This window comes from Elaeis guineensis, chromosome 11 (assembly GCF_000442705.2).
Source record: "Elaeis guineensis isolate ETL-2024a chromosome 11, EG11, whole genome shotgun sequence".
Taxonomy (NCBI): Eukaryota; Viridiplantae; Streptophyta; class Magnoliopsida; order Arecales; family Arecaceae; genus Elaeis; species Elaeis guineensis.
The window spans coordinates 120,067,904-120,187,544 of NC_026003.2; the positions used below are offsets into that span (position 1 = coordinate 120,067,904).

At 42.6% G+C, this 119,641-nt stretch overlaps 5 protein-coding genes and 1 long non-coding RNA gene across 14 annotated transcripts; 2 read left to right on the top strand and 4 right to left on the bottom strand.

Annotated features, from left to right (window-relative positions):
- Positions 1 to 6,832: 6,832 nt before the first annotated feature.
- Positions 6,833 to 8,000, bottom strand: LOC140852508 (uncharacterized). The gene is made up of 2 exons (XR_012135389.1): positions 7,368 to 8,000; positions 6,833 to 7,278 (listed from the first exon to the last, which is right to left on the bottom strand). It is a non-coding gene; the product is annotated as an uncharacterized lncRNA (long non-coding RNA).
- A 2,899-nt stretch (positions 8,001 to 10,899) lies between these two features.
- LOC105040969 (transcription factor VOZ1) lies at positions 10,900 to 17,871 on the bottom strand. Its single transcript, XM_019849510.3, is given in 7 exon segments — positions 10,900 to 11,216; positions 11,219 to 11,416; positions 11,419 to 11,709; positions 11,857 to 11,889; positions 11,892 to 12,363; positions 17,042 to 17,221; positions 17,340 to 17,871. Coding segments are annotated over 7 exon segments (1,509 nt in total). The 5' UTR covers positions 17,568 to 17,871; the 3' UTR covers positions 10,900 to 11,109.
- A 14,642-nt stretch (positions 17,872 to 32,513) lies between these two features.
- On the top strand, positions 32,514 to 41,906 carry LOC105053764 (U11/U12 small nuclear ribonucleoprotein 25 kDa protein). Of its 5 annotated transcripts, XM_073245825.1 has the most exons (7): positions 32,609 to 32,748; positions 33,323 to 33,383; positions 34,554 to 34,602; positions 36,170 to 36,407; positions 37,029 to 37,134; positions 40,242 to 40,341; positions 41,581 to 41,906. In XM_073245825.1, exons 4-7 carry the CDS (start codon positions 36,191 to 36,193, stop codon positions 41,662 to 41,664), a joined length of 507 nt encoding a protein of 168 aa, XP_073101926.1. In that variant the 5' UTR covers positions 32,609 to 32,748; positions 33,323 to 33,383; positions 34,554 to 34,602; positions 36,170 to 36,190; the 3' UTR covers positions 41,665 to 41,906. The 5 variants fall into 5 exon arrangements, with proteins under 5 accessions (XP_010933347.1, XP_073101924.1, XP_073101926.1 ...); XM_073245824.1 differs by lacking the exon at positions 33,323 to 33,383; XM_010935045.2 differs by lacking the exons at positions 33,323 to 33,383; positions 34,554 to 34,602 and having other exon boundaries at positions 32,514 to 32,748.
- A 1,618-nt stretch (positions 41,907 to 43,524) lies between these two features.
- On the bottom strand, positions 43,525 to 47,893 carry LOC105053763 (protein kinase STUNTED). Of its 4 annotated transcripts, none has more exons than XM_073245821.1 (12): positions 47,774 to 47,893; positions 47,279 to 47,542; positions 47,105 to 47,190; positions 46,905 to 47,023; positions 46,716 to 46,831; positions 46,131 to 46,616; positions 45,780 to 46,028; positions 45,343 to 45,503; positions 45,174 to 45,253; positions 44,932 to 45,079; positions 44,208 to 44,357; positions 43,525 to 44,128 (listed from the first exon to the last, which is right to left on the bottom strand). In XM_073245821.1, the coding sequence occupies exons 2-12, from the start codon at positions 47,439 to 47,441 to the stop codon at positions 43,862 to 43,864; spliced, it is 2,025 nt and encodes a 674-aa protein (XP_073101922.1). In that variant the 5' UTR covers positions 47,442 to 47,542; positions 47,774 to 47,893; the 3' UTR covers positions 43,525 to 43,861. The 4 variants fall into 4 exon arrangements, with proteins under 4 accessions (XP_073101922.1, XP_073101923.1, XP_073101921.1 ...); XM_073245822.1 differs by having other exon boundaries at positions 46,716 to 46,828; positions 47,279 to 47,582; XM_073245820.1 differs by having other exon boundaries at positions 47,279 to 47,582.
- A 13,515-nt stretch (positions 47,894 to 61,408) lies between these two features.
- On the bottom strand, positions 61,409 to 64,519 carry LOC105053762 (putative pentatricopeptide repeat-containing protein At3g49142). Its single transcript, XM_010935037.4, has one exon. The coding sequence runs from the start codon at positions 64,292 to 64,294 to the stop codon at positions 62,222 to 62,224; it is 2,073 nt and encodes a 690-aa protein (XP_010933339.1). The 5' UTR covers positions 64,295 to 64,519; the 3' UTR covers positions 61,409 to 62,221.
- A 14,987-nt stretch (positions 64,520 to 79,506) lies between these two features.
- On the top strand, positions 79,507 to 97,841 carry LOC105053761 (E3 ubiquitin-protein ligase UPL3). Of its 2 annotated transcripts, XR_833505.4 has the most exons (18): positions 79,507 to 80,617; positions 82,102 to 82,212; positions 82,396 to 82,512; positions 82,636 to 82,803; positions 82,874 to 83,035; positions 86,557 to 86,808; positions 86,882 to 87,003; positions 87,129 to 88,548; positions 90,080 to 90,175; positions 90,433 to 92,013; positions 92,104 to 92,331; positions 92,417 to 92,521; positions 96,474 to 96,554; positions 96,645 to 96,713; positions 96,796 to 96,924; positions 97,034 to 97,156; positions 97,279 to 97,467; positions 97,663 to 97,841. XR_833505.4 is itself a non-coding variant. In XM_010935036.4 (17 exons), the coding sequence occupies exons 1-17, from the start codon at positions 79,760 to 79,762 to the stop codon at positions 97,342 to 97,344; spliced, it is 5,688 nt and encodes a 1,895-aa protein (XP_010933338.1). In that variant the 5' UTR covers positions 79,507 to 79,759; the 3' UTR covers positions 97,345 to 97,780. The 2 variants fall into 2 exon arrangements, 1 of the variants encoding a protein (XP_010933338.1); XM_010935036.4 differs by having other exon boundaries at positions 97,279 to 97,780.
- Positions 97,842 to 119,641: the final 21,800 nt, after the last annotated feature.

The window sequence follows — 119,641 nt, forward strand, 5'->3', positions numbered from 1 at the left end:
AGATGTCGAAAAAACCGCCTTCAGAACACACCACGCGCATTTTGAGTTCTTGGTGATGCCCTTCGGGCTTACAAACACCCATCCTCTTTTCAGGCACTCATGAATGAAGTTTTCAGGGAGTATCTACGTAAGTTCATCCTAATCTTTTTTGATGATATTTTGATCTATAGCAAGACTTGGACTGACCACATGAGACATATCAGGAAGGTTTTTCAATTACTTCATGCTCACCACCTCTTTTTGAAACAATCTAAGTGTTCTCTTGTAGAGCAACAGGTGGCCTATTTAGGGCACATAATCACCGATAGGGGTTTCAGCAGATGAACAGAAAATTCAAACTGTAAGAGATTGGCCTGAACCAAAATCACAAAATCCTTGCATTTCTTGGGGCTTGCGAGGTACTACCGCAAATTTATCAAAGACTACGGCTTGATGGCTGCCCCATTGACAAGACCACTTAAAGAAATTCTTTCAATTGTAGTGCAGAGGCAGCAACATCATTTCAACAATTAAAGGAGGCCCTATCAGCAGCTCCGGTCCTACAGCTACCAATTTTTTAGCAAATTTGTGGTTGAGTGTGCTGCTTCAGGAGGGAGGATTGAGCAGTTATTTAGCAACATGGCCACCCCATAGCGTTCTTTAGCAGAAAATTAGCAGATCGCCATTTCAAGTTGCCTGCATACGAGCGTGAAGTAATTGGCCTTGCCAAAGCGGTCTAACACTGGAGGCCTTATCTTTGGAGGCGTGCATTTTTGATCAAGACGATCATTTTAGTCTCAAATATTTATTGGATCAATGCTTGACAACATCTCCCCAACAACACTAGATAAGCAAGTTGCTTGGGTTCGATTTCAGAGTGAAGTATTAAGCCGGTCAGCTCAATAAAACTGTTGATGCTCTATCAAGCCAGATGAAAATGAGGGACTGTTGCTTGCTATGTCCCTACCAGTAGTAGGATTTTTCGACGCGATAAGGGCTGAAATTGGAAGCTCTGATGCTTTGAAGGAGCTACGGGCCAGAATTGAAAATGGGAAATCAGAGGAGCAGTGGACTACCCGAGATGGTTTGATTCTTTATAAAAATCATGTATTTATAATACCCACTTCACTACTAATTCAAACAATTGTTGCAGGCTTTCATGATGGAACCCATCAAGGGGTCCAAAAGACCTTTCAATGCATTAGAGCTGATTTTTCTGGAAGGGCATGAAGACCACCATAAAAGAGTACATTGCTGCTTGCACTACTTGCCAGGGCACCAAGGCTGAACACTTACACCTCGCCAGACTCTTGCAACCTGTGGAGGTACCGACACAGATCTGGGCAGACATTTCAATGGACTTCATAGATGGACTTCCAAAATCCTGCGGCAAATCTATTTATTCGTGGTGGTAGACAGATTCACTAAATTTGCCCATTTTATACCATTGGCCCATCCTTACACTGCTATTACAGTGGCTCATGCATTCTTTGAGCATGTTTTCAGGTTGCATGGGTTGCCTGAATCGATTGGTGTGATTGAGATGCTGTTTTTACTAGTAACTTTTGGCAGAAACTATTCAGATTATCAGGCACTACTTTGGCATTTTCTTCAGCATACCACCCTCAAACAGATAACCAGACCGAGGTGGTTAACAGAACTATCGAGATGTACCTTCGATATTTCATGGGAGACAAACCGAAGATATGGACCACTTGGATTGCGTGGGCGGAATATTGCTATAAACCCTCCTTCCACACTTCATTGAAGACCTCTCCATTTTAGGTGGTGTATGGTCGGGCCCCCCTCGCCTTTTCTCTTATGTGGCCGATCATCCAAAGTCGATGCCATGGATAGAGCATTGGAGGAAAGGGATCAAGTCTTGAATGAAATTCGATCTCGCCTGCTACAAGCGCAAGAACACATAAAACAATATTATGACAAGGGCCATCGTGATGTGCCATTTCAGGTTGGACAGTTTGTGTGGTTACGCCTCCACCCCTATTAGCAAATCATAGTGATAGGCGGCGTTATTCTAAATTATTACCCAAGTTTTATGGCCCTTCAAGATTGTCCGTGAGATTGGATTGGTTTTATCAATTGGCATTGCCTTCCCATGTCAAAATACATGATGTATTCCATGTGTCACTGCTAAAGGAATACAAAGGTGCACCTCCAGAGACTGAACCTACACTACCTCCCTTGGTTGATGGCAAGATAGTTCCTATACCTCAAACCATTATCCGTGCTCATCTCAATAGGGGCTCGTGGGAGGTCTTGGTGCAACGGTGCTGCCTGCTAAGTACTGAAGCTACATGGGAGCCCATCATGGATATCCGAAGTGCTTATCCAGACTTTGAGCTTAAGAACAAGCTCTTTGCCCAGGCAGGGAGTGATGTTAGGGACTTATTTATGGGGAAAGTTTATGGAAGGCGCAAGACTCAGGCAAAGACAGAGGCTGGATCGATGGAGCAGCTGGCTGAATGATTTTCGGACAGAGACAAAGGCTTGATCAAGGAAAACAGCTGGCTGAATAGTCAAGATTTCTAATAATAATTCTAATATTTGAAAAAATAACTGGTTAAATAGTCAAGATTTTCTAATAATAATTTTGCTATTTGTTAAGCTTCTTGTTAGTCAAGATTTCTAATTTTATTTCTATTTCCTTTTAAGATCTTTGTAGCCTTTTATTATAAGGCAGTACTATCGTATCAATGGAGGGAGGAGATTATCAAACAAATTCTTGTTTCTTTGAGGTGGGTGCTCCCTTTAAATGAGCCCCGTTACAATTCACCAACAACCATAGATTTTTCTCAGAGGGAAGAACACAAATAGGAAAAAGTCTACGCGGATAGAGGAAGACTTTTCCGTTCACAGACTCGTAACTAGATCCTTAAGTCGGAACCTCAACAGCCCGACCCACGAATCCCATGAGATTTTGGGCCCAAATATCCAAACAGGCCCTTAGAGGTAACTAGCAAATAAACATAAATAGATGTCAAGGGATAACGTATGCATTTCCAGTATTCTCAATTAATCTCAGTGGTTGGTCTAGTGAACGTGGCTATGTTAAGTGCAAGGACAATGAGGGCAACAAGAGCTTAGTTCAGGTGCGATGATGACATCATTAATTTATTTGGGTAGTTTTAAAGGGCAAAAAAGAAAATTTGGGACATCAAAGTCATGGATTCATACATTTAGATCCCATCACTGCAAGTTTTCAACTTTCACTTTCAAAAACATGAATCAAGACAGAAATGGCGTTTAATAACACTTTTCATTTTCAGTTTTTGATAACCCTTTCTCACTAGTTTCTAGAAATTGTGGAAACCAAAAAGTAGAAAATTTTCGACATCAAAGACATGGATTCACACTTTTAGACCCCATCACGGCAAGTTTTTGGTTCACTTTCAAAAACATGAATCCAAAGAAGAAGAAGAAGAAGAAGAAGAAGAAAGTTTTCACTTTCAAAAAAACACAAATTGATAACCCTTTCTCACTAGTTTCTAGAAATTGTAGAAACCAAAAAATAGAAATTTTGGACATCAAAGACATGGATTCATACATTTACACCCCATCACTGCAAGCTTTCAGTTTTCACTTTCAAAAACACAAATCAGAAGAAGAAGAAGCTGCTTTAGAATAGAAGACCAAAAGCAATCGGTTCACATAGAAATAGTTCCACATTTTTAGAAGAAGTGATGGAAGTGATGCTAAACTAAACCTTAATAATGCAGGACATATGCGACAAAGCTTCATGATTGATAGTTCAACAAGAATAGAATACCAATAGCAGTCGGTTCACATTGAAACGGTTCCACATTTTTAGCCCCATCCATGTATTTGCAGCAAGATCCATAAACTTGACTCCATAATCAACATGGCATCCAAGGAAAGCACAAGGATTAAAAAGGGCATCCCAATGCATGAGGCTCTCAACACTACAAGGTCTGGGGAGGGTTAAAGTAACACAGCCCCAACCCTACATGTAGAGAGGCTATTTTCGTGTTTTCAAACCCATGACACTTATATCACAATGGATCATTGCACCAAGGCCCATCCTCAGTAAAGGCACAAGGATAGTTCACCCATCCTCAGATCATAAACCCTTATCTTGATAAGTCAAGTAAAACAAGATTTACAAATTTACAAACTGATGGGGGCTCTACAATGTTACCCTGTGTTTAATAGTAGTTTAATGGTTGAGAAGGATAAGCATCATCAATTTTTTTAGCAAATTGATGGAAAAGTTGTCTTCTACAAGTTTGGGGTGTTTCAACACAAACTTAAGGCCGCATCCTGAACTTGAAGAACACAACTATAAGTGAAGTGGGGGAGGGGAAGAGAGAGAGTGAAGAGAGAGAGAGTGTGTGAGAGACAAAGAGAGAGAGAAACTATACAAGTGGTGATTGATGACTCCAATGATTTTATAAAAGTTGTTGAGACGTAGAGGATAGAACAACTGAGTCAACATAAGTAATGGAGGAGCAAGCAAGCGTATGGAGACATGTTGAGGCTTGTGTAACTAAGTCACCCATCAATTGGAAGTTTGAAACTAATATGCAAGGACCTGAGATTGCAAAAGCTTTCTGAAACCAAGCTCTATATTTTGGTTGGGGGTGGGGGAAGGGTGGTTTTGCATTAAGCTCCTTTATATGGATTTGAGAGTGGTGGACAGCAATAAGTGGCCTCAAACTACTTATAAGGGGAAAATGAGTGTGAAAGTTGTTCATTATGGAATTGTTGAAAATATAGCTAACTAGAGATATGCACTTAGCGTGCATAGTTATATTATAATTGTTGGTTCTATTAGAAGAAATCTAGAAATGAAGAATGATTTGGCACCTATCTTTTGGATGATATGGGCTGACTTATGAAGGATATTCGAGATACAAAAAATGCAATCCTCAGTCTAAAAGGAACACAATTTAGTTTACTCTTAGTGTATGAACCTCCTACTCAGGGTATCACATCCACTTTGAGATCTTGATTTCAACTCACTTCCTAGAAATTCCACCCCTCTTTCATTAGGCATATATTGTTGCAAAAGTACTTTGTCAAAATAAACATATTTTTTATATATGAATGATCTATATTTCTAATTCCCATTTGAAAGAAAGAGGAAATTTTCAAAATGTAAACAAAAAGACTTTCCAAATGTTTCTTAGGTTGCTAGTTGCATATCTTAGGCCAATACCATGTATCCACAATGAGGTTCTAAAGTTCAAGAAACAATTATCATGGGCACCTACCTGGACACCTAACTAGGCTCAAAGCACCTAGGCAACCTAAATGGTCCACCAAGTGGGTGGTCACCTAATATTCGGAGCATCGGCCTACAAATCAGCATTGCTTGGGCCACCCTATTTCGCTAGGTAGTCACCCAAGCGAAATTTGACTCCAATTGACTTAAGATTGGGTCTGATCAACCAAAAAGGGAAACATTATTAAACACATAAAGAGACAAGATGAAAGAATAGGGCTGATTCAATCTTTAAAATATTAATTAAAAAAAAAAAAAACCACTAAGGCACAGTGGACTTCTATGCATTCCTCACCAAATTCAATCCATCTTTGCTCTCATCCACCCTTGATGGTGGCCAGCAGGATCATATAGCGGCTGGCAAGCTCGCATGGTGGTTTGCGGTCAACAATGACCACTCCATCTCTCTCTCCTCTCAACAGTAAATGTCTCCTCTCCCTCTCTCCTCTCTCACTCTGTCTCCTTCATTTCTCCATCTCACTTCCTTTTTCCCCTCCTTGTTCATGACCTTTTTCCTCCTTGTTCATGATGCTGTTAAACCCCTAAGGGATTTGTCCAAAGCTCCAAAACAGGAGACTTTAGTTTTTTCCTTTCTCCATTGCTATGAGAGACTTACTTTCCTCAATTCAAAAGAAATTAGGAAGTAATGCTCATAATCAGTAGTTGATACTTGATGCAGTTGTTTTGCTATTTCAGATCCAGGTAATGTTACCAAAGTCATTGAATTGTTATAATTGTTCCATTTTTATCTTTTACCTCAGATTGTTTTATTTTATTTTCCTTCTAATTCATTGGCTGATTTAGTTGAGTTGTTTTTCCTCTACCTAAGGATTCTTCCTTAAAACTTTAATTCTTTATTCAGTAACTAGATTTTGTCTAAGCATCATATGCTGCTCAACTTAAGAATTTATCATGTTTGGATCTTTAAGTTTATTATAAATACATCTACCAATGTATTATACTTCAAATAGAACTCATGCATTAACTGTTAACAATGCATCTTTGAGTCATGTAATATGGATAATTTATCGAGAATAATGCAAGTTTTAATCAACAGTTGAAATATTTGGAGGTGTAAATGAATTTACAAATTTTGCACAAATTCTGTCAATCAGGCAACTGCCTAATCACTTAGGCTATCTGACAACTATGGACAATGCACATAGTTGAACCTCAGCCACTATAAGCACAATAAGTGATAGACTAATCATTGATCTCCAACTCTTTCCTGAAGACTTGATCGGACTTGTTAAGACAATTACAAGAAAAATATCTTAAAGAAAATGGAGACGGAACAGTTGATGAGACTGACTGAGCATTTACCAACAAGCAGCATGTATGATGCAAGTGTAATGGGAAGCAAGAAAAAATAAAGAAACATTTACAAGATCTGATTTAGGCTTTAGCATACAGAGATGATGCCAAAGTGGGATCAAGGTGCACAGGAAGCTCCACACATTGTCGCTACTATTACAATTAGTTCCTTCTCCTGAACATTTTGATTGCTTGCATTTAGTTTAAGCACCAGAACTATGTTCAATTAGTGATGCATTGTTTAGGAAATGGCACCTGATGTTTTAAGAAAGGATGGACTGGATTTCGTTGCTTTCAGCATTTATAAGTAATCCTTAAGGTCGGGATTTCACCATCATGCGATTGAACAAGTCACATGGAGTGCACATGTCAGTTACAAACTATCTAGAATGACCAGCTATAGAATGCTAAAAAATCTAATAAGAAGGTTAAGAGTGCAAGGAAAGAACAAATATACCATTTGGAAGTGGGTTAAAAGGACTTCCCACCTATTATCAGCTAATTTCAGCCATCCTTCAAGCTTTGCATCCTTAAATTTATAAGCATCAATTTGCAGCATGTAAGCAGGAATGGACTCGTTTGTCCAAGCACTGAATTCATGATCTCCGTGTTTATCCAACCTCGAATAACTAGGTGGTGCCCACCAACGATGCTTCAGCCCTTTGCCAGATTAAATTTGTCCGTGTTTCCTTGCACTTCTCACTATGTGACCTTCAGAAATTCTATATATACAAATTGATGAATCAATTGAGCAGTTCTTATGGGGCTTCTGAAGCCAACCAAATATATTTTTTGAAGCCAAAACACCCACATTTCCAAGGTAATTGCGTTCAGTGTCCTCAAGAGTGCAAGAAGAAATGGCGTCAGCAAGAGCTGAAAAAACCTTTCATCTGATGGACTCATAGTAATGTCTGCTGTATCCTACCATACAGGATGAGCAAGTCAACTGAAATTACTAAACCAAAAGGTAAAACACAGAGTAAAATTATGCAAGCTAGTTATGGCCTCACGAGGGCTGGCAAGATCCTTCATATTCCTCTCAGTTCCCGGACAGAACAATGAGAGTTGGAAACTCCACAACCGTTGCAAGACAACTTGTCTAAATGTCAAAGCAAGTATATTCATGGAAACAGTCGGACTGCTGGATAGGATATCTGCAGTGAGACTACTACTCAACTTCTTGGCCTTTTCTTTCACCTTCTTGGCAGGCAAAAACTATCGACGCAGCAAACTTCTTAAAGAAAATTAAATCTTTCTTGAATAAATAAAATGATTGCGGAACAAAATCCAGCCAACTTATAATTTTCAAGAATTTTTCTACGGTAATTATACCAAGAAATTCTGAAAACAAAATATGAGGTTATAATCACAAAACTAGATCAAAATCAATTGCGTAATCAAACTAACCAGCCTGGTGGAGACCGTGCTGTGCTCGTCCGAGCCATCAGGGAAACCCGTCTCGACGACCATAATGGAGGTGCCAGAAGAGAGGTGCTCGTCGGCGGCATCGGCCGCCATCAGCAAGCGGCGGCGGTGAGGGCCTGGTCATAGTCAACGGCCCCAACGAGGGTGAGGCGGGCGAGGCCACCCTCACAGGACCGAACGGCCGGCAAGTGAAGTCCTAGCCTCATCGCCGGGGCCGTCCAACAATCCGGCGAGGGCCTGGAGGACCTCCTGATCGGTGGCCGGAAAAACGGCTGGAGGCCGGTGGCGGAGGTGAAAGAAGAACGGCCGGCGGATGGTGTGGGTTTGAGGGTGGAAGAAGGCAGGCTCTGGAAGAAGGGAGGGGATCGAGGGAGGAAGGGGAACGAGGGGAGGAAGAGAAGGAGAGGAGATTGGAGGGAGGGGACTGACATTCGCTGCGGATGTGGGCGCGGGAAAGGCCAGGGTGGGGTTTTGGGTTCGGAAACTCTTTCGCTTTTGCCTTCACGCTTTGCCGGTTTCAAAAACGGCTCAATCGCCGCTTATAATATCTTCGTTCTCCGGGATGGACAAATTAATTTCTCCTTTTTATTTATCTTATTTTTACAGAATCGGCGGCGAAGTTGCCGGTATTAAGGTCCATGCATCGTACATTACATAGACTGTATACAACATTAAACTCACTATGATTGTCCGTCATCCATCCCTGACGTGGGATGACTTCATTAGGACTATGGTTATGATACGGTTTTCAGTTGCCTTCGGTAAAAATGTCATTTTCTATGTCTTGCCAAATACATGTTTCCTTTTAATACCCTCATCTGTTCAAGTCATTCCTCCTATCATTTGTTGCAGGTTTTGTAAGTTTACTAGTCCCAGAGGTTGTATCGGTTCTCTGTACATTGTTACATCTTCTGCCTCTATAACTCTCTGTCTTTGATGAAGCTTTAACACCCCTCATCTGTTCAAAGTCATTCCTCCTTATCATTTTGCTGCAGGTTTTGTAAGTTACTAGTCTGAAGGGTTGTATCGGTTCTTGTGTCGTTGTTACATCTTCTGCCTCTATACTTTCTCTGTCTTAATGAAGCTGTTGCTCCTCTCTTTTACCCAAAAAAACTCACTCTGGTTGCACCAAAAAAAAAAGGCTCACTCTGGAATAGAGTCTCAATATAATATACAGAAAATAAGTCTCTGCCCGACACCTGAAAGAACTACTCAAAAATCACTTTGTACAAATGTGACGCCATTTTTTCTCTCTAGATGAAGTGAACCAGCCTGAAGACCATATGGTCTGGAGCATTTTAAATAGTAACCATATTACATCCGGTCATTCAGAGTCCAGACTAGTGCTAAATTACATTGGAGTTGTATCAGATCATGATGCATGGCTCCAATTTATTTTGGATCATGTAAAATTTTTTGATATACTCCCCTCAACAAATTAAAACAAAAATTGCCTAACACAAACCTTTTGCAGTTTTGCGTCACTGCTAATAGCTATTAGTTTAATTGATTGCACCCAATTGTTTGATAAAAAGTCTTCCCGGTTCAGAAGAGGTTCCACTTTCCAAGTTTAATCCCCAGTGGTTGTAAAACTCTTATAGGAGGTCCCAAGTTTAATCCCGACCGGCTGCAAAAATGACCACCATCTTGGTCAGGTAAAATTGGAAAGAGAGACCATTGAAAGTACGGATCCCCAATTATAACAAAACCTAGAACAACGTTAAATGATGAAAACTAGAAGTCAATCTATAGAAGTTATGCAAACAGTAAACTACCATGACTTGGAGCGGGTTCAGATCCCCTGTGGTCTATATTTTGCATCACAAAGAACTGTACAACTACTGCATCATCTGATCTTGAAGATGGATGGCTGTCAAACAGGACATGATGAGTCCTGTCACATTGGCTGCCATGCACAACAAGAGGGCGACAGAGGGTTGTACGATATGCATCTCAAACATGCATAACTCTGCATTGCAAAACACGCGCTGCAGAGGTCCGTATTTTTTATAGCATTGGCATCAGGCCCAATTGAGGAGTCAATGATACATGTCATTCCAGATAATCTTGAAAGTTCAAGAATGTTAAGGATGGAGGCGTTAAATATTAGTGAGGATCAAATCATGAGAAACAGAATCCATCTGCAGAAGCCTAACAATAAGACAGTGGATTCCAGAAATAATTGTATGTCTCATGAAAATGCAATAGCAACACTTTCCTTTTCTCAAAGATAAGCATGCCCATATTACCAAGAAAATAAGCACAGCCAGTTCTGTGTACTGCAATTAATAGCAATTGCAGAACAAGTAGAAGCAAGACAGATGCTGCAGGGGATCATTTCTTATGCAAATATGGTGTAATAGCCCCATATATCCATTAGATGCTTGCTTTTCCAGCAAAAAAGAAAATCTGAAACACGTTGATGTGTTTCTAAGTTGATACTGAACATGTAAAACCTTGCTTTCTTATAGTTAAAGCACCTGTTTATAACAAACATAAACATCAATGTAGAAAAAATCAAAAAAGTGTTTAAAAGCATATACAAAATACACACAACACTTTAGAAGGCTAACTCATGAAAAAGGTCAGCCATAGCCCTTTGAGCTGAGAACAGACAAATCTGCTACATGTGATTGACAGGTGTTGCAAGAGAAACAAGCAATTGGATGCCGATTGCATCTGTTAGAGGCATTCAAAAGATCTTTCCAAACTCCTAAAAGTAAGCCAGAATCCATACAACCAAGACATTAGAGATATTATAAAGCATATGATGCTACAATAACTTGCCATCTTCACCTATACAGTTCTGGTGTGAGCATGCTGGCTAGATGCCTGTCCTTGTCCATCTTGGAAAAGCAATTGTAGATGCCTCTGATAGAACCGCTGTCAATCATTATTCATCAATTACTACCACAGAATACCATTGCAAGGATACATATTACTTTCTCCATATAATGGTGATCTAAATATCAGTAGCTCCCGTTTAGAGTAACTAATGAAACTGGCCTGAAAGATAACTGGGTATATCAGGAAGTTGGAGCCATTTGGTTGTCTAAGCGAAACAATCAGTTACTAAATTCATTCTTGCAAGATGACAACCATTTCATTGGCTGCTCAAATATCCTGACTTACGTTTTATAATAGTTATTCAAATTATTGACAGGGTAAGCAAATGGTATGCTTGGCCCGTAACCAAGGTTTTCATCTATAGGAGCTTTCTCATCCAAAGTTGAGTATAGCTTTTGTGAATGTTCCTTTGATTGACCATGTCTGAAGCCAAATAAGCATTTTCAGCAGCATCCTTTTGTTTAATTTTCACCCTTCCCTTAATAGACTGCTTGTTATCCACAGGATTCTCAGCATTGAGCCTTCCCATCTGCTGCTGCAGATCAACAAGTGAATCGGTCATTACTTTTCCTTTGGCACTCTTTTTGGATCAACAAGTTTGAGTTCCAGCCTGTATAAGGCACAAGAATCACAGTTATTGATCTCGTATTCATACAGATGCCACTCATAATGGCTCAGGGGTTGAGGATCCATGTAGTAGGACCTCTTCAATCCTCCAAATTCCTTCATCACCTGCTTCCTAGATTCATGCCAACCACGCCCATTGTAATCAGGCAGTGACCTTTGTTTCCTGTTCCCACTCTCAAATGCCCTTCGAGGCTTATCAAAGAAGAGCCATTCTCTAAGTGATTCACCATTGAGAACTAGAAGATCAAAGAGCTCTGCAAAATCATGAAAGTTCCTGTCACACTAAATGCACAAGAAACCTGAAGTCATTATATTACACTTTCTGAAATGGCTTCATAAAACAAGCCAACCATGTCAACTAAGAGTACATGGCATGCCTACAACTATCAATAGATACTTACCGGGCGCATTCCAAGGAGATTTAGCGGTTGCTGCCCTTCACATTCTGGTATACCAACATTCTTTCCTTGTGTCTTGGCAGTCAGAGCAGCGAAAAGTGGACCATCCTTCAAATCAATCCCACCAGGACGCAGCACGGGAGTCATACCAGGAGGTCCTTCATGTAATGCTAGAGTAGCATGAAAACTGCTGCAATAATCTTGGTACCATTCTGATCCTTGAGCAGGCCTAGGACAGTCCCAGAGTGCACATTTTGGCATTAAGAAAGCAGAAGGTGGAGGGCATAATGCTGGAATAAATTCCGAGATCAGTGGTACAACAAACCCTCCATTCTGCCTGCTAGCATCAAAACCAGTAAATACACTGTGGTGTAATTCCTGATGCAGACTGAACTGCTGATAGTCAGCATTAGTATTCCCTTCCAGACAATTTAAGGCACCCTGTTGCACTCCTGTTGACAGAGAGCTTTTATACCGCTCCGCCCCTAGAAATCCATGTTCAGGTAGTTCCTGAGACACAAAATATTCCTGCATGACAGGTCATCAAACTTTGGACACTTATCATCACCACTGATGTCTAAATTGGCAAAAAAACACTTTAACAAGATTTAAACACCATTAAGCTGTAAAACATAGAAAAAGAAACTTGAAGTATATTTAACTTCCACAATATATAATGATAACTGTATAGAAGAAGAGATCGCAGAAAGTGATTCTATTACTGGGACTAAATGAGAAATAAAAGAAGATTACATAGGAAAAATCATTTTTCACATTGCAACATGTTTTGCATGGCTCAACAGAATAATCATATACTATTTCTTAATAAAGTTGAAGATATATTTATTTAAAATAAAGAAGGGGCACAACAACATAGTAATAGGAAGTTCTATCCTTGTTTTGAGAAAAGGATAGCGATGCAGCATGACGAGTGAAGAGCAACTTGATCCAAGATCAAACTTCAAAGATCAACACATAAATTGAAGCCTTGAAGGAAAACTGGAATGAATAGCCCTTCATTCAATGAAGGAGGTTCTTGGTGAGAAATTTTATGAATATATAGAAGGCCAACCATTTATAAAATGTATTAAGTATATATAGGACATCAACCTAGCTCAAGCATTAAACCTGCTACAAATCATTCTAGAAATAGGATTCAATAATAAGAAAACATGCTAGAATTATTCAACTACAAATATAGAAACCTAGCTAAAATTTAATGCTATCTGCAATGAGAAATTTATTTAAAAAATCTGGTAAAAATCTCCAAATCCGCTAGCTTCCATGAAGCATGCCATGGTCCAGCTGGTCATAGTATCTAATAGTTGCACCTTGTGCTGCATCATATAGGATATACAGAAGGCTCTATAAAGAAAGCAAAGAAGCAAGACAATTACAAGGAACCAAGCTCACAATGCACTAGTAGGTTACATCACAATTGTTGCTATCATACAAAAAGAAGAGGGACAAAAAGGAAAAGATAGTGTTCAAGATGATGAAACCCATGCTTTGTCTATATAATCCATGTGGTCCAATTATCCCTCTCTCTCTCTCTGCACCACACCCATTCCAAAAATAAAAAGAAAAATTCCTCCTAGGTTTCTAGTCTTGTTACCAAAGCTCGTATTGATACCTTACCAATATGGGTCAAGATGGCATTATATGTGCCCATACCAATACATGGTACACTATTAGAGTTGGGACAAAGGTTGTGTCATGTCTTTGTATCGGGCATATCGAGCCCCCATACCATACCAGTACTCCACCAAGATAGTATGGTAGATGCATATTGGCCAACACAAGTCAGTGTCGAAAACTTCCCTTTCCACCCTAAAGGCTAGCAACAGGTTTGTGTTGGGTCATGTCCAGCTATATGCATATGAACTACATGTGTTGGACTTGATCTGGAACCCAAGCTACAATATCAAATCTATACCCGTTCATGGACCAACAATAATTGGGCTCCAATTAGTTCTCAGGTATTTGTTGGGCTATTGTGAGTGCGGAGAGAAAGAGGGGCAGGGTATCCCTTTTAAGAATCAAAAGAATGAAAGTTAACTCATTGTCCTTCAGACTGACCAAATTTTGAGAAATATTTCCATAGAAAAATAGCAGACTTCATCCTCTTTAAAAATTTAGCAATATCATTAATAAAACAGAATCAAAATACATCCACTTCAGCAGCCTCTACCTACCATACCGAAAATAAGATTCTTCACCTCTCCCTTATTGAACTCTACCAAATCTCTAGCTCTAGATTCCTTCTAAATTTACTTTTTGCAATTCAATTTCTCACCAAAGCTTTGCTCCTCATTCTCTAAATTTATCAAGGAGACTACCAGTTTTGGAAGTCTCTAAACCAACAGCCTTTCCCCTTTAAAGATAAAACAAGAATGGTCAAACTTATAGAAAGAAATGCACTGTCATTTGGTTAAATATATTCTAACTTTCCATTAAACCAACATCAACAGCAAGGTTCGCCGTTTCGGTACCAGATCCCATACCGGTGAAATTCCACAATAGTGTCGGTATGCCGTACAGTATGATTGTGTCAGTACGGAATGGTTTGGCACATCGGTACAGTATTAGTATAGTACAATACGTCCGTACAGCCCGATACAGGACAGTACCGGCAAATGCTGGTCAGCAGTATCAAAACTGGTGCCAACAGCTTCAGCCCCTACCTGTCTTTAAATATATAGTTAAAGAAGTTGATAGCTTTTCAAGAGATCTCTTTCTAGCTCAATATCAATGTGCTACCACTAATAGTCTTAGACCTTCACCAGAGATGAATCATTTTATGGTGTGAAACTTTTTTTTGAGGAGATTTAAACTACCAGAGCTACATACCTATACTGCATAACATGAAAGAGATAGCATATTGCAACACAAGTAACACCATGCATCAGCAATCAATAATGCCCTTTTCTTTTTCCTTTTTCTTTATTCAGTGAGAGGGGGCTGGGATGAAATCATTCAAAGTAATATGTTGTAACCATTCAAGTAATATGTGCCAAATTTATTTTTTCTTAAAAAAAAAAAACCTTCAAGTATCAGCATGCATCAGAATAGAACAATAAACAAATCCTAACAATTATTCTCGACGATGTATCAAAATTGTAGGAAAAAAATTTCTGTTACATAACCTCTTTTACATAGCTCTATGGCTATGAAAAACATATTTAATACATGCACAAATACAATGAATCCTCTAATATCTGCATTGATTCTTTCAATAACATCACAAAATCATCCTTCTAATTGGATAATCATGCTTCTGCTTAGACTAACATGTTTAATCAATTTCATAAAGCAGCCCAAAATTCTTGGAAAAAATATGTTAAACAAAAAAAAAAAGGAGAAAACTTTAATATCAGCTATGACTGTAGAAGAAGGGGGGAAAAGGCATGTCTAAGCACCACATCAATTGTAATCATGCTTGGTAGTTGATAACTCTTAGTTTCAGATAAGATTCTAGTAACTCAAGTATGTTTTTTTTTTCCCAAATTACACTATGGGTTCTATAATGTGTTAATTTAAGCAAAGTTAAGTGTTCAAGAAAAGGGGCCATTTTATCTATAATTTTTGGGAAACTAAAAAGGTCAGAATGAAAAATTCATGAAAAGTTTTGAAGACAACACATTCAAAATATAGTCCAACTATACTTAACAAATTTAATCTTCAAAGAAAGAAATTTTATTTTCTTTAAAATAATAAAAACTGAAAAAAAAAATCTTTTTTGTGACAATTCGCCAGTCATCTATGGTTAAAGTGTTAATTTTGCACAGATAGCATGGGAAAAACCAGATAATAACTTGCTTGCTGATGGGTTTACCTAAGGCCAGGAAAAAAAAGGCAAAAACCCATGCCAACCTGAGCATTCAAATTTTTACACTCTTCCCCCTTCCCAACTCAGATAAGTTTTTTTTAAAAAAAATGCTGTTGACAACAATGAGAAAGAAGATGAGCTGTAACTATTATAGCTGTTCTGTACTTATCTTTTGTTTCAACCAGTTAATTCCTGAATAAATATACCAAAACTATCTCAACAACTTTGGCAAACAAATAAAAACCAGGACAATATTATTTAGAAAAGAAAATCTGACAAAAGGAGTAAATTTTCAAACAACTATGGGATAACAACTGTCTGCCTTCTTTATTTGCTACATCTTCTTTTTGTTTGCCACAAAAATGTTGGCTTTGTTGATTCATTTCACTATGTATCATTGATCACAGCATAACGGGTATTAAGCTCAAACAATGATAAAAATCAACTAACAGAGCATGAAAAGAAAAGGACGAAAAGAGAGGAAGAAGCCTCCCCCACTTGGCCACTTCCCCTTTCCAGCGGTGTGGTGTGTACATCATGGCAGCAAGTGAGGCCCTGAAAAATCATTAGGTGTCGTTGAATACAATATGACACAAGTTGGTACTTTCAGACATGGTACACACGTTTTCCATTTTCATACAAAATTTCTCCCATCACACCTACTTCAGAAGATGCAAGGAAGGGGGAACCTAAGATCAGAGCCAATGATGAATCTTTTGTCAAGTGCATATGATGAAAAAAATTATTTGGAAAGCTAGCTTTTCACAAGCTTTAATAACTCACCATCTATGCATTTTTGCTCCTAGTTGTAATCATTAGAATCGCTTACTCCCATATAAAACCGAGAAGTATGAACTATTAAGTTTTCCCAGAGTGTCAGATGCTTCGACCTTCGAGAATTTTTTTAAAAAAATAAAATAAGAATTAAAACTTGAAATATCGGTGAGAAATTCTTCATATTAAAATAATCTTGAATTGATACCATATATTACATAAAAGAAGATGTAGTTGGAAAATTGCACTAGTCCTCTTCCCATATTTCTAATCGATCTTTAATTAGCACTTGAAATGGTTAAAAGTGATCAGATTTGCACTAGTGTGTGATGCAAGAGATTTCAGACTAAAGACGCCTTAAACTTCAGTTTATCAAGGAGAGTTGTGTTGGATAAAAGCGTCCAATCTCTTCCCATGACATGACGTCCCTTACTTCCTAGCACGACAAAACCTTAGAACTGCTCCTTTGCTCTGGAAGTTCAGCAATTAATTCTCATCAAAATTTCCATCCTATAATTAGTTCTTACAAATATGATGCTCCTCGGGATCCATCATAATGGCCTAAAAATTTTCAAGTTTACTCACATCGAGGAAGGCAGTAGCCCCTCCACCTACGTCGGACCCCAGCACCGCCAGTGGCTCGAGCTTCGGATTGGCGGTGGGCGGCAGCTCCGCCAACTTGCTCGTCGCGTCGTCCTCCTCCTCATTCAGCTGCAGCATGCGGCGGATGTACGAGGAAAGATCCGAAGATGCATCGCTATTCCCCTAAATTAATTTTCCCGCAACAAAACACATCACGAACGAAGAAAGGGAAGAACGGAGAAAGAAAGAAAGGGAAAGGGGAATTAAAAAAAAAAAAAAAAAAAAAAAAAACGGATCTCACGAGCAAGGAGGAAGCGGTGGAGGCCTCATCGAGCTCGGCTTTCCACTCGCGGAGCATCTGGTGCACCTGCTCCTCGAGGAGGGCGGCGTCGGCAGTGCGGCTCTCCTTGCGGGCGGCCTGGAGGTCGGACAGCAAGCCCTGGAGGTCGTCCACCCGGTTCTTGGCCCTCTCCTTGAGGAGCCGATGGGCCGCCGATCGGCACACGCCGCTCTTCGACCCCTTCCGCATCAGTCTCCGCACCCTAATCCTCCGATCACTAATTGAAGGGAATTCGGTGGAGATAGGCGGAGGAGAGGGACAAGGGAGAAGAAGGAAGAGACCGGTGGATTCGGGCTTTGTTTTTGTTTTTTTTTTTTTTTTCCCTCGAGGGGCGGGTGGGGATATGGGAATCTGGAGGGAATGGGAGTGAGTGCGGATGTGGGCGCTTTTTACTTTTGTTCTGCTGCTGCCTTTGTGGACTCTGAGACTGTAATCTAATATTGGTCTCAAGACGGGAAAGCTTGTGAATTAGCCTATCGCAGCACGAAAGGAACCTCGAAAAGCTACCGTCGCGGAAAGCGGGATGGACCGATGCTCGCGCGCCCAATTTTATATTTTGTTGTGGGGGAGTGCTCTGAGACATCGGCTGGCAAGTCAGCCGAGAGTCGTGGCAGTGGCACGTCTCCATCTGGAAGGCGTGGCACGTCTCCATCTGGAAGGCGGTGCTTGCGGCAGGGAGGATGTGCTCGCATGGGGCGTCGGCTTGAGCCAGGCGCTTTCTGATTTGGAATGGTGACAAGCGACGAGAAGTCAAATGTGGCAGAAATGATTTTAAATGTAATTTAAAAATCAGATTTGATTATATTCTTGATTCCCGATTAAATGAGTTGATGGTCTGGGAAATTCTGATAGTTCCTTAGCCCTGAAGGCTGTTTCTCCACAGAATATGCTCGGACAAAAAAGTAACGTATGACGCAGTAGCTTGGCATCACAAATCGGAATTGGCTTTTAAATCAGAGTTAACTATCCATCTAGATGAGCGCCCGGTGAATGAAATCTATAGTAAAGAACGGCTATGATACATGCCATATAGAATATAATTTCTCAGGTTAGAGTATGTTGCGGTCAATTCCCTCGTCGCCTGGTCGTCGGGAACGAGCGCCTGCAAAAAAAAAGTCCACACTGGCCGGAGACAGCTCCGACGGGAACCCTCCGACGGTCAAATCAGGGAGGAGACTGGGCAACAGTGAGATGAAGACAGAGAGCTCGATTGAGAGAGAAAGAGAAAGGGAGCAAGCCTGAAAGTTTTTCGGAAGGCCCTCTGGCACTGTTGCCTTCCCCGATTTATATAGTGGAGCACGATATGGCGCCGTTATTAATGGCGCGGACAATTGGAGAATTGTCAATTCACTATAGAATGTCAGAGTCGCCGTAAAGGTGTCAAATCGTCATGGGGCCGTCAAATCACTAGGGTTGACAAAGCCATAGGCGGGATAACGCCGCTAGGCGATAGCGCCGCATGCCGTTGTCAGGGCTGACAGTCTCTGGCAATAGTACGGTGATTGGAGAAGTCGACCGACTTTAGGTCGGTGGCCAGCTGAGGGGCGTCGGGTGAAGATTCGGACCCCTCCGGCGGTCAGTCGGGCACGTCGCGGGGGTCGGACATCGGATATACTCTCGGCCAGTCCGTCGGTAGGGAGGGCGGAAAGGGTCTGCCCGACCGACATACTCTCGGCCGGTCGGTCGGTCGGTCGGTCGGTGTATCCCAACAGTTGCCCCCCCCACTCCTGAGCCTGATGTCGCATTAGCCCGCGTCTCCACGCAGCGGGACGTTGGGCGAAAGGAGTGGGGCCAGATTTGCCGACTTCACCGGCGGATGGTTCGGGCAGGTCGACGTCAGACGTCCCGTTGTCCGATGATGGGACGTCAAACAATCTGGTGCCAGGCGATCGGGTGCCGGACGATTCGGTGTCAGGCGATCGGGTGCGGACGATTCGGTGTCAGACGATCGGGTGTCGGCCCTTTTGGGGAACGCAAACCGCCGCCCAGCGCTGGTTCTGGGAGCGCGGGGCGCTGTCAAGCGTCCCGTCGGAACGCGAATCGGCGCGGGCAATTTAATTCCGAATCGCGGCCCTTCCGCCATGCGTCAGGGGTTATCGGGCCGGCGTCCTTCGCATTTAATGAAGGCGGCGTGGCCTTCCCGGGATGGGTGCGCCGAACCGTCGGGCCGAAAGGGGGCCCGGATGCCGCCACGTGTCGTCCATCCGAGAAATCTCGATCGCGTGGCGTCATCTCGGCCGTTGAGCGGCCCTATATATATAGGGTCACTCATGCTTGAAGCTTCATTCCTGACGATTTGCTGCGGAGACTCTGCCCAAGCGATCCTTCCGTCGTCGCCGGCAGCCGCCTCCTCTTCCTCTCTCGCAAGGGTCCACCCGGGGTTCGTGCTTCTTCCTGTTTTGCCCTAGCTTCCCTTTAAACCTTCTTTCTTGCTTCTCCTTCTCCTTTGGTCTTGTCTTCCTCTTGGTTCTGGTGTTATGGCCGGAACCTCATCTCAGGGGGCTCGATCGGGAAACCCGACCGATGACCCTCGGTCGACTCCGAAAGTTGAGGTTTCCTCGCTTTCGGGCCGAATGTTGATCGGCTTCGGGATCAGTATCGTATCCCGGAGCAGTTCCAACTTTCCGCCCCAGGGTCGGCGGTCGGGTTAACAACCCTCCGGCGGGCCAGGTGGCGCTGTACGTCGAGGACCTCCGGGCTGGTCTTCGGCTTCCGATTCCGGAGTTCGTCCGGAATCTGCTGGATTATTACGGACTTTGTCCGGCGCAACTGGCGCCGAACTCTGTTCGGCTAATAATTAGCTTCGCCTTGTTGTGTCAGCTTCTGCCGACCAACCCTCGTATCTCTCTCTTCGGGCATTTTTTGTCCTCCGACCCCACCCTAAGGCCCGAGGGTGGTGGCTCTTCAACCCCCGGAAGGGCCTTTCCTTCATCACTGGCCTTCCATCGTCCATTCACGGGTGGAAGAACCAGTTTTTCTTTGTTTCTTCAACTTCTCCCTGGGGCTTCCCTTCTCATTGGGGCGCGCCCGAACCGAGGCGAACGAGAACAACCGGGTGGAGGCGGACGACCGGGAGGACTTCCACCGACTCAAGGACATGTCGGTCCCGAAGCAGAGGGAGCTTGTTACCGAACAAGCCCTCTATGACGCTGGCCTGAGCTTGGTCCCCCGTCTAGGTATCGCCCGATCCATCGGTTGTCTTTTTATTTGGCATTCGTTTCCGTGCATATATTAATCCTTTTGTCGGTATCGCAGGGACACCGCCGAGGATGAGGCCGACCGACCTGAAATCCGATAATATGCGGCGAGGAAGAGGCCGGCATCGGGGGCCGGACCTTCACGACCACCGAAGAAACCCTCCACAGCGGTGCCGACCGTCGCGGCGTCGGCGACCGATCAGTCGGAGCCGGTGATCGCACTCTCGGCTCCGACGGTGCAACCGGACGGGAGGAAGCGGCTGAAGGAACGTCGGCGGCTTCGCCGACGGGAGTGGCGTCGGATGCCATTCGGGAACCTGAACGCTATCCGACGGCGTCTGCAGCTGCAACGGGGGGTGCTGCGTCAAACTCGAGCATCCCCTCCTTACCGGATCCACTGGCTGGGGTGGCCGATCGGGGGAAAGCCCGATGGACCCCGCTGACGACACAAGGTCGGGGAGTCGCACTGCGCCGCCGGCGCTCAGTTCCCCGAAGGAGCGTCGGCACTGGCGACCACAACCTGGCCAGGAGGCTGTGCCAGGGATCCTCCTCCCAGCCGACGTGGAGGTGCTGAGATCTCGGCAAGTGACCGAGATGCTATCTTCGTTCTACCCGACCATGGTCGGGGTAAGTTCTACTTCGCCTCCTTTTTCTTTAGTGTTTTCATTACTTCGTTTTCCTGACGTGGTGCCCGCTTCCGCAGCTGATCTATACCATGTCCGAACTTGAAGCCGGGTACCGGAGGTTCGGAACGTCGGGCGGCTTGGAAGGACAGGGCGGCGGCCGCCGAAGCCGATCGGGCGATGCTGGTCGAACACCTGAAGCAGTCGACCGACCGGGAAGCGAAGTTGGTGGACGAGGTCTCTCATCTCGGGTCCGAGCTCAAGTCGGCCCGAAAAGAAGCAAAGCGCAAGGGTCGGACTGCGCACCGTCTGCGGCGCGAGCGGGACGGCATCGCCGCCGAGCTCGAGGCCGAACGCGAGCAGCTCCGGGTCAGCCTGGAGAATCTCGCCAAGGCTGAGGAGGACTTGTCGATTGCCCAGGCCGATGCCGACATAGCGAAGGCAGAGGCAGAGTCGGCGAAGGACTCTCTCGATCGGGCGGAGGCGGAGGCGAGGTCAGCGAAGGAGTCGGCGAGTCGGGCGGTGGACGACTTCCGTGGCTCCGACCGGTACCGAGAGGAGCTACTGGAGTCCGACTTCATGTCGTACCGGGTGGGGTACGAGGATGGTCGGGATGCAGTCCAAGCCCTGTACCCGAGCTAGACCTCAGCGGCATCATCCCACCGGGGGTCGAGGATCAAGCCACGAAGGAGATGGCTGACCCGTCGTCGGGAGGCGTCGTCATGGTGGGAGAGGCCGTCCCGAAACAGGTTGCTGAAGGAGAGGCGGCCCTGACTTCTGGCCAGGCCCCGACCCGTGATCCGGCGCCGACCGCAGTCCAGCACCGACCGACGATCCAGTTTCGGACCGTCGACCCAGTGCCGATCGCGGTGGATACACCGGTCATCCCCGAGCTTCCGTCAGTCGAGGAGATTGACTCCGAAGGATGATCGTGGCCTCGTCCTCTTTTATCATTTTTGCTTTTCTTAGCACACTTGTAACCGGGCTTCGGCCGATTTTGTAACCGAATGAACTTAAGAACTTTCTAGTTTCTCTTTCGACTTCCCTTTCCCGCCTGCTGGGATGTGCTTGTAATCGCGGGGTCATGAGGTCGGGGATAGCAGCCTTGGCGTGCCGCATTAGGACACCCAATCATCACCCCGAGTCGTTAGTTGAGATAGTCGGCGGTTCAGTGTGTGGTAAGCAAGATGAACCCCGACCACTAATCGCCCGTTTCAGGACCTAGATCGAACATCCGTCGTTAGGCCGCAAACCGAATGCCAGAGTCGAACGCACGTCGTCCTGGCGTGGGTCGGGGGTCGACCGACTTTAAGGCACAGCGCGCTGAGTCGGCCGCACTGGCGGAGTCGAAGGTCGTTCGTGGGGAAGAAAGTCTACCGACTTTCGGGGCATTCTGATGACCCGAATGTCATTCCGACGTGATCGATCAGACTGCGTCTGCTACATTGCCGCACGCAGTCGACGCGCTGGTCGGGAAGGCGACGGTAAGCCGAGCTCCCCTCACCCAGACTTTGGTCGGGCGCTTGTGTAGCGCTGTGTGATAAACGATGGTAAGCCGAATATCCTTCGACCGACTTCGACCCGGTCGGTAAGTCACGAATGCAGCGTTGGTTGCGTTGGCGCCTTTGCCTTTCCTGGTCGGAGCAGGATCGGCAAGTTGGCTGATCGTTCTACCCGAACGTTCTAGCCGAAAGTTGTAGAAGGAGTGTAACTCCCATTTTCGCAAATGCGTCGGTTCTTTTAAACGTTCGACGAAACACCGACAGCCAGTCCGACGACCCGAAGTAGAACGTAAAGTCCGCGTCGGGACGTCGAGCGCCAAACCCCAGTTGAAGGGTCGAAATTCCAGACTCCGAAGTTTAAACTGAGTTCGTATTCCCAATGGGGGAGGTACAGATTTCACTGATGGTACAACCTCAGATTATCGGCGTTCCAAGTACGGGGGATGGTTTTCCCTTCCAGGGTTTTCAGTCGGTAAGCTCTCGATCCGTAGGCGTCAGCCACCTTGTAGGGTCCCTCCCAATTTGGGGACAATTTTCCCGATCCGAGGGTTTTGAGACCTCCGCCCTTCTCAAGACCAGGTCTCCAGGTCGAAAGAGCTTTGGCTTTACCCTGGCGTTGTAGTATCGGGCCACCTTTTGTCGGTAGGAAGCCATACGAAGTTGGGCCTCGCGGCGGAGCTCGGGCAGGAGGTCCAAGTCGGCCCTCCGACACTTGAAGTTCTCCGGCTCACGGTATTGCTCGACCCTAGTTGATGGCAACCCGATCTCCAGCGGGATCATGGCTTCCGTTCCATAGGCCAAGCTGAAAGGTGATTCTCCGGTCGGGATACGGGGTGTCGTCCGGTACGCCCACAGGACGGAGTTCAGCTCTTCGACCCAGAGGCCCTTGGCTTCATTCAATCGGATTTTGAGCCCGTGCAATATGGTTCGGTTGGTCACCTTGACCTCGCCGTTGGACTGTAGATGCCCGATCGAGGTTAGTCGGTGTATGATGTGAAATCTTGCGCAGAAGTCTCTGAAGTCCTGGTTGACGAACTGCCGCCCATTGTCGGTAATGATGGTGTTTGGCAGTCTGAACCGAAAGATGATGGACTTCTGTACGAAGTCTTCCATCTTTCGCTCAGTGATTTGTGCCAAGGGTTCGGCTTCCATCCATTTCATGAAGTAGTCGATCGCGACGATGATGAATTTTCGTTGTCCGAATGCTGGGGGAAAAGGTCCGAGTATGTCGATTCCCCACTGGGCGAAGGGCCACGGGGCGATGACCGGAGCAAGCTGGCTGACGAGTCGGTGCTGTATGTTGGCATACTTCTGGAATGGTTCGCACCTCCGAACCAATTCAGCAGCGTCCTTTTCATAGTGGGCCAGTAGTAGCCCTGTCGCAGGACTTTGTAAGCCAGAGTCTTGCCCCCCAAGTGATCGCCACAGATTCCTTCATGTACCTCTCTGAGGGCATAGTCCACGTCGGTCGGCCTCAGGCACTTCAGCAAGGAAAGAGAGAATGACCTTTTATACAGTCGGCCGTCGATCATTACGTACTGGGAAGCCACCCACCGGAGTCGTTTGGCCTCTGTAGGGTCTTCGGGGGTAGATCCGTCGGTCAGGTAGTGAGCGATCGGGTCCATCCAGCTCGGCTCCACCGCCAATTGCAGCACCTCTTCGACCCGGTCGACGCTTGGTCGCTCAAGACTTTCCACGAACGTCCGGCCCAAGGTGCAGTAGTCGGACGTCACGAGCCTGGAGAGCGCGTCAGCCCTAGCATTTTTCGCCCTGGGGATGTGGGAGATCTCGAAGTACTCGAAGGGCGCCACGAGATCTTTCACTTTTCGATGGTACATGACCAGGGTCGGATCTCGTGCTTCGAACTCGCCTTTGACCTGCCCAACGACCAGCTGAGAGTCGGAGAAGACTTTGAGTCGGTCAACCCCGAGCTCCAATGCTAATTTCAAACACGCGACGAGCGCCTCATACTCGGCTTGATTGTTGGAGGCCTTAAAGTCGAATCGGAGGGCGTGCTCAGTAACCACCCCCTCCGAGTTGGTGAGTAGGAAACCGACCCCGCTTCCTTGAGCATTGGAAGCTCCGTCGATGTGCAACACCCAGGCCGAATTGGGGTCATAGTCGGAGGTCCCGACCTCCACGGGGCTTCCCTCCCCCGACGGTAGGTCGGTCGTCGGGCATTCGGTGATGAAGTCGGTCAGAACCTGAGCTTTGAGGGCAGGTCGTGGCCGGTATTGGATGTCGAACTCGCTCAATCTTACAGCCCATTTCGCCAGCCGTCCTGATGTGTCGGGGCGGTGCAAGATGGCTCTCAGGGGCTGGTCGGTGAGGACCACGATGGCGTGTGCCTGGAAGTACGGACGGAGTCGCTGTGCCGAAATGACTAGGGCGAAAATCATTTTTTCTGCTTTCGAGTACCAGTCTCGGCTTCGTGGAGTACCTTGCTGACATAATATATCAGTTGGTGGACCCGGTTCTCGTTCTCTCGGACGAGCACCGAACTAACTGCCTCCGGGAAGTAGCCAGGTAAAGGTACAGGACCTCCCCGACCTCCGGTCTCATGAGGAGCGGCAGGGAGGCCAGGTACCTCTTCAGTTCCTCCAAGGCTTGCCGGCACTCGTCCGGCCAGGAGAACTGCTTGGCTTGTCGCAAGGTTTTGAAGAACGGGAGGCATCTCTCAGCCGACCGAGAAATGAATCGGCTGAGCGCGATGATCCTTCCGTTGAGCTGCTGCACCTCCTTCTTGGTGTCCGGGTGTCACATGTCGATGATGGCCCTGATCTTCTCGGGGTTAACCTCGATTCTCCGCTGTGAGACGAGGAATCCTAGGAACTTCCCCGAGGTCACTCCGAAGGCGCACTTGATCGGGTTCAGCTTCATCAGGTGTCGTCGTAGAGTGCGGAAGGTTTCTTCGAGATCTCGGACATGATCCGGAATTTGTGCACTCTTTACCAGCATATCGTCGACGTACACTTCCATGTTGCACCCGATCTGGTCTTTAAAGACCTTGTTGACCAGTCGTTGGTAGGTGGCGCCAGCGTTCTTCAGCCCGAACGGCATTACTCTATAGCAGTAGAGGCCCTTGGCGGTCACGAAGGCGGTGTGTTCCTCGTCTTCGGGCGCCATCCGGATCTGGTTGTACCCTACGAAGGCGTCCATAAAGCTGAGCAGTCGATAGCCGGACGTCGCATCCACTAGCTGGTCGATCTTTGGTAGCGGGAAGCTATCCTTCGGACAGGCCCGATTCAAATCGGTATAGTCGATGCAGATCCTCCACTTTTCGTTGGCTTTTTTCACCATTACGACGTTGGTGAGCCAATCAGGATAAGTGGTCTCCCTGATGAAGCCTGCCTCGAGCAGCTTATCCACCTCCTCGTCGATGGCCTTCTATCTTTCTGGAGCGAAAGATCTTTTCTTCTGCCTCACCGACCTCATTGACGAGTCAATGTTGAGCCGATGGGTCATCGTCTTCGGGAGAATTCTCGATATGTCCGCCGCCGACCAAGCGAATACGTCGGTATTTGCCTTCAGTAGCTCTGCCAAATGTTGCCGCTCAGGGTCGGATAATTGAGACCCGATCCACACCTTTTGGTCAGGGTTCCCTGCTATCGTGATGGGAATGAGCCATTCGGCCGGCTCGCCTCGCTCTTCTTCCTCCCGTTGGTCCAGCTTATCGACCGTCAGGGGGCCTTTCGATTCGTTGCTTTGAGTGGAGATCTGAAAGCATCGACGGGCGAGGTGTTGATCTCCGTGCATCTCCCCGATGCCGTTTTTGGTCAGAAACCGAATCAGGAGATGGTACGTCGAAACTATCGTCTTGAGGGCATTCAGTTCGGGTCTTCCGAGTATGGCGTTGTAGGCCGAGGGCACCTGGACGACCGTGAAAGTCAGGAGGACCGTGCTTTATCGTGGTTCGATACCGACCGTCACGGACAGAGTGACTTCTCCTTCCGTTGTGACTGCATCCCCGACGAAGCCTATCAGGGGCGTAGAGACTCTCTTGAGTCGGTCGGCCGACAGTCGCATCCGTGAGAAGGTCGAGTAAAACAGAACGTTCGTTGAACTTTCATTATCTACAAAAATTTTTTTTACATCATAATTGGCTATTGTTGCCGAGACAACAACAGCATCATCATGGGGGATTTGGATGCCCCGAGCATCTTCTTCCGTAAAAGCAATTACATCATCCGAGCGTGGCTTCTTCATTGGCTCCCCCCCAGCAGACGTCCCCGGGCCCAACCGTTTGAAATCATATTGATGACCCCGACCGTTGGTCGGTTATCGGTCGCCTCTTCAGTCGGCTGTGGTCTACGGTCGGCAACCGATCGAGTCGGCGGGTTCCTCCGAAATTTGCTGAGGTACCCCCGACGGATGAGGGCTTCGATCTCATCCTTAAGCTGGATGCATTGCTCGATATTGTGGCCGTGGCCTCGGTGGAATCGACAGTATTTCCGTCGGTCGAGGCCCTTTGCCTTCAAAGGCGGAGGCCGTCGCAGGTACTCTTCCCCTTCGATCTCCATCAAAATCTGCGCACGAGGAGCAGAGAGGGGAGTGTAGGAATCGTATCTGGGGCGTGTCGGCCTCGGGCTCCGACGTCGGGGCGACCTCTGGTCTTGTCGTGGGGGTGATACCCGACCGTCGATCGGGGGCCTGCCAGGCACAGCAGGGTCCCGACCCTTTCTCCGTTTCTCCTTCGGGCCTTTAGGCTCGGTCAGGCGTCTGTCGGAAGCTCCCTCGTCCGCGCGCATGTACTTGTACGCGCGCTCCAGCAACTCAGCGTACGTCCGGAGGAGGATTTTATCCAGGAAGTAGGTAAATCGGGATGCCCTCAGCCCTCGTTTCATGGCCGAGATGGCCATGTCTTCGTTGAGGTCCCGAACCTCAAGTGTGGCCGCGTTGAATCGCGCCACGAAGTGTCGGAGCGTCTCATTTTCTCCTTGTTTAAGAGAGAAAAGACTGTCCGATGTTCGAGGCGGCTTTCGGCTGGTGCTGAAGTGGGCCACGAAGGAGTGCTCGAGCTGTCTGAAGGAGTGGACGCTCCCCGATCGAAGACCGGAGTACCAGGCCCTAGCAGCTTTGCGTAGCATGGCGGGGAAGCCGATGCAAAGGAGAGCGTCGGTTGCCCCTTGGATTGTCATGAGAGCTTTGTAGCTCTCCAGGTGGTCGATGGGGTCGGTGGAGCCGTCGTAAGGCTCCACGTGCGGCATCTTGAACCGACTGAGGATCGGTTCGTCAAGGACAAGTCGGGAGAGAGGTTGGGCGGTCTGGAAGTCAACATCGTTCGAGGACTTCTGCCCGTCCACCTGTAACTGGGCAAGCCGACGGTCGATCTCGTCGAACCTGCATTCGTAGTCGTCGATCCGTTGGTGTTGGGAGACCGCAGGAGTAGAGTCTCCGGAAGAGTCTGAGAGAGAGGCGGACGGCGTTCGCGGCCGCTTCTCCTTCCTCGCTCGTTCTAGTTGGGAGGGGGAATGCCGTCGGGGCCGATGGGTGTCGCGCCACGGCCGCCCCTCCTCCTCTCTGTGGGAGCGCTGTGGTAGGTGCTCCTGCGGAGGCGACGGAGATCGATGCGGGCATCGGCGGCTGCTCCTAGAGGGCATCAGACGTGCCGCCGGTTGCCCGACCGGTGATGGCGGCAGCTGGACCGGCTGTTGCTGGAGGCTCTTGACCGCGTCCGTCAGCACGGTCATCTGCCGCACGATCGCCGCGATCTGCGCCTCCGTGGTCACCACGGGGTGCGGTGAGCTGGGTTCCGCCGCGGAGGGTGGAGGAGAGGCTTCTTCCCGACGGGAAGAGCGCCTCGCCGACCCGGTGACCCTCGATCGCTGAGCTCTCATCTTTGTCATCTCAAATTTTGTGGGGATAGCATACCGTAACGTCCTGTACGTGTGCCCCCCTACCTGGCGCGCCAATCTGTTGCGGCCAATCCCCTCGTCGTCTGATCGCCAGGAACAAGCGCCTGCAAAAAGAAAGTCCACACTGACCGGAGGCAGCTCCGACGGGGACCCTCCGATGGTCAAGTCAGGGAGGAGACTGGGCAACAGTGAGATGAAGACAGAGAGCTCGATTGAGAGAGAGAAAGAAAGGGAGCAAGCCTGAGAGTTTTTCGGAAGGCCCCCTGGCACTGTTGCCTTCCTCGATTTATATAGTGGAGCACGGTATGGCGCCGTCATTAATGGTGCGGACAATTGGAGAATTGTCAATTCACTGTAGAATGTCAGAGTCGCCATAAAGGTGTCAAATCGCCATGGGGCCGTCAAATCACTAGGGTTGACAAAGCCATAGGCGGGATAATGCCGCTAGGCGGTAGCGCCGCATGCCGTTGTCAGGGCTGACAGTCTCTGACAGTAGTACGGCGATTGGAGAAGTCGACCGATCTTAGGTCGGTGGCCAGCTGAGGGGCGTCGGGTGAAGATTCGGACCCCTCCGACGGTCAGTCGGGCACGTCGCGGGGGTCGGACATCGGATATACTCTCGGCCGGTCCGTCGGTAGGGAGGGCGGAAAGGGTCTGCCCGACCGACATACTCTCGGTCGGTTCGTCGGTCGGTAGGACGATCGGTCCGTCGATCGGTCGGTCCGTCGGTTCGTCGGTTGGTCGGTCGGTTGATCGATCGGTGTATCCCAACAGTTGTCAACCAGAAATATAGCAGGCAACACAGCTAAACCTTCTTAGGGATTTAAATAGAGATACACGAGCAGTGATCGTATAGGATGGTCCATCAAAGAAACAATTAAGGTGGCCGGTTCTGTGCCCATCTACGAGAAGGAAAAAGCCATCAGGAATAACGTGCAGGTTACCGACGAGTGGGTTATAGACCACCACAAGACCCAGATAAAGCAAAATAAATCATCAACCGATGCGTCTGTACCTCCCTAATGCTGTTAGTAGACCATACACCAAGGCCTAGTTCCTTCGATAGAGCAACAGAATGCAACAATGACGGCCGGTGTGTCCTAATTTATCCTCTATTTCTATTTGTTCATGTTAGTACACCCGATTCACGGTTAGCCTCCTGACTATGTGCCGATATTTGATGGTAGATTGTTAAAGCTGGATCACCAAATGAGTTTCGATTCAACTGTAACATCTATAATTGGCATCATGGAATACAGCCAACTGTCAATCAGCAAGCTGATTGATTGTCGGTGAATCCTGACTGTCTTCTCAGACAACAACTTATTTTAATGATTCGATCGACTGTATGACCGATACACAGTCGGTATATTAGAAATCACCAGTGCAAAGAGCGTAACGGCCACATACTATGATTATTAGTGGGCATTAACTGTCCATCTTACGATCATATAGTGCCGAGATAAATGAAACCCCACATGTCTAATCGTTACAAACAGTTACACCCAATTTACCTATTTAAGAGAGAGGTAAGGAGACAGTAAGGATAAGATATATTGGACTGATACTCTACCAAAATCTACTTTCATTTATCCTGCTCATCACTCTCTGCTGACTTAAACATCAGATCTTCATCGGACACTGCTCCAATCAGTATAGACTTGTTTTGTCGATCGCTCGTTATTAGACTCAAACATATCTGAAAATTGACCGCAATAGTTCACAAAATAGAACAGCCCTTCTGCGGCTTTTCCCTCTTCTTCTTTTGCTCAGGGGGCTGAAGTACAACTTTAATAGCTGCATCGAAGGCTGCCTTAACATTCTGCACAAAAACTTAATTGTATAAGCATGAAGCACTATCCAAATGGCAAAGACATGCAAAGATAAAAGAAACAACATACTTGCTGTGTTTTTGAGCTGCACTCAATATAGGGAGGAGCATCTATCAGCTTCCCAAGCTCTTCTGTCTTGAATAATAAGGGAGTGTTTGGTTGGGAAGAATGGGATTCTGGAATTGGAATCAGAATGGATGACTCCCATTTCGACTGTTTGGTTGGAAAGAATCCTATTTCGATTTCGATTCTGGGATAGAATGGGAATGGCTCAATCTATATAAAACTCAATCCCTATTTTTCTCTATGGATTCAATTTTTCATTCTAATTTCGATTTTGATTTTGATTTCGGTCATGAACCAAACGCTTGAGGAGATTTGATCATTCCAAATCTGATTCCAAATCATTTCGATTTCTATTTCTATTTTGATTTCGGTTATAAGCCAAACACCCCTTAAATGTGAACAAGTCATATGCAGCACTTTTATGATGCTGATTTGGTTTAGAGCAGGGACCGGGAAGCAGGTAATGTCATTGGTTATTTGCCCCACTAGTCTACGGAAACTCAAATCATGCAAACTAATAAGTTGGTTCTTTTTTTGGTGAGAGGGAAAGGGTATACAAGCCAAGATTTTCAGCACATCATATAAATATGTTGAATTTGCTGGTATTCAACTGCCTATAACTTTATAAATTACCAATAACTTTATAAATTATATATATATATATATATATATATATATATATATATATATATATAATGTTTTAATTCCAAAAATTATTTTTCTCCCGGCATTATCAGAAGATTATTGAGCCAGAGATTTGCCTAGCTATTGAACGGTCCTTCAGCATGTGTAAGATGCTAGAAGAGTAGAAGGCGAACTTTATAACTCTCATTATTGGGTATTCATATGCAACTGAGTCATTTTGCTTTAGGCCTATAATCCTCATTATCACCCTTAAGAATATCACAGCAAAGTTGCTCATAAATAGAATGAAGAATGTTCTAAATTTGCTGAAAAGTGCCAATCAATATGCCTTTGTCCCAAAGAGAAATATATCTCACAATATTTTTGTTATTGATTAAATTATATATGATCTTAACTAAGGTTCCAACAACTACGGTCTTATAACTATCGAACATGATATAGAGAGGATATGGCAAGATGCATCGGGATTTCTTAAGTCAAGATGAATGGATTCAGTTGGTGGTTGGATGTTCGTGACGATCAACTCTTCTGATCATGATGCTCTCCTGGATGCATTGTTTGATTTGGGGTCTATATTCAAAACAAAAGGGAAAAAGAGGTGGTTCTTAAGAGGAGTTAGCATCTGGTGATGCTTGGGGGTATCACAATAAGAATATTAGACTTACTAGGGATGAAATAATGCAAGTAAGAGGATATTAAAACCCAGAGAAATATATGCATATGGCTTAGATAGAGTTGTCTATATTTTGGTTGTGGTCCCAACGCAAGATTTACTCTTGCAAGTCATGCTGATTTAAAATTTATTTTTAACAAAAATATGATAAGAAATTAAGGGCTTCTTGCCTCCATGTATATTTTATGATCTTGTAGAAATCAATTATGATTTTTCCATAATTATACTCTATCGCAATTGGTTGAATTGGAGAATTCATAAGTTCCTTAGAAAAACCACATGAACGAGAAGACTGAAGCAAAGGCCGAGCTGAGTACAAAGCTCCTAAGAGTAAATTTCTTTTGAAACACCATGGAAGTTTACAAATTTCTTTAGATTAGCTATTTTCATATGGGTCCTAAGAAACCAATAGGATCATAGGAGAAAAATAAATGCCTAGAGTAAGGATTATCTTAGTCACGAATACAAGTTTGTATGTAGTCATGAAATAAATTTATTCAGAATAAATGAGTCAGCTTTTCTCAAGCCTATTTTACTTCACAACCAACTACTTGACTGTGCCCGATGACACAGTAAATACTTGGATCTAGGAAAGTAACATTATAAGTTTTTTCTTTTAAATATTTATTTTGATCTCAAAATAAGGTGGTTAAATTAGTTGTTTTATTTGATATTTAGTGGGTACAAGTAGAAAAATAAGCTCAAAAAACTTTAATTTTTTTTAATCCTCTGGCACAAAAATATAATTGTTTTAGATGGCATAACCGTACTTGGAGAATATGAATAAAATTTTTCCAACGTTCCCGGGCGTCGCGTGGCTCCATCTTATCGGTCGTTCCGAGCTCTCCCAGCTTCCCGAGCCCTCGCGAACGCCCACCTCCTCCCAGCGCTCCTCGCTGCCACCCCCCGCCGGTCTCCGCCGTCGTTTTCCTCCCCATCGTCACCGGCATCGGCCTTCGCCTTCCGATCTCCTTCAGGTGCTTTCCTTCGAACTCCTAATGTGCCATTTTTTTTTTTTAACCTCCGAAGCTTTCTCGAACTCTCGATCGCGTGATTTTTTTTCCTTCAAACCCTGAGGTATGCCCTCATCCAACCTGTGCCCCTCTCTCATCGAGATGGATCCGCTTCGCCTGAGCCTCTGTCCACCCTTCTTTCTCTCCCTATATTGAACTGTATAAATTGTAATTTTTGTAGCCAAGGAAGAATCCTTTCGATGGAAAATCTCCAAACCCTCCAAAATATCATGCTTCTACCAAGATTAAGCTCTCAAAACCTCAAGGGACCAACTCGCACCGCCACAACTCGCACAAAATCCTATATGCTTGAGAAAAAACCCCAACCGCAACCTAAGAAACACCTCCGATCTCCCTCAGGTGCTCTCCTTCCCACAGATCTCCGAAAAATGAAAAGAATAAGAAGCCAAAAGAAAAAATATCAATTTATGTGGGAAAAGGTCTTACCTTTTAATCTTTTCCGTCTTTCCTTTGTTTTTGTTGATTATTCCTATGTTTTCTACCGGTGCTTCCTATGTTTTTTTTTTTCCGTTCTCAGGAGTCTCAATTGGGTGGGAGGCTTGGAGAAGCCGAATAGGGAAGTTTAGACGATAGAAAAGGTCTTACCTTTTAATTTTTTCCATCTTTCCCTTGTTTTCGTTGATTTTTCCTACGTTCCCCTGGCGCTTTGTCTGTTTTTCCGTTCAGGAGTCTCAATCGGGTATAAGAGTTTCAAAGATATAAATATATTATCAATTAATTTATTGAATAAAGTAGTGGTTACGCCATCCAAAGATTTAGGGATCAAATCCTCTCATCCTTCAATTATATACATATTTCAAAAGTTTTTTTTATTTATAAAAAAAATTAAAATGAAAGGTAGAACCGTGGTTTTGTCTGAATTTTCTTTTAAAAAAAAACTTAGATTTCTCTGTCATGATGGCTGCAAAAAATTAACAGAGACAATCACACTAATTTAGTTTATGATGGCTGAGTTTGATTGCTTTTGACAAATGAGAGGGATGATACCGTTTAGCAAAAGAAAAAAAAAAAAACATAAACATTAAAGATCTAGAAATGATCTCCACAAAAAAGTGTCTTCACACCTCAATTCTAACAAGTATGTCTACCATGTTATTTGCTGATGTGAAGAAGACGTATAAGAACCATAACCCTACTACAAGAATATCCTAAGCTCTTAACTTCAACTGGTGATATGGTAGTGATGCATTCACTAATATGAGAGGGATGGTGCTAATTTTTATTAATAGATTCAGAATTAATTTCTTCTGATACTATGATTGATGCATTGTCTTAACAAAGTACTTGAAAACTATTTTCTATTATATACATATGAATGCTAATGTTTGTGAGTGTATATGTATATAAGTGTATCTGCTTATTTATATGAGATAGATGGTTCTAATTTGATTAATAAACTTGGCTTTAATCTTTTTAGATACTGTGGTTAATTTATTCATTTAATAGAGTACATGAAAACTAATTTCTAGGTGTACATTGAGTGCATAGTGACATGATACAGTTTGGAAAAATATTACATGAAGCTCATCGTATAATTTCAAGCTGTGTTCATATGATTTTTCAGATATGTAGTTATTAGTTAATAATTACAAATATTATTTGAAGTGACTAAGAGACAATTATGACTTAGGTTTCGCTGAATAGGTGATTATGCTATATTATGCTCTATCCCAATGATAACAATGAAAGAAATATTACTAATTTAATATCTTTTTTTCAGAAATAAATGGAGTATCTATTCTTTGCAGGTGACTATGTACTTTCATCTAGATTTCTTAAGCAGATTTATCTTCTAAGGTATTTGTTGAATTTGACTCTTTATCTCCATGTTGATAAATGAAAATTTGTAAATTTTTGTTTTATTTTGTTTTCTTAAAATTTATTTTGTCATGTTATTTGTTAAGTTGATTTACTGGTTTGTTTTTCTATATCTTTGAACCCATGCAAAGGTTTGCTGTTTCTTTTGGTTATCATGAGATCTTTCACTTAGGCCAAGGGAAGAGAGATAAGCAAAGCTTGTAGTTTTTTTTTTTTTAATGTATACAAAGTTCTATTTGACTTTTTTTTTTTACTTTGCATGAGGAGAGTGCTTCAAATCACCTTTATTTTGCTTCTTCTGCATCTTCCTTGAGTGGATTTTATTTACAAAATTAGAAAGACTCTATGGAACTTTACCCAAAGGCTTTGTTTTTAAGGGTTTTATATTTTGCTTTCTATTTACATGGCTCCATGAAATTTATTCAGCTACATGGAGCTTTCTATTTTTGTAAATAAAAAAACTATAAGTTTTGCTTATCTCTGTGTCCTTACTATTTTTTCTACTACTCAATTCTTCGTGTAGCTCGCTACCTTGCTGCAGTAGTCACATGGCATCCACTCCGACCTCTTCTCCTCCCCTATTTATATAAAATGAAAAAAAATAGCTTCAATCAAATTTGTTTATTCTTTTTTCATCAATGCTTATAATCTTTTTTGATCTTTTTTCACTTCTAGCAATGACGAGATCGAAAAAATAAAATAGAAGTGAAGATTCTAGTATTCTCCTCGATCAAGGTTAAAAAAAAAAAAAGAAGAAATTTATGGTATTTTTGTATGAAAAAAATTTAATTATAATTATATTTTTGTTAAAAAAATGTATTTATGTGCCATCTGAATCTTGATATAATAGCAGTTTTTTTATAAATAAGCAATCTAGACAAACATATCAAAATTTTGTACAGCATCTAATAATTAAAAAAACTATAACTTTATTATCACTATTTTTTTGTTAATTTTTTTATTATTTAATTCAATTCTGCTGCATAGTGTGGGTTACTTACTAGTGCAACCATCAAAATCCAGCAACATAAGAAACCTGAGGGAAATTACAGACCCAATTCCAAACTGGCTGAAGCAACTGAGCCGACCCCTGCTATTAGAAGACCCTCCCAAGCCCCTGAGAGATGGAGTTTGAGCACCCAAGGCAATGCACCTCTCATCTTGAGAGGAAACCCCTACATGCCCCCACTCACTGCCATCGATCCCCCCAATTGACCCCATTCCCATCTCCTACAATTAATCACCAAACCCCCCATTCAGTAACTCATTCAAATCCACCTGATCATCCCCCTCCTCTCAACAAATCCCCATCTTCTCTCAGTTTCAAGAACTCCGATCGCCCTTCCATCCCCAATTTAAACCCTAGAGCTCCATCTGAGACCTTGCACTCTTTCGATGTATCCGGCTCTCTTGATTTCTTGATTCTTGAGTCGGTTCTTTTGGCTTTCATTTGACCTTTCCATCAGCCTTTCCTGTTCACTGTGTATGAGTTGATACAATTAAACTATCCCATTCAAAATCTTCTTAAAATAATAGTTACATGCAGGGATCATCACTTACCAAAGAGATGGATTCAGGGTCCAGAAATGAGGATGTTGTTGGTTACAACACCACCACTGCCAAGAAGGCCCGTCTGCAATCGATGCTTTCCGCTCTCCTTGATGATCCCATACTATCTGATGTTCCAAAGAAGCCGACACTGGCAGATGTTGACACCTTGATCAACTTGGAGTTAGGCAGCGCGATGAAAATATCCGTTGTTAAGATGGATAATACCTCCTTTGGTATGTTGTCTTAAATCAAGAAACTATCTGACATTGCTCATCGTAATTTTTTCAAGATCTCCAGCTTTGCTTCATAGTGCCGTATGCTTATTGTCCTTTTGTTCATGACTTTTTTTCTTCGAGACTAGTCCTTTATTTTGGACTGACTGATGGTAATGGATTTAGTAATCAAAGCCAGCTTGGATGTTAAAATATGTTGTATATATCTAACTAGTGTTTTGGAAGTTTATTATTCCTATTTGTTGCCAATAGTATGCGATATTTTAACGGTCCTTTGATGCCTTGACATCATATTTTGTTTCAGGCTTTCAATCATTATGTGCATTCCAAGGTTCCATGTTAACCACTGTTGTGGATTATCTACTCCCTGCATGATATGGTGGTTATTCTCAGAGACATGCTGTTGTATGTTGACCAATTATCTGGTCATTTAGTGAATTAGTTTTCAAAGTCTAATCACTGCAGTATTGTTAACTAATCCTCAATTTAACTCAAAAAAGAATTAATTCGGTGTGTTATCTTATGGTCAGTTTTCTGCCATAAGATTTTAACAGCCATTTTCAACATAATTACCTGTCCAATGTATGTTGTTTGTAATTTATTGTTTCCTTCTTTCTGAAGATGTTGCAGTACTGAATTCTGCTACATTGAAGGACTTGAAAATGGCAATCAGGAAGAAAATAAATGACATAGAGCAAGCACAGATGGGTCACCGCCACATCTCATGGTATGTATTGGTTTCTAATCTGTCACTACTTATCTAGATAGTCATCAGTTCCTATATAATATTTCACTCAAGTTGTGTAAATATTTGCATGTATGAGTAATCTGAGTTCACCTATACATAATGTATTTTATTTTTCCGAAAATTTTTCTGGCTGTTATACATTTTTCTAAGGAAAAAATTCTGGCTGTTATATGCTTATTCAATAAATAAAATATCATAGATATGGAAAAATGATTTCATTCTTTATTATTGGTATGCAATGTTTACAAGTAGTGAAGCATTGCCTTGTACTATTTGTTAGCAGTCACTTAATAAGTCCTCAAAACTATATTGCTACCTTAGTCCTGTACCCCATAACACCAAGATTTCATCAGATCCATCTATGATCTTTCTAATTGTTATCTACAAATTCTTATGTCATCCTCATTTCAATCAGTTAATAATCACTTTTTGTTTCTTGGTTTGACTGACCCTTCAGAAAACATATCTGTACACCATATGTGGCAATAAAAAGGTTACCTAACGAACAAGCTTGATTGAAATAAATGAGAAATTGCTTGCTGAAAGTCAAGAAAATCAGTTATTCATGTCAAATATAGGTTTGTAGATAGTCTTTTCTTAAAAAAAAAAAAAAAATCTCCATCTTGATCATTTTGATAATAGATTAGAGACACCTTCAACCTTAATGCTATTTCTTTGTTTTTTTTTTTGAGATTGTTGTCATTGAACCTTAACATTCTACATTAAACTACACAAGATACCCCAATTATGTGTTTGGCTTTGTGGATGAGGGTATGGTCCAATTAAGGTTGGAAAAATTCATTATTGTCTTTCAACTGGGAGTCAATTCTTTACAAATCAGCGCCATATTCCCTCCCAAGGCAATTTTGGAGAAGGGAGGAGCCTTCCGTAAAAATTTAAAATCTTGTTGGTTCGAGAAAGACCAATCTTAAATAAAAGTTGTTAAAACTTGTGCAACTGGGGACATATCTCCATGCTTTCTCTGGATAAACATAGGAGAAACCAGGATGTGATCTTGTGTATCACATTCATTTTTGAGGCACAAATTAGATGCAAAGAGCCATGAATAAAGTCCTTGTTATGGATCAGTTTCTTTAAATACTTGATGTTGGGTATGATCTTGAGGATGAGATGGTCGCATTGGGGTACCATGAGCCAGAAGTCCTTTCTAATGCACCATTAAATCATCTTAATTATTTTCATGATTGTAGTTGTGAGATTGAAGAAGAAAAGGATATATTTGTGGGATGGGAGGAGAATTTCTACTTTCCAAAAATAAGGTCACTCACCAAGTCTAGCAAGGATAGTTTACATTTGTGGAGATTAGAGGAGGCCGAGGCTTGGATTTTGATTGCTTTTAGAATGAACTATACTTATTCCAGGAATTTGCTATTAAGTTACAGAATCATGATTAATACTTCGAAAGCAATATACAACCAAGACAATGCTAATCCCTGATAGTTGTTGGAAAGGTATTCTTAACATCAATAATGTTTAGATAACATACAGCTGACCAGTCAAGAAGATCCACTAACAAATTATTTGTATGGTGGATGTCTTTCAACTGAAGACATACCTATCCATTGTTTAGAAGGTGAAATAGAGGCAAAAATTCTGTTAATACGGAGGGAGGAATGAACACTTCTATTTATTTAAATTAAGGGAAACTGTTAAAGAACTACAAACAATTTGCAATTGATTTGAAAAGGTTGATTTAAGATATTTGAAATGGGACCAAATTGAATCATTTTCGTTATAAGTCTCTTTATGTCTTATTGGCTAAAATGAGAAGGAAATAATAAATCATGTGTTGCAGTCTTTTGGGAAAAGGATTCTCTTCTAGACTCCATGATTCTTGGTGTTGGTGCTTAAAAATAATATTTTCACACATGATCTGCTAAAGGGTAATGTGATGTTTTGATGATTCTCTTTACTATGTGCTTTCCATGAAAGAACCACCAAGCTCCTCTTGTTCAAAAGCCATTGATGAGAGATAGTAAGTTTTAGGGTAATCTTTGCCAATACTGAAGTTTGTTCAAGTGAATCCTATTAAATATGGTTCTAAAGAATGTAATTTATTGTTGGCATTGCCCAGTAATTTATATATCATGATGACATAAAAGGTGACTGCCTGCATAAATGTAGCCCTTAGTCGTGCTGCCATAGATTTCCAATTTGTATTGATTATTTCATTGGGTAGGGTTGCAACTTGCCGCACACACTTATCTTTTTTTTTTTTTTTTTTTTTTTGACAAATTATCAAAATTTTTGAAGTAACTAAGAAATTGCCATTATTTTTAATTTACATGTCATTCTATACTATATAGTTCATCAAATAAACAGAAAAAAATATTTGTTTAGTCTATGCTTTTAAATTTTTAATTCATTTCTAATTGATTTATGTATTTATATACATTACTAACTGTTGAGTGATTTTACTAACAAATGTAGTTTTCTTGGGTGCCCACCTGAGTGCCCATCTTCTGCCAAAAAGCTATGTGCGACGTTGACCACTCATGTTTCACAATCACCCTTTGGACATTGAATAAATGAAATAAAAATGTGCCAGAATAATTTTTCCCAAGGGGATGCTAATATTTAAGACTCTGATGTTATACAACTGAACTTTTTCTAGTCTTGGTATGGCCATCTTGTAATCAAGACCAAACTTGTTTCCTCTAAGTCTGTTGATCTTAGTGTTGAAGTTGAATAACTTGGGATTTGAAGGTCAGGCCATATGTCTTCGTCTTGTGTAGTCACCTGTTGTTTTTGTATGAGTGAAATTATAGAATTGGTATCTCTCAATCTTCCCTAACTTCTAAAAGTAAAAGCATGTTACTAGATGATATGAACTCTTGCGAGGATAAACAATCAGAAGTTGATGTTTTTTCTTGAAATTATCTTGTGTAGTCTGTTCATCTTGGCCTTGTGTTTACTTGTTAAACATGTCTGGATCCCCAACTTGAAGATTGCCAGTGAGATCTCCAAACAATGCTTGTTCATATAAGTCTTTATCTTACTTTGGCGCATCAATTTCTCTTTCTCTACTGGATTTTGGGTCTGAACTTGGGCTGTGTACTTTACAGGAGGCATATCTGGGCTAACTTTTGTTTGGTTCACCATAATGAGAAGCTCGTTGATGACAATTCTCTACTTCGTGACTATGGCCTACGTAACAATTCAAAGGTGATTATCATTTTACATGCATTGAAATGCTTTTTTGTGTATTTTGAGCTTTCTTAGACTGGCAAATGTTTATGAATTGCTGCTCACTAAAAGTCATTTTCAAAATGAGTGAATGGTTGAATCACTTATTACTTGGTCAAGCATCTAGCCTTATATTGCATGAAAACTCTCCAAGTTTGGTGGTATAGCTCCCAAACCAGGTTGAAACACTAGGAGAACCGTCCAGGTCATGTATGGATTGTGTCCTCTAAATGTTAGCCATTTCTTAGAAGGTAGCGAGGAATTTCTTCATTTAAAAAAAGAAAAAAAAAAACACCCAAGGCAAGGAATTCTGTATATATGCATTTAGTTTAATTGCGCCTCTCCAAGGAGAGGATTCTGCCATTTCTGCGAGAGCCTCTCTTGTGTATCCTGTGCCTCATTGGAGATAGGAGCAAAACTCTGCCGGTCCTTCCCTGGCTGTTGACGTGTCAATTCAAAAATCCCACTCACAGATGGAGGTAGCAGAAGCAATTTGCAATCTCTTTCACAAGAATTTGACAAGGTGTACTGCTCTGCTTCATTTGAGATATACAGATTGTCATGGGCCAGCAACTGCTATTGGGCAATTTTTGTTTTATTGAACAGGAAGTACTCTAAATTTTTAAACTCATGGTGTATTAAATAGTTTCCCACAAAGTTGACCTCTAAGGACTCCCAAAAGGGGGGGCTTATGATTTGGCTTAAGCAAAGGAGAAACAGGTTCTATCTATCCAGCTTCTCTCCAATTTTTCTTCCAAGCAAAACTGAAAAACCTGCATTTTTGGGCACATCATTGAACCAAAAAATTGTGTTACCATACATGCCAACCATAAACAACAAGGCTAAGTACAGATTTTGTCCTCTTAAGTCTCCCACTCTGCCAAAATGCCTAAAATAGCCTCGTAACTTTTAAATATTAGAGATGTAGCTTTAGTAATGTGGAAGTATAGTGGATGGTTGCAAAGTACCAAAAAAAACATCCAGATTTTGTTTTTTTGAAAAATATCTTATCATTTGATTATGGAATTCCTAGAGGAAGTCATAATATTGAACTTGCATGGACTACCTTGGTTCCATAAAGGTTGATACTAAATTCTCTCCTCTGAGCATTCCCTTATCATGACTTCATTTTAGGCTGTTAATGGATGATCATTTTGCTATTTTAAAAATTTCCATGATCCACAAGTTATGTCCTTCCTCTCTCTCCTTTGGATGCAGGTCGTTTTTTCCCCATACGTCATGTCTAGAGAATCTCAGAAACATTCTAGGAGAAGAAAACATCGCCTCTTCAGACGTTTGTGACTTGTGTATTGAGCTGCAAGCATCTCTCTTCTGCAATTTGATGGTTCTCTTGTTTATAAAGCTTTTTGATGGATGTCTGTATAACTGCTGCATTCCCTTGTGCACCCACAAGTACATTTATATCTTTGTAATTGTTCTTTCCTTTTCTGGTATGGATTTGAAATTTTTTTGTAACAATCCAGGGGACCTTGTCCAAAGAGGTTTCTCAAAAGATGTTATTTAGGATTTTTGATCTTGTATAAGTATCTAAAATCTATCTAGTGTAGAGCAAATATTAGATTAAACATGCTCGAAGAAGCCCTCAAATTTTTCCTCTGCTAGAAATTTATTGGATTATGATCATTTCATGATTTTTGTTGCCCTGGGCACGATTCTCATTTTCTGCTTGAACTCAGATTCATTGACTAATTGAAAAATGATGATCTTTGGAACCTTGTTTATATCATATAGGAAGAGTTCTTTGCAGCACAGAAGGCTCGTTGAGCCATGTAAGCTGTGTGCCGTCCTCTTTGCAGCCTCAAGCTTGTTAATTGTTATATGTTGGAGTTTAATATGTATCAACTTCCATACGTGATTCCATACTGCACTTGCAGTTGCGAAACTTGCTTGTTCGTCTAAAGCCATCTGTCACCATGCCAGCATTGAATCAGAGAGATTTAGTTCTTACCAGAACCAGCGAAGAGCCATGCTTCTTAGGCAGGGTTATGGAGATTGCCCCTGAACTGAAAGCATCAGAAACTCCTTATAGCAAGTTCTCAAAAAGGAATAGCAGGATTCGTCAAATGGAAAGGCAGTTCAGGGAACTTGTAGCAAACTTGAACCCTCCATCTTTGGAGCTCGAGCATTCAGATATTGGTAACCAAGACTGGTTGTTTGGGCCTTTAACTTGACGCTCTGGTCGTTACGCCAACCGGTGCAAAGCCAGCACAGAAGGCTTGTGGGGTCATAGAAGCAATTTTTGAATACAGGTGGTGAGGCTAGGATAGGAAGCAATTTTTCTTCCTCATTTATTTGTTTTCAAAGGTGCAGTTGAGAGTAGCTTAGGGTTTACGTTTTCAGCATATGAATAAATAATGATGTCAAATTCATTCAATAGCTCATTCTTTTCCAGAATCCGAAACACCGGTTTTCTTTCAACCTGACTGATGTTGCTTTTGGGAGAGCCAACCTTTCATGTTTACCCGTGGTTACAGTTGTTTTTGGGTAAAATACTTGTGGTGATATGTAGTTGGTTATGAAAGGTTTGTCAAAGAGGTGGTTAAATTAAAAATTATCTGTGTACATAGTTTTGTGGCGTCGTGGAGTGAGCAGGCTACTAGGAGATAGCAAGGAAATTGCATGGAGGGGAAATTATGCACAGAGAGAGTTTGGCCTTTTTTGGCTGCCTTAATAATTTGAAGGGAAAAGGGATGGGAAGGATCTATCCACGTCCTGATAATTCTTACATGATACCACTCATTTGATCAAAGTACCGGTTTCTCTCCTAGGTTGTATCGGTTCGGGGGCCTTGGATATCAATGAATTTCCAGGTATGAGCCTGCTCCGCCCCAACTTCAAAATCAATAGACCAGGCCAAGATCCTGGGTTACTTTTCAGTTCTGTCATCCACTAGATTAGGACACTTCATTAAAGATCACTACATTCGTTGGAAAGACTTTAGAAGTCTAAAAGAAGGACAATTTCTTTAACTTCGAAGCATCCAGCATAAGCCCCGCTGCTAAACTGACTGTCAAAGCAGGAAATGCTACCACAATGCAAGATGTCATCAAGAATCTGCTATCCAAATCTCACATTGCCTGATGTGGAGAATACATTTACACAGGAGATTGCTCACATTGCCATAATTCATACTGAGCTGCATTTAAAAGTAAGAAATCAGGCATTCGATATGCTTTATTTATTTTAATGTCATAAAGCAGTGCATAGGCTTGATGGAAAAAGCCAATTCAGGCATATCTTATAGCAAATAACAAAGCTAACCATGAGTCACGTTTGACATCATGGTAAGTATATCATCGCAGTGATTGATCCTATGGAAGAGGTATCCATGGATATTGGTCTCTTTGCCCTGCTGACGTTCTCTTATTGGCATGCTGTTATCTTCTTTTGAAGTTTGTGTAATCCTGAGCAGCAAACTGGCCTTAATGCTGTACAGACATGCCCAAAAGCAAGCAAAGTGAAAAAAAGAAAACAATTGTCATATCCATCTGAGAAGCTTATCAAAGCTTGAAGACCGGCTCCATCTTCCTCGTAGGTACTCCTCTAAGGAAGCTAGTTGGCTCTGTTCGAAGCTAGAAACCGATGCATCATCTTCCACATCAAGCAATGCAAGGCCCAAATGTGTCTCAATGCTTGAAGCTGGATAGGTTTCCTCATCCTGACTATCCAACTCATTTAGTGTAGTATCAATGTGGCAGTTTGCCCAAGCCTCGATATCTTCTACACCTTGGAGAATGTTCAGTATCTGTAATGCAAAAGGACTCAAACATGTATCTGGCATTGTATAATGTAAACAGAGAACCCGTCTAGTATATATGAATTACTTGGCTCATTTGAGGTCGGAGACAAGCTGCCCTTCTAATGCAAAGAGATGCAGCTAAAATCATTATTCTCATTTTAGCCTCATCAAGTTTTGCGTCAAGATTGGGATCCAGTAAGTTCGTAACATCCCCTCTCTCCAGTATTGTTGTTGCCTGCTCAGAAAGTATCATCCCATCAGAAAAGTTTTCTTAAGTTTGGTTATTTCAGATTCAGGTATTTTTGGTGCAAACAAGTGCTTGAAATCATAGACCAGTCCATGTCTACCTCTTTGGGTTGAATAACTGGGTTCATTAAATTTTATGTGCCTCAATTACTACTGAAGGCTGAACTTCTGCCAAAGCAAGCATTCTATTGTATATTTATGTATATGTATATGTATATGTACATATATATATGTAGAGATGCATATATCTATATATATATAGTTGTATATGTATATACTATATAAATATATGCAGACATACATGTGCACATACATATTGAAGAATAAATAGCAAATGGTGCACGTATGAATGTAATGGCAGTAAAAATGCAGAGTAATATAACAATTTCTTAAATTGACTACCAGAGAGGAAATTCCTCGAAGTCAAAATTACAGTCCTGAGCAATAACACAAATATAATGGTATGATGGGAAATCCATGATTGTCTTTTGGCATCTCTCAAGAACAGCAAATGGAACTTTTGTGTAGAAGTATTAGAATGCTATATCAGATAAGGGCCTTACCCACATGACCAGACTTTCTTGGCCCTTGGGATTGTCATCGTTGATTGGCTTTCTTCCCGATAACAATTCAAGCAGAACAACTCCAAAGGCATAGACATCAATCTTTTCACTAACCTTCCCATACATAAAATACTCAGGGGCAAGGTACCTGTGGAAGCGATCACATTATTAAGACTCTTCAGTTACAGAGGATCACATGAAATCACTGCAAGTTGGGACAGTTCGATGGAAAAGAAGTATACCCAAAAGTTCCAACAACATCACCATTTGTTATGTAGCATGAAGTTGTTGATGCCCATGTTGCTAAGCCAAAATCACATAACTGTCAGAGAGAGAGAGAGAGAGAGCAGATTTTGTCAAATGTAGTGCAAAAGTTTGAAATGCCTATGTTGACTGAGTTCGGAATATTACCTGAGGCTCAAATTCATCATTGAGAAGAATGTTTGAGGACTTGACATCTCTATGAATTACTGGTTGAGAACAGCCGCTGTGAAGGTAGCTTAGGGCCTCAGCAACCCCCACTGCCACCTTAAATCTCATGTCCCATGATAGTGGTGCCTGGACTCCTTTACCTGTGCTTCATCAGTTGGAAGCAATGCCATAAGATGATCTATTTGGGCTAGCTTGACAATGAACAAAAGATCCAAATATGCAAAATAATCTAGAACATCAGAAAATCAAATGATAAATTGAAAAGCATGAGGACCAGACCAATAAACATGCTTCAGATCTTAGTAAATTTTGGATTAAGTTGGATGAAGATTAATTAATTTTGTAATGATAGAAATACTGTATGCATAAATCTAAAATTCTTAAATAGAGCTGCATTAATTTTTTGATGGTGATACCATGGAGGTTTTCCTCTAAACTTCCTTTGGAAAAGTAGTTGTACACGGAAATAAGGTTGTTGTTCTCCACACAAATGCCCATCAATGGCACTATGCGCTTGTGCTGCAATTTAATGATGATGTCAACTTCCAAAAGGAAATCTCTCGATGTTTCTGCAGAAAACTTGGATAATTTGATGGCCACTTGCTGACCGTCAGGCAGGCATCCTTTGTAAACTTGGCTACTCCCTCCTTTTCCAATCAAGTTCTCTGTTCAAAATTGAAATCATAGTGAAGTCAGGACCTCCTTCAGAATGTTTATTAGAAGCGTGATATGGATATCTTGAAAGAGATCTAGCATTGCAGGAGAACCTGAAGAGAACTGATTAGTTGAATTCTGAAGTTCCTCGTATTCGAACCATTGGCAACCAGAGCTATTTGCTTCTAGCATTACCTTCAATTCCTTAATTAGTTCCAGATGCGGTTGCTTAGATGGCAAAGCTCTGTTTGGTAGGTTCATAACCCATTGGACTACTGACATTTTCCGGCCTTCATCATCCTTTGGTGCTTCTGTGTTTGCTGAAACTGCTCTTTGTAGTAGAGGCCAACCAAGCCTCTTTTCTGCCAACCTTCTTACTAGAACTGTAATAGAGCTTGGTCTAACTTCTACCATCTTCACATTAACAAGAAGGCTCTGGTCTTTTGAACCCTCTTGCTTTAGTCCACTTCTATTTCCAGCATTGGAGATCCTAAGGGTAGCTGCATTGAGCTTAACCTTCGAACTTGGGACAATAACTTTGGGATCCAAACCAACACTTGGATGTAACACACTACGAAGAGTCATCTTCGGTTCTCCTCCTAATGCAAAAAGTAAAAACCAAGGATAGGAATAAAAACATAATCACCAAGCTGAAGTCATTAGTCCAGCCTAGAAATTAAGAGGCTGAGAAATCAGACCTGAAGTTGGTTTGGTAGCTTCCCTTTCAAATGTCACCTTTCCATCGTGAACTGCAACTAAAGTAGTGCTTGGAGGGAGTTTCTTGGCACAATATTTGGCGATAGAAGCTGAACTGCTGAGCAACAATCATGATCAGATTAGCAAGAGCATTTGCCATTTCCCCAAATGTAAATAGGAGTTGCACCTACCCAAATGAACGGTTCTTATTGACTCCAACCACCACTGTCATGGCAGAATAGAGTTTGGCCTCCTTCACTAGGACTTCAGGAATAGAATTTCCTTGAGAGATCCGGCCCACAAGAACTACCTGCAAACCATAAATTATTGGAACACTAAACCAATGTATCATCACTCAACAGGTTTTGCTCAAGAGTGACAGATGACTCACTTTCTTCAGGTAACACAAGTCTTCATATACTGCCAAGTAGTCATCTAAAACTTTGATCAGAGAAGAAGTGGAGCTGTCGCAGAGTTCTGAAAGGAGAATGGAACATTGGCAAACCAAATAAAGCTGTGAACAATGGAAGTAAAAGCTAGTTGAATGAATGTTCCATGTTATTACCTGATTCGCGGCAGATATGAACTGCCACAACACGATCACCCTGCTTGGCAGCTTTATTGAGTGTCCAATTGAGAAGCTCCCTGCCATTGGCATCCAGTGAGAGTCCCACCAACACACAACCACCACCCTTCTCTTCGTCAGATGCTGCCTTATCGCCAATCATCTTCAGTTTCTAGTATTCAACCCTCAAGTGGATTCAATTCCTTGTACAATTTGGAAGTTACGGACATGCTCCTCTCACTTTAAAGCTCCAAATTCAGGAATCTTAAATCCATCAGAAGAATACAGTCACAGTTTATCACTTCTGTGAATTTAAAACAGAGCATTTAGTTTCTTTTCTTTTCTTTTCTTTTTAAAAAAAAGAAAGAAAAAAAATCAGTAGGAAAAAAAATGCCCCGAGTCAAATATTAAAGCAAAACGATTAGAACCCTTTAGCTCAGTGAGTTCAAGCAAATAATAGAAAAAGTTTAAGCTTTGCAACTAGAAGACCAGAACCTCAAAGTGTTCCTATATCAACAGAACAAAACCAGCAGAACCCGTACGAATAGAAGAACTGAAAAGCCTCATGCATCCAACGAAAAAGTGCCAGTAAAACACCGACCTATCAGCCGAAACCTACCTAAATCTTGTTCGTTTGTCACACTCCAGCGGGTTCTTTAAAAATGGAATGGCCACCGGAGATATCATCAACCCACCTACTCCAACTATATAATCACATTCAAATACCTTTCGTTAAGTAACCAAACAAGTACGTCAAGGTTGCTCTTTGATAACAACGGGGCTTAGTTAAGCAGCAGTTTTCTATTACAGGGGAAGAAGACCAGATTGAGAAGAAACCACAAAGAGAGAGAGAGATTCCGGGAGTGGACAAGTACCAGCTTCCAAAATACAGGGGAGAGAGGGAGGAGGAAGCGGGATAGGAGGGGAGGGCCCTCGTTCGATGCCTGGGGTTTAGAATACCCGCCCCCTTTTTCGCGGGAAACCAGCGATAACCGGTCAACTGATCGCGATCGACGCAACGGCAAAGAATTCGGATACCGGCTGCAGCGGGTTGCAGCCCAACGGTAAAATTGTGTTCCATTAAAATCAGTAAAATTGTTGGCCGCGCAGAACAAGGAACACAACAGTAAGTTGGTGTAACATTGGGATATTAGGTAATGGGTACTGTTGCGGGTCGTTTGAACAATATAATGGTAGATACATTTCCCTTTTGGATCGCACTTTGGGGATGCGGACACGGTTCGTTTCCTTCATGGGAGGGAAATTTGGAGTTATGAGATGATGACACATGCTAAATAATCACAGTTGGGTAGGGACCAAATAATTCAAATTCCGGTGGCATGCTGAAATTATTTAACATCTTTGACCATGGATGACATGTATAAGAAGTTTTTTAAGCAAAGAACTTTCATTTTTACACGAGAGAGAGAGAGAGAGAGAGAGAGAGAGAGAGAGAGAGAGAGAGCGAGAACTTTCATAAACTTATTTTTAATTCTTTAATGATCCTGGTCCATAGTTGAAATGTAATTTATATGCATACTATGTTAGAATCAGGGGAAGAGAAATGGAGAGTTTGAAAATAAAGATGGCTTAAAGGTGCGTAGCGCTGCCATTTTCCTTAAGACTTTATTCATCCCCATCAACCAAGTATGCAAGAGATTTCTAAAGGAAGCCCAATGTTTGATCATGTTTTACACTAATGGATCAAATCAATGAGCCTTCATCAATGTCTAAAGAATCATGTTGATCTGATAGAGTTGGAATTGTTACTGTCTAGAAAATCAATGGACTATTTATAAAGATGTTCATATCTTTTAGGATAGTCGTTTCTTTTAGAAAAAGATGCGAGAATATATATTTTTTTCAGAAGTACGTGTCTTTCTCCCTAATGGATATTTTCCTTCTCAAATACAGCAATCGGATGCTTCTTTTTCTAAAGAAATATAATAAGAAAATTGATTTTCAAATTTTATATTATTTTGTCTGAATTTTTCAAAAATTCAAAGTTCATCTAAAACCCATTCCTATCCATTTCAAGAGAAAACATGATGTTTTGAAAAAAAAAAACACCAACTAACCAGCCACCACAACAATTGGTTGGTTGAGATATAAAATAAAACACCAAAACTTATATTATGTTGAAGATATCTAACATACTATGTACATGCTGTCTATAAATCAAGTGGATATATGACTTTGACTTAAACTACCAATATGTGTTGCTTGTAAAAAAGATGAATCCTTAAAAATTTAGGCATTAGCAAAGCTGAAATATTGTAAGGAATCATCTTTAATATAAGTTCCTTGTCATTATTGTCTTACATAGCAAACAGGTCTCTTAAAAATCTCCAATTCTTGTAAAGCAACACGAAAGTATGAATGTGACATTACATATTGGTATAGTCAAGATGGATTGTGGCATATCCTTGATGATAACCATTAAATCATCATGATGTCGAGGAAAATATGTTTGAAGCACACTAAATTTAGGACACTATGAAAAGAAGTAAATAGCATATGGTTCTTCTTCACATCAAAGGATATGATCACCTCAATTAAAGATAACTAGTTAATGCCATTAGCAAGTCTAGCTGCTTGAATTGGGAGGGAAGCACAAATACTTTGAATTTTCCATCTTTATATGTCTAAGTACTGAAATACCATAGTGAAAGGCTGTGACTTACATCCTTGCATCCACATCTACACATAAATTTACACACCTGCAATTTTCACACCCGGTATCATTGCAGAAGTTCATGCCCAACCTATGTTCAAATCATTAATTTCTCTTTTTTTTCTAATAAAAAAGAGCATGTTTGAATCTAAAAATGACAACTTGGTAATCAATGCTCGGGACAACTCGAGTTATTTACCAACCTAGGCGGAAATTGGTCAATGCATTCACCTCGCAATATTAAAGTCATAGGAGCATTTGATTTTGAAACACACTCTCTCACTATCAGTCAAAAACATGGGATAATAACATAGACATGACGTTTCGAGACCATGCATTTAAAGTGTCTTTCTTTGGTAGAAGATGACTCATGGAGCATCACACTCCACATACACCAATCATCCCCGGAAATTAGAGATCACTTTTGCCATCTTATCTATATTAGCACTAGGCATTTTTTGGCTATATATGTTTCATTAACTGATCTGAGAGATACCGGAAAAAGTTTTATGGTTGCATTCAACATTTTTCGATGCAGGTCTTATTGCTTGAAGATTGTTCTGGACTGGTTGTTAATTGGATAAATGAGAAGTCTCCTTCTAGGCTATCAATTCTTCTTCTTCTTGATATCCTCCATCTTTGTATGACTTTGAAATTTTTTACCGCAATTCATATTTTTAGAAAAACTAATTACTATGGGGACTGCTTGCCCGGGTAGAGATTCTAATTATAATATCCCTCTCGATGTTGCCATGCATCCAAAGTTAGTTGTGTTATTACAATTTGATTGTACATCATTTTCTTATATCCGGTCTCGCTGAGATCGCTTAAGCATGTTTATGCATCCTTTCTATCCAAAAAGAAAAAAAAAAATCCACAAGGACATCACAACATTAAATAGTCAGTTAATCAATTTTTGGAATTATCCTTTGGAGTCGCCCTAGCTAGTAGGCTATTGCATGTAGGGTTCTGTTTTGATATTCGTTCCGACAAATCTTTGGTTAATGGCATCTCATGAATTAGTTGCTGAAGTCGGTGAAAATGATGAAAAATATTGTCTGCATCATACCGAGATAGACCATGCCCAGATAGACCATTCAAATCCCACGGTCAATAAGACGCCATAATAACGCTTGTATTTCATGAATTTTTGATTATGCGTTATCCACTATGCATGTGCTTCAAGATTTGTGTTGGTCTACTTAGGAGTGGTCCAGCAATAATTTCTCAAAAACAACAAAGCTGACCAAGTTCCCACTTACAACGTGGCTGCGACACTGTCCACGTGGTTTCACGCAACAATTTTGATTGGCAACTCGCGTTACATTGGATCAAAGGCTACCATGAAATTATGATTGCATTTAGAAAACAGATTCCATTCAATTCAAACAAATGCATTTAGAAAACAAAAATCAATTTTAATTTTCCCCGAAAGAGCTGATAACACAAAGAAAATATTATGACAAAATAATATTACAAGATATTTTGTAAGAAACATTAAGAAAATAATAACAGTAAAGTACCAATACGTGGAACCCAGCGGCACCTAACTTTCTATGGCTTCCCCCATTTGTTTCTTGTAAGTTTCTTATTTCTTCTGACAGCGCACTTTTCTTTTCTTGATTTACAATCTGTTTGAACGTACATGCAAGATTGGAATGAAAAGACTATGAGAATTGAGTTTGTTAGCCATCCATCTTATATTTTCCAACAGTCAGTTCAAATTCAGCTCAGATCCTAATCTTTAGATTGAAGATCTTTTTTTTCATAGAATTTAATGATCAAACAGGTCTTTGAAAGTCTTTTCTAGCTATTATTTTCTTGTTTTTTTTTGTATTTATTCTTTTAAAAATAAAATAGTTATTCATCGTCAATCTCTTTTAAATTTAGACTATCTTATTTGGTAATATATATTATTATGGTGTAGAAAAGAGGGCATTATTAGTTTCATATTCGTTGTGAGACAAAAAAAAATTATGACTTATATAAGAAGGACTATTCTTTCCATATGAAATACTTTTTAAAGGATAAAATCGTAAAATCGATAAACCAGAACAAACAATATCTCACTTATCAAGCTATGAGCATTTGATTGCAATACACACACAAATATATATATATATATATATATATATATATATATATATATATATATATATATATAGCTTTTTTGATTTTTTTTAGGAGCTAAACTCTCCCTGCGCCACCACTTTCACCGCAAAAAGAGCCATGAGATGCAAACCATCAATTTTTCATAAAGAAATTTTAAGATGCTGGACAAATACATCATGAAATAAATTTATGAAAACTATATATCGATAAAAAAATATTATTTTGTGTCTAGTTCTTGAAATTAAAATTATTCTCTTTAACTCTTGTCGGTGATATGCTGATGAAAAAAATTTGCCATTGTAAACAGTTGCGTATAAGCTGGTAGCATTGGCAATGCTCTTGCCAAAAAAAAGGATAATTCAATTATCAGATCAGTTTTTCTATAACTGGGTTTGTAGAGGATTTGTTCCACTCCAATCGATTGCTTCTCCACAGATCTAAAATAACAGTCATTGTGACGTTGTAACAACTAACATGGTGATAACCAAGGCCCTATCACATTCTATATGTATATAATGAGATTAAAACAATGACAATTATTTACCCTCTATCCCATTATAATGCCACTATACAAAAAGAACAAGGATTCTTTTGATCTTTCGTTCTCCATCTGATTAGTATAATTTCACAATGCAATATTATGCTGGTTTGTACTTCCGCTGGTGGCATGCGCTTTAACTTGTAAAAGCCATGTAAGTTGAAACCAGCATTGCCCCTTCAGCCATCAAATTACGATGTTTTGATTGTATAAAAAACACTTTCTCCTTTTCTTTTGATTATTAAAAAAAAAAAGTGGATATTTTAGCTCTGAAAATATCATAGGATCCTGATCTGTAAACAGAAATAGTTCAAGGCGAACTCCTCTTAGTCAGATGTGGATATATATTGAAATTATGCTATTGTTCTTCCATTATCATTGGATAATCTTTTAACAACTAATAATAGCTATTATGATGGTGGAAGAATTCAAGTAAGAGCTGAATTTTGATGAATCTTTTTTTTTTTTTCCTGTTTTCAGAAATCCTGTCATTCTCATCGTAAAAATAGGTTTTCAAGGAGAAGTTAATAGGAGACAGCCTTGGCTTAAAATATCTCAGCATAGATTTTGTTTGCTTGCGAGCATATTTAAGACCCACCCGAGCATTACTTTTGGGTCATTCACCGGAGTATCCTTGTTCAGTGCCATGCCAGTGAGGCTAAATTATCAGGTGGATCAGGTCCATCATGGACCTAGGATAAATTCATTGTCATACATGAGAAAGAATAAAGAGGAAAGATAGGAGTGTTTTATCTTAGGCCCAACTTGGTCCATCTAAGAATTACTCACTCACAAGAGAATAGGCTTCCTTGACCTTGGACCAGCTAGCTACTTGGCGGTGGACTGGTGGTACATGATCTTTAACCAACATTAGTAAAAGATCACTGCAAAGCTATCTGATTGTGTTAGATTTAATATACATTGTCGAATTTATTACAGTCAAGGGCTCATAGCTTAGGCGGATTGGTCTCCGCTCCCTCCTACGCTTAAATTTTTGAGATAAACTGATTAGTTATTTGCTAGAGATCTTGAGTTTGAATCTCCTTCTTGCTAATTGTTTGTTTAATTATGCCGATTGGTTGGTTAGCATACCGTATCTCCTTGTTGTCTCTATGCATCACTGACCCTTTTTGTGATGACTAAAGTTCACGAGTTCGAACCAATTTACCCAATTGTTCATTGTTATATCATTATTCATCAAAATTTTTGTTGCTTACATCTGTTACATGCCATGTGTTAGATTAGGTTTAAGTGGCTATATTACGGGTGCACAGGATCCACATTTTTATCACCCTAACCTTGAAGTCCACTAAGTTGCTGTCCCAACAATAAACTAAATGGGAGTAGTTAAAATAACAATAACTTTGAAGTCCATTGTAGTGCTCTCCCGTGAATTAGATTGAAAAAAAAAAACCTCCTAATCTTGAAAGTATTGGAAAACGACGCTTGTCCGACCTGACAACAGCTAGAGGAAGGACGCTTTTATTTACTTAATATCACGCGCATGACTTTTCTCCTTTCCATATAGTTTGCTTGATCTAACAATCATGCCTATGATGACATCACAGAGTTATATGTTATAGTAGTTAGCCATTAGCACCTATGTGCCCTAAGACCTGGGAAATACCCATCAGTATTATGTTCCATAATGGTTGTTGGGCCTCAAGAGTTTCCTTACCTAACATATTAATCTAACAACGGGTTTTGGCTGGGAGTTCTCCAATCTTCTAAGAATGAACAACTGCAGGAATGTGACTAATCCATCTCAACAGATTAGATAGAGAAGTTGATCTCCCTCATGACCTACCTACTATTTTATTCTAAAAGAAAGTCTGAGGTCCTTTTACCGTTGGCGACTCATCATTGCTTGAGAATATATTTTTCAGTTATGGGAAATCATATGAAGATATTGTGATGCTTAACCATATAACCTATTTAATTTGACTCATTCCATTACAGGCCAAATTAAGTTACCTATTTAATAAGATGGTCAGTTTGAATCTAGATTTTTGATCTATTTAGTAAATAGATCAGGTTCAGATTAATAAATTTTTGATCTATCATGTATCAGATTTGTATCTGGTCGGATCCGACCCATTCGCCACCCTTAATCATATCTGAGATATCGAAAGGTCCCAGAGTATGGTTAGGAGATAGTTTCCATCTTTAACCATTTGCTAGTGTTTGTTGTGGAAATGATGGTGTGATGAGCACCAAACATTGCTTCGCTTAAATACTCTTGGAGCATGGGAAAGAATGAAGTGGTTCGTCCCACCTCACTTGAGAGATCCGTTTTGCGAAAGACTACCAAAAGTCTGGTGACACAGGAATGTGCAGCTTTATGATCACTAAAGCGGCCATTAAACCTAGGGAAAAGGTGGGGGTTGGCTTGGTGAATGCTGGGGGCACTCTTTCGGCCCTTGGGCCTCTCTTTTTACTTGCAATGATAAGTTGGTGGGGGGACAGACAACCTCAAATTTAGGTCGGCTTTAAATCAAGCCTACTTGGGCGTTATCAAAGCAAAAGTTGCATTTAATTTCTTTGTGTAATTTGAAGCCAAGAACAGCTTGGTAGAAAATTAAACGTAGGGTTCTTGCATATTTGACATCATACATGACGCATGATGCAGTAGAAGAGCTTAGGTATCTAATGAAGCTCATTAATGAATAGTCACAGTTAGGGATTGCAAAATCGATCCGATCCAATGGGTATGCATCCTACCCAAATCCGGTCAAACCCGAAAAATAGGATTTGATCAGATTTGAGTTCGAATTTGGATAAAACCCAAAAACTGTAGTACGGATATGGATAGGATATAGATAGTGCTATTTTCTATCCGAACTCGAATCCGAATCCGATCCGAACCTATGGGTATGGGTAATACCCGAACCCATATCCAAATATATATGTTTATAATTCTGTTTTGGTAATTCAATTTTGGTTGATAATATGCATAAAATTATTTTAGTTATTTATATGTTCTATGTTGAATTGTAATTCTATTTCTATATTTGATTTCTATAAATCTGGATTTATAAATTATGTTCTATATTGAATTGGTAATTTTATTTTGATTGATAATATACATAAAATTATTTTGATTGTTTATTTTTTTTGGGTATGGGATAGGTATGGAGCGGATATGGTGAAATGAGTTACCCGTGGGTATTCCCGAACCCATTGGGTATGGGGATGGGTATCTCTTTTCTTACCCGATCGAGTATCGGGTAAGGTTTGGGTATAGAGTATTAAGTTCGGATTTGAGGATGGATAGTACAATATCCGATCCAAACCCGACCCATTGTCATCCTTAGTCACAGTTCAATAATTTTAATATTTTTTAAATTATCAAGTTAAATTTATATTACCAATGAGCGCCCAATTGGGGTTGTTGGAGGTGGTGCCCAAGAATTTGGGTTCGAGCTAGACCCACACTTATGTGATCCAGTGGAGATAACTCTCATCCTTTCCCCACAAAAAAAAAAAAAACTAAAAATGTATTACAAGTAGATATGCAAGCAACTAGAAAGATATTATTTAAAAATAAATATGATTTATTAATAATTTGATTATATTTAGAGGAATAAATTTTGATAAGAAATAAAACTAGGAGATAGGAGATTGGGATGAGGGGAATTTACATAGAGAATAAAACAAAAAATTGAAAAGCTAACCAGGGTAAGCCATCTAGGCAGCCCATCTTTAAATTTAACCATGATTTCTATCCAATAAAAGAACCATATACTATCTAAATTTTACTCATGTAAATAATCAATATAGCATATAATTTTGATTAAAAAATAGTATATCTAAAAATGGATAATATCTAACAAATTCGAAGGCCTCAGTGCTCCTCTTACCGTAACAAACCTCACTCACATTGGTACAATATAAAGATTAGAACTATATTACCATAGGCACGATCAAAAGAATTTAGGAGGTCCTTGATTGCGGAGAGTGGGGGTCTGGAATCAGAATCGAAATGAGTGACTTCCATTCTAATCATTTGGTTGGGAGAAGTTCTATTCTGATTCTGATTTCACAGTGGAATGGGAATGGCTCAATCTATATAGAACTCAATCCCTACTCTCCTCTATGGATTCAAATTTTCATTTCAATTTCGATTTCGATTCCGATTCCGGACACGAACCCAATGCTTCGGAGAATTTGTTCATTCCGATTTCGATTCCAAGCTATTCCAATTCCCATTCACATTCCGATTTCAGTTACGAACCAAACATCCCCTTATCAAACACCCCCTTAAGGGGATGTTTGGTTCGCAATCGGAATCAAAATGAGGATGAAAATTGGTTTGGAATCGGAATCAGAATGATCAAATCTTCCAAAACATTTGGTTCATGATTGGAATTGAAATCAGAATTGAAATTGGAATGAAAAATTGAATCCATAGAGGAGAGTAGGGATTGAGTTTTATATAGATTGAGCCATTCTCGTTCCAACCTAGAATCAGAATCGGACTCCTCCCAACCAAATGGTTGGAATGAGAGTCGTCCATTCCGATTCTGATTTCAGATCCCCACTCCCTCTAACCAAACACCTCCCAAATGTAAAGCAAATCACAGGAAAAATGAATAATATGACAAAAAAAATTATAGTAAGCTGTTAGCAAGAATGCTAGTCTCTTAGTATCTTTTAGAAGTATATGTTTATCAAGTAGTCATATCCAATGCCAATGCTATTATCATTACCAAAAAACCAACTAATGGATTAATATTGTAGACTGGTTCAGTGAATAGGAAAAAAAAAAAAAAAAACAGATAAAAAAAGAACAAATAAGTCTTTCAAGTGATTCTATTGCAGATTTGCAGGCCTAATTGGAGGATGTGTCTTTTGCTTTTTCTTTTGTATGGAAAGTGCAAAATTGATCGGAAAAAATAAAAAAAAAAAAGCAACTTTTGACCTTTCTCACCGCCTCCATCTAATGCCAATGCTATTATTATTTCCAAAAAATCAACTAATTGATTAAGATTGTAGAAATAAACTGGTTTAATGAAGGGCAAAAACAACATATAAACAAGGATAAATAAGTTTCAAACTTGCTTTCTTCTTGAAACAATCGGAGTCATGAGCTAACCATAAAAAAAACACCTTGATGGAATGTAGATAATTGTACCGCCAAATGGTTAGAACACCCAAAACTAGTTGATCAATAGATTGATGTCATGGAATCTAATAGGTGGTGACAGCATTCAAAAAAGTCATCCATTTATTTATAGGATTAGATTTATGTCAAAAGTGGATGATGGCAATAATTTCTTAGAACGGAGCCAAACTAGGATAATTTCAATTGTGGAACAATGTGAGAACCCCAGCTTTAGCCCATGGCATACTTCTGGGGCCAGTTGCGTGCGATCTTGAACATGCGAGCGATCTCTGGCGCTCATGGCTCGTCATGGTTTGGGTCTGTGAGCAGTGAGCAAATGGAGAGCGAAACCTGCACATAATCTAAATGGTTCAACTCAGAAGAACTAATGTGGCCTCAGACACGTCTATTAGAATTCAGATTTGTAAGCAATTTTTCTCAGTTACTTAACAGGGTTTAAAAAACAAAATAGAGGGGTGGAGAGAGAGGATTAAAGCTTTCATTTCTTGTGGTTATTATATCTTAATCTGCTGACTTCGTATCGTGTTGCACTGCGGAGTTAGGATTATCTCAGAATCTTGGCTTAATACAAGTCTGAATGGCTCCAAGTCAGTTAGCCAAAAGTTTAAATACCAATAAGATTATCTGAAATGTATTAGCTAGAACCAGATAGATCCAGACCCAATCCTGACACAATTCTGGCCCTTCTTAGCTAGGTAACCTAATAGCAGGTCCAGTTCAGCAAGGAATGAAGTAGGGATCCCGCACTTAAGCATAAAATCAATTCAATTCATCGTCTCCCATACTTGAAAAAATATGCATATTGTTATACTTTACATATAGTTAGAGCCGGACTCCAGTGCTCTTTAATAAAAATGTCCAAGCATATCATTCCCTTGCTGTTGATGTTTGGATGAAAGACCTTGGTTTTGAAGGCCACCTGTAACAATATCTGTGCCAAAGCAGAATCAGCAACTACTCTTTTTTATTTGAGAAAAATAGAGGGGCTGAAGGTGGATCATAAAGTTGTTTGTATCTTGGGAGGCTTCAATGGATTGTCAGGTGAGAAGTGGATAAAAAAGAAAGACACACCCCATAGTAGGGGGTGTCATTGGGCCCTATTTTAGCAGCTTGACAGTGGAACATTTCATCAGACACTCATTCACCTGAGTCACAAAGTACTCAACAAGACTCCAGAACAGAAGACAGAAAGTTCTCCCATAACATGGGCGTACAACAAGGTGGCTATGGAGACATCATTGGTACCTGCAATGCAAGATGTAGGTGGATCTCTTTCTGCAGATCCTTATCCCTGTTCTCTTTGATAATTCCTCTCATCACCATCCTAGCACTTGGAAACCTTCCGTGCTCCACAACTTCGTGGCACGGAAGATGCAAAGAACCTTTGCCCTGGTGTTGGTGTTCGGGAAAGGGAGAGATCAGAAGCTTACATATAGCCTCAAAGGACAGGGATTTCAGGGGTACCAATACAAGAGGCCTTGAAGAAGTAGCAAGCCAAGAATCTATTAAACGCTAACGTACACGATATCAGGTAAAATAATGCACGAATCCTATACGGACAAAATTGGCTTTCGAGACTCCAACAAGCTCACGGTTTACAGTTTCATACAAGTTAAATTCATTCATCATTTTAATCTAACAAATTGATATAGGATGTCATAGCATTTTCACACAATTTCAGCTATTTGAAACACAGCCTTCAGATGAATCGACTTAGCTATAAGCAGTATCTCATGTGTCTTGATATTTTTCTAGATTATCATCCATCTATGTCGTATTTTTAGCTTCTTAGTTTGATCATGCTTTCTTTAACTATTTTTATCTTAAAACACATACCTCTATTGCTTCAATATTTGAACATACTGAGTAATCATATTATACACAATTAACATGACTTATCTTAAAATACCTGATATATTTTCAATTATTTTGAATCATCTTTATATATAACTATGTATTGTATATTTTAATTTTACAATATTTTTTTAGCTAATTTCAGACAATCATTCAAGATCAAATAACAGGATACTTAACTGGTCCAAAATATTCACCAAGTACACAATTCTAATCCTGAAAGTTAACCTATCAAACTTATGCTACCTTATAAAATTATGGAATCAAACAATGCACGATGGTAACTCATAGCAGCTATAATTACAATTTTGAATTGCTGATAACTTTTTTCTCTACATATTTTCTTTATTCTAAATCATCAAAGCCCTTTTGGTGATGACACAACGTGGATGAAACGTCTTTAGTGAGTTATGAAAAACTACTAGGCCAAACATACAGTCTCTTTTCCTTTTTCATAATAGTCCAGTATCTTTGTGATTTAAACAATTTAAACTGCGGTATCTCTATGATTTGAACATTCTAAACCTTCTTCATGAAGGATTTATTCATCACAAGATATTTATATGCATAAAAGATACATGCCTAATGGAAACACTAATGTTGCTAATTGCAAATAAGCAATACTTTTAACTCTCACTTCAGAACATCTACGGCTTGCTCCACAACAAGAAACCAGACGAAATGTTGACCATATACCATGTACTCATACAATTCAGAATGCGGTTTATAAAAATTTTGCGGAACAAAACCTTTCAATTATGTTACGTGTTTCATATTCTTCTCACCAGACTGGCAGGCAACAATTAGACATTGTAGTAAGCATAAGATGTAAAGTAGGAAATACATATGCAGGAGGTAGTCATGAGGAGAGCCCCAAACAATTAAGCAGCCATATTAGTTATGAAACAAGCATGAAAATCGACCTTTTAAAAACACATTTCAACTTCAACTCAAGACTGGCTAAAAATGCGGTGATGAGCCAAAATGAGCTACCTATTTCACCTCATGCCCATACAATCCATTGACACATGGTTTACCATATTGGATCATACCATCCAATATAGGACATACCATATCATACTAGTAAGGTATCAAGCTGCATACAGTACATTAAAAAGGATACAGCAAGTCAATGGGAAGTATCAGCCAGGCAAAACTAGATACCAATTCATAAATAAATCTTATCATCCATACTCAAGCATGATGCAAGGTGGACACCTTGACAACCAAGGTGGCCGTCTTTTAAAACAGCGATGTATAGACTAATGCATGAAAAATTGCCATTTTTGAAGTGTTTAACTTGATAAAAGCCTCAAAAGAGATTGCCTTCATCAAAATTTCCAACTGTCCAGATGTTCCATCTGCATGACAAATCACAATATGGCACATCCTTGCTTCATCGGTGGCAAGGATATCCTTTGCACCTCAAATCATAAAAGAGAATAATCTGCACTAGCCTTTGAGAAAACTGCTACAGAGCAAATACTAAGCACCTCTATATCTAGGATACTGGGGGAAAAAGATTGATGGATATTCTTATATCAATCTAATGCTTGCCCCTTTTTTTTGTTTTATTTCTTTAAAAATGGTGCCTGCAAGAGTGTACTTATTAACCACTTCCACTGATACAGATGCTCCTTTTGGAAGAAAAATCAAGAGATGGCAGATCCTCCATTTCATCACTACTCAGGTAGAACACAAAATTTGAGATTAGTGAGACTCGTTTAGTTCCACATTTTAGTTAATCATCTTCACATTGTGGTGACTGACACCACCCTTGGGAAGCTTGCGTAGAATTTAACTCTCATAACCATAACTTTCTAGATATGAACAAAGGAAAATTGTATGTTTGAACGTGAAAAGCTTCCACCATTTTATCCAGCTCATAGAAGTCATGTACCTATTCACCACTTGGCCCTTGTTCAATTCGTAATTTCTCTATTAGTTACAATCAAGGATTCATGTCCTCACGGTCCCGGCATGTCCTGCCTGGTATAGGTGCAAAACACGGGTTCTCTCTTGAACCAAGACATCCCAATTGTCCTGGTTGCTCCTTGACCCCTGGGAAGAAAAGCTCTTCCCGCAAACCAAACGGCAGTAACTCTTGACCTAGGTAGTAGTGGGTTGGGCAACATAATAGCCTTTGGGCTAGCTTATATAATGTTTCTTTGATCAAAAAGCTTGTACAACTCATCAGCACATGGTGGAGCTCCTCACCCTCCTCTTATCAACTCCTAACACTCCTAACCACATCTTTTCTATCTAGTGGTCTTGGAGATTCTGTCGCTCGCTTCACCACAAATAACTTGCAGTTGGGACCGCTTTTGGCCAGCGACCTCCAACCAGCTTGCCTCGAGGCCAGTGGATGATTGATGCTTCATTCGATCCAAAAGAAGCACATCTAAGAAGTCGGAATGAAGACTCGTCTGGATGTTTCTTGGTTCTTCTTACTTTATGCAACATTTGTTATGCACTAAAACGGATCCTGCATGCTATAGCCTATGCTGGTCTGATCAAAATATCCATTCAAACGTCTCTGAGATTGCCAGCTCACGACATGAACTTCATTATAAAAATTTAGATCATCGATTGAAATGTTCCAGTAAATAATAAATACAGTTCATGAATCAAGCTGGGCAATCACCAGTAATCACCACATGAGCAAATGCCATGCTCAAAATGATGAAACCTATTCGTGTCCCTGAGGATAATCTCACGCCCGGTGATACTTGAAATGAACTTGGCAGCATGATGGCAATCTCCACACATCCGGAGGTTCATCTTGATCCTGATAGGTATTTCTGGACCGGTATTTATTAATGCAAATGCAATCGCGAGCTTTTCGCTGTGCATAGACAAATGGCCCTCCTTGTCTTCCTCCTCCACATCGTGAAGAGCTGCTTCAGTCTCAGCAACATAACCTAACTCCTTCATCCTCCCCATCAAGACATCCAATTTTGCATACATCTCCTTAGACTGAGGATGTGACCTATCTCCCACATGAAAGGTATGAACCCTATTCCTGAGTTCCACATTGCTACAACCTGGCATCTTCTTGATCCCTTTGCTCACCATGATGCTCCTCACTGACATCACATCCTCCCATTTACCAGCTCTTGCATAAATATTGGATAATAGAACATAATACCCAGCTTGATCTGGAACCAACCTGAGCAAATTATCTGCTGCCACCAACCCAACAGACATATTAGAGTGAAGACGACAAGCACCCAACAAAGCTCCCCACACTCTCTCATTTGGCTCCATGGGCATCTGTCTGATGAAAGCATAAGCTTCTTCAATGCAGCCAGAACGGCCGAGGAGGTCCACCATGCAAGCAAAGTGCTCGAGTCTTGGAATCATCTGATACTGATCTTGCATACGCTTAAAGTAATATCTTCCTTCATCCAAAAGGCCTGCATGGCTGCAAGCTGCAAGGACCGAAACAAAGGCTATGTGGTCGGGTTTTAGTCCGGATTCTTGCATCTGTTCGAAGAAGCTAATGGCTTCTCTGCCATTTCCATGCATACCATATGCTGCAATAATAGAAGTCCAGGACACAACGTCCCTACCCTTCATACCATCAAAAACCTCTCTTGAAGTCTTCAGGCATCCACAGTTAGCATACATGTCCACCAGTGAATTCTCGAGCACCAGATTTGGGCACATTCTCTTCCTTTTGATGAACTCATGAATCCGAATTCCCACCGAGAGAGCTGACACCTCCCCACAAGAAGGAAGAACACTGGCAAATGTAACTGCATCGGGTTCTACTCCTTCCTTCTCCATCAGCAAGAAGAGCTCCACTGCTTCCGCCGCCATGGAGTTGTTTGCATAGATTGCAATCATGGCATTCCAAGAAACCAATCCTTTCCTAGGCATTTCATCGAACATCTTACGCGCGAACTCGACATTGGTCCGCTCACTGTTCGACAAAGCCGGAAGGATGCTTGCCATGGTGCCAGCATCAGGCCTCGGCCTCCCGACGGCCACCATCTCCTTACAGGCCTCAATAGCCCGTTCAAATTGGCCGTTCTGCGCGTACCCGGCAATCATCGCATTCCAAGAGACAACATCCCTGTGTGACATTTCACCGAACAATCGGAACGCGTCATCGGAACGGCCGCACTTGGAGTACAGAGTGATAAGCGTGTTCCCCACGAAGAGGTTGGCATCGAGGCCAATCTTGGCGACGGCGCCGTGGATCTGGAGGCCGCCTTGGAGGTTCTCGGAGTCCGAGCAGGCCTTGAGGGCGCAGGGGAAGGTATAATGGTCGGGCTTCGCACGGTGGAGACGAACCATCTGGGAGAAGAGGAGGAGGGCTTCGCGGTGGAGGCCGTGGGTAACGTAGCTCCGGATCATGACGTTGAAGAAGATGGTGGCGTTGGCGGAGGCGCCGTCGAAGACGCGGCGGGCGCGTGCCGGGTCTCCACAGGCGGCGTAGGCGCGCATGAGCTTGATCTGGACGGAGGGGTGGGAGGCGACGCCGCGGTCGAGGAGGCGGGAGTGGAGATCGCGGAGGGCCGGGAGGGAGTGAGGGGACTGGCATTCGTCGAGGACGCGGACCAAGGCGGCGTCGTCGTCGGTCAGTTCTGGCCGGAAGTTGGAGGAGGATCGGAGGAGGAAGTTTGGGGAGGAGATGGGGATGGGGAAAGGGTGTCGGGCCTTGATGATGATGCGGAGAGGAGTCAGTGGATTGAGGGTGGTTCTCATCAACTAGAGCAGGCTATGCGATTTCCATCCTCCCACCCTCCAGCTATTTGGTTTAAAGCAGGTAATGACATTGGTTAGTTGCCCAACTAGTCTACAAAAACTCAAATCATGCAAACTAATAAGTTGGTACTTTCTTTGGTGAGAGGGAAAGGGTATACGAACCCAGATTTTCAGCACAGCATGTAAATAAGTTTTGTGTCAGGACTCCAAAGTGTACTGATATATCGTGGACGGAAGAAAATCTTAAGTACCGTGATAAATCTACAAAAAAAATGCACATTTGTTGAAATTTTTTGATGAAAGATATTTTGATATTTAAATCAGTCGGAACTTGAGAATAATAAAAAAAATAAAAATTTAACATTGCATATCTCGATGGTTCCCCATTGCCTCCTTATATAAAGATAAAATTATAAGCCAATACACAGGCCAGTAAACCAGATCATAATTTATCGTTAGGATAGGAAATATGGAGATTGTTAGTCTCCAACTCTATCAAAATGCCTAAAATAGCCTTGTGGCTTTTAAATACCAGAGATGTAGCTTTAGTAATAAGTATCATGGATGGTTACAAAGTACCAAAAAAATATTCAAATTTTGTTTTTTTGAAAAATATCTTATCATTTGATTATGGAATTCCTAGAGGAAGTCATAATATGGAACTTGCATGGACTACCTTGTTTCATAAAAGTTGATATTAAATTCTCTCCTCTGAGCATTCCCTTATAATGACTTCATTTTAGGCTATTAATGGATGATCATTTAGCTATTTAAAAGGTTCCCTTTATCCACAAGTTATGTCCTTCCTCTCTCTCCTTTGGATGCAGGTCATTTTTTCCCATACGTCATGTCTAGAGAATCTCATAAACATTCTAGGAGAAGAAAATATTGCCTCTTCAGATGTTCGTGACATGTGTATTGAGCTGCAAGCATCTCTTTTTTGAAATTTGATAGTTCTCTTATTTATAAAGTTTTTTTGATGGATGTCTGTATAACTGCTGTATTCCTTTTTATACCCATAAATATATTTAGGGGGTGTTTGGTTAGGAGAAGTGAGGATCTGAAATCGAAATCGAAATGGATGACTCCCATTCCAACTATTTGATTGAGAGCAGTCCTATTCCGATTTCGATTATAGGATAGAATGGGAATGGCTCAATCTATATAGAACTTAATCCCTACTCTCCTCTATGGATTCAAATTTTTATTCCAATTTCAATTCCGATTCCGATCACAAACCAAACGCTTCAGAGGATTTGGCCATTCCGATTCCGATTCCACGTCATTCCGATTTCCATTCCCATTTCGATTTTGGTTACGAACCAAATACCCCCTTATATCTTTGTAATTGTTCTTTTCTTTTTTGGTATGGATTTGAAATTTTTTTGTAACAATCCAGAGGACCTCATCCAAAGAGATTTATCGACAGGTGTTATTTAGGATTTTTGATCCTGCATGAGTATCTATGAGCGACCTAGTGTAGATCAAATATGAGATTAAACATGCTTGTAGAAGCCCTCACATTTTCCCTCTGCTAGAAATATTATGATCATTTCATGATTTTTGTTGCTTTGAGCATGATTTGCATTTTCTACTTGAACTCAGATTCATTGACTAATTGAAAAATGATGCCCTTTGGAACTTTGTTTATATCATATAGGAAGAGTTCTTAATGCTGCATCAATCCCAATAATTACAAATTTTAATATCTATCGTAGAAGTTATGGTTGCATGGTATGGGTTGAAAACAGCTATTCATATGGTTCGGAGTGATAAAATTTTGTTGGATGGGGACTCAAATATAGTAGTGAAAAGGATTAGCAGGAAGGAGTCTGTTGGGATATACAGACCGACCGACCGATCGATCGACCGGCGGACCGATCGACCGACCGACGGACCGACCGACCGATCGGCCGACCAACCGACGGACCGGTCGATAGTATGTCGGTCGGGCAGACCCTTTCCGCCCTCCCGACCGACTACACCGGAGGATCCGGTGTCTGACCCCCGCGACGTGCCCGACTGACCGTCGGGGGGGTCCGAATCTTCACCCAACGCCCCTCAGCTGGCCACCGACCTAAGGTCGGTCGACTTCCCCAATCGCCGTACTACTGCCAGAGACTGTCAGCCCTGACAACGGCATGCGGCATTATCCCGCCTATGGCTTTGTCAACCCTAGTGATTTGACGGCCCCATGGTGATTTGATACCTTACGGCGACTCTGACATTCTACAGTGAATTGACAATTCTCCAATTGTCCGCGCCATTAATGACGGTGCCAAACCGTGCTCCACTATATATATCGGGGAAGGCAACAGTGCTAGAGGTCCTTTCGAAAACTCACCAGGCTTGCTCCCTTTCTTTCTCTCTCTCAATTGAGCTCTCTGTCTTCATTTCACTGTTGCCCAGTCTCCTCCCTGACTTGACCGTCGGAGGGTCCCCGCCGGAGCCGCCTCCGGTCAGTGTGGATTTTTTTTTGCAGGCGCTCGTCCCCGGCGACCAGGCGATGAGGGGATTGGCCGCAACAGATTGGCGCACCAGGAAGGGGGACGGTGGAAACGCGCACAAGACGTTACGGTACGCTATCCCCACGAAATTCGAGATGACAAAGATGAGAGCTCAGCGATCGAGGGTCACCGGATCGGCGAGGCGCTCTTCCCGTCGGGAAAAAGCCTCTCCTCCATCCTCCGCGGTGAAACCCAGCTCACCGCACCCCGCGGTGACCACGGAGGCGCAGATCGCGGTGATCGTGCGGTAGATGACCGTGCTGACGGACGCGGTCAAGAGCCTTCAGCAACAGCCGGTCCAGCTGCCGCCATTACCGGCCGGGCAACCGACGGCACGTCCGATGCCCTCCAGGAGCAGCCGCCGACGCCCGCATCGATCTCTGTCGCCTCTGCAGGAGCACCTGTCGCAGCGCTCCCATGGAGGGGAGGAGAGGCAGCCGTGGTGCGACGCCCATCGGCCCCGACGGCTTTCTCCCTCCCAGCTAGAACGAGCGAGGAAGGAGAAGCGGCCGCGAACGCCGTCCGCCTCTCTCTCGGACTCTTCCGGAGACTCTACTCCTGGGGTCTCCCAACACCGACGGATCGAAGACTACGAATGCAGGTTCGACGAGATCGACCGTCGGCTTGCCCAGTTGCAGGTGGACGGACAGAAGTCCTCGAACGACGTTGACTTCCAGACCACCCAATCTCTCTCCCGACTTGTCCTTGACGAACCGATCCCCAGTCGGTTCAAGATGCCGCACATGGAGCCTTACGACGGCTCCACCGACCCCATCGACCACCTGGAGAGCTACAAAGCTCTCATGACGATCCAAGGGGCAACCGACGCTCTCCTTTGCGTTGGCTTCCCCGCCACGCTACGCAAAGCTGCCAGGGCTTGGTACTCCGATCTTCGATCGGGAAGTATCCACTCCTTCGGACAGCTCGAGCACTCCTTCGCGGCCCACTTCAGCACCAGCCGAAGGCCGCCCCGAACATCGGACAGCCTTTTCTCCCTTAAACAAGGGGAAAATGAGATGCTCCGATACTTCGTGGCGCGGTTCAACGCGGCCACGCTCGAGGTTCGGGACCTCAATGAGGACATGGCCATCTCGGCCATGAAACGGGGGCTGAGGGCGTCCCGATTTACCTACTCCCTGGACAAAACCCTCCCCCGGACGTACGCTGAGTTGCTGGAGCGCGTGTACAAGTATATGCGCGCGGACGAGGGAGCTTCCGACCGACGCCTGGCCGAGTCTAAAGGCCCGAAGGAGAAGCGAAGAAAGGGTCGGGACCCGCTGTGCCTGGCGGGCCCCCGACCGACGGTCGGGTGTCGCCACCACGACGGAACAAGAGGTCACCCCGACGTCAGAGCCCGAGGCCGACATGCCCCAGGTACGATTCCTACACTCCCCTTTCTGCTCTTCGTGCGCAGATTTTGATGGAGATCGAAGGGGAAGAGTACCTGCGACGGCCTCCGCCTTTGAAGGCAAAGGGCCTCGACCGATGGAAATACTGCCGATTCCATCGGAGCCACGACCACAACATCGAGCAATGTATCCAGCTTAAGGATGAGATCGAAGCCCTCATCCACCGGAGGTATCTCGATAAATTTCGGAGGAACCCGCCAGCTCGACCAGTTGCCGACCGACGACCCCAGCCGACCCAAGAAGCGACTGATAATCGACCTACGGTCGGGGTCGGGGTCGGGGTCAGTGGATTGAGGGTGGTTCTCATCAACTAGAGCAGGCTATGCGATTTCCATCCTCCCACCCTCCAGCTATTTGGTTTAAAGCAGGTAATGACATTGGTTAGTTGCCCAACTAGTCTACAAAAACTCAAATCATGCAAACTAATAAGTTGGTACTTTCTTTGGTGAGAGGGAAAGGGTATACGAACCCAGATTTTCAGCACAGCATGTAAATAAGTTTTGTGTCAGGACTCCAAAGTGTACTGATATATCGTGGACGGAAGAAAATCCTAAGTACCGTGATAAATCTACAAAAAGAATTCACATTTGTTGAAATTTTTTGATGGAAGATATTTTGATATTTAAATCAGTCGGAACTTGAGAATAATAAAAAAAATAAAAATTTAACATTGCATATCTCGATGGTTCCCCATTGCCTCCTTATATAGAGATAAAATTATAAGCCAATACATAGGCCAGTAAACCAGATCATAATTTATCGTTAGGATAGAAAATATGGAGATTGTTAGTCTCCACCTCTATCAAAATGCCTAAAATAGCCTTGTGGCTTTTAAATACTAGAGATGTAGCTTTAGTAATAAGTATCATGGATGGTTACAAAGTACCAAAAAAACATTCAAATTTTATTTTTTTGAAAAATATCTTATCATTTGATTATGGAATTCCTAGAGGAAGTCATAATATTGAACTTGCATAGACTACCTTGTTCCATAAAAGTTGATGTTAAATTCTCTCCTATGAGCATTCCCTTATAATGACTTCATTTTAGGCTATTAATGGATGATCATTTTGCTATTTAAAAGGTTCCCTTTATCCACAAGTTATGTCCTTCCTCTCTCTCCTTTGGATGCAGGTCATTTTTTTCCCGTACGTCATGTCTAGAGAATCTCATAAACATTCTAGGAGAAGAAAATATTGCCTCTTCAGATGTTCATGACATGTGTATAGAGCTGCAAGCATCTCTTTTTTGAAATTTGATAGTTCTCTTGTTTATAAAGCTTTTTTGATAGGTGTCTGTGTATAACTGCTGTATTCCTTTTTATACCCATGAGTATATTTAGGGGGTGTTTGGTTAGGGAGAGTGAGGGTCTGGAATCGAAATCAAAATGGGTGACTTCCATTCCAACCGTTTGGTTGGGAGGAGTCCCATTCCGATTTCGATTATAGGATGGAATGGGAATGGCTCAATCTATATAGAATTTAATCCCTACTATCCTCTATGGATTTAAATTTTCATTCCTATTTCGATTCCGATTTCGATCACGAATCAAACGCTTCAGAGGATTTGGCCATTCCGATTCCGATTCCAAGTCATTCCGATTTTCATTTTCATTTCGATTTTGGTTACGAACCAAATACCCCCTTATATCTTTGTAATTGTTCTTTTCTTTTTTGGTATGGATTTGAAATTTTTTTGTAACAATCCAGAGGACCTCATCCAAAGAGATTTGTCGAAAGGTGTTATTTAAGATTTTTGATCCTGCATGAGTATCTATGAGCTACCTAGTGTAGATCAAATATGAGATTAAACATGCTTGTAGAAGCCCTCACATTTTCCCTCTGCTAGAAATATTATGATCATTTCATGATTTTTGTTGCTTTGAGCATGATTCGCATTTTCTACTTGAACTCAGATTCATTGACTAATTGAAAAATGATGCCCTTTGGAACTTTGTTTATATCATATAGGAAGAGTTCTTTATGCTGCATCAATCCCAATAATTACAAATTTTAATATCTATCGTAGAAGTTATGGTTGCATGGTATGGGTTGAAAACAGCTATTCATATGGTTCGGAGTGATAAAATTTTGTTGGATGGGGACTCAAATATAGTAGTGAAAAGGATTAGCAGGAAGGAGTCTTTACTTCATTCAACCTTGAGAAGCATCAAGATGATATGCCCCACTCTATATCCAACTTTGCTTGTCTTCATATTTTTCAAGAAGCAGATCGCATGGCTGATTGTTTGGCAAACATGATTTGCATCGAACAACGTCAGGAAGTGTGGCAAGAGGGTTTTCCTTCAACTCTTACTCAATCCATTAGTGCAGATGCTTTCGGTATTACATTTGCTAACCAAGATCTTTCCCATGCTCATGTGGTTGAATTATGTTATAAAGTGTCACAAGTCAACTGAAAAAGGCTCTGCCCAATTGCCGAATCATGAGAAACCTCGATCGAGTAGATTGCAAGATATTCTGGACAAGATTTTCAGGACTTTTTTGGTAATATGATTATAGTTCAATATGTGGAAAGAGAGTACAATGCAGCCTCGAAACTATTTGGTACAAGTGGAGCTGCTCTACTGCGTTGACAGGAATGAGTTGGGTTAGCCTTTGCATCAGTTGCATGTCTGTGTTGCAACAATTCCTAACCTGGAACTATTTGCCCTCTACATGGAGGTTGCCATTCCTTGGTTGGGGTTTAAACCTCCTGCTTTTGGGCAGTGAGCTGCCATACATTATCCTGTATCACATCCAATGACAAAGATATTTTAGCTTTGCTAGCCTTCCTTGATCTCCATGCGGCAGTGAAAAAACAGGTAGATGTCGGCTTCTAGCTATCACCAATAACATTGTCATTCTTAGCTTCTAGATATAGATATCACCAATAACAGTGTTGTTCTTATTGTATCTTTTATGTGAGATGTCAGTACTATTCTTGGGCTGGCAAACATAACTTTTGTTTTCTGCCCGCTACTAGTGATTCAGCGGAGGCTTTTTTTTTTTTTTCATATAGAGATCTTGTTAACGCATGAATAGATAAGGCCACCGGCCTCTCTTTGATTTGTATATACTTGTTGTAACCACTTCTTTCTGTTATCTTCCCTCCACAACCCAATGCTTTCCTCTGGCACCACCAGCCCTAATAGCTTCCATGGCCTAGCCGATGTCACCCACCCCTTTTATCTACATCATTCAGGTAACTCTGGCACCAATCTTGACTCTCAAGTTCTTACCAGCGACAACTTTTCGACATAGAGTCGTGCTATGCGAATGGCTCTTAGTGCAAAAAACAAGGTCGGGTTCATCGATGGCTTTTTGCATCCTCCTGCTCCTGGCAATTCCCTTCTTCCATGTTGGTAATGGTGCAATGATATGGTACTTTTCTGGCTCCTCAATTCCATCTCCAAGGAATTAACAGCTAGTGTCATCCATGCAAGCACTGCTGCCGAAGTCTGGACAGATTTGTCAGAGCGTTTTTCACAGACCAATGGACCCAGGATTTTTCAAATACAAAAATCTGCCCACACATAATAGCTGGCATCCATTTCTTCTCATTTCACCCAGTTGAAAGCTTTTTTGGATGAATTGGCATTCTACTAGCCAATTTCTCCATGCTCTTATGGGACGTCTAAAATAGGAGTTTCTCACCAATGTGAAGATCGAGTAATGTAATTTTTGATAGGGTTAAATGAGAGTTATGCTGAAATTAGAGGTTAGATTTCACTTATAGATCCTCTACCTACCATTCATTAATCGTGTTTGCAAGAAGACAAATAATGAGAAGTCTCTGTTGTGGAAAGTCCGCCCCTTGCCTCTCCCATTTTGGCAAATAAAGTAGACTCTAGTACCGATTCCAGGCACCCCTCTTCCAACAGAAGAAATCTACAGCGCACTCATTGCCACAAAAAGAGACATACTGTTGAACAATGCTGTTCTATGCATGGATATCCTTCAGGCCACAAGCTCCACAAGAAGTTTCCAGCACCCAGCCCTACCTCTACTGCCAACGCCATCACTCCTAATGGATCTTCTACTTCCACACCGGTTCTTGTTTTCACTTCTGACCAATATCAAAAATTGTTGGCCCTCATTAATGATAACACTTCTCTTCCGGTGGCCGCAAGTACTCCTCTCACTGCGGCCAACATAGCAGGTACATTTTTTTTATTTGTCTAGCACTCGTTTCAATACTTGGATCTTTGATTCTGGTGTCACTGATCATATGATTTCTAATCTAAACAATTTATTTTCATCCAATTCTATACATGATCATGATCTAGTCACATTTTTCAATGACACATCAGTTCCTATCACACACAAAGGCTCAGTTTCTTTGTCTCTTGACACTACTCTCTTTGATGTGTTCTATGTTTTTAGTTTCAAGTTTAATTTACTGTTTGTGAGCAAAATTACTAAATCTTTTAATTGTTTCATAATCTTTTTCCCCAAACCATTGTGTCTTATAGGACTTTGCTACAAAGAGGATGATTAGATAAGTTAGCAAGTGTGTGGGCCTCTATCATTTTCATCCTGCACCATCTCTTCAGCCGTCACCATCACCCTGATTATCTGGCACAAGCATCTTGGTCATCTCTCCAATTCTTGTGTAGAGTCTCTTGCTTCTAGTCATTACAATATTATTTATTCTCCTATTTCAAATTGTGATGTTTGTCATTTATCTAAGCGGACAAGATTTTCTTTTCCATCTACTCGAAGTACCACTATGCCATTTGGATTAATTCACTGTGATACTTGGGGCGCTTTTGCATGGGCATCCTTGATTGGGGCTCATTATTTTCTTACTAGATGATTTCATGCATAGTACTTGAGTTTATCTAATGCATCATAAATCTAAAATATTTTTTATCTTTAAAATTTTTTTTCATGATTCGTATATAGTTTAATGCACAAGTCAAACAATGTCATTCGGATAATAGAATAGAATCTTTCTCTGCCAATCTCACTAGTTTGTTTCATGAGTTAGATATTATATGCCAACATTCTTGGTGCACTCCCCAACAAAATGGAGTTGTGGAATGAAAGCATTGGCATTTACTTAATATTGTGCATGCTCTTCGTTTCCAAACCCATTTGCCGCTCTCATTCTGGGGTGAATGTGTACTCTATACCACTTATCTTATCAATCGTATACCTACTTCATTATTATATAGTAAATCACCTTACGAGTTACTTTTAAATAATTACCTTCTTTTGATTGCCTATACATATTTGGTTGCCTAAGCTATGCTACTAATTTATTGCCTCATCGCAAGTTTGACATACAAGCCCGAAAGTGTGTCTTTCTTGATTTTCCTTATGGACAAAATGGATATAAAATATTTGTTGGGTGGATGTCTGGTCAGGACACCACCTCCCAAGACCTTTTCAGTACCACGCGATGCAGCAGAAAGAAAGAAGAAACAAAACAAAATAACCAAAATATGTGGATCAGCCACAAAAGGACTCGCCTCCACGGGGCATGCAAACTTCACTATAAAAAAAAAAAAATTTACAAGAGGAGATCTCACCCTCAACCCTCGTACATCCAATTTCTCTCTCACCTGAAGTTTTCCTCATAAAAGCTCTCTCTCTTGGAAGACCCCCCTGAACCCCTAAAGTGCCCGACGTCCGCTGTCCAGGAGTCCTGCTCCTTCTCTCTCAGTGGCCTCACGCCTCTCTCTTTTTCTTCTCGGGTTCCGTGCGGCGTCCTCAGCAAAAAACCAATCACCCGCTCCTCTCTGTTGAGGCACAAGCCTTTTAAAGGCCTTAAATAAGGTTTAAACCTAATTAGATTAGGTTTAGGTCTCCTAAACAAACCAAATCAAGCCCCTTGAACCGTTGGATCAAGACCAGAAACTTCCTAGGCCATCCGATCGCGATTGGTCCACGAAATAGTATCATGGACCGTGAGAAACACATGAAAAACGCCCATGCGGTCCGCCATGGACCGCCCGGTCCACGGTGGATCGGGGTACAGGGCCCAAGCAAGGTGCCTGGGCCTGGGCCGACCCGCGCGCGCAGGCCCGTGCATGGGCTGGGCCGTGCGCCCGCCCGCCTGGGCTGCGTGCCTGGGTCGCGCATCCCGCGCGTTGGCCCCGCCTGGGCCGTACGTCGCCGCCTCAGGTCTCGTGCTGACTTCAAAAGCCCGTATCTCCTCCATCCGAGCTCCGTTTGAGGTGATCTTGATCTCGTTGGACTTCATTTTTCGTCGCGAACCTCGTTGTGGGCTCAATATGGACTAAATCTCGAGATGTCAAATTCTAACAGTATTAGATCTTGATACTTGCAAAATATTTACATCTTGTGATGTTATATTTGATGAGACCTTATTTCCTTATATATCTATCTTAGAACCATCTTCTCTCATTACTGTTTTACCTCGTCCACTTATTGATTATCATGAGGATCGAACTCCGGCCAACTCGGCCCCGATTCCCCTTCAAGTCACCCCGACACTAGCCCCAATTTTCCTTCAACCCGACCCGACTCCGACTTCACCTTCGCTCCCAAACCCACCCCAGTCTCCAAAGTTGTACCCTGATCCTACCCATGCTTCCCCACCTAAGTCCAAGTGTGTTTGAAACCCCCTCTTATCTCAAGGACTTTCATTGTCCCACATTGCAGCGCACTCCAACACCCAACTCCTCTACCCAACTCCTCTTCACAAGCAGGTCCAGGTACTTCTCATCCTTCATTTTTTTTTTGTTATGATCATTTGTCTTCCTCTCACTGTGTCTTTGTTAGTGCCATTTCCTCCACCATGGAGCATTTCTCTTTCACGGAGGCCATACAGGATCCTCATTGGTGAGATGCAATGGCAGCATAAATCCGTGCTTTGGAACATCAAAACATGTGGACCATCACCTCCTTGCCTCCGAGTAAGCATCCCATTAGATGCAAATGGGTTTAGAATATCAAGCATCGTTTTGATGGCACCATCGAATGATACAAAGTGCGACTTATTGCCAAAAGATACACAATAGGAAGGTCTGGATTATCATGAGACCTTTGCTCCTGTTGTTAAACTTTCTTCTATGCATTGTCTTTTTGCCTTAGCAACTATCTATGGTTGGCATCTCCAACAACTTGATGTCTACAATGTCTTCTTGCATGGCGATCTCAATGAAGAGATCTATATGTCCCCCCTTCAGGTTTCCGTCAACAGGGGGAGAACCAAGTATGTCGACTGAATAAGTCATTCTATGGACTCAAACAAGCTTCAAAGAACTAGTTTGCAAAGCTCTCTACTTATATTATCAATGCTGGCTTCACTCAATCCAAGATTGATTATTCTTTGTTCACAATGCATCATGGTGACATCTCTATGGCTATATTGGTATATGTGGATAATATAATACTTACAGGAAATGATATCACTTCCATTAATCAGGTCAAGGTTTCTTCTTTCATCAAAACTTCTATATCAAGGACCTTGGGGACTTGAAATACTTCCTTGGTATAGAGGTTGCCCGAGCTAAGGAAGGTATTTTTCTTTATCAATGCAAGTATACACTTGCAATTCTTGATGATTCAGGTTTACTTGATGCCTGACCAGTTGATACTCCCATAGACCAAAAGCTTAAGCTAGCTCTGGATTATGGCACATTACTGGGTGATCCATCTATCTATTATTGCATGATAGGAAGGCTAATTTACCTTAGTCTTGCATGGCCCGACATTGTGTATCCTATTCATATCCTGAGCTAATTCATGCATAAGCCTAGGAAGCAATATATGAATGCCGCCCCCTAGGGTTCTTCACTGTCTTAAGGCCACATTAGGATAAGGTATATTGCTTTCTTTTTCTAGTCTTATTGAGCTCAAGGGTTATTGTGATTCAAATTGGGCCAGTTGTCCAGACACACAGCATTCAGTGACGGATTATTGTACATTCTTCGGCCATTCTCTCTTGTCTTGAAAAATCAAGAAACAGCATACTATCTTTTGCTCTTCTGTTGAAGCCGAGTATAGAGCTATGGCCTCAGTTACTTCTGAAATCATCTTGCTACAATCATTATTTCAGGACTTTGGATGTACTCATCTCGCTCCAATACAACTGTTTTATGATAATCAAACGTGTTTACATATTTCTAATAATCTAATTTTTCACGAATGAATGAGACATATTGAGATTGATTGTCACTTCATTTGTGAAAAAATTCAATAGAGCATGATTGCAATAAATCACATTTCTATACATGACCAACTAGCCGACGTATTCACTAAGGCTCTTACTAAGGATCAGTTTCGTCGACTTTTGAGCAAGTTCGGAGTGCTCAACATTCACACTCCAACTTGAGGGAGAGTGTTAATGTATGAATAGATAAGGCCACCAGCCTCCCTTTGATTTGTATATATCTTGTTGTAACCACTTCTTTCTATTACCTTTATTATCTCCCACGTAATCCTCTCATACATTAATGTAACTTGTATTTGTATACAAGATTAATGAGAGCCCAGATGTAGCCCAATCTTCTTAGATCTGTATAATGTCTCTTAAAACCTTCGATCACTTGATCTTAGTTTATCAAGATTTTTTATATCTATTGAAATATTTGCCTTTTGGGCTAAATTTTTCGATATTTTTTTGACCAAAGCTAACAATCATCAATTGGAGTGTTCGTTCCTCGAAAAGTGAATATTGAGCAAATATCTTGGTAGCAGCATTCATTAATCACCAGGTTTGCTTATTCTTAAGCCCTTTAATTACTTAACTTTGCAATGTAGAATAGTTTACTTGGATTAACTTATTTATCCTTGAAATAAATTAATTATAAATTAGTTTCATTTACTTCATATTTTATGGGCATAAGTAGAACAAATTAGTTAAAGGATTGATTCCATTTAACTCTCTTCCAACCACCAATTAGATGCAGAATAATATGATTATTTTGGATGGCATGATTGTATCTCGAGAACACGATAGAAATTTTTCCACAAAGTCTATAATAGAAGAATATCAAAATTTTTGTATAATTTTAATTTTTTATTAGCTAAATATATTATACATTCCTTGTATAGATACATCTATGAAAATTATAACAAAAGTTCCAAAGACCGAATCCTAGCAACAAAGACTGAATCACATGGTGACCATGGTAAGATTGGCCATATAAGTTGCCACCCAAATAGATGTACTCAAATAAATATATCGTTTGAGATATGTACCACCTCAAAAGAGTCTATGACAACCATCATTCATTCGAGCACCACAATCACCATTTCAAAATCTCTATCTAGTATAATGTAGATGCTCTCATAATCTTCATAACATAGGGTAGTTTAGCCATTGAAACACTTATGTCAATGTCCAAATGTTGCATGTGGCAAGAAAAAAATAATTGACTCCTGATGGTAAAACTAGCTCCACCATAAGTTCCTCTTGCAGCACATTGTCACCAAAATTGATCTCGAGAGAGAGTAAGGGCTTGTTTGGTTCATGAAAAATGAAGAGGAAAAAAAATAATTTATGAAAAATGAAAAAGAGTTTCTTTATTTGATTGAAGTTTTAAGAGAAGAGAGAATAGAAAAAGCTTTTTCTATGAAAAGATATTTTTCACATTTTATTGAAAGTGGAAATCCATAGAAGAGATGAGTTTTGAGACTTTCTATGAAATGAGATTGATGATCCTTTTTTTTTCAAAAATATTTTTTTAATATTTATGGTTAAAATTTATAAAATATCAATAGATGGTTAAGATGAAATACTGAATAGTGATATATGCCAATGTCTCCATTTTTTTCTTCTTATAAAATTAATATAATATTAATATTATTTTAATATTTATATTAATATTTATACTGATATAATATTATATTTATATTTAAATAAATTTATTATATCAAAATATTTATATTATATTAATATAATATAAGTAATATATATTAGTATTATTTTAATGTAATAAATTATTATGATTTAATATTATATTATAATACAATAATATTATATTTATATTAATACAAATATTGTAATATTTATAGTATATTAATATTATTGTATATTGATATTAATATAATATTTTTATTAATATTAATACAATATTTATATTAAAATATTATTATTATATTAACTTAATAAATTATTATTATCTAATATTTTATTATAATATAATAATATTATATTAATATTAATATAAATATTATAATATTTATAGTATATTAATATTATTATATATTGATACTAGTATAATATTTTTATTAATATTAATATAATATTTATATTAAAATATTAATATAATAAATTATTATTATATAATATTTTATTATAATATTATAATATTATATTTATATTAATATAAATATAATATTATTATTTATATAAAATCTTAGAGCAAAAAGATATGGTTTCATATCTTTTAAGAATATAATAAATATTTTACATAATTTTTTTAGAAAATGGATGTTCAACTAAATATAAGTCACTTTGAAATAAGCTATTTTCTTATAAATAACCAAATGTGCCAAAATCATATTTCCAAGAAGATTCTAAGAAGTATGGGAAGTTAATTCTTAGGAAGAAAAGTTCTTTTTTGAACCAAATAAGTTCTAAAAGACTGACAATTTTTAGAAAAAAAGATTATATGAAAGAATGTTAAAATTATAGAAAGGAGTTATAGTCAAGATACTCTTAGGGGCACTTGGTTCGCGATTGAAATTGAAATCAAAATAGGAATCAGAATGGTTTGGAATCAGAATTGGAATAGCCAAATCCTTTGAAGTATTTGGTTCGTGATCGGAATCGGATTTAAAATTGGAATGAAAATTTGAATCTATAAAAGAGAGTAGGGATTGAATTCTATGTAGATTGGGCCATTTTCATTCCACTCCGAAATTTAAATGAAATTTTTTTCAACCAAATAATTGAAATAAGAGTTATCCATCTTTATTTCGATTTCAGACACCTATTTTCTTCGATCAAGCATTTTTTTAGAGTCAGCATCTTGGACGAGCTTGGAGGCTTGAAATTGGTTGGGTGCTCTTAAAACCAAAGTTTTTTTTTTTTTTTTCCTTCTAATATCCGAAGTAGTTATGATCAAGGTCCATGCGCGCACGCGGACCCGACCCCAACGCAACTAATATAAAATCCAGCCACAGAACAAAACCCAAAGGCAATGACTGACTCAAATCGAAGGCTGGCTGACAGCAACCGAACCGACTCCAGCTTTCAGGAGGCCAACACTGGCCCAAAGATGGAGAGAAAAGTATAAGCACCCAAGACAACTCTTTCTCCAGAACGCATCCCGTCTTCTTGAGCGGAAACCTCCACACTCACGCCCACCGCCACGAGGCCCCCATCTTCCCCATTCTCCATCTCCTCCTATTAATCATCAAACCCTACACCGTATCTCAATTAAAGATCCTCCCGATCGTCTCCCTCCTCTCAACAAATCTCTGTCCTCCCCTAATTTTCAGGAACTCCAATCGCCCTCCCTTCGCCAATTCGAAAACCCTGCCTGCCGATCGATCGGAGATGCCCGGGGCCAAGGCTTGATCGCCGCCCCGCCGCCGCCTAGGGCGAGGAGGGGTCTGTGTCTTTGTATGGAAACGCGGAGCCGGAAGCGGGCGGAGGCCTCCTCATCAGCGCCCTCTTCTCAGCCCCCCCCCACCCGCGCCTTCAAGCGCTCCCGCACCTCCACCTCCACGATTCCACCCGCCCTTCCTCCGGCCTCCTCTACGCGCTCCCGCCGCGCCCAGAACCGTACGTCCGCCGCCACCGCCCCGTCCCCCATGGACTCCTCCGCCAGTGACTCCGCCGGCCGACGTCGCAGCAGCTCCGGCAAGAACCACCACCCCCCGGCGGAGCGCGACCGTGAGTCGTTGGACAAGGGGAAGGAGAGAGAGCCAGAGACTTCCAGAGCGAGGGATAGGGATGTGGAACGGATCTTAGGGTTGAGCTTCGATGGCGCGGGAGCTGATGATGACAACGATAGCGACGGTGGCGTCGGCATCCTCCATCAGAATCTAACGTCGGCCGGCAGCGCCCTCCAGGGGCTTCTCCGCAAGCTGGGGGCTGGTCTCGACGATCTGTTGCCATCCTCGGCCGTGTCGGGCTCTTCTTCCTCGCACCAGGGCGGGCGGCTCAAGAAGATCCTTTCAGGGCTGAGATCTGATGGAGAGGAAGGGCGGCAGGTGGAGGCGCTGACCCAGCTCTGTGATATGCTGTCGATCGGTACCGAGGACTCACTGGGGTCGTTCTCGGTGGACTCGTTTGTGCCGGTCCTCGTGGGCCTGCTCAACCATGAGAGCAACCCTGACATCATGCTGCTTGCGGCGAGGGCACTCACCCATCTCTGTGATGTCTTGCCGTCTTCTTGTTCCGCGGTGGTACATTATGGTGCTGTCCCGTGTTTCTGTGCTCGCCTTCTCACGATTGAATACATGGACCTGGCAGAACAGGTTTGCTTTTTCTTTTTCTCCTATACTTGGTTCATATTTGCTTTCCTTACCTCGGTGTTGCATGTCGTCTGAGACCTTAGGCTTTATGCTTTGATTGATTTGATTGAAAGCTTTCATGTGTTAGGACACAACCAAACAAGGACAGTACTGTCACTGTGCCATCCACTTAGGGCACGGGTCGGGTTCGTTCGGGTTGAGAGAAAAATTTCACCTGATCGAACCCAATCAGGTTGAATAAAATTCAACCACTATCGACCATTTATCATGTATAAATCGTTTGAAACCGAAGTGAATGGTTTGTAGTATTCGGATAGGTTGTGTCAGTTTGGACTTCGACTCAATATTAATTTTAAGTCCAATGTTGGCCTACTTAAGCTTATTTATTTTTCTTAATCAATTTAATAAAAAAAATCTAAATCTTATAAATTACAAATTTTGGATTTATTTTTGAATCTGGACAAAACAAAACAGAAAAAGAAAAGATTTACTCATTTGAAAGTAACTACATCAGAAAGCTTTCATTTTAGAATTGTCTCAAATTGATGTGTTTCCATCAATAATTCAACATTACTATTCCCATGAATTCAAATAGGTAACGGAGTATTTTTAGAATAAAATATTGAAGTCTAAACAACGCAGTCCCAAAATGCAAGTAAGTTTGTGAAATACTACATCGATTAGGCTCGATTTCATATGGGTTAAAAGTGTAGGAACCGAATCCAACCGTAAATAATTGATTTTTTCCAAACCCCAACCCGATTCTACCTAATTTATGTCATTCAACCGACCGAAACCGATATTTATTGGCTCGGATTGGGTGGGTTTCTTCGGATTTCAGTTATTTGCTCAGCCCTGATCCACCCATCTACTTTTTGCTATGTTCACGATTGCTGTCTTAGGACCTCCAAATTTATATCTGATGTATTGGTTCAAATGTGATCATGTTCTAGAACCGACACTTCCAAACATGACTGTGCTATCTTCTGAACTGGTACAATCAGGCGTAGCACAATCCACTTTTCTGCTTTTCCCATGTCAACTGCTGCTGTCCGCTTACTGACCCCATTTCGTTATCAGAATCTCTGGACTTAAAATATGCTTCTTTCTGGGTTATATAAAGTTGTCTGCCTGCTGGACTTAGTGTAGTGTACATGGCTAGCAGTTGGGGCATTGAGTTCTGTAGGAAGTTCAGTGACTGGTATATGTAGGAAGCTTTATGTTATTTAGGATTCATATTCTACAGGTAGGTAAGTTTTAATATGGTGTTGATATAGTGCCTGGAAAAATTTCAAATCATTTATTGGATATCAAATTCTTAATATGGTACATATGCATGATATCTTTTTCATCTTTTCACCAGCTAGCAAATATTGCATGTGTAAATGTATAGGAACAACCTGTCTGTGTTCATCTGCCAATCCTTATTTTCAGTATTTGTTTCATTTACCAATTTGAATCTGATTATTTGCTTATGTATGCTTTAGTCCCTACAAGCTCTCAAGAAGATATCACAAGAGCATCCGACTGCTTGTCTGCGTGCTGGTGCACTTATGGCAGTGTTGTCTTACCTTGACTTCTTCTCAACGGGGGTCCAGGTAATTGATTTTTCTAAGTATACATTCTAGTGGATTTTTTTTTCTTTAATCATTATTGGTTGTTTGTTTTACATTTTAGTCTGTTTTACCTTTTGAAGGCAACATTCTTTTTCCTCTTTTCTGTGGCCTTCATTGCCCCTTCTTTTCCCATATTGTCTTCATGTTACTTGTCAATTTTTTCAGAGAGTAGCATTGTCCACAGCCGCAAATATGTGTAAGAAACTCCCATCAGATGCAGCTGACTTTGTAATGGAAGCAGTTCCTCTGCTCACAAACCTTCTTAACTATCATGATTCTAAGGTAAAGCAGAAATTATGTAGCCTGTGATTGAATTATACATTTTCTGGCTCGACCATTGTTCATATTTTAACAATAAAATATTTGCTTTGTTTGTTTTTTACTCACTGCTAGTTTTTATGGCAGGTGTTAGAACATGCCTCTGTTTGCTTGACACGTATTGCAGAAGCATTTGCCTCATCTCCTGAGAAACTGGATGAGTTATGTAATCATGGCTTGGTTGCACAAGCTGCTGGACTTATATCTGTTAGTAATTCAGGAGGACAGGCTTCTCTGAGCACATCAACATACACGGTATGAGCATTAAGGGGCTGTGACTAGTGTAAACTCATTGCTCAATCCAATTTTGACATATTCACTTCAGGGTTTGATTCGCCTTCTCTCAACATGTGCAAGTGGATCCCTGTTAGGAGCTAAAACTCTTCTCCTTCTTGGAATCAGCGGCACACTTAAAGATATTCTTTCAGGTTCTGGTCTAGTTGCTGGTGTTTCTGTTTCCCCTGCTTTAACAAGGCCCGCAGAACAGGTATCTCATGTGTTTCGTGCTTTTGTTGTGTTTTCTTGGTCGGCTGGCTGGTTTCTTTAGAGTACTATGGTACATTCTATTTAGAGTAATATTATATTTTATGTGTACTATTATATTTTATGTAAAACAATTGTGATGGATATTAAAATAATGGTGATTGCTATATTATTGCAAGTAAAATAATGGTGATAGATAGAGGAATATTAAAATAAGGGTGATTAATATATTTGAAGTAAAATAATGGTGATAGATGCATTATTTAATAAGGTTAACTATTTGGCGAGTTACATCATGGTTTTCAACCATTTTCAAATAGATGGTCCACCTGTGGTCTGTGCATTAGAACAAGTGATATCATTTGTTGCCATGAATAAAGGGTACAAGGTTCAATGAGGCATTTCTCTTTAACACCTTATTATTAAATTATTTTTCAATCTTGCACGATAGGATTGTGGTTGACTCATGTGTAATGCAGGAGTGTTTGCCTCCGCAAGTCTAGCTTAACTTCATTGGATGCCTTCCTTCTGACAAATCGAAAACAGTTAGAAGCAAAATCATATGTTCTTGCTTGAAAACGAAGTTCATATTAAGTTTAATTGGTCCACTACTAGCCCCGCCTAGTATCCAATTGCTTTAGTGGCCATTGTATTTGGGCTGGTTGCCAATCAGGCTGTCAGAGCAACTTGCCCAAGTGTGGGCAACTCAGGTGTGTCATGTTGCTGTCTTTTGTGGTAGGGCAAGTGTTAGGTGGTTCTGTCAGTAGATTAGGAATGATAGGCAGGTGGAGTCACACCATGCTTTCATGTCTTTTTTTCACGTCTGATGGCTCCTGGATTGTATTACTTGGTTATGGCCTGCAAGTTACATGTTTAAATGATTTTTATTTGGTTCTCAGGTTCTTGGTTTGTTTTAATTATTCAAAATTTGACTGTATTGCTGGCCGCACCAACTTATATCATGTTTCGTTGAGTGACAAACACTATCATAATATCTGCATGGATAAATTATAAATTTGCTAAAAACATGTTATGTTACAGAACAAATTTAGAACCCTTTTTATTTATACTTTTGTTGACTTATTTCTGATTTATAGATATAAATTAGTTTATCTCTGCTATAGTTTATATATATATATGTGTGTGTGTGTGTGTGTGTGTGGGTGTGTGGGTGTGAATTTTATTTTATTTTTTAAATAATAATCTGCCTGTGCTCCTGCCCGATCATAGGCCTTCCATGTAACTTCTATTCAGCTTCCTGACCACTCTTATGTTGAAATCCTTTTCAGAACTTATCTAAAATGCATCTATTACATAGGAGAAGATGCTGAATTATAGATCCAACTTGTGGTAGAGGTTCAACAGTTTGTTTTTGCTGTCAAATTAGTTCAGCTTTTGTCAAGTAAGCATGTTGTTGGATTCTTGGATATAGATAACAATAGAACTTTTATGCCTCCTCCAAGAGAGGAAGCAAGGGAACGAGGTCGATACATTTGATGATTGATATAGAGTGGTCAAATGCAATCATTAAAACTTTTGTTTACCTTTCCATATTGAAATAGAAATTAATGCTTGCTAGCATTTTCTCACTGTTGGTTGGAAGGTTGGCTTTTCTGTTACATTTATATGTGTTTATGTATGTGCATGTATTAAGTAGTACATTTTTGATAAAAAAGAAGTTTATCAATTCTCATCCATCAATGAAATCTTTCATAGAGAATAAAGGTTTGTTCGAGTGTGAGAATAATTATAGACATGAAAATAGCACTCAATATGACATGTTTATGTTAGAAGAATTATAGGCATGGATACAGCACTCAATGCATTGTTGAAGGTTTTCCTTTTTTTTTTTCTGATAATACTTGTAATGATCTTATTCATAATTTCTAATTTTGGGTGTACAGAGATTATAACCTATTAATATTTAGGTGAATCTTTTTGGAAAGGATAGGTTACAGTGTGTGCAAAATGTGGAGGATTTATAGTAATTAAGGCAATTGTTAGAATACTAATTGGGATGATATCCATATATTAATATTTTGAGGAAATCTAGGCTATGAGAGCAAGTTATACATGTTCAATTAGTCAGCTTGGAGAAGATGACTTGTCAGAACATGAATGTAAGATGTAATAAAGGATTTGACATAAAGGGTCATTGGTAATGGTTCTGGTCTGATCACTTAGAATTCTCCATGCTTAGCATATCTTTTCATTGCAAACGGGATAGGGATTATTGTATTCTTTTACCATCAAATGGCTGAAGGCCCTTAAGGATGATTTTAAGGGGACTTTCTATAACGGTTTAGAAAATCATGAAGGCATAGTCTCTCTCTTTCTCTCTCTCTCTCTTTCATATGTTGATATTGGACTGAATGTCTGGAATTTAGGAGATAATGTCAAATGAGAAACAAGAAACACACAAATTAGGTAGAGAGCCTTATGGTCAATCTCCTTAGAATGATTCCTACAATAAAATATGATGCAGATAATGGGATGTTCCTATACTAGATTTTCTGGATTATCCACTCTTGTTCCTCTCCCCCCCCCCCAACACCCCCCCCGCCCCCCACCCGATTGTGGCATATTTATCTAAAGACAATAGTGTAATGAGATTCAATACAAACTATGGTGGACCTATGATAAAACTAATATATATCAAAGTTCAAAATCCTGATTTTGGTAACCTGATAAAACTAAAACCTCATGTTATTAGGTCCTTTTGTGGGACATTGTTCTAGATGTTTGGTGTGGCAAACAGTGATATATTTAAGACTAAGAATTGAATCCTGGTAAGCTTTTTATGTGGACGGCTCGTGAGGAAGCTGATGACTTTTACTCTCTAGGAGTAAGATACTGGCTGTAAAGGTTGACTAATAAGTATAGGTACATCTTTGGCTCTCTTATATCCCTTATCCTTTATTTATATTTTAGATCTGTCATAGCTCACATTTCTTAGCAAAAATGCATCTTACTTTAGTGGGTGCATCAATGCTTGCATACACTGATACTGACACAGCATTATTTCCTCTGGTTGTTTTACTCACTGAACTTGTAGATGATGGGATATGAATTTTCAGTTGCAAATGAAGTGCCTTCCATTCTCCCACATGGTTGATTGATGCATATCAAAGTATATTTTAAATTATGTTTCCTTATTTTGTTATGCAACCTTGAACTAGAACTGTTTAGTTTGACACTACCATGTTGATTGCAAGCTTTCCATCTTCCGAAAAGCACCTTGGTTCACTTTCTTACGGAATTATGGTAAGGGATGGAAGTTGGTGTCATGATAAACAAGTTACTTGCATGCCTTTCAATATGTGGTTATCTATCTTGTTTATCAATCTTTGTATCACTTGCATGAAATCTCTTCCTTCTATAAATTGCTTAAGACCTGTTAGGTCTCAGTAAGAAATTACGTCTTAGTTGAAATTCAGTGTTTTGTATTTATACTAATATGGAGATCTTACAGACTTCTCTTTATGAAAGTTTGAGCATGCAACTAATCTCACTTCTGTTATTTAGATATATGAGATTGTTAACCTTGCGGATGAACTCCTTCCTCCCTTGCCTCAAGGAACCATCTCTCTCCCAATATGTTACAATATTCTTGTGAAAGGATCAGCTGCAAAGAAATCTCCTGCTGCCCCTTCTTCACATGAGCAAGAGGAGACTAATGGAGTGAAAAATGAAGTTTCCTCTCATGAAAAGTTATTGCATGATCAACCTGAACTTCTCCAGCAGTTTGGAATGGACCTTCTTCCTGTTCTGACACAGGTTCGTGGTTTAAGTGCCCCCTTCCATCTCCTTTTCCCTTTACATTTTCACACCTGATTTATTTGTTGAGCAGGTATATAGTTCCAGTGTAAATGGTCCAGTTCGTCATAAGTGTCTGTCTGTTATTGCGAAATTGATGTATTTCAGCTCTGCTGATATGATTCAGTCATTTCTTAATGTGACAAACATTTCCAGGTACTGCTTTGTAATATTATATTGCAATATGTAGTCATCTTCAGGGAAATTACTTGGAGGGAGAAAGGCTTGAGTACTTTGTGCTTATGGTCTAATAACTGTTTCATTTTACTTTTGATATGCAGCTTCTTAGCAGGTATTTTAGCTTGGAGGGATCCCCAGATCTTGATTCCTGCTCTTCAGATAGCAGAGATTCTTATGGAGAAGCTTCCTGGAACATTCACCAAGATGTTTGTGAGAGAAGGGGTTGTTCATGCTGTAGATGCATTGATATGCTCAGATTCCTCAAATACTGTTCCTGCTCAAGCATCCATCTCTGAGAAGGATGCTGATTCTTTGCCTGGGATATCTTCACGTTCCCGGCGTTATCGACGGCGCAGTAGTGGCTTGAACACAGAAAGCAGCTCATTGGATGATTCAAAAGGTTCTATACCAGGAAGTACTGGCTCTCCTCCAACATCAGTAGAAGTGCCGACTGCAAATTCTAGTCTTCGTGCTTCAGTCAGTGCCTGTGCCAAGTCTTTCAAGGATAAGTATTTTCTTGCAGATCCTGGGGCAACTGAAGTTGGAGTTAGTGATGATCTTCTTCATTTGAAAAATCTTTGCTCAAAGTTGAATGCTAGTGTTGAAAATGTCAAGATAAAAGCTAAAGGTAAATCTAAGGCCACTCTTGCTTGTTCGTTTGATATCTCAGCTAGTACTGAGGAACAATTGGATGGAGTAATAGCGGAGATGCTGGCTGAACTAACTAAAGGTGATGGTGTATCCACATTTGAGTTCATTGGCAGCGGAGTTGTTTTGGCACTGCTAAATTATTTATCATGTGGAACATTTGGAAAGGAGAAAATTTCAGAAACTAACCTGCCTAAGCTTCGTCAGCAAGCACTCAGACGATACAAATCATTTATTTCAACTGTGCTTCCTGTTGACATTAAGGAAGGGACTGGAACTCCCATGACAGTGTTGGTTCAGAAGCTTCAAAATGCTTTATCTTCTTTAGAACGCTTTCCAGTTGTACTGAGCCATTCATCAAGGTCATCTAGTGGTGGAAGTGCACGCCTTTCCTCAGGTCTAAGTGCATTATCCCAGCCCTTCAAGTTACGTCTATGCCGAGCACAAGGTGAAAAATCTCTTCGTGATTATTCATCTAATGTTGTACTCATTGATCCACTTGCAAGTCTAGCAGCTGTCGAAGAGTTCCTCTGGCCAAGAGTTCAGCGGAATGAGTCTGGACAAAAGTCTTCAGTGGCAGCAGGCAATTTTGACTCGGGAGGTGCAGCTACTGGGGCTGGTGCATCATCACCATCTGCATCAACGCCAACAGGCCATCGCCCTTCAACCAGATCTAGGTCATCGGTAACAATTGGAGGTGTTGCTAGAAAGGACTCTCAAGAGGGTTCTACAAATTCTTCTAAAGGAAAGGGTAAAGCTGTTTTGAAATCTAGTACCGATGAAGCAAGAAGACCACAAACAAGAAATGCCACACGTAGAAGAGCAGCTTCAGAGAAAGAGATGAAACCAGCACACAGCGACTCTAGCTCCGAGGTTTGTTTAGTGCTATCAAAATTGTGGTTCTTAGTTGTTGACATATTGCCCTTTCTTTGCCTTGATACTTATCTTGGTATAGAGATTAATCTGAGGTTACTTATTAGATTTAGTGCTAGGTACTGGTTCATCTAATGCACTGAAAACAATATTTTTTTCTGTGCTTTGAAGTTTGTGAACTAACCTCATTTAAGCTATTGAAGCCAGTGGCTCTAAAGATCTATTTTTAATATCACAGTTGGCTATAATTTCAGGATGCTATATTGGCACTGGTAATGTGGTTATTCCTAGAGTTATAGATTCGATAAAATATTAGCAAAAGCAAAATTTATTGTCGGTGAGGCAAAGAAACAATGCTTCCAATGTTTGTCTCATTAATATTCAACATGCCCGAGAGAACATTTGAAAAATGAGGAATATATGTTGGATATTGGTGGCACGAGCGAATGGAAGCTTTCTCATTGTAATTGGAAGAGCACTGAAGGTGCTGATTGGTTAGCTAGAGTGGAGGCATCATGTTCATGTTAGGTTTCTTGTGGATAATGGTTTTGAACAGATCTCTTGGACTTGTTGGAACCTGATTGTATGTGGAGCCTTTGGTCTGGCTGATTCCTCCCAACAACCCCCCAACCACGCCCCCATGCCCCATCCCCAACCAAAGAAAAAAAAAAAGAGGAAAGAAAAAAAGCCCAGAAGGTTGAATTCCATGAGATAATATGATCGCTGTAGTCGCTGTTGCAGATTTGCTTGTGATGTGTATGTGTTGTCATTCACCATTTTTTTCATCCTCAGTGTCGTCATTATCATCATTATCATTTTCATTTTTGCTGTCATCTTTGTAAACTCTTTACTTGGATGCCCATATACATGTTGTTGTTGTTGTTTTTTTTTTTTTTTTTTGACCTTTTTTTGTACTGCTTGAATTTCTTGGGTCAACTTGAAAGACTTCTCTGTCAGATAGTGTAAGAATATGGAAGCTGTTATCTAGTTGATAATGATGATGCTTATACACTGCTTATGGTCAAGCCTGGTCTTATTTCTCATAGACTAGCATATTTATCCTTCTGGCCATCCGAACTCCACTTCCAACCCAGAAATCTTGGTCTGGTACCACCTTGCGGCAGTGTCTAAGAGGCATCTATGCTGTGGTCTACTCTTTGCAGTTTGATTGACTAAGAATGGAAATTTTGCCATGTCTTTTTTTTTTTTTAAAAAGATTAGTAATTTGTTATATGATATGGCTGTTAAGGACATGTTTGATCAGGCAGACTGTCCTTTCCCACTCTGGCTTAGGTGATGGTAAGATTCCCACATGTGAAGGGCTGGAACAGATATTGGTGCTAGTTTGATGCAGGTGTTAGCTATATTCTATAGAACAAGAAAACATCAATATTATGCAGAAGTGGACATCTTTAGTACTTACCTCAAGTCATTTTGTTGCACTATGTTTCTGTTCTTTGGAGACACTATTGCATGTATGTTGGTTCATCATCATATCATTACTTAATGTCGTCTTGTTCATACTATGCAGGATGAGGAGTTGGACATGTCCCCTGTTGAGATAGATGATGCTATGTTGATTGAAGAAGATGATGTCTCAGATGATGAAGATGATGATCATGATGAGGTAATCTGGTTAACCTTATTCATTGTGTTTTAAATTTAACTTTGTAGACTACTTTATTTTTTCCCCCCTTTTTACTGTCAATTCACTTTATCATCACACTATTTGGCAAACATATGCAAAGGTGATTTTATGTTTTCAAGATATGAATGCTGTCTTTCTAAGATTAAATGGAAACATATTTAGACACAATTTCCTTTTGATCTTACTTATTCCACATTTAATTGTTCATGATCGTAGCTGAAATTCATCTCTTTCAGGTCCTCAGAGATGACTCTCTTCCTGTTTGTGTACCAGACAAGGTACATGATGTCAAATTAGGAGATCCAGCTGATGATGCGATAATTGCTTCTTCAGCAAGTGATAATCAAGCACAACCTTCATCTGGTTCTAGTAATAGATCTGCCGCAGTTAGAGGCCCTGCCGAATACAGAAGTGGAAGTACTTTTGGTTCAAGGGGTGGTGCAATGTCATTTGCCGCTGCTGCAATGGCTGGGCTTGCTTCTGTGAGTGGGAGAGGTCTCAGAGGTGGTCGAGATCGTCATGGCCTGGCCCCGGGCAGTAATGTAAATGACCATTACAATAAATTGGTATTCACAGCAAGTGGGAAGCAGCTCAGCAAACATTTGACTATATATCAGGCTATCCAACGCCAGCTTGTGCTTGAGGAAGAGGATGATGAAAGGTTCAATGGGTCTGACCTGCCTAATGATGGCAGCAGGTTCTGGAGCGGTATATTTACTATAACTTATCAGAAGGCTGATAGCCAGGTTGATGGGGCTTCTCAAGGAGGTTCATCCTCAAAGTTCAAGTCTATTTCTTCTTCCAAATCTGTTTTTGACTCTCAGTGGCAGCAAATGTCACTTCTTGATAGCATCTTGCAAGGGGAGCTCCCTTGTGATCTTGAAAAGTCTAATCCTACTTATAACATTTTGGCATTGTTGCGAGTACTGGAAGGTCTGAATCAGCTAGCTTCTCGCTTAAGAGTGCAGACTGCATCTGACGATTTTGCTAATGGGAAGATTTCTAGCCTGGATGAACCATATAGGACTGGTGTGAAGGTTCCTTCTGGGGAGTTTATAAATAGCAAGCTAACCCCTAAACTGGCTCGGCAAATTCAGGATGCTCTTGCATTGTGCAGTGGCAGTCTCCCTTCATGGTGTTATCAAATGACTAAAGCATGCCCTTTTCTGTTTCCTTTTGAAACAAGGAGGCAGTACTTTTATTCAACAGCTTTTGGACTATCCCGTGCCTTGCATCGGCTTCAGCAACAACAAAGTGCGGATAATCATAGTTTATCCAGTGAAAGGGAGGTTCGTGTCGGCAGATTGCAACGGCAAAAAGTTCGTGTTGCTAGAAATCGTATCTTAGATTCTGCTGTTAAAGTTATGGATATGTATTCTAGTACAAAGGCTGTTCTTGAAGTGGAATATTTTGGTGAAGTTGGCACAGGATTGGGTCCAACACTGGAATTCTATACTCTCTTAAGTCATGAACTGCAAAAGGCTGGATTAGGATTATGGAGGTCGAGCTCGAGATCGGATAACTCCACAATGGATATTGATGGATATGGGATGAAAGGTGGAAATAATGATGATGTTTCAGAAACCAAGAAACTTGGTCCTGATTTTTCTGTTAGAAGCAGTGATCTTATCCAAGCTCCGCTTGGTCTGTTTCCTCACCCTTGGCCTCCTAATGCAGATGCTTCTGATGGCAGCCAGTTTTCTAAGGTTGTTGAGTATTTCCGTTTGGTTGGTCGAGTGATGGCAAAAGCTTTACAAGATGGGCGGCTTTTGGATCTGCCGCTGTCAACTGCATTTTATAAACTCATTTTGGGTCAAGTAAGTTACTGATACATTCTTGTATTCTAATTTCCTGTGTGACTTTTGGTTATTTTGGTATCATGTGTGACCATTCATGGTTCATTGTAGGGGCTTGATGTGCATGACATCATCTCATTTGATGCTGAGTTTGGGAAGATACTGGAAGAAATGCGAGTCCTTGTCCGTCGCAAGCAATTTCTAGAGGCAGCTGGTGATGATCAAAAGACAATCTCTGACTTGCATTTCCGTGGTGCTCCTATTGAAGATCTATGTCTAGATTTTACACTTCCTGGATATCCTGATTACCTTCTTAAAGGAGGAGGGGAAGGCACCCTGGTAAGAAACAAAAATTTTAGCAATACTTTCCCGTATTCATGACCATCTCAGTTCAAAATTTTTGAATTACTGATGACCCTTGCAGGTTAATATTAACAACTTGGAAGAATACGTCACCTTGGTAGTTGACGCAACTGTTAAGACAGGAATTATGCGACAGATAGAAGCATTTAGAGCAGGGTTCAATCAGGTAGTATCAAATTTCTGTATTATCAATAATTGCTTTGCAGCATTGAATTCCATGCTATTCTTTTTCTTTTAGGTAAATTTGATCGTGCTCTTCATTAGGTCACACACTAGCTCAATGCCGATGCAGTACTTGTGACATGTAATAAAACGGAATAATTTCATCAAAATAGTAATAGGTGAATAATGTTAGTTAAAAAAAAAATATTTCATTTGAAACCATCATGGAAAATTGATGTTCGATTAATTTAATCATAAATTCATAATTAATATTCATAGAAGTACCATCATTTTGTATTTTTATGCTAGTCTAAATAATATGAACAAATAAGAATAAAAGAAACAGGATGTAACTATAGGACATAGAAAATGAATTATGAACACATTAATTAGCAAATGGTTGAGGTCATATCTATTTGTGAGTAGTATAGCTTTCATTGCTCAGATAGGGTTCAGTTGTAACAGGTCAAGTGTAAAGAATCTATTTTAAAGGGCTAACTAGCATATAACCTGCGCAATGCGCAGGATACTTTTTTTATCTATAAAATGTACCAATCTTATACAATTAATTTCTATTAATTACATGTTATTACATAATAATATATTGTTACCAATATGTAAATATTTATTTTATTATCAATATATAAATATTTTTATTAGTTTTAATAAAATATAATTTGTTAATATATTAATATTAAATATTATAATATTTAAAAGTATTATTAATAAACATATTATTATTTTTACTAAAACATATTTTTTTACTACTAATATTAATATTATTAATATTAATAGTATTAATAATATCAATACTAATATTACTAATATCATTAATTTTACTATTTTTAGTAAAGTATTATTTGTTTCAATTAATGTATTAAAATATTATTGAATTTATTAATTTTATATTAAAGCAATATTATTTTTGTGAATAATCCCTCATTGTTTGGCAGTTTGATGCTTCTAGTAGATGATATGACCAATCAGATTATTGGAATCTTGCCTCCATGTCTTGTTAAAGCTCAGGCTAGTATAAACCATGATAATGATGTGCTGTTATCTTATTAATTTTAAATTTACTATTATAATCTGGTTATTGAAGAAGGATTAGGGAACTATAATTATCCAGAAATTTCTATATATATATTTGAAGCAAAAAAATAAATTTAATATTCTTTGACAAAGCAATAATTAAATAGACTTTTAGACAATTAACTATGCGATGAGAGTGTTCAGGTATTTTTTGGAGTTTGTGCTGTGAATTAGTTCAATTTAGGAAATGACCATTATTAATTTCGTTAAAATGGTAATGAACATCTTTGCGGGACAGGCCGTTATTCAGTGAGATAAACCTTTCCTTGAATAAAGGCCTCAGTAGGTGAGAGATTGGGCATGTCTAGAAATGGAAACCATGTTTTGCTTCACCACATTGAATGGTACCGGGGTAGGGGAAAAGGTCTACCATGAATCTTGGGGGTGTTTGTGTACCTTATGATTCTGGCACTCAATGAACCTGCCATAGTACTCCATAGGGGTCCAAATTAGTTAGAGGTGCCCCACTGATTGAACGACCCAGATCAGGGAGCTTCGAAGCAGCTTTCAATCCTAGGAAGAAAAGAAAAAGGTGAGAGGTTCGGAACGAAACTGTCTGATTTTGCGAGCCCATTCTGCCAAGCTGTTTGTGATGGGCTGAATCAGATTTTCTGCGTGGAAGCAAACTTTATTTGGACACATGCCAGTATATTATCAATATGGATGGCGGACAGTGAGCTCCACTATCTATGTCACCATGCATCATGAAAAAAAATTAAACACGGTGAAAGAGGAGCAGGTTTCACCTATTTCGACCTAGCGGAGATCGGGTTGGGGGGTTGGGGGTTGGTGAATCCCTGGGGATCTTGGCACCCACGGTCAACCTCCCTGCCGCCTCTCCCTTCTTCCATTTCTCTCCCTCTCTCGCTCCCTCTCTGAAGGAAGCCAGAGCTTTAGAGGCCTCAACAGCCCTTTGATGGCTTCAACGGGCCACCGCCGACCTTTCTCTATCCTTTCCTTTGCCCTCTCTCTCTTTCTCTCTTTCCTTTTTCCTCCCTCCATTTTCGTCGGTGTTCTAAATCGAACGCTCGAACTGCATTGATAGGCTGCCAGTATGGTTTGGGGCGGTTCAACAAAACATGCTAAAGATGTAAATATACCACATTCAATATATGAACCTAAGCTCAGTAAATCTCTCTCTCTCTCTCTATCTATTTATCTATCTATCTATCTTGCTCGCATTATAATATATCACGTTTTATTGGAAGATATAGAAATGGGTGCAGTTTGCTCAGGTGAATGGCTTGAGAGTTGAGAATTTGCAGTTGTATTCTTGTCCATGTGAAGATTAGAAGGGATTTAAAGTTATCCTATTTTGGCAATTGCTCTTATCAAACTCAGATGGTGGTGGTTCCTCATTTACACACTATATTTAGATAAATTTCCATTCACTTAAATAATAGAGATGTAAGTAAAACATTTTCCTTTCAGTTGTCTATTAAGTCATAATTCAATCCTATTTGGTAAGACGTAGTTTGTAGTGTATTATTGCGCATGGGTGTCCCTGTACCAAACAATCATGTAAGCACCTAAAGAAGTTATAGTGGGATACATGGGATTTCATGTTGAGTAGTTGATGTTTCTTCTCTACAAGCGCTGCAAAAGAATGAAAAAGTGCCCTCAGGTTACAAAGTTGAGTGCAATGCTTTGGAGAAATTCTTCCCAGAAAATTCCATTGATATTAGATATACATTTTAGAAATTTATTTTGATCCTCTCTGTACTTTTAAGTTGAAAACATGTCTTAAGTATATTACTTCTAATTTACCTAAAATAAATTAATTTCAGTCACAACAGTGAAAATAAAAACAAAACAAGTATAAAACAAAAAGTCTAAAAGGATTACATACACCTTTTAATATAAGAGTGCCTATTTGGCAACCCAGGGAGTCTAGGTTGGCTGAGCACCAAGTCACCTGTGCAGTGCTTTTGACAACATTACTCCAAATAGTCAGTTTTCTTGTTTCAAGTATTTGATAATGAACACAAACGTGGATCTTCAACTTTAAGATCCTATCATTGATCTTATACCAACAGCATCAAGGCTTCAATCCTTCCAAATTTCCAATAGGATTTTAGCTTTACTCTCTCTCTCTCTCTCTCTCTCTCTCTCTCTCTCTCTGTGCATATACATACATATGTAGATATATACATAAATATACATACATGTTTATGCATAATGATATTTGTAGTTGTGGTAGATACATGCACATTTTTGAGTGTATGCATATGCTAAAGTTTGTATATGTGGATGACTTCGACATTCTTAGTATAATCAACTGGTTGCACTTAGTATAGTCATGACTCTTTTCCAACTTTTTAATTACGAAGGCAAAACCTACAATTTCACATTGCAATTTTAAAGCATGGGCCCCTATGAACTACTGAAATTCAATGAAGCTAGGTCAGTAACTCATGAATCCACAAGCCTTTCCTACTCACACAAAAACTAATTCACCTCCCTATTCGCATGTTGGACCCAAGCCTCTTTGGCATGGTAGCCATCCTAGTTATTGATCCGCTGCGGTGTTCATTGTGTTAAATTTTGGAAAACACGTGGAGACCAGAATTCAAACATCTTGGATTTATTTATTTATTTATTTTTTGCCGGTTATGGATTTGAATGAATAATTTTATTTTTATGGAGAAATGCTTTTTTTGATAATTGATGCTTGGTAACAAGTCTCTGATACATCAACTAGAATTATCAGTGTTGAACAATGTTCTTCATCAAATTATTTCTTCAAAAATCTGTTCACTGTATAAACAATCTTTTTCTTTTGTGCATCATTCAGCATTTATATTTTGTCTGAGGTTCAATATATGTTAGTGCTCTTATATTGCTTAATTAAAAAACCGTTCCAGGTCTTCGATATCTCATCTCTGCAAATATTTTCTCCACATGAGCTTGATTACCTAATCTGTGGTCGTAGAGAATTGTGGGAGGTAAGATAATTTTTATCATCTATTGTCTACACATTGATACCTAACCTCTATCACTTTTGGGAATGTATTGATAACCATTACATGCTGCAGGCTGAAAAACTGGTTGATCATATAAAGTTTGATCATGGGTACACTGCAAAAAGTCCAGTGATTGTCAATGTATGTGCTAATTTTAAAACAGCTCATTTTCTGCCCAAAATTTTTAACAACTAGTATTTCTGAGTTTCATTTGTTCTTTCAGCTGCTTGAGATCATGGCAGAATTCACACCGGAGCAGCAGCATGCTTTTTGCCAATTTGTGACTGGTGCTCCGAGGCTTCCACCTGGTGGTCTGGCTGCATTGAACCCAAAGCTGACCATTGTGAGGAAGGTGGTGTTTTTGTTCCCCAATGTTTTAACTTAGAGTCTCATTTAGATGCACTCTCTCAACATTATCATGCTCATGTTTTCATCAGCTCTAACTATATGCTTAATGACAGCATTCTTCAAGTGCAACAAACTCAACCTCAAATGGAAATGGAGTGTGTGAATCGGTTGATGATGATTTGCCTAGTGTCATGACCTGTGCCAATTACCTTAAACTTCCTCCTTATTCATCTAAGGTTTTTATTTTCTCCTCTAGAACTTTCTCCCTATTCATCTAAGGTTTTTATTTTCTCTGGAACTTTCTCAATTTTGAGATTTTGGCTTCTTGACTTGCAACCTTCGCTATATTCTTTTGCAGGAAATCATGTACAAGAAATTGCTTTATGCTATCAACGAGGGCCAGGGATCATTTGATCTGTCATGAGCCAAGACCATAAGTGATGGATATTGTCTCACTATGGGTTGTTCATCTTCTGCTTTTAAATCAATTGCCCATTCTGCTCAACATCAGCCTTTTCTTTTGCACCTAGCTAATGGTGACATTAAGGTCAGTCTTTACCTCCAGCCATGCCAGTGTTTTCCTTTTTTCCTCTCTTCCATGGGTTGGTTGCATTCTTTTGTTTTGTTTCTTTTTTTTCCCAATCCTGTATATTCTCATTATTCATAGTGGACCCACAAATATCATTTGTTTTGGCTGGATTTTCCCTTCTGTTCTTCAATAATAGAAGTTTTTCACTGTCAGCTAAATGTGATATTGATCCTGCATTTTGAAGCTTTGAAGAGGGAATGCAGAGCTTTGTGCCATTGCTTGTAAATAAAGGGAGAAATTTCACCTTATTTATAAGTTTGAGTATGCCAAATAGTTTATGATGTATTGATGAATGAATATAAAGAAGAAATGAATCTTTCAAATTGATTTCAGCTGTGATGCAGCATCTTCCCCACCTTCTTGGCCATGGAATTTAGTTGTAAATAAACGCCCTTTTCCTTGCATTGGGCTGGAGGTGAATTAGAGCATAAATTTTACATTTTGTCTAGAGGAAAATTCATTGCATGACCGTATGGATAAGTAATTGTAGGTTGTTGTTTGATCTTGTTTCACTAATATAACAGGAAAAATGAAATGAAACCGCTGAGTTGACCATAAATAAATTATTTTTAAATAAAAATAGCAATTTGTGGTTATAGCTAATCACTGGGCTTTCCTTTTTTTTCTTGGAATCTTTTTACAACCTTTTGGCTGCAATTTAGAGTAAAGCTTTTTAACATGTCTTCTTGCTATATCTATTGATTCTACAATAGTCCAATATTTTTTTTGAGTTATGTTTTTTTACTTCATACATTGTTTTTGTTTTTTTTTTTTTTAAGTTTTTTATCATATTTCTTAGACTTATCACTCTTTTGCCTTTTCTAGATTGGTTCTTTTCCTCAATCTCATGGCCTTTCATTGGTGTCTTTTCTTTGTATTTTTATTGATTAATTTGAATGATGCATATAAAGAGCTCATATTTTTCTAGTATTTATTAGATAAATTTGTTAGGAATTGGTGTCTCTTTTGGATCAACTTTAGCATCGGGAAATTAGTTAATCAATAAGGATATATGGATTTGGTGTCCGATCTAAGGGGAGATCTAAGTCATGGTTATCTTGCTAAGTGGTGATTTAATATAAATTCTACATGTTGAAATCAAGCCAATTTTTTTACAAATTTTACAAACAGAAGCCTTTGCGAGTTTATCATCATGATGATGATATGAGTTTCAATTTTTTCTTGATGCTCTCATGGAGATCTTTACTTAATGAAAATTACATGATCATCAATGGAGAATCCAAGTGAGAGAGCTTACTTGTAGAATTTGTGGTGTCGATCTAGACAGATCAATTGAACTTCAGCCGCAAGTGTTGTCATTTGATCCATGTTGTTTGTTGGTGCAAAAATCTGCTTGCGTCGGAGAAGCTGGAGTCGGGGAAGCCGCGGTCGCCGTCGGGACCTGCAAAGGAAGTCTAAACCGGAGGTGGGGTTGCTCCGACAAGACCCTTCGACGCTCAAGTCAGTTCTCTGCCTCAACAAGAATGGAGTGTTCGAACGGAGAATTTAGCAGAGTTTTGAGATAAGAAATTAGCTTATCGAATAACGTATCTGAGTCCCTCTTTTATAGACGAAGGAAGCGATGAATTGATGGCGACGTTTGTAACCGTCTGGCAGTGGACTGCCCAGGGTCAGACGGAGTTTGCTGCGAAGCGTAGTGGAACGGACCCGTGGCTATCGCTGGGGCGTGCCATGTGGAGTCTGCCGCATGAAGTGGGGTGGCGTTTTGCCGTCGTGACTTGCCAGTGGATGAGAGAATCGCGCAGTATCCGTTGCAGGAGGTAGAGCAGGATCGTGGCCGTTTATCGTGGCTGGTCAGGTAGTAATGGGGCCGCGCGGAATCCGTCATGGGGAGTGGAGCAGTGCTGCGATCGTTACTGCGGTCTGTCAGGGAGTGGTGGAGCTGCACGGAATTCGCCGCAGGAAATATAGCAGAATCGTGGCCGCGATCGTGGCCTGGGAGTGCTGGTACTGATCTGTCGGCTGAAGTTCGGCAGTGGTCATAGTCCGGCCATCGTAGAGGTCCGGATGAAGAATGTCTGCAGCTGTTGAAATCGAGGACGGAGCCCGGCTCCCGTAGGAGTCCGGGCGAAGTTTTCCTGCGGTCAGGGCTAAAAGCGAAGTCCAGCTCCCGTAGGAGTCCGGACGGGGCTTACCAGCAATTAACGTTGAGGACGGAACCCGGCTCCCGTGGGAGCCCGGGCGGAGTCTGCTCGCAGCTGAAGTTATCGGCGGAGTCCGGCTCCCGTAGGAGTCCGTCCGGCTCCCGTAGGAGTCCGGTCGCAGTCTGCCTTGCAGCCGTTGGAGTCGAGGACGGAGCCTGGCTCCCGTAAGAGTCCGGGTGAAGTTTTCCTGCAGTCATGGTTAAAAGCGAAGTCCGGCTCCCGTAGGAGTCCGGACGGGGCTTACCAGCAATTAACGTTGAGGACGAAACCCGGCTCCCGTGGGAGCCCGGGCGGAGCTGTCCTGTAGTCGATGTCGGCGGCGGAGCCCGGCTCCCGTAGGAGTCCAGGCGGAGTCTGCTCGCAGCTGAAGTTATCGGCGGAGTCCAGCTCCCGTAGGAGTCCGGTCGCAGTCTGCCTTGCAGCCGTTGGAGTCGAGGACGGAGCCCGGCTCCCGTAAGAGTCCGGGTGAAGTTTTCCTGCAGTCAAGGTTAAAAGCGAAGTCCGGCTCCCGTAGGAGTCCGGACAGGGCTTACCAGCAATTAACGTTGAGGACGAAACCCGGCTCCCGTGGGAGCTCGGGCGGAGCTGTCCTGTAGTCGATGTCGGTGGTGGAGCCCGGCTCCCGTAGGAGTCCGGGCGGAGTCTGCTCGCAGCTGAAGTTATCGGCGGAGTCCGGCTCCCGTAGGAGTCCGGTCGCAGTCTGCCTTGCAGCCGTTGGAGTCGAGGACGGAGCTCGGCTCCCGTAAGAGTCCGGGTGAAGTTTTCCTGCAGTCAAGGTTAAAAGCGAAGTCCGGCTTTCGTAGGAGTCCGGACGGGGCTTACCAGCAATTAACGTTGAGGACGAAACCCGGCTCCCGTGGGAGCCCGGGCGGAGCTGTCCTGTAGTCGATGTCGGCGGCGGAGCCCGGCTCCCGTAGGAGTTCGGGCGGAGTCTGCTCGCAGCTGAAGTTATCGGCGGAGTCCGGCTCCCGTAGGAGTCCGGTCGCAGTCTGCCTTGCAGCCGTTGGAGTCGAGGACGGAGCCCGGCTCCCGTAAGAGTCCGGGTGAAGTTTTCCTGCAGTCAAGGTTAAAAGCGAAGTCCGGCTCCCGTAGGAGTCCGGACGGGGCTTACCAGCAATTAACGTTGAGGACGAAACCCGGCTCCCGTGGGAGCCCGGGCGGAGCTGTCCTTTTGTCGATGTCGGCGGCGGAGCCCGGCTCCCGTAGGAGTCCGGGAGGAGTCTGCTCGCGGCTGAAGCTGTTGGAGTTCTTGGTGACGGAGCCCGGCTCCCGTAGGAGTCCGGGCGGAGTTGTCGTGTAGTCGATATCGGCGGCGGAGCCCGGCTCCCGTAGGAGTCCGGCCGGAGTCTGCTTGCGGCTGAAGCTGTTGGAGTTCTTGGTGACGGAGCCCGGCTCCCGTAGGAGTCCGGGCGGAGTTGTCGTGTAGTCGATTCCACTGAGGACTTCGGCTGTGGGTATTTTATACCCAACACCAGTCCCCCTACTTCCGAGTTTGAACTTCAAACGAAAGAAGTACAGAGAGAGAGATGGGCACAGCCGAAACCGTCCCTTCGAATCCTGCGCACTGCCGCCTCCGGATATTTTGGCATTAAATGTGCGCGTGCCGGAGTCTTTTCGAGTTGGAGCGGTACAAGGGGACGCTTCGAAATTCTCGCAGGTACTCTGGTCTAGGTACGGCGCAATTATGATCCTGCCAACCGTCAGCCGCTTTTAGCCGTCTGCCAGGGGGAGTGGGACACGTGTCGGATGCGGACTGGCCTGGGGGGATTCGCGATCATTATGGCGTCGGATCCCAGGGTCTATTTAAACCCGTCCTCCCTCCTTTAGGCGTCCTACTTCATTCTTGAGTTTTCGCTGGTGTCTGTCTTCTCTTCGAGAGCCCTGCTTTAGTGAGCGTCTTCTCGAGCCGTAGGCGCCTCCCATTTTTCGTCCCCCAGGTCCCTCAGAGTAATATAGGTTAATGCCAACCTTCCTCTCACCGCCTAGGGGCTTCATCATTACTTTTGTGCGTCCCTCCGAGTTAGCCTTCGGCCTCTCGTTCCCCTTTCGGTCCGTCTTTTTAGGGTCCTTTAGATCCTCCCTTCGAAACTACTCAAAATGTCCTCTGGCTCTTCTGCTCCCGGCAGTTCCGAGAGTTTTTCTGCTTCAAACCCCCAGGTCCCTGTCTCTGTGGACGAACCCGCGTCCGGGGCTGGGCCTCGCCCGGTTTTCACACCGGGCGTTATTCCATGTTCCTCGACTTCGGAGGAACTCCTTCTGATAAGGGTTCAGTATGGGGTTCCTCTGGAGTACGACCTGGAGCTACCTGGCCCCTCTGACCGGGCTAGCACTCCTCCTCCCGGTCGCTTTTGTTTGTATCAGGAAGCGTTCCGTGCCGGACTCCGGCTTCCGCTTCCTGCCTTTGTCGCTGCCTTCTTCCGCTTCTTGGACATCTCTCTCGCTTCCGTGGCCCCGAATTTCTTTAGGTTTTTGATAGGGTTTCTCTTCCTCTGCCACAGTCGAGGTTCAGCCATCTCTCTCCTTGTTTAGACATTTTTATACCTTCAAACGCCATCCTTCGGCGAAGGACTGGTGGTACTTCTCCCCCCAGTTTGGTAAGAAGGGGTTGCTGAAGGGCGCCCCTTCTTCGATTCACAATTGAAAGGGGAAATACCTCTTCGTCCACTGCCCGACCTTGGAACTGGGCCTGCCCCCTTGGGGTTCTCTGAGGGATTCCGTCCGCCGGGCTCCCAGCCTGGGGGAGGACGACCTCCAGGCCGCTCAGAAGCTTCTAACTTATCCCGCTCCTTCCCTTCCTAATCTTCTGAGGGAGCAGCTTCTTTTCAACATCGGCCTGAGCCCCCAGGATCCAGCGAGTATTCGTCTTATCTTTTCTTTTCTTGCCTTCCTCTTCTTCTTCTCTTTACTTCTTTTTCCTTCCCACTCTCTTCTTTTTCTTTCTTTCTTTCTTTTTCCTTTTTTTTTTTTTTTTTGACTCTTGATTGATCGGTGTTGCTTCTTTTTCCCTTTTTTCTTCTTTCTTCTCCTTCTTTTCTTTTCTAATTTTTTTTTTTTTTTTTTAGCAATGGACACCGAAGCAACGCGGATGCTCGCCAGGGGCATGAGAGCTCAGAAGAGAAAGGGCGCGGCGGCCTCCGGATCGGCGAAGAGGGCCAGGGCGGAGGAGACGAGCTTGGCTGCGCCCGTCTAGGCGGCTCCGGCCATCGACATTCCTTCAGATGCCGAGCCAGTGGCTCCCCGGGCCTCCTCGAGGAGCCCGCCGACTGGGGCCCCCGCTCTGGGGGTTCGCTCCACGGAGGCGCCCACCGCGGGGAGGAGGAGGAAATCGGTGGCTCGCAGGGCGAGTAGCCACCGAGCTGCTGTAGACGAGTCCGTCTGCTCCGAGGAGGGATTGGAGAATCCCTTTAACGATAGGGACCTGATCAGGCGGTTGATCGACGGCTGCATCCTGTCCGACGTCGTGGGGAGGATCGACCGCGCTGATCCTGAGCAGCGGGCTTGGGACTCTTTGGGGTCCTTTCTCGAGGTAAACAGATCTTTATTTACATGGTCACTCGGCCTCTGTCGTAATTCTTTATCCGGTCCTGCAGATTGGGCACCAGCTCTTCGCCTATATCGAGGCGGTGAGCCGCATGAGGAGGGACATCCTTCAGACGGAGGAACGCGGCCAAGCCAAGGTTGCCCGCCTCCAAGCGAAGTCGGCTGAAGTAGCCGCGCTCCAGGAGGCCCTGGAAAGAGAGCAGGCCCGGGAGGAGGAGAGGCAGGTCTTGGAGGAGTCGGCGAGGAAGGCAGAGGCCGAGGTCGCCCATTTGGTCGAGCAAACTTCGGTCCTGGTCTCGAAGGCCAGGGCCCTTGCGGTGGAGGAATTCAAGGCCTCCGCGGAGATGAGGGACCTGAATGTCCAGTTTGGCCAGGAGGCGTTCACCAAGGGGTTCGAGCTCTGCCAAGAGAAGGTGGCTAGCAAATTCCCCGAGCTCGACCTCGGCTTCCTCGAGGAGTCCGAAGACGAGGCCGGCCTCTCGTCTGCCGCCACCGCGGTCGCACCCCCCGCGTCGGGTTCTCCACCTCCTGCCCCTGAGGTCTGAGACCTCTGATCTTGGGCCCTTATTTTGTCGCAATATTTTCTTTCTGTTTGTCTTTACAATTATTCAATCAATAAAGTCGAATTTCTTGTTGTGGATGGCTTCTCCTTCCCCCTTCTCCTTCTTTCTGCTTTTCTCTTTGCAATGAGTCGTTCCCTGATACTTTTGCCTTCCGATGGCAGTGCCCTGCAGAAGCACTCCCCTTGCCCCTGGGGGTTCTGCTGAAATCGACAATCCAGCGGTTGAAAAAAGAGGTCCTTCACCTGACGAAGAAGTTGAAGAAGACGGAAGGCGAACTCCGCAAATCGAGAGAAGGCCATTCTGAAGCCGCCGCTGAGGCCGCCCACTTCCGAAGTCTCCATGTGAAGGCGATCATGGATTACAGCCGGAGGAAGGCGAACTTCGCAAAGGAACTCGAGGAGTGCAAGAAGAGCACCAGCGACCGTATTTGGGCTCAAGAAGCCAGGATCAGCGCCCTTAAGGTGGAACTGTCAGCTGCGAAGAAGAAGATCGACCAGCTGGAAGGAAATTCATCCCGACTCTTAGCCCGGGTCGATGATGAACAGAAGTGGTCGCAGAAGGTCTCCGACCTTCAGAAGCAGCTTCAGGACGTCGAGATGAGCCATGACGTTCAGCGGGCCAGCTGGCGCCGGCAGGTGGAAGAGTATAAAGGGAGATTTCGGACGGCGGCCGACGAAGTCGTTTGTCTCCAGAGGCAGCTGGCTAACAGGGCGCAGCTTACTTCCGCCCAAGATTCTGAAGAGCTTCAAGCCCTGAGAGGCACTGTTGAAGGGATTTCTGTCTCCCTCGGGGAGAAGTCAGCCGAGCTGCAACAAGTGAAAATCCAACTGGCACTTGAGCGGCGGGCCGTCGCAGACGCGGAGGCGGAGTCCGAAGTTTTGAGGAAGAGGCGCCGAGAAGCGGAGGCTGAGAGCCAGCAACTTCGTCGGGCGCTCCAGGACGCACTGCGAAAGAGGGAAGAGCTAGAAGGAGAAATAGAGAATCTGAGGCAGTCCTGGTTGAGGGACGGAATAGATAACTCTAGGTCGGAGAGAGCAGGGCCTCCTTAGAGCTCTTTTTGCCTTTCTGTCTTATCATGTAGTTACTTCCTTTTTGTCGTTTTGCCCTCCTTTCCTGGCATTGTAGTGTGTATATCGGAAATGGAATAAAAAGAGCGTTTTGCGTTACCTCGTCCGCGCGCTGCACTAATATCGTTGTCTGCCGAACCTTCTTGCCATCTGTCTTGCCCGATGTTGACATCGTTGGGAGGGGGCTTTTTCTTTTCATCTGATCTTGTTAGCCGGTCAGGTTTCGCCACCATTAGCCCTCGCTGCAGAAGTCGTGGATGGAGCCCGACTCTCGTAGGAGCCCGGCTGAAGTCTTCCTTGTGGGCGGAACCCGGCTCCCGTAGGAGTCCGGGTGAAGTCTTCCTTGTGGGCGGAACCCGGCTCCCGTAAGAGTCCGGGCGAAGTCTTCCTTGCGGGCGGAACCCGACTCTCGTAGGAGTCCGGGTGAAGTCTTCCTTGCGGGCGGAGCCCGGCTCCCGTAGGAGACCGGGTGAAGTCTTCCTCGTGGGCGGAACCCGGCTCCCGTAGGAGTCCGGGCGAAGTCTTCCTTGCGGACGGAACCCGGCTCCCGTAGGAGTCCGGGCCTTCCATTTTGCTCGAGCCGGTGTGAGGTTCTCCCCTCGTTACCAGCCTGGCTGTGGGGGCGCGTTAGGGCACTGTAAGGTCTCTCCCCCCATCCGGTCTAAAAGAACCAGGCCTTCGACTTTGCTCATGTCAGGACGAGGTTCTCCTCCTGTTCCTGACATGGCTGTGAGGGCACATTAGGGCGTTGTAAGGCCTCTCCCCCCATCCGGTCTAAAAGAACCGGGCCTTTGACTTTGCTCATGTCAGGACGAGGTTCTCCTCCTGTTCCTGACATGGCTGTGGGGGCGCATTAGGGTGTTGTAAGGCCTCTCCCCCCATCCGGTCTAAAAGAATCGGGCCTTTGACTTTGCTCATGTCAGGACGAGGTTCTCCTCCTGTTCCTGACATAGCTGTGGGGGCACATTAGGGCGTTGTAAGGCCTTTCCCCCCATCCGGTCTAAGAGAACCGGGCCTTTGACTTTGCTCATGTCAGGACGAGGTTCTCCTCCTGTTCTTGGCATGGCTTTGTTTTTGGAGGGGTCATATCCAGTCATAATAAATCCACGCCAGGTGGGAAGGGCGCGTTAGGTAGAAAGGAAAGTAGATTCAAGGTGAAATCGTAAGTGATACATTTACAGTTTTCCCGCTTCTCCTTGAGGCCCTCCGGTGATGGAGTCGATGGTCCCGATGGGAGGCCGGTCCCCGGGTTGCTCCTCCCTTCTCTGCGGTTCAGGCTGTGGGAGGGCTCTTGGCCGGTCTCCTCTACCCTCAGGCCTGCGGCGGATGAATCTGTCGAGTCGACCTCGCCGAATGAGCTCCTCGATCTCGTCCTGGAGCTGGATGCATTCTTCGGTGTCGTGGCCGTGGTCGCGGTGGTAGAGGCAGAACTTGTTGGGGTTGCGCTTCCCGGGATGTGTGCGCATCCTCTCCGGCCTAGGGAGCTGCTCCCTGACCTCCATTAGTACCTGGGCCTTCGAGGCGTTGAGGGGGGCGTAGTTGCGAAATCTCCCTGGTGGAGAGCCCCGTCGAACCCCGCGGTCCGGGCTTCTCTGCCTGCGTGCCCGGGGTGGAGTATGGGCGCGCTTATGTCCAGGAGGGGATCGGGAACGTGGCCGAGCTTCCTTTGATCTTTTCTCAACTGCGGGCTTACTCGAATCTCCCGCTTGACGCTCCCTCGCTGTCTTTTCGTCCTTCATTTTGAAGGCTTCTTCTGCTCGGGCGTATCCTTCAGCCCGAGCCAGTAAATCGGCAAAATCCCTGGGGTACTTCTTCTCCAGGGAGAACAAAAGATCATTCTTCTGAAGGTCACCTTTCAGGGCGGCCATGGCAACTGACTGGTCCAAGTTTCGGACCTCCAACGCCGCGATGTTAAAGCGGTTGACGTAGGCCCGTATGGACTCTCCTTCCCTCTGCTTGATGTTGATGAGGGACTCCGAACCCTTCCGGGGGCGCCGGCTGCTGACAAAATGGGCCACAAATTGGTGGCTCATTTGATCGAAGAAAAAGATGGTACCCGGCTTCAAAGCCGAGTACCAGTTCCTTGCTGCTCCCTTCAAAGTAGACGGGAAAGCCCGACATAAGATGGCGTCAGGAGCGCCGTGAAGCAGCATCATCGTCCGGAAGGCCTCCAGATGATCAACCGAGTCCGAAGTCCCGTCGTAGCTTTCGAACTGAGGAAGCTTGAAGTTTGGCGGGATCGATTCCTGCATGATCATTTGAGAGAAGGGATGGTCAGTACAAATATCCTCACCATGAGCGGGGGGCGCGTGGCGGAGTTCTTCAATCCGCCGGTTCATCTCCTGGAGCCTCCGGTCCAGGAAATCCTCTCGACTTCGAGTCTCGAGGGTCCTCTGGCAGAGCGGGGGCAGGGATCTTCCAGGGGTGGAGTCGTGGTCCGATTGAGGGCTCTCTACCCTCGGATTTGTTTTCCCGGGAAGGACGGGGCGGCTGGCCCAAGTGGCCCACCCCGCCGTCGGGTTCTGACATTCCGGAGATGCCCTTTCCGGATGCGCCGACGTCTGCGGTTGCTGCTGCTGCATTGCTTGCACAGCTTCGATGAGGCCTCTGACCTGCTGTGCCAGCAAGTCAAATTGCTCCGCGCCGACCGCCGCCGTCGGAGGAGGAGGAGGAGGCTGGGAAACAGGAGGGGAGGCCGGAGCCTGAGATCTGGCCGCGGAGGCCGTGGACCGTCGTGTGGACGCCTTGCGTGGAGGCATCGAGCGTGGATCTCACAGGGGAAAATTAGGAGTGGGTGTCGGAGAGACGATCGGAGGCGGCTCCGTTGAACACTCCTTTAAGAACAAGGGTACCGCGGAGGCTCAGGCCCCTTCCTCTAGCGCCAATCCTGTTGGTGCAAAAATCTGCTTGCGCCGGAGAAGCTGGAGTCAGGGAAGCCGCGGTCGCCGCCGGGACCTGCAAAGGAAGTCTAAACCGGAGGTGGGGTTGCTCCGGCAAGACCCTCCGACGCTCAAGTCAGTTCTCTGCCTCAACAAGAATGGAGTGCTCGAACGGAGAATTTAGCAGAGTTTTGAGATAAGAAATGAGCTTATCGAATAACGTATCTGAGTCCCCCTTTTATAGACGGAGGAAGCGATGAATTGATGGCGACGTTTGTAACCGTCTGGCAGTGGACTGCCCAGGGTCAGGCGGAGTTTGCTGCGAAGCGTAGTGGAACGGACCCGTGGCTATCGCTGGGGCGTGCCACGTGGAGTCTGCCGCATGAAGTGGGGCGGCGTTTTGCCGTCGTGACTTGCCAGTGGATGAGAGAATCGCGCAGTATCCGTTGCAGAAGGTGGAGCAGGATCGTGGCCGTTTATCGTGGCTGGTCAGGTAGTAATGGAGCCGCGCGGGATCCGTCATGGGGAGTGGAGCAGTGCTGCGATCGTTACTGCGGTCTGTCAGGGAGTGGTGGAGCTGCGCGGAATTCGCCGCAGGAAATGTAGCATAATCGTGGCTGCGATCGTGGCCTGGGAGTGCTGGTACTGATCTGTCGGCTGAAGTTCGGCAGTGGTCATAGTCCGGCCATCGTAGAGGTCCGGATGAAGACTGTCTGCAGCCGTTGAAATCGAGGACGGAGCCCGGCTCCCGTAGGAGTCCGACGAAGTTTTCCTGCGGTCAGGGCTTAAAAGCGAAGTCCGGCTCCCATAGGAGTCCAGACGGGGCTTACCAGCAATTAACGTTGAGGACGGAACCCGGCTCCCGTGGGAGCCCGGGCAGAGTCTGCTCGCAGCTGAAGTTATCAGCGGAGTCCGGCTCCCATAGGAGTCCGTCCGGCTCCCGTAGGAGTCCGGTCGCAGTCTGCCTTGCAGCCGTTGGAGTCGAGGACGGAGCCCGGCTCCCGTAAGAGTCCGGGTGAAGTTTTCCTGCAGTCAAGGTTAAAAGCGAAGTCCGGCTCCCGTAGGAGTCCGGACGGGGCTTACCAGCAATTAACGTTGAGGACGAAACCCGGCTCCCGTGGGAGCCCGGGCGGAGCTGTCCTGTAGTCGATGTCGGCGGCGGAGCCCGGCTCCCATAGGAGTCCGGGCGGAGTTTGCTCGCAGCTGAAGTTATCGGTGGAGTCCGGCTCCCGTAGGAGTCCGGTCGCAGTCTGCCTTGCAGCCGTTGGAGTCGAGGACGGAGCCCGGCTCCCGTAAGAGTCCGGGTGAAGTTTTCCTGCAGTCAAGGTTAAAAGCGAAGTCCGGCTCCCGTAGGAGTCCGGACAGGGCTTACCAGCAATTAACGTTGAGGACGAAACCCGGCTCCCGTGGGAGCTCGGGCGGAGCTGTCCTGTAGTCGATGTCGGTGGTGGAGCCCGGCTCCCGTAGGAGTCCGGGCGGAGTCTGCTCGCAGCTGAAGTTATCGGCGGAGTCCGGCTCCCGTAGGAGTCCGGTCGCAGTCTGCCTTGCAGCCGTTGGAGTCGAGGACGGAGCTCGGCTCCCGTAAGAGTCCGGGTGAAGTTTTCCTGCAGTCAAGGTTAAAAGCGAAGTCCGACTCCCGTAGGAGTCCGGAGGGGGCTTACCAGCAATTAACGTTGAGGACGAAACCCGGCTCCCGTGGGAGCCCGGGCGGAGCTGTCCTGTAGTCGATGTCGGCGGCGGAGCCCGGCTCCCGTAGGAGTTCGGGCGGAGTCTGCTCGCAGCTGAAGTTATCGGCGGAGTCCGGCTCCCGTAGGAGTCCGGTCGCAGTCTGCCTTGCAGCCGTTGGAGTCGAGGACGGAGCCCGGCTCCCGTAAGAGTCCGGGTGAAGTTTTCCTGCAGTCAAGGTTAAAAGCGAAGTCCGGCTCCCGTAGGAGTCCGGACGGGGCTTACCAGCAATTAACGTTGAGGACGAAACCCGGCTCCCGTGGGAGCCCGGGCGGAGCTGTCCTGTAGTCGATGTCGGCGGCGGAGCCTGGCTCCCGTAGGAGTCCGGGCGGAGTCTGCTCGCGGCTGAAGCTGTTGGAGTTCTTGGTGACGGAGCCCGGCTCCCGTAGGAGTCCGGGCGGAGTTGTCGTGTAGTCGATGTCGGTGGCGGAGTCCGGCTCCCGTAGGAGTCCGGGCGGAGTCTGCTTGCGGCTGAAGCTGTTGGAGTTCTTGGTGACAGAGCCCGGCTCCCGTAGGAGTCCGGGCGGAGTTGTCGTGTAGTCGATTCCACTGAGGACTTCGGCTGTGGGTATTTTATACCCAACATTGTTCATGGATGATTTGTTAGAATTATTTCTTGATTAGGTTCTTAAATAGCTCTATGTTTGATTAAAAATGTTATTATTTCTCAGAGCATAGCTAAAACGCTTAAGGCAGATAAAAGATATCTTTTGGATATTCGTTTATCTGTTGACAGTAAAATAGGTCTCTAATTGGTTAGCCAATTATCCAATTGCATTGCAACCAACAGATCTATTATCTATAAGGATCTTAATTAGATCTTCAACTTTGAAAGTTGGAAAAGAGGGATTTTGAGTATTTGTAGGTAGCTCATTCTTCGTGTTGAATGATGTTTTTCTTTTTTAGATATCAGAGGTACTTTTATGGAAGGAAAAAAGTATTGAAGCTGATGGTATCAGTTGAGTCCTAAGTTTTGTGAGCTGTATGATTTTGTCATCTGATTAAGATTTGACTCCTCATTATCTATCGAGGTAAAAACCATCTCCATATTTGTTCATCGGTGTACTTTGAGCATCAAAAGCTTTTCTTTGATGTAAAAAAAAAAAAAACAAAAAGTAAGAATTTTAGATGGTGAGGTTTTAACTATTTACTTTCATTAATATTCATGATCTATAAATTTTGGTACCTACCAGGGGTGAAAAATACTCGCTTTTTGCCTTTTACTCTCTTTGTCAAGGTTTAACGGGTGGAGAGCGTGGTCTATATTCTTTGCTTCCACTCATTCTATTTCAGAACTATGGCACATGCCCTTAATTCATACCAGCGAGACCTTTTCATTGGAGTTGGGTTCTTCGTCTAGTAAAAAAAATGAGAAAATGGCTGTTATCTATTATTCTGTTGCGGTCCACTTTCTTTATTTGAGGTGTGTTCCTCTCTGGTTAGAAAAGGACTAAAAGTTTTTTCTTTTTATGCTAGTGAAGTACAATTCAATTAGGTTGGATTTCTCAGTTAATTAAAAAAGATAAAATTCATCAAAAATGATGAGAATATTTAAAAATTCTCAACTTCAAATGGAAACTAGGTCTTGATTCATACGCCAACTTCATCTCATGTACTTTGTCAAATTTTTCCCAATTTGTAGTTATGAACTCTTGAATTTCTGATACTTGATTGAATCCTAGATGTGATAGATCTTGCAACTAGATTCTATCCTGACCTTTTCATAGTAGTTAAACCAATTTATATCCAGCAATTCTCCTAAATTAACTAATTATGATATTTGGATTTTGTAATCGAATTTACTAAAACACATTTTAACGTTGCCTGTATATATGGTTTCTTATGGATCCGTTAGGTATACTTGGAAGTCCAGTTTATGGTTGCCAATAATCCAAATTCCAGATAAAGTCAACTAAAAATACTGTAGTTTGAATTTAGTAATGGAGTATGGGCTGGTAGAATACGCTCGAGGGTGTACTTCTCCAAAGTGGACTGCAAGTTAAACCTAAAATCTGGTTTTAGGAAAAAATGCTTTACTCTTTGACACCGTGAACCTATTCTAGAACCGGTCTATTATATTCTCTTTGACGATCATTTTCCCCTTTTTGGTGTTAGGGAACTAGTTTATTCTGCTGCTCATCATTGTTCATAAATAAAACTTTGAGGCTTGCAGCTTGCTGCTTTCGGGGGCCGAAAAAAAAAAAAAAACTTTTTCTTGTGATTCGAGCAGGGCCTTCTCTGACGAAAATAGAGATGCTCATGTTGATCCTACCCGACTTCGTCCTCTCTAGTGCGATAAGGATCGGTCCAGGTTTGAAAACTGAGTCCGTAATTCTCAGATCTCATCCATGTTCGGTCCCTCTAATCATGAATATGTATGGATGACCGTGATCCCCTAATCCAAATTTATTATTTTGCTTTATGTGATTCAACAAATGTGTGCCAAATTTTAAGCGGTGCAATTTTCTTGCACGGGCTTCTCTCTCGATCATAGCGATTAACGATACAGCTGCAAGTGATTGGCCAGGTCGTATTTGGCATACTGCTCCACTCCAATTGTATCGTTTCTATATGTCAAACCGTTGAAAGCCTGGAAAGTTGGGCTTGTTTAGGTAAAACTATCTTCTTTTTCCTCTCTCTTTTCCAAGCGGACTTGATATGAATACAATCAAAAGATTCAGAAAGCAAAATATCCCATAATAGAGTTGGAACAACCCCCATTCGAGTCTACAACATATCCCCCAAGTAATTGCGACATAGACAGTAATTCAGTCAACAATACTATTCGTCTCATGATAAATATATCTAACATCTACCGATATATACCTAGTCACCAATCTCCAAATATCACAGGAGCAAGTGCATGGTAGTGGTCCTCGACCACCCTTGAATCCAAGCGATCACTATGGTTGAGTTTTTTTTGATGATAAAATGGTCAGCTTCCAAAAATAGTCTTGCATTTGATATATTAGAGCAGGTTGCCTTAGCTCCGCTCTTGGGATGGTGGCGTCAAAGAGATGGCCCTCGCTGACAATCACTAGCCTAGCATCATGTTCCTGAATAATAAAATCAGCTCCACTTCTACTAACATATATGATGCCATCAAAGTTGATCTTGAGAAAGTTCGAAAGTGAAAGTTCCCACATGATAAAAACCATGTGGGTCGCTATTTGAGCATAGGAACCCCAAGGCTCCGAACTGATCAAAGCCACTGGTGAGAAAGATAGGTTGGCGATCTCATTGGAATGGCTCAGGGCTATCTTCGAGATGAGCCTCGTCGGTAACCTTTTAGACTTGAAAGTGAAACTGTTTATGAACAACAAGATATGATAGGCAATATAGATAGCTTTAACAAAATCTAATATTAGAGCCTTGGTGCCCCCATTGTTGCAGAACCTCAAGGAAAACCTACACCGGCTCCATCTACTGGATAATCACCGGAAGAAAACTGGTCAGATGCCAAACTCCAACTACTCTTAGACACAAAAATAAGACATGCTTGATAGTCTCATCCTCCAACTCACAACACGAGTAGGTAAATGGGAGGTCCATGCCTTTATCCCTTAATGGCATCCTAGTTGGAAGGCGCCTCTTGGATGAACCTGAAGTCTTCGAATTCATGCACCCTCTGACCTCCTATCTAGCTCTCTTCTGTATGGGTTGTAGAGGTCTCGGGCCTCTGCCCTTGAGCCGCAAGTTGAGCTCCAGATCCTTACATCCTGACCACAATGAAAGGGAATAGCCTGGGCCAAAATCTTTCCAACCAATAGTTCCCAAAATAAATAGGTCGTTGAAGCAAATCATAGTCACGGAGATTCCTACCTCCATGCTAATGCATGCCGACTAACAACCTAACGGAAGGTTTGTGATCCAAAGGTCCTGGTGGAGATCAATCATTTGCCCATCACAAATCAGCCAATGAGTTTGGGCCATGATCTCCAAGCTATGGGTGCAAATCTCTCCAAATGAATGAGTTACAGTGACCAACCCAAATGTCATCATAAGATGTCTAAGAGCCATATCTACCCTCATCATGTCTGACCAACCAGAACTGAATACTAAGGCCTTCCTTGCTGGTTGGCTAACTAATCACATTCCAAGCAATAAGATGCACTCTACCCCCTCCCGATCGAGAGGACCAAAGAAAGCTTCTAAACTATTCTAGCTTCACTAGATAAGACTTAGGCAGAATAGTGTTAGATAGCATATTAATTGGGATAGACCTGAGAACAGACTTCACCAATGTAATCCTGCCCATCATGGACATTGATCTCGCCTGCAACACTCAATGCAATCCCATACCGACTATTCCACATCCATGCACTTCATCCTCTGTGGCCTCCAACCAGTGATGGGAACGTGTTGGTAGTGCAGTGCCCCCACTTACTCAATATCCAACCATTCTTTATTGCATTCTTCATCTTGAGCTTAATCTTTGGATAAAAATAGATAGCTAATAGAATAAGATTGACCTTCTGCCTAGAGGCGAGACAGTGCTCTTCAAGGATCATCCTCATGAAGCCTATAACATTCTAGATCGAAGCTTGACCAATAAAGCTGGCATATAGGGATCTAAGGCTTGCTCCAGGGATAGCCTGCAAGGCACAGGACAAGGTGTCAATGCAAATGATAAACAATTATGGGGATAAGGGGCAAATTTGGCAAAGGCCAACAATAGATTAGAAAAACTTGGTCAGCATGCCATTAATCATGATAGCAACTGTAGGGGCCCGAACAACTCATAATCCACTCAATCCACTGACTCTGAAAACTATAGCTCATCAAAGCCTGACAAAGAAGCTGTCAACTCATGCGATAATATGCCCACTCCATGTCAAGTTTGATAGCCATAAGGCAACAATGAGCCGGAGCTCTGTGCAAGTCATGCATAAACTTATAAGTAATCAGCAATTTTCAGTGATGTTGTAGTCTCCAACAAAAGCTCTTTGCTTTGGACTAATAATGCGAAGTAGAAGCAGCTTCATTTGCCCACCATGATCTTGGCATTGATCTTATACAAAGTAGTATACAAGCCGATCGATCTGTAATGGCTCAACTCTGAGGCATCTCATTTATTCGGTATCAAAGTGATGAAGGTCTACTTTCAAACCTCGAGCTGGCAATAAAGAACTGGTGGATGACCTCCACCACCTCACCTTTGATGATGACCTAGTATTGCCTGAAAAAGATGGGGGAAACCATCTAATCCGGGAGATTTGTTGTCTGCCATAGACCAAATGGCTCTACAGACCTCCTCCGACATGGGTCCAACTAGGAAGCATTCTCCTAATCAATAACCAAGCTGGCAAGGGGCGGGCAAGAAAAGGAGCTATCCCCATCCAATCTAGCCATCTATCTCGACTTGAAGAAGCTAAGAATCTCATATAGGACATCCTCCTCACTGTCAACCCATTGTCCATTGCTGTCCCTCAAGGAGTGGATGTGATTCCTGTACCTCCTGATAATCATGTTGCAGTAGAAGAAATTGGTATTTCTGTTACCCTTTCTGATCCACTGGATCCTCAATTTTTACCACCAAAGTATTATTGCTGCTTCAACAATCAATGATGTAAGGAGAGCTTCTCTTGAAGGATAGCTAGATTGCCATCCAAGAGCCCGCCTTCTCTGTCCTTCCTCATCTGAAGCTCAAAGACTGCGGTCTTGAACTCTTCCAACCTCTTGAAGATGTTGACCTCATCTTAGTTCCACCATTGAAGTCTATACCTTCTTAGCTCCAACCTCTGAGTCATTCAGTAACTAACATCACCTTTCATCGGTAACTTCCAAACCTCACTTACAATCTCCCAGGATGGGGCTAAGAGAGCCAAAACTTCTCAAACTAGAAGGGGCTTGGATAAGTAAAGGTAGTATCAATAGCAGTTAAAATTGGGGCAGTGATCCGAAGCAATGCTCAAAAGGTGATAAAAATCATAATTAGTCCTTCAACCTGTACCTTAGATGGATGGCCGTTGTCTAATGCCCGATTCCTCCCCGACGTCGAAGTTTGGGGGCCAATAGAAGCCCCTATTATCAAATGGAGAGCATCGACCAGGAGGGAGGATCGGTCGGTCTGCCCGGACTCGCCCATCTATTGATTGGTGATGGTCGGGATCGGCGGTCGAAATGCGAACATCGGAGGGCTCTCCATGAGGTCCTATTTGGAGGCAGTGGGAATCAGGAAGATGAGGCTTGACCCTCCTTGAAGACTAGTTCGTTTCGTTGTATGGAGGTTAGGGTAATAATGGCCGATCTTTCTGAAATGATAGGTTATAATGGTGAAGGATTTAGAGTCCAATTAGGAGTAAAGATCAGCTCAAAATCTCCAGGGATGACACCAAAGCTGAGCTTCCCTTGGCCTTGAGCCCGATGTCTGGGTGGCTCAGTATGTGCACGTTCCCCGAGAGCCCCCTCTGCCCCCTCATTAATGGGGCCCCAAAGGTCAAGCGAGGAGGGACGAAAAGTCATTCCAATCGTGTCCCATTGTACAAAACCGCAATGAGCACCTTTAAATGGCTCCGACGGCAGACGTTCTTTTAGCCGGCGTGCAATCTAGTCATGGAGAGGGAGGTGATGTGACATGTGATGTGATACGGGCTCAACTGGCGTGCAACTAGTTGGAGTGGAACAGTCGGACGATATGACCTGGTGGATTTGCACAAGGGAATGATGAGGGCATCTTCCAGCATAGACCCCAAGTCCCCAGATGGGGGATGATCATCCGATGCTTGGTCTTTCTCTGAAGTAGCCAAGAAGATATCCGATCGTGGCTGAATTACTGAAGTCTGCCCAAGACCCCTTGGCCGCCGCCAGAACCGACCATCAGATTAGGATCCAAAAGCCAGGCCGACCCGATCTCAATTCGAACCGCAGCAAGGAGGTCAGGCGAACTTTAATCCTTAGGTGGCATATCCACTGCAAGGATCGGGTTAACTGAGGTGATATGGATTTCACGGGGATCGATTTCATCTTGGCATCAGCAAGAACATGCTTCGATCCAGGTGTGATACCCTTTCCTAACATATGCCCCTTACTTTCGAGTCCGAAATTCAGATGGTTCGGAGGACGGGAGTATAACAAGCGGCAAATGGAAGGCACACACCTGCTCAAAGTTAGGGAGGTGGCTTTTCAAAAAGGGAACTGTCGTATTATCTGGACATTAATAGTCAAAGGGGAAAAGGCCGATTTTTGCGAGATTTGAAGGGCGACGTGCTTCATTTTCAGAGTTCCTCAAAATGGGTTCTCTCGATTCGCACTGGCCAATGGGGGAACACCAGTCGTCCTCCATCTATCGGTTGCTGGGGTTCTCAGGCTTAGGAACGCGCTTGATCTTTGTTCCTATAAAAAGTTGCTTGGGGCATCGGATTTTCTTCTTAATGCTTTGAGTTTTTCCCTCCGACTGTCACTCCTGGAGGTCCTCCGTTCTCATTTCCCTAGGTCGGCGGTCGTATTCTCCAGTAGCCGCTTCCTCTTCTTTCGTTCTTCCCTTCCGACCGACAAGTGGGCTTGCACTTCTCCTTACTGCTTTCTCTTTCCTAGACTTCTGCCCTCTCTCTTTCCTTAGTTTTTTGCCCCCAATTTGGTTTTCAATTGTCGGTACCGAGGGCTCCGATGGGAGCTGGTCGGTCTTCAAACCATTCCTTGGCATCGGGTGGAAGTACTGAGGGGGAAGGTGCTGGGCCTCCCTGCATGCTTTTGACGTAGCCAAAGTTGCCCACGGTAGCTCCGAAGCCGCCCATCAGCAGTTCCAAGCTTCCTCTTGCACGCCCAACATCTGCCAGCATCGAAATAATCCAGCCGAAGTAGATCCGATCGGAGCAGGACCCCGAAGCAAGCCCAGCGAAAGCCTGTCCTCCTAGTGCGACTGCACTTTCGGATGCGTGACCCACCTCCGTCGAACAACATCGAAGCTTCCCAAGCACCGAAGCTTCTCAGAGCCACAGCTTCCCTTGAGCCTCTACCGAGGCTGAAGGCCCCTGCGGGTGGTCCCAAGCTCTCCCTCGCACGCACCCATCTCCTACCAGTAACGAAGTCCCTGTGAATGGGCCCCACGCTCCATGCACGCATGCACAACGTGCCTCCACCAGTGTCGAACTTCACTGGGTCTGCAAGTCCGAAGGCTCCTTACGCGTCCGCATGTACCTTTGATGGTACTGGGGCCGACTATGACCCCGTGCCCCTCTAGTGCATGCTGCTTTTCTGGCCTCTGCATCCAACTTCGAACGAGACCAAAGCCATCCATCTTCTAGTGCCAATCTGTTGGGGATGAAATTCATCCCAGACCGGAGGTGCTGGAGCTAGATGACATCCGGTGAGTCATGGGCGACCGGACATGCAAGAAGAATTCCCGCCGAAGGTGGCTCCGATGGATACTTTTCTTATAGGTCCAATCGCCCTCGACTTGCTGAATATCGTCCAACCCCAACCACCTTTAGCGGAGATTTTTCTTGCAAGTCCGGTCGCCCTCGACTCATCGAATGTCACCCAGCTCCAATACCTCTGGTCCAAGATGAATTTCATCTCCAACAATTGCAAAGATAACTTCTCATCAATAAAAATTCAGCTATATCTGAACTTCCAAAGTTTTACGATTTCGAAATTTTATACTCATCATTCCTGTTGGGCCACAATTTTTGCTTCATGCTGCTATTGTATTTTAGAAGATGATCCCCATGTAAAGACAAGTTAATCAGGGTGAAACAAATCCCTTCTAAATTACCAAAAAAAAAAACAAAAAAAAATCCCTTCTAAGACAACCTAACTATAATATCAGGACCCACTATGCCAGCATAAGTTTAAAATCATTTTACAAGCTAGGTGATCTTTAACATTTTGATGCAACCGACATCATTGGTTTTGATTCAACCTAGACCTAAACAATCTGATATCCTACATCTATACCACATCAATGCTATATGCCAAAAACCTCTCAATGCACGGTATGTTTCTACACAGACTACCCAAGGTGCAACCTCAGTGCATTTGCATTAGATAAGATTTAACACGTTTGTTTTATAGAAAGTATAATAAATTGGGATCTCATCCAAAAAAATTAGTCAGAAGATATTATTTAAATTCATTGTGTTAGAATTTGACGTCTCGAGATTCAATCCATACTAAGCCCACATGAGGTCCGCGATGACGAACGAAGTCCAACGAGATAAAGATCAATCCAAACGAAGATCGGATAAAAAAGATACGCTCAATAGAAGATGGCACGAAAATCGAAGTGACGGAGGCCAGTGGTAGACTGGCGGAGGCCACGATGGTGCGACCGCATGCGACGGTGCGTGGCCCAGGCCCAGGCGGGCACACGTGCAGGTGCAGCCCAAGCCCGAGCGGGCCCGGCCTGCGCAATTTTCTCATGTGGTCCACGCACGATGCGTGGACCGACGGTCCACAAAGACCCACATGGATCGAGCGGGCATTTCTCTTTAGTTTCATGCGATCCACGATGGACCGACGGGCATTTTTCCTTAGTTTCTTGCAGTCTACAGGGGTTTTTCATAAATCGGGGACTCCTGTTGCGCGATCGAATGGCTTGGAGTGTTGCCAATCTTCATTTGATAGTTCAGGAAGCTGTTTGATGCTGTTAGGAAGTCTGGTTCGCTTTGGAGTCGGGATTGAGCTCGATCTGAGGCTATAAACACCCCTGTTGACAGAACAGAGAGAGTAGAACGACGGGTTGCTTTGGTTGTTCGGCAAAAGATCCACAGCAGGCGCTGACAGAGAGCAGGAGCAGGGTGCTTCAAGCAGACTGTCAGACAGTGGACAGCGGTCACTTCAGGGGTTCAGAGGAATCTTCTTAGAGAGAATTTTTGTGAGAGAGAACTTCTTGTGAGGGAGAAATTGGGTAAACAAGAGTTGAGGGTGTGATCCCCTCTTGTAATTTTTTCTTTTTCATAACGAAGCTTGCATGCCCCGTGGAGAGGTACTTTTTTTGGCCGATATACGTATTTGATTATTTCTGTTTTATCTCTTCTTTCTTCCTGCTACGATGCATGGTATCGAAAAAGTCCTATAGAGGTGGTGTCCTGACCAGATATCCCAAACAAGTGGTATCAGAGCGAGGCGGTACCAGGATGCAGATTGCAACGGTGGTGAGCAAGATTGAAGATGGAGAAGACATGATCAATCAAGATGAAGATCAACAGATTTGATGAAAAAAGTAATTTCTCCTTGTAGCAGGCACGGGT

Bases quoted from the DNA above. Each gene is read 5' to 3' on its own strand.
- LOC105053764 (XM_010935045.2), top strand. From the start codon at position 32,551: ATGAATAAAATTTTTCCAACGTTCCCGGGCGTCGCGTGGCTCCATCTT. The intron at 36,408-37,028 runs GTATGTTGTCTT...TTCTTTCTGAAG, and splicing joins GATGGATAATACCTCCTTTG to ATGTTGCAGTACTGAATTCT. The intron at 40,342-41,580 runs GTGATTATCATT...CTTTGGATGCAG, and splicing joins GCCTACGTAACAATTCAAAG to GTCGTTTTTTCCCCATACGT.
- LOC105053763 (XM_073245821.1), bottom strand. From the start codon at position 47,441: ATGATTGGCGATAAGGCAGCATCTGACGAAGAGAAGGGTGGTGGTTGT. The intron at 45,504-45,779 runs GTATCACCATCA...GATGAAGCACAG, and splicing joins TTTAGAGGAAAACCTCCATG to GTAAAGGAGTCCAGGCACCA. The intron at 45,254-45,342 runs GTAATATTCCGA...TCTCTCTGACAG, and splicing joins ATGATGAATTTGAGCCTCAG to TTATGTGATTTTGGCTTAGC.
- LOC105053762 (XM_010935037.4), bottom strand. From the start codon at position 64,294: ATGAGAACCACCCTCAATCCACTGACTCCTCTCCGCATCATCATCAAG.
- LOC105053761 (XM_010935036.4), top strand. From the start codon at position 79,760: ATGGAAACGCGGAGCCGGAAGCGGGCGGAGGCCTCCTCATCAGCGCCC. The intron at 86,809-86,881 runs GTTCGTGGTTTA...TTTGTTGAGCAG, and splicing joins TTCTTCCTGTTCTGACACAG to GTATATAGTTCCAGTGTAAA. The intron at 96,925-97,033 runs GTGGTGTTTTTG...GCTTAATGACAG, and splicing joins AGCTGACCATTGTGAGGAAG to CATTCTTCAAGTGCAACAAA.